General features: G+C 41.1%; 3 protein-coding genes, 3 long non-coding RNA genes and 1 pseudogene across 6 annotated transcripts; 5 read left to right on the top strand and 2 right to left on the bottom strand.

Annotated features, from left to right (window-relative positions):
* The window catches only part of LOC106594299 (zinc finger protein 850-like), a 47,891-nt pseudogene extending 11,094 nt beyond the window's left edge, over nt 1–36,797 (top strand).
* Nucleotides 36,798–42,352: 5,555 nt separating this feature from the next.
* On the top strand, nt 42,353–50,468 carry LOC106594366 (zinc finger protein 883). The gene is made up of 4 exons (XM_014185730.2): nt 42,353–42,880; nt 43,310–43,407; nt 43,543–43,720; nt 47,984–50,468. The coding sequence occupies exons 1-4, from the start codon at nt 42,550–42,552 to the stop codon at nt 48,796–48,798; spliced, it is 1,422 nt and encodes a 473-aa protein (XP_014041205.2). The 5' UTR covers nt 42,353–42,549; the 3' UTR covers nt 48,799–50,468.
* A 20,400-nt stretch (nt 50,469–70,868) lies between these two features.
* On the top strand, nt 70,869–73,174 carry LOC106564029 (putative zinc finger protein 702). The gene is made up of 2 exons (XR_001319384.2): nt 70,869–71,162; nt 72,040–73,174. It is a non-coding gene; the product is annotated as a putative zinc finger protein 702 (long non-coding RNA).
* Nucleotides 73,175–86,100: 12,926 nt separating this feature from the next.
* Nucleotides 86,101–87,465, bottom strand: LOC123725397 (uncharacterized). The gene is made up of 2 exons (XR_006757847.1): nt 86,330–87,465; nt 86,101–86,190 (listed from the first exon to the last, which is right to left on the bottom strand). It is a non-coding gene; the product is annotated as an uncharacterized lncRNA (long non-coding RNA).
* A 3-nt stretch (nt 87,466–87,468) lies between these two features.
* On the top strand, nt 87,469–98,939 carry LOC106595416 (piggyBac transposable element-derived protein 4). The gene is made up of 5 exons (XM_045690590.1): nt 87,469–87,960; nt 88,593–88,690; nt 88,820–88,997; nt 93,175–93,289; nt 96,682–98,939. Exons 1-5 carry the CDS (start codon nt 87,747–87,749, stop codon nt 98,444–98,446), a joined length of 2,370 nt encoding a protein of 789 aa, XP_045546546.1. The 5' UTR covers nt 87,469–87,746; the 3' UTR covers nt 98,447–98,939.
* Nucleotides 98,940–110,993: 12,054 nt separating this feature from the next.
* Nucleotides 110,994–118,614, top strand: LOC106564064 (zinc finger protein 2-like). Its single transcript, XM_045690593.1, has 4 exons — nt 110,994–111,504; nt 111,959–112,056; nt 112,192–112,369; nt 116,781–118,614. The coding sequence occupies exons 1-4, from the start codon at nt 111,231–111,233 to the stop codon at nt 118,004–118,006; spliced, it is 1,776 nt and encodes a 591-aa protein (XP_045546549.1). The 5' UTR covers nt 110,994–111,230; the 3' UTR covers nt 118,007–118,614.
* A 1,733-nt stretch (nt 118,615–120,347) lies between these two features.
* Nucleotides 120,348–126,926, bottom strand: LOC123725395 (uncharacterized). Its single transcript, XR_006757845.1, has 2 exons — nt 124,904–126,926; nt 120,348–124,572 (listed from the first exon to the last, which is right to left on the bottom strand). It is a non-coding gene; the product is annotated as an uncharacterized lncRNA (long non-coding RNA).
* Between the last annotated feature and the right edge of the window lie 17,253 nt (nt 126,927–144,179).

The raw sequence follows: 144,179 nt of genomic DNA, 5'->3' as shown, positions 1-144,179 counted from the left end.
CCATCAGCTCTCCCTGAGAAACAACCAACACAGGATATAACCATCAGCTCTCCCTGAGAAACAACCAACACAGGATATAACCATCAGCTCTCCCTGAGCAACAACCAACACAGGATATAACCATCAGCTCTCCCTGAGAAACAACCAACACAGGATATAACCATCAGCTCTCCCTGAGAAACAACCAACACAGGATATAACCAGCAGCTCTCCCTGAGCAACAACCAACACAGGATATAACCATCAGCTCTCCCTGAGAAACAACCAACACAGGATATAACCATCAGCTCTCCCTGAGAAACAACCAACACAGGATATAACCAGCAGCTCTCCCTGAGAAACAACCAACACAGGATATAACCATCAGCTCTCCCTGAGAAACAACCAACACAGGATATAACCATCAGCTCTCCCTGAGAAACAACCAACACAGGATATAACCATCAGCTCTCCCTGAGCAACAACCAACACAGGATATAACCATCAGCTCTCCCTGAGAAACAACCAACACAGGATATAACCATCAGCTCTCCCTGAGCAACAACCAACACAGGATATAACCATCAGCTCTCCCTGAGAAACAACCAACACAGGATATAACCATCAGCTCTCCCTGAGAAACAACCAACACAGGATATAACCATCAGCTCTCCCTGAGAAACAACCAACACAGGATATAACCATCAGCTCTCCCTGAGAAACAACCAACACAGTGTCGTGTCTTTGGCATCATTAAACTGAAGACATGTTTATCAAATAACTAAATTATTATTACACGATTAAACTGATTAATGTGTAACTATATTTAACTAGGAGGTCGGGGCACCAAGGAAAATATTCAGATTACAAAGTTATAATTTTCCTAATATAACTTTCAGATATTATAATATCTGATCTCTCAGTCCTCTGATTAATGATGTGTTAGTTTACCTCACGTCAGTCTCATTCCAAATGTCGTAAATTGTTGGTTATCTGCATGAACCCAGTCTTCACTAGGAGTCATCCATACATCAATTGTCTTAAAAATCATTTATTTACTAATCTAAGTAATTCACAGAAATACATAAAACAGATATGGTTACAAGGAAATGATAGGCGAATGTGCCCTAGTGGGCTAAACCGGCATGGCGGCTTGTTACACAAAGAAAGGGGGTTGGGCTTGAATGAAAGCGCGGGAAGACTGAGTAACAAAGGAAGCAGCTATGTCACCATAAATACATTATTGTATGCATTCTAAATTACCGCCCATTTGGAAAAGGAAAATGCAATAAATATTTACTCTGAGCTGCGCTTCGGTAGGTTGGTCGTAGATGCTGGCCGTGTTGGCCAACAGAGATCTTCCTGTCCTCGGAAGAATGTCACTGGTGGTAAAATGGATATGTTGTAGTATCTTCGTTGTGTGTTAGACTGGGTACATCGTCAGTCCTTTCCTAGCCCACGTCTACAGCGGCCGCTGCTAACTCAACGGCTAGGAAGTATCACTTCTGTAGTGAATAAGGGTTCAAAGTTCATACCATTCGCAACCAAAGCTCACGCTGAGGTTGGCTTAGTTCTGTACTTGACATGTGTGTCCTTTAACGCAGAGGCTGCAGACCTCACGTACCCGGAACTCCTGTTTACATTGTGTCATTGACTTATATAGTGGCGAGGGGAGAAGGGTGTGTTTCATCGTTTATAACCCCTGTCTCTTCACAGGGGCGGGCCACTGATTGGTCAGGGCTCTTTCCTTATGAAAACCCAATTCTCTCATTTGGAAGCTAAAATTACATTTAATCTCCTAACAAACAGTTTCAATATCAAACATTTAAATTGCACAACAATTCCATGTGACTCTGATAACTAGAATGTGTAGACTTTCCCAGGTACAGTTTATGTCGTCCTGTCATCAGTCATAATGTCTCATGACAACCGAGCTGACATCCATACTCATTAAGTACCTGGTATATTTCCAACTGGTTCTATTACCGAAATATGGTTCCTTTCCCCCCACTTGTTTGATGTTCCCAGACTCTCTATTTAACAAAGGCTTTCTAGAGTGAACAAAAATGATTCTAATGATCTGACGTTAAGCTGTCTTTAAAAAACATATTGATGAGTTAGTTCATTAAGATGCTGAGTTGGGGTTTTAGGCTGGGTTTCTGTATAGACATTAAGCTGTCTTTAAAAACATATTGATGAGTTAGTTAATTAAGATGCTGAGTTGGGGTTTTAGGCTGGGTTTCTGTATAGACGTTAAGCTGTCTTTAAAAACATATTGATGAGTTAGTTAATTAAGATGCTGAGTTGGGGTTTTAGGCTGGGTTTCTGTATAGACGTTAAGCTGTCTTTAAAAACATATTGATGAGTTAGTTAATTAAGATGCTGAGTTGGGGTTTTAGGCTGGATTTCTGTTTAAACAACATATTGATGAGTTAGTTAATTAAGATGCTGAGTATTAAAAGGGTCTTCTTCTATAGAAATAGGTCAGGCCTCTTGCTTAATAGTACAAAGCAGATCATTCAATCGATGTTCTTACTGGTCCTAGACTATGGTGACATCATCTATATGAAAGCAGCTGCCACTTCATTAAAGCCATTAGATGCATTTGACCATAATGCACTTTGTTTTATTATGGGTACAGGTTCAGTACACCTCCCTGCATTCTCCATCAGGAAGTAGGCTGACCCTCTTTGTGGTGACGTAGTTCCATTCATTGCTCTCTTTGCATTTATAAAGCTCTTTGACAGTAACTCCCTCTGTAGCTAACATCTACAATAACCATTAGAGGTAAGAGTTGGCGTTATCATACACAGTCTCAGGGATGGCTAGCTCTGGGAATTCCTTTGGTCTGATCAGAGAGGTAAATCTGCTCTTTGCACCTTACTTGTGGAATAATCTCCAAACGTATCTAAACATTGATGTTTTGGTGCCTCTAGGTTAATTCAGACTGCTGAGTGAGGACATGTTACAACTTACTTACAAAACCTTTAAAGGAGTTCATGAAACCATTCAGTCATGGATGTATGTAAACATATTTACCAGGTATTACTTGTTACAGAAGACTACTGTTGTACATTGAATAGACTGTGAACACATCATTAACATTCATGAACCTTCACACTCTTCATCGCTAAACTAGCAACAATAACTATTGTCTATTGTTATTCTCAATGACCTTCTTGGCCATATGAAAGCCTAGCGTAATACAATGTTGTCATGTCTTTGATTATGCAAACATTTGTTTATTCCATTATATTTCTCATTAAGATGAATGTTGTTTTAATTCTAAATGGGTCACGCATTGCTTTGGTCATGTGTTCTCTTATGGGTCAATGATTTTAATTAGAATATAGCAATGATGCTCTCTCCTCAATCACTTACAGTTTCTTTGGAAAGTATTCAGACCCCTTGACTTTTTTCACATTTTGTTACATTACAGCATTATTCTAAAATGGATTAAATAAAACAATTTCCTCAGCAATCTACACACAATACCCCATAATGACAAAGGGGAAACAGGCTTTTTATAACTTTTTGCAAATGAATTAAACATAATAACATAATTTACATAAGTATTCAGACCCTTTGCTATGAGACTCAAAATTGAGCTCGGATGCATCCTGTTTCCATTGATCATCCTTGAGATGTTTCTACAACTAGATTGGAGTCCACCTGTGGTAAATTCTATTGATTGGACATGATTTGGAAAGGCACACACCTGTCTATATAAGGTCCCACAGTTGACAGTGCATGTCAGAGCAAAAACCAAGCCATGAGGTTGAAGGAATTGTCCGTAGAGCTCCGAGACAGGATTGTGTTGAGGCACAGATCTGGGGAAGGGTAACATATTTCTGCAGCATTGAAGGCACCTGTTTTAGCCCCCTGCAGTAAAAGGTTATTCATGGGGTAAAATGATCTGTTTAAGTCATTATTAAAGGGCACATCGTTAACAATGTGGTCTATATCCTCTCAATCATTTATTCTGAGGTTTTTGACCATTCGGGGACCTAATCTCAAACACTCATGTAAACATGAGAAAAATGTAGTCTACACTAAAGAATGTGAATTTGGTCATAAAAATGTTTTTTGACAAGTTATATGCATGAAAATAAAGATGTTTAAAAAATGGACACTATAGGGGACACCTAAGCCTTGTTATGGATAAATGTCTATAAAGATAGACTGGTATTAGATATCTGCTCCATTTTTGGTCACAGTCTTCTGTGATGTATTTGAAGTGTCATATTGGGATGTAAACTCAAACATGAATACATTTAAACTGTATCTGACATGGTACTGGTGTCTTCTTTTTTTAAGCCCATAACCATGTGTGTGATGTGTCAACAAAAAAGGGCACCCCCCCATAAAAAGATCCCGCAACAGAAAACTGCACAATATGTTGAGTAAAGTATTTTGCTTACCATTATATCTAACCCTACTCCATGTGTTGCCACTATCATGTATCCTACCATGACTATATCCAACCCAACTCCATGTGTTTCCACTATCATGTATCCTACCATGACTATATCCAACCCTACTTCATGTGTTACCACTATCATGTGTCCTACCATGACTATATCCAACCCTACTTCATGTGTTACCACTATCATGTATCCTACCATGACTATATCCAACCCAACTCCATGTGTTGCCACTATCATGTATCCTACCATGACTATATCCAACCCAACTCCATGTGTTTCCACTATCATGTATCCTACCATGACTATATCCAACCCTACTCCATGTGTTACCACTATCATGTATCCTACCATGACTATATCCAACCCTACTCCATGTGTTTCCTCTATCATGTATCCTACCATGACTATATCCAACCCTACTCCATGTGTTGCCACTATCATGTATCCTACCATGACTATATCCAACCCTACTCCATGTGTTTCCACTATCATGTATCCTACCATGACTATATCCAACCCTACTCCATGTGTTACCACTATCATGTATCCTACCATGACTATATCCAACCCTACTCCATGTGTTACCACTATCATGTATCCTACCATGACTATATCCAACCCAGCTCCATGTGTTGCCGCTATCATGTATCCTACTTGGCTGAAGCTTTGATCCAGTGGAAGAAGTATTGAGGATCAGGGAGGTTAAAGGTCACATCAGGATACAGCTGTTACTCTACAGTATCCCTAGATAATCCAGTAATGAGAGAAAATGTATTGAATATGTAAAGACACAATATTAAATCAGTTAAAATTTAACCTAATTCCGTTTTAGTTTTTTTCTAAAATTCAATTTTCTCCGTTTTGTTTTCCTATGTTTCTTATTTCCCTGTTTATTTCCCTAAATCACACTGTTTATAGAAAAACAACAACATTGGATGTTTTTAGTCCACAATAATACTTAAACCACATCAGGAGACCACTTTTGAAGTCTGAGAAAAATGTAAGACATTTTCATTTTAATTCAAGTGGCACCAGCAAGAGCCTTGCTTGGTTAGTGGTGTCTCTGTAGCATTTTACATTTACATTTTAGTCATTTAGCTCTTATCCAGAGCGACTTACGGTAGTGAATGCATACATTTCATTTCTTTTTTTTCCTTTTTTTGTACTGGCCCCCGTGTGAATCGAACCCACAACCCTGGCGTTGCAAACACCATGCTCTACCAACTGAGCCACAGGGAAGACACATGTGACTGCAGAGTTTGCTGAACAAATCACTACTGGATTGATGCAAATAATCATGATATCATTCTGTCAGGAAAACATAGACTACTTTGTACTTAACATTTAATTGACAAGGTTTTTGAGAAAGCTTTTCTATCAACCAGAAGATGGTTGTCATTAGCATCATCGCTAACAGCTACACATAGTGGTAGACAAATGCTCTCAGACAGGGGGATTTCCGGGCTGTTTCCTCTTCAGAAAGTTGAAGGAAAATACAAATCACTTACATGAATTTAACGACAACTTACAGGCAGTGGGTTCAGAATAACAATGACAAAAAATGGATACAAATTTTACCACCACTCAAAGGGACACTTTAGAGACAGGAAGGGTAAAGGGGCATGTGTTCTACACAGGTAGAGCCCTATCTGTCCATGTAGCCTTATGCAAAGTGGGCACTGCTTCATGTGGCAACACCACCACTCACATAAATAGTCCATATGCCACTGGGTGAGAGAAGTTTTCATTGTTTTTGGGCAGCATTATGTGAGGTGTTAATATGTGTTGTTAACAATGAGCCTTGGTCAATTTAGCTCGTAATACACCACCTAGGAAAATGCTACCCTCTTCAATCTGTCACCTAATCCTGGCTAATGGGCAGGCCAGCCCTGGAGGAAAGTATTGGCTTTAAGAAGTATGAGAAAACAACATCTGGTTGTTTTTAAAATAACTTCTCATGACAAGGTTAGCAAGATTAAATATTTAATAATGTTTTTTCCAATCTGCGTTACCCACTCCAGTCAGCAGATGGCGATGTGAGTCTTTCAGGTGATGCTTCTTGCGTGACGTATAATCTAGTGGACGGACAGGAGGCTTCTTCAACAGCGACAAAAGGCTACTGATTTAACCACGCGGTAGCTTGCTAGAGAATTTAAATCCGAAACATTTAACCTCTTTTGACCAATCTTGTGTATATTACTCTTAGTGTTTTGAACATAATTCTGTTTACCTATCTACTGGTTCATTTAAACGTAATTTGCTTGTTAAATTAGCTAACGTGTTGCATTGTTACTGCACTAGGCTAATTGCCCGGAGCATAAACTCACTAAGGATAAAGAAACTCTGGTGAAAGGAGAGGAATCAGCTTGAAGAATGAAAAAGGAGGCTATCACAGTGAAAGAGGAAGATGGGAAAGAGGTTGTGAGAGTGGAAAAAGAGGAGGTAGAAGCTTTGAGAATCAAAAAGGAGGAGGATTCCGTAACATTGAAAGAAGAGAATGTAGTGAAAGAAGAGGAAGAACCTTTTGGAGTAAAAGAGGAAGAGGAGGCTATCTCAATAAAAGAGGAGGAAGACGTTTTGGGAGTGAAAAATGAGGAGAATGAAGGTCCGATTACCACCAGTGAGTACTGTCTTAAAAACGGGCACAAACGATGCAGTTGTTGAACTAATGTGTTGTTTTAAGGGGCATTCTACTGAAGTTCTACACTTGAATATGTTGTTCAGTACTGTAGGAATTGTTAAAGGGGCCATCTGCCATTGGTACATATGTTTTTGGGACTTTTCAATTAGATGTATTGAATTCTCCATGTGGTCTATATTAAAGTTCCCCTCATCAAATACAACAGGCTTTTAAAATTCAATGTCGGTGCATAATCTCTACTTAAAATATCGAAGGGACTTAAAAGGCACCCATTTAGTGGAACTATCCTTTTACATTTACAACACAAACGATATTTTACAAAATCGTGATGAAAGTGGCCATTTTAGGCCCTTTTTTAGACATATTCATGCCTCTTGTAAGACTCTGTGATTGTAATAGATGGTCATAAGTTTACAATCTGTTTGATGTTCTCATTCGCACAGGACAGAGACATGACTATCGTGGATCCTCTGGGAAGCCTCAACAACATCCTGATGCTGATGAGGCAGAAAAGAGTCTCTCCAGATCAGAACACCAGATGGTACAGCTTGGTCTGGTCTAGCATACAGCTTGATCTATCTGGGTCTGGGCTGGGTTTCTGTAAAGCACTTTATGACAACAGTGACATCAGCATCCATAATGATATGTGTCTGTGTCCCCTCTTTATGGTTACCAGGACAACGCTAGCCCTTCCTCTCTCCCGGAGTACCCGTGTCGTGCCTCTCCCGGTAGCACCTTACTGCTGGGTATGAAGAGGTTGTCTGTGCTGCTGGTGGACTGCAGGAAAACAACGGGGCTGAGTGGAACTGTGAGAGGAGGAGAAGAGAAGAAAGGATCAGATTTAACTCATCAAAGTAAGTTTTGTAGTTTAGTTTGAAGAAATACAATAGATCTGCCCACTGGTATCTGTTACCAGGACAACCAGCAGAGTTCTGTTAGTTGACATGAAGATAGACTGGTGGATATGGATGTTATGAATATCATAACACTGAAAAAGGATTCTGCCAATGAAAAGAGAGAAACCAATAGACCATATAAAACCTTGATGAAAGTTAGCTTTAGAGAGAAAGTTTCAAGATAATCTGATGTAAGGTGCATGTTTTACAAAAACATTTTCTCAAAACATTATGGATGTTACATTGCCTGTCCCAGTCAAACCCCCCTGTCTTTACAAGACTCTAGAACACACAAACTAAACTCAAGACACTTCAAATGTGGTATGTATTGCTTCATTAACATCTGATCTACAGATATATTATTCTACACTACCGGTCAAAAGTTTTAGAACACCTACTCATTCAAGGGTTTTTCTGAAATTTTACTATTTTCTGCATTGCAGAATAATAGTGAAGACATCAAAACTATGAAATACCACATGGAATCATGTAGTAACCAAAAAAGTGTTAAATAAATCAAAATATGTTTTGTATTTGAGATCCTTCAAAGTAGCCACCCTTTGCCTTGATGACAGCTTTGCACACTCTTGGCATTCTCTCAACCAGCTTCGTGAGGTAGTCAGCTGGAATGCATTTCAATTAACAGGTGTACCTTGTTAGAAGTTAATTTGTGACATTTCTTAACTCCTTAATGCTTTTGAGCCAATCAGTTGTTGTTACAAGGTAGGGGTGGTATACTGAAGATAGCCCTATTTGGTAAAATACCAAGTCCATATTATGGCAAGAACAGCTCAAATAAGCAAAGAGAAAGGACAGTCCATCATTACTTTAAGGAACACCGCAGGAATGGAATGCCCAGAGTTACTTCTGATGCAGAGGATAAGTTCATTGGAGTTACCAGCCTCAGAAATTGCAGCCCAAATAAATGCTTCACAGAGTTCAAGTAACACAGACATCTCAACATCATCTGTTCAGAGGAGACTGCGTGAATCAGGCCGTCATGGTCGAATTGCTGCAAAGAAACCACTACTAAAGGACACCAATAATAAGAAGAGACTTGCTTGGGCCAAGAAACATGAGCAATGAACATTAGACCGGTGGAAATCTGTCCTTTTGGTCTGATGAGTCCAAGTTTGAGATTTTTGGTTCAAAGTGTCATGTCTTTGTGAGACGCGGGGTAGGTGAACAGATGATCTCCTTATGTGTGGTTCCCACCGTAAAGCATGGAGGAGGAGATGTGATGGTGTGCGGGTGCTTTTCTGTTGACAATGTCAGTGATTTATTTAGAATTCAAGTCACAGTTAACCAGCATGGCGTCCACAGCATTCTGCAGCGATATGCCACCCCATCTGGTTTGGGCTTAGTCCCACTATCATTTGTTTTTCAACAGGACAATGACCCAACACACCTCCAGGCTGTGTAAGAGCTATTTGACCAAGAAGGAGAGTGATGGAGTGCTGCATCAGATGACCTGGCCTACACAATCCCCCGACCTCAACCATATTGAGATGGTTTGGGGTGAGTTGGCTGCTTTCCCTTCACTCTGCGATCCAACAGCCAGAAGAGGACTGGCCACCCCTCATAGCCTGGTTCCTCTCTAGGTTTCTTCCTAGGTTCTGGCCTTTCTAGGGAGTTTTTCTTAGCCACCGTGCTTTTACACCTGCATTGCTTGCTGTTTGGGGTTTTAGGCTGGGTTTCTGTACAGCATTTTGTGACATCAGCTGATGTAAGAAGGGCTTCATAAATACATTTGATTGATTGATTGAGGTTCTCAGCCTATGTGGGAACTCCTACGAGACTGTTGGAAAAGCATTCCAGGTGAAGCTGGTTGAGAGAATGCCAAGAGCTGTCATCAAGGCAAAGGGTGGCTACTTTGAAAAATCGAATATATATTTTGATTTGTTTAACCTTTCTGGCGCAGGCGTTCCGCTAGCGACCAACCTCGACAACATCCGGTGAAATTGCAGAGTGCCAAATTCAAATTATAGAAATATTTAACATTCATGAAAATACAAGTGTCATACATCAAAATAAAGCTTAGCTTCTTGTTAATCCAGCCACTGTGTCAGATTTCAAAAAGGCTTTATGGCGAAAGCACACCATGCGATTATCTGAGGACAGTGCCCCGCATACAAAAGCATAAAAAACATTTTTCAACCAGGCAGGTGCGCCACGAATGTCAGAAATAGCGATATAATAAATGCCTTACCTTTGAAGATCTTCTTCGTTTGGCACTCCAAAAATGACCCAGCTACGTCACAAATGGTCCTTATGTTCGATAATGTCCTTCTTTATATCCCCAAAAACTCAGTTTAGATGGCGTGCTTCATTCAATAATCCACCGGTTTCCCTCCTTCAAAATACATACAAAATGAATCCCAAACGTTACCAATAAACTTCTCCAAACAAGGCAAACAACGTTTATAATCAAACCTCAGGTACCCTAATACGTAAATAAATGATACAATTTAAGACGGAGAATCGTTAATGTCTTTACCAGAGATAAACAACAAAGAATGTGCTCTCATCCACACGCATGAAAACACTACAGCCAAGATGGGAGCCACTTAGAAAAACTACAAATTCTAGCTCATTTTTCCAAAAACAAGCCTGAAACCCTTTCTAAAGACTTGACATCTAGTGGAAGCCCTAGGAACTGCAATCTGGGAGGTTTTCGCCTCATAATAAACATGACAGCCATTGGAAACAGTGGTAGGCCTAATTTCTTTTGGGGGTGGGATGGTTTGTCCTCGGGGTTTCGCCTGCCATATCAGTTATGTTATATTCACAGACATTATTTTAACAGTTTTAGAAACTTTAGAGTGTTTTCTATCCAAATCTACCAATTATATGTATATCTGGGCCTGAGTAACAGGCACTTTACTTTGGGCACGCTTTTAATCCAGACATCAAAATACTGCCCCCTAGCCCAAAGAGGTTAACACTTGGGGTTACTACATGATTCCATATGTGTTTTTTAATAGTTTCGATGTCTTCACTATTATTCTACAATGTAGAAAATAGTAAAAAATTAAGAAAAACCCTTGAATGAGTAGGTGAGTCCAACTTTTTGACTGGTACTGTACATTAAATTCCCTGGCAACAGCTCCAATGGACATTCCTGCAGTCAGCATGCCAATTGCACGCTCCCTCTGAGACATCTGTGGCATTGTTGTGTGACACAACTGCACATTTTAGAGTGGCCTTTTATTATCCCCAGCACAAGGTGCACCTGTATAATAATCAAGCTGTTCAATCAGCTTCTTGATATGCCACACCTGTCAGGTGGATGGATTATCTTGGCAAAGAATAAATGTTCACTAACAGGGATGTGAAGAATTCTGCCATCTTTTTTTTCAGCTCATGGAACATCGAACACTTTACATGTTGCGTTTATATTTTTGTTTATTGTAGTTACTATCAGTTTTAGGAACATCTACCCAAAATATTTCACCTTATTTTTTACTTTACCCAAAATATGACATCAGCGATAGTCAAAATGTTGAAAATCTGTGAACATCTAAATAACAAATTGGTCCATTTAAACAGCATGTGTCGAACCCTTTCAACAACGGGGAGATGTTACTGATGTGCTTTCTGTCTTCGACGTAAAAACAAGTTTTGGACTTCCACTTAAAATTACTTATTTACTTATTTTATGTTTAAGGAAGTGTGTAGGTCGCAGTCTGTATCATACAGCTATGAAAGTTATATATTTAGAACCACCTGCTCGATTGGAATCCAGCGATGTCTGTGTCTTCAGTGTCCTAGAACTGTTTAGTTTTTTGTGTTCTGACTTGTAAACAGAATGAATAAAATAAGTAATGTAAACATATCAGTAATTACCAGGAAGCTCTACAACATTTGTTTTAAAATTACACCAAGATTGTTAAAACTGGCCCCAGGTTATTGAGGGATCTGATTAGGATTTACCCTCGTAGCAAGGCCGTTTTATCATGTGGAGGTTTCATTCGGGTGTCAATTTTATTTATTTTTTACAGCGCCTTTGGCAGGAGAAAGACCAGACTCGGAGGAACCAGAGCCAGGGACGTCCAAACCAGCAAGACGACACCAGTGTTCCCACTGTGGAAAGGGTTGTAACCACTTATGGGAGCTGAAACAACATGAGAGAATACACACAGGGGAGAAGCCTTACCACTGCCCCAAGTGTGGAAAGAGTTTTAACCAGAAAGGACACCTGAACCAACACGAGAAAATACACACAGGGGAGAAGCCTTACCACTGTTCCCAGTGTGGAAAGAGTTTTAACCAGAAAAGCTACCTGAAAAAACATGAGAATATACACACAGGGGAAAAGCCTTACCACTGCTTCCAGTGTGGAAAGTGTTTTATCCAGTTAGGGGACCTGAAACGACATGAGAGAATACACACAGGGGAGAAGCCTTACCACTGCTCCCAGTGTGGAAAGAGTTTTACCCACTTAGGTAACCTGAAAACACATGAGAGAATACACACAGGGGTAAAGCCTTACCACTGCTCCCAGTGTGGAAAGGGTTATAACCAGTTAAGGGACCTGAAAACACATGAGAGAATACACATAGGAGAGATGTCTTACCATTGCTCCCAGTTTGGAAAACGATTTACAATGTTAGGGACTCTGAAAATACATGAGAATACATACAGGAGAAAAGGTGTACCACTGCTCCCAGTGTTCAAAGCATTTTAACAAATTAGGAAGCCTTAAAAAACACGAGACTGCACACGGGAGAAGCTTTACCACTGCTGTCAGTGTGCAAAGCATTTGCCTAGTTAGGAAGCCTGAAATAACACGAGACTGCACAGAGTAGAAGGCTTACAAAATGCTCAGACTGTGGGAAAACATATTACTCATCACAGTCACTTAAACGTCATGAGAGAATCCACACAGAAGAGATGAATTACTTCTCCTAGCGTGTATATTGATATTTCACATCACATTGACTTAAAATTCATCATAGAACATACACAGTGCTCCCATTGTCTTATATTGTTGACCGGGAATGTGTTTACCTGTTTTTACCATATGAAATTGAATTGTACAAAGTATACTCAAACATATATTTGTATGTTTTTATTAGGAAACATGAATTGAATATGGAGTATGTAAGTTTGAATATAAAGTAGATCAGATTCCACGTGTTTAAATAGTCATTTTTTTAAACTCTGACAGTTTGTGTGTTTATCTGAGTGTCTTTCCTCCAGCACTACAGATAATCAAGTGATATTTGGATGTGATGCATTTGCTCAGTTGTTTACATTTACATTGTTGGCCCACTGATGATTTAATGAAATGAAAATGTTCATACTCTGTAATGGAAAGTCTTAATTGTATGTGTCCACAGAACTGAGTATGTGACTAACCTTGTGAAACTTTCCTATTATAATCTCCTGTTCTTGGGAGTGTCTTCCTGCGTTGCAAACCAGCTGCACCTGCGTCATTGTATGAATGAAGTCCCGCCCAGGAACAAGAAACTATAAAGATATGTGCTCGTCTCCCAATGCTCCGGAATTCAGACTGTCTCCACTTCGCTGTGTAACTGGTGTATAAGAGATCATACAAAGATTTTGCTGTGACTCTTATGTGGATGATGTTATGAATATTTGTTGGTCTGATTTGATTGAGGAGCATCCAGACGCTGGACTTGATGAATTTATGAAATTTCTTATAACAATTATTGATAAACATGTACCTGTTAAAGAAACTGACTGTTAGAGCTGTTAAGGCTCCATGGATTGATGAGGAATTGAAAAACTGTATAGTTGAAAGAGATGGGGCAAAAGTAGTGGCTAATATGTCTGACTGCACATCTGTCTGGCTTACTTACTGCACATTGAGAAATGATGTGACCAAACTCAACAAAAAGAATAAACTTTATTATGAATCCTAGATCAATGATATAAAGAATGGTGGAAACAAACTTGTAAAAAAACATAATGAAAGAAAAGCAGTGCAAGTATTGAATTTTGTAAAGTTAGTGTGGGAGAGGTGGAAGAATTGTTATCGATCATGAATGACTGTCACGTCCTGACCATAGTAAGATGTTATTTTCTACGGTAGATTAGGTCAGGGCGTGACGGGGTGTTTTGTGTTTTTCTATGTTATGGTTGAAAGAGATGGGGCAAAAGGAATGGCTAATAATCTGGCTGGCTTACGTACTGTAAATTGAGAAATTATGTGACCAAACTCAACAAAAATAATAAACTTTATTATGAATCCTAGATCAATGATATAAAGAATGGTGGAAAGAAAACATATAAAAAAACAATGAAAGAAAAGCAGTGCAAGTATTGAATTTTGTAAAGTTAGTGTGGGAGAGGTGGGAAAATTGTTATTGATCACTAATGACAAACCTCCTGGCATTGACAACTTAAATGTAATGCTACTGAGGACAGTAGCTGACTTTATAGCCACTCCTATCTGTCATATTTTTAATCTGAGCCTTGAGGAAAGTCTTTGTCCTCGGGCCTGGAAGGAAGCCAAAGTAATTCTGCTACCCAGAGTGGTAAAGCGGCCTTTACTGGTTCTAACAGCAGACCTATAAGCTTGCTGCCAGCTCTTAGCAAAGTGTTGGGAAAATTTGTTTGACCAAATACAATGCTATTTCTCTGTAAACTGTGGTTGCGAATTTCTGTATTAACAAATGAGGAGAGACAAACTTCACACACACCAGTCAGAGTTTATACTTAAACTACAATTTTAATTATAAGAGCTTTGCAGTAGCAGTTGACTTTCAACGATTCACCATTTCTAATGACCTGTTGAGAGTGTTGAACACAATGACTTCTGAGATCTTTATAGTAAGATCCACCCCCTTTTGGCATGACAAATCACAGATAGTTAGGAACGGTTCACAAAGAAAGACTGTTTACTTTAGAGAGGAGTATCCACAGCTAGATAACATTCACTATAAATGATCGTTCAGTTTGATCCCTAATGACGAGGTTCTAATCTCGTCCCTGGTACTTCATAGAACAAAAACACCATTTCATCCAATGGCATATATCAATTGTCAACTCTAGATACTCCCATCTCAAGCAAACCCCCCTCTTGACCCCACTCCTGGACAGGCTCACTGGGGTGAATGAGCCTCTAGGCCATATACTACCACAGGATAAGTGCGAGATCTAAGAGACCATGGTCCCAGACACTGCCATAAACCTCCCCACAATAAAGAAAAGGAGGGGGTGACTTGCTCACAGACATTGTGGAGACAAGTCATTGGTTCCCCATTAATCACGCTATCCCTTCACATGGTTTAAGCATAGGTAAAGAGACATTCACATATGAAGACAATATTTCATTCTGTCCTCCTCTCTTGCTGATATTCTGCAGAGCAACAGAGACAAGTAAAAGACAAGTCTGACCTCTTCCCCTCTCTGGGCCCCAAGTGTCTGAGCCCCAGCTAAGGGAAATGTGTAACTGAAACATTCCAGAGTCAAACGACACTTTCTAATGACAAGTATCTCACATAAGCATATTATACTAATAAAACATCTTAATTATCTATGTTACCCAACTAATTCTGATTCATCCCCCACAAAACAAATTAACAACAGACTTTCAGCATGCTTATAGAGAAGGACACTCAACATGTACTGCACTGACACAAATGACTGATGATTGGTTGAGAGTAATTGATAATAAGAAGATTGTGGGAGCTGTACTGTTAGATTTCAGTGTAGCCTTTGATATTATTGACCATAACCTGTTGTTGACAAAATGTATGTGCTGTGGCTTTTCAACCTCTGCCATATCGTGGATTCAGCACTATCTATCTACTAGAACTCAGAGGGTTTTTAATGGAAGCTTCTCTAATATCAAACATGTAAAATGTGATGTACCGCAGGGCAGCTTTCTAGGCCCTCTACTCTTTTCTATTTTTAACAATGACCTGCCACTGGCATTAAACAAAGCACGTGTGTCCATGTATGCTGATGATTCAACCATATATGCATCAGCAACCACAGCTAATGAAGTCACTGAAACCCTTAACAAAGAGTTGCAGTCTGTTTTGTAATGGGTGGCCAGTAATAAACTGGTCCTGAACATCTCTAAAACTAAGAGCATTGTATTTGGTACAAATCATTCCTTAGGTTCAAGAACCTCAACTGAATCTGGTAATGAATTGTGTGGCTGTTGAACAAGTTGAGGAGACTAAATTACTTGGCATTACCTTAGATTGTAAACTGTCATGGTCAAAATATATAGATTCAATGGTTGTAAAGATGGGGAGAGGTCTAGCCAAAATAAAGAGATGCTCTTCTTTTTTGACACCACACTCCAAAAAGAAACATCTGCAGGCTCTAGTTTTGTCTAATCTTGATTATTGTCCAGTCGTGTGGTCCAGTGCTGCAAGGAAATACCTAGTTAAGCTGCAGCTGGCCCAGAACAGAGCGGCACGTTTTGCTCTTAATTGTAATCAGAGAGCTTATATAAATACAATGCATACCAGTCTCTCTTGGCTAAGAGTTGAGGAGAGACTGACTGCATCACTTCTTCTTTTTATAAGAAATGAATGTGTTGAAAATCCCAAATTGTTTGCATAGTCTGTAAGGGAATTCTGCCCTATGTGCACAGAAGAGACCACAGGAAAACTTACTTGATCAGAGGTTAGTTTGTTTAATAAGGATTGCAACCTGGAGTATACACTTACAGCAATTTGCAAGCAAGAGACTCAGTTCAAAAGATGGTGTTTTCCCTTTTTATCCCCTGCTGAGGATCACCCCGCCCAGGGTGATGTCCCTTAACTTTAATACCATATAAGCTCATAATTAATAGTTGCTAATACAAAGATGTCTCTGCTAGGTGGAGTTCAGCTTATTGTGTTATTGGCAGTTAGTTTCCCAATCACTCTTCCCCTTATTGCTATCATGTCAGACGAAGTAAGACTGGAACATAGTATCAACAAGAACTCTTAGTTCCCTTTATCCATCTGTTACCTAAAATATAGTTTCAACACATAGACATCTGACTTTGTACAGTTGACGTTTTCATGCACTTGCAAGGTGTCTACCACTGATTCTTAATCTCAAGCTAAAGCAAAACATGAATCATTGTTCTTTTGTCATCACAGGTGTTCCTATAATGTACAGATATCATCTAAGTTCTTACAAGTCAACTTACACACAGCTCTGACACACACTTATCCCACCAGACATGCCACCGGGGGTCTTTTCACAGTCCCCAAGTTTCCAGAACAAATTCAAGAAAGTGTACAGTATTATATAGAGCCCTTATTGAATTGAACTTCCTTCCATCTCATATTGCTCAAATAAACAGCAAACCTGGTTTCAAAAAACATATAAAGCAACACCTCACGGCACAACCCCTCTCCCCTATTTGACCTAGATAGTTTGTGTGTATGCATTGATATGTAGGCTACGTGTGCCTTTTACAAAATGTATGTAGTTCTGTCCTTGAGCTGTTCTTGTCTATTGATGTGCTGTATTATGTGTCATGTTTTGTGTGGACCCCAGGAAGAGTAGCTGCTGCTTTTGCGACAGCTAATGGGGATCCTAATAAAATACCAAACTCTGTTATTCTCTCTGAGCTCAGAAATAAAGAATCTTGGTTTGACTTGGACTCCAGCAGATCCTTATTCTATAATATCCACCACAACTCTCCCACGGATTGCTGTTTCATCGTTGTCTCAATGAAGACTTCCTCATTCCACTTTCCTGGGGGCATTTACAAGCCTCCCACTGGTTGAATAAACATTGTTTCCACGTCAAATTAAAAAACATCCTTAACATTGATGAACCTTCACTATCTTCATCCCTAAACTAGTAACATTTACTATTGTCTATTGTTATTCTCAGTAACCTTCCTGACCTTATGAAATCCTAGCTAAATACAATGTTCCCACCAGTTTTCATGTCTTTGGTTATGCAAACATTTGTTTATTCCATTAAATTTCTCATTAAGATGAATGTTGTTTTAATTCTATATGGGTCACGCATTGCTTTGGTCATGTGTTCTCTTATGGGTCAATGATTTTAATTAGAATATAGCAATGATGCTCTCTCATTCACTTACAGTTTCTTTGGAAAGTATTCAGACCCCTTGACTTTTTTCACATTTTGTTATGTTACAGCCTTATAAAACAATTTCCTCAGCAATATGCACACAATACCGCATAATGACAAAGCAGAAACAAGTTTTTGCAAATGTATTAAACACAAATAAATGTTTTACATAAGTATTCAGACCCTTTGCTATATTAGACTTGAAATTGAGCTCAGATGCATCCTGTTTCCATTGATCATCCTTGAGATGTTTCTACAACTAGATTGGTGTCCACCTGTGGTAAATTCAATTGATTGGACATGATTTGGAAAGGCACACACCTGTCTATATAAGGTCCCACAGTTGACAGTGCATGTCAGAGCAAAAACCAAGCCATGAGGTTGAAGGAATTGTCCGTAGAGCTCCGAGACAGGATTGTGTTGAGGCACAGATCTGGTGAAGGGTAAAACTTTTCTGCAGCATTGAAGGCCCCTGTTTTAGCCCCCTGCAGTAAAAGGTTATTCATGGGGTAAAATGATCTGTTTATGTCATTAGTAAATGACACATCGTTAACAATACAGTTATATTTTGTTTTGTGGTCTATATCCTCTCAATCATTTATTCCTTCATAAACAGAAAACATATGTTTACCTAAACACAACATGTCTGCAAGGGCCCCTCTAGGTTCACAACCTCTTGACCATTAAAACTTCTTCGGGATAGGGGCAGTATTTTCACGGCCGGATGAAAAATGTACCCCTACTCGGGCCCAGAAGGTAGGATATGCATATTATTAGTAGATTTGGATAGAAAACACTCTGAAGTTTATAAAACTGTTTGAATGATGTCTGTGAGTGTAACAGAACTCATATGGCAGGCAACAACCTGAGAAAAATTCAACCAGGAAGTGGGAAATCTGAGGCTTGTAGTTTTTCAAATGATTCCCTATTCAATTTGTAGTGTTAACGGGGTCATGTTGCACTTCCTAAGGCTTCCACTAGATGTCAAAAGTCTTTAAAACCTTGTTTAATGCTTTTACATTGAAAATGGAGCGAATAAGAGCTGTGGTAAACTGTTGTCCCAGGATAAGGCATGAGTTCAGTCACGCGCGCTGCCTTGGGAGTGAGCTGAGTTCATATTCATTCCTAAAGAGAACGGATTTGTCCGGTTGGAATTTTATTGAAGATTTTTGTTAAAAACAACCTAGAGATTGATTCTATACATCGTTTGACATGTTTCTACAAACTGTAGTATAACTTTTTAGACTTTTCGTCTGGACTTAGTAAGCGCGCGCCTTTTGGATTTGGATAGTGAACCGAACAAAATGGATGTATTTCGACATAAAGATAAACTTTACCGAACATTTATTGTGGAGCTGGGATTCCTGGGAGTACATTCTGATGAAGATAATCAAAGGTAAGTGAATATTTATAATACTATTTCTTAGTTTTATTGACTCCAACATAGCGGGTTTCTGTTTGGCTTGTTGTTGTTGTCTGAGCGCCGTACTCAGTTTATTGCAAACGTTTGCTTTCGCGGTGAAGCTTTTTTGAAATCTGACACAGCGGTTGCATTAAGGAGAAGTGTATCTATAATTCTGTGCATAACACTTGTCTTATCTAAGTTTACGATGAGTATTTCTGTAATATGTCTGCTCATTGTGCTCATTCACCGGGGTTTTGGAGGGAAAACATTTCTGAACATTACGCGCAAATGTAAAATGGGGTTTTTGGATATAAATATGAACTTCATCGAGCAAAACATACATGTATTGTGTAACATGAAGTCCTATGAGTGCCATCTGATAAAGATCATCAAAGGTTAGTGCTTAATTTTAGCTGTATTATTTCTTTGATGCCTCTCCTTGCTTGGAAAATGGCTATGTGTGGCTTTTCTTGTTTAGGTGCAGTCCTATCATAATCTAATGTTTTGCTTTCGCCGTAAAGCCTTTTTGAAATCGGACACTGTGGTTGGATTAAGGAGAATCGTATCTTTAAAATGGTGTATAATACTTATTATATGTGTGAGAAATTTGAATTATGAGGTTTTTGTTGTTTTTAATTTGGCGCTCTGATTTTTCACTGGCTGTTGTCAAAATCAATCCCGTTAACGGGATCCGAGCGGGAAGGGGTCTCTAAGAGGTTTTAAATCTGGATAGCTGACAACTATTAAGGGTAAATCTGATCTGTTTAGGTCGTCAGTAAAGGAAGCATAGTTAAAGAGTACAATAAACCTTTCAAAGAGGATGGTGCGAGGCCTCTGGGGCTTTTTTGGGGGGGTTGACTGAGACATCCCTCGGACACTCTTTTATGGGGGGTATAATGTATCTGTTTAGGTCATCAGTAAAGGGGACATCTTAAATATTACAATGACCCTTTCAAAGAGAGACATCCCCCGGACATCTCCCCTATAACTATTTTTAAAAGGGTAAAAATGATCTGTTTAGGCCGTTAGTAAAACAGATGTTTTGAAAGACACCTGGGGGTCCAGGTTGTCAGTTATTTTGTGTACATATTGTTCCCCTGTGTGCAAGGGCCCCCCGAGATTCACAACTTCTTGACCCTTAACATTCCCACCCAAGGGGGAGAGACAGAGGGAGAGAGATTGAGGGGGAGCGAGAGAGAGAAAAACATTTAATTCATTGAAAGTAAATTACATTTTCTTTCAAAGCTTTTATTTTATTCAAACATTTTGTACAGACATTTAAACATACATATTACAATTATTAATGTTTACTATGTAATATTAAATACTAAATTATGTCACTAATGTTTTATTACTAAATAACTTTATACAAATCACACATGTTTACAATTGGCTCATTCATCCCCCTCTTCTCCCCTGTAACTATTCCCCCAGGCCGTTGCTGCAAATGAGAACGTGTTCTCAGTCAACTTACATGGTAAAATAACGGATACATTTAAAAAATAAAAATAAAATGTTATTATTACATGTAGCAACACCAAATGACAACAACATGGTAGTAACACAACATAACAAAAACATGGTAGAAAACACAACATGGTAGAAACACAACATGGTAGAAACACCCCATAACAACAACATGGTAGTAACACAACATGGTAGCAACACCACATAACAACAACATGGTAGCAACACCCCATAACAACAACATGGTAGTAACACAACATGGTAGTAACACCCCATAACAACAACATGGTAGTAACACAACGTAACAACAACATGGTAGCAACACCACATGACAACAATATGGTAGCAACACCCCATAACAACAACATGGTAGTAACACAACATGGTAGTAACACCCCATAACAACAACATGGTAGTAACACAACGTAACAACAACATGGTAGCAACACCACATGACAACAATATGGAAGCAACATCACATAACAACAACATGGTAGCAACATAACAACCACATGGTAGAAACACCACATGACAACAACATGGTGGCAGAACCACATAACAACAACATGGTAGAAACACCACATAACAACAACATGGTAGTAGCACAACATGGTAGCATCACCACATAACAACAACATGGTAGTAACACAACATAACAACAACATGGTAGCAACACCACATAACAACAACATGGTAGCAGAACAACATGGTAGAAACACCACATAACAACAACATGGTAGCAACACCACATAACAACAACATGGTAGAAACACAACATAACAACAACATGGTAGCAACACCACATGTCAACAACATGGAAGCAACACAACATGGTAGATTCACAACATGATAGCAACACCACATAACAACAACATGGTAGTAACACAACATGGTAGAAACACCACATAAGAACAACATGGTAGTAACACAACATGGTAGAAACACCACATAAGAACAACATGGTAGAAGAACCACATAACAACAACATTGTAGCAGCACAACATGGTAGAAACACAACATGGTAGAAACACCACATAACAACAACATGGTAGTATAACAACATAACAACAACATGGTAGCAACACCACATAAGAACAACATGGTAGCAGAACCACATAACAACAACATTGTAGCAGCACAACATGGTAGAAACACAACATGGTAGAAACACCACATAACAACAACATGGTAGAAACACAACATGGTAGGAACAGCACATGACAACAACATGGTAGGAGCACAACATGACAACAACATGGTAGAAACACAACATGGTAGCAACACAAGATTGTAGAAGCACAACATGACAGCAAAACCACATGACAACAACATGGTAGCAACACAACATAACAACAACATGGGAGAAACGCAACATGGTAGCAACACAACATGGAAGAAACACAACATGGTAGAAACACAACATGGTAGCAACACAACATAACAACAACATGGTAGCAACACAACATAACAATAACATGGTAGAAACACCACATGACAACAACATGGTAGAAACACAACATGGTAGAAACACAACATAACAACAACATGGTAGAAAACAACATGGTAGCAACACCACATGACAACAACATGGTAGCAGCACAACATGGTAGAAACACCACATAACAACAACATGGTAGCAACACAATATAACAAAAATATGGTAGCAACACAACATGGAAGAAACACAACATGGTAGCATCACAACATAACAACAACATGGTAGCAACACAACATAACAACAACATGGTAGCAGCACAACATAACAACATGGTAGCAACACAACATAACAACAACATGGTAGCAACACAACATAACAATAACATGGTAGCAGCACCACATGACAACAACATGGTAGACACAACATAACAACAACATGGTAGCAACACAACATAACAACAACATGGTAGGAACACAACATGGTAGAAACACCACACGACAACAACGTGGTAGCACCACAACATGGTAGTAACACCACATAACAACAACATGGTAGAATCACCACATGACAACATGGTAGAAACACCACATAACAACAACATGGTAGGAACACCACATGACAACATGGTAGAAACACCACATAACAACAACATGGTAGAATAACCACATAACAACAACAACATGGTAGTAACACAACATAACAACAACATGGTAGAAACACCACAAAAACAACATGGTAGAAACACAACATGGTAGTAACACCACATGGTAGCAGAACCACATAACAACAACATGGTAGTAACACAACATGGTAGTAACACCCCATAACAACAACATGGTAGTAACACAACGTAACAACAACATGGTAGCAACACCACATGACAACAATATGGAAGCAACATCACATAACAACAACATGGTAGCAACATAACAACCACATGGTAGAAACACCACATGACAACAACATGGTGGCAGAACCACATAACAACAACATGGTAGAAACACCACATAACAACAACATGGTAGCAGCACAACATGGTAGCATCACCACATAACAACAACATGGTAGTAACACAACATAACAACAACATGGTAGCAACACCACATAACAACAACATGGTAGCAGAACAACATGGTAGAAACACCACATAACAACAACATGGTAGCAACACCACATAACAACAACATGGTAGAAACACAACATAACAACCACATGGTAGCAACACCACATGTCAACAACATGGAAGCAACACAACATGGTAGATTCACAACATGATAGCAACACCACATAACAACAACATGGTAGTAACACAACATGGTAGAAACACCACATAAGAACAACATGGTAGTACACAACATGGTAGAAACACCACATAAGAACAACATGGTAGAGAACCACATAAAAAACTTGTAGCAGCACAACATGGTAGAAACACAACATGGTAGAAACACCACATAACAACAACATGGTAGTATAACTACATAACAACAACATGGTAGCAACACCACATAAGAACAACATGGTAGCAGAACCACATAACAACAACATTGTAGCAGCACAACATGGTAGAAACACAACATGGTAGAAACACCACATAACAACAACATGGTAGAAACACAACATGGTAGGAACAGCACATGACAACAACATGGTAGGAGCACAACATGACAGACAACATGGTAGAAACACAAAGAGAACACAAGATTGTAGAAGCACAACATGACAGCAAAACCACATGACAACAACATGGTAGCAACACAACATAACAACAACATGGGAGAAACGCAACATGGTAGCAACACAACATGGAAGAAACACAACATGGTAGAAACACAACATGGTAGCAACACAACATAACAACAACATGGTAGCAACACAACATAACAATAACATGGTAGAAACACCACATGACAACAACATGGTAGAAACACAACATGGTAGAAACACAACATAACAACAACATGGTAGAAAACAACATGGTAGCAACACCACATGACAACAACATGGTAGCAGCACAACATGGTAGAAACACCACATAACAACAACATGGTAGCAACACAACATAACAAAAATATGGTAGCAACACAACATGGAAGAAACACAACATGGTAGCATCACAACATAACAACAACATGGTAGCAACACAACATAACAACAACATGGTAGCAGCACAACATAACAACATGGTAGCAACACAACATAACAACAACATGGTAGAAACACAACATAACAATAACATGGTAGCAGCACCACATGACAACAACATGGTAGACACAACATAACAACAACATGGTAGCAACACAACATAACAACAACATGGTAGGAACACAACATGGTAGAAACACCACACGACAACAACGTGGTAGCACCACAACATGGTAGTAACACCACATAACAACAACATGGTAGAATCACCACATGACAACATGGTAGAAACACCACATAACAACAACATGGTAGGAACACCACATGACAACATGGTAGAAACACAACATGACAACATGGTAGGAACACCACATGACAACATGGTAGAAACACCACATAACAACAACATGGTAGAATCACCACATAACAACAACAACATGGTAGTAACACAACATAACAACAACATGGTAGAAACACCACAAAAACAACATGGTAGAAACACAACATGGTAGTAACACCACATGGTAGCAGAACCACATGAAACATGGTAGAAACACAACATGGCAGCAGCACAACATGGTTGCAACACCACATGACAACAACATGGTAGCAACACCACATGGTAGAAACACCACATGGTAGAAGCACAACATGGTACAAACATTATTGGGCACAGACAATAGCACAAAGGCAAGAAGGTAGAGACAACAATACATCACACGAAGAAGCCACAACTGTCAGTAAGAGTGTCCATGATTGAGTCGTTGAATGAAGAGATGGAGATAAAACTGTCCAGTTTGAGTGTTTTTTGCAGCTTGTTCCCGTCGCTAGCTGCAGCGAACTGAAAAGAGGAGCGACCCAGGGATGTGTGTGCTTTGGGGACCTTTAACAGCATGTGACTGGCAGAACGGGTGTTGTATGTGGAGGATGAGGGCTGCAGGGCTATGATGAGGGCTATTTTAGATACGTAGGAGTGAGGCCTAAGAGGGTTTTATATATAAGCATTAAACCAGTGGGTCTTGTGACTGGTATACAGAGATAAACAGTTTACAAAGGAGTATAGAGTGCAGTGAGGTGTCCAATAAGGAGCATTGGTGGAAAATCTGATGGCCGAATCCTAAAGAACATCTTGCCGCTCAATGTATCCTACCATGACTATATCCAACCCAACTCCATGTGTTTCCAACAATCATGTATCCTACCATGATTATATCCAACCCAACTCCATGGGTTTCCACTATCATGTATCCTACCATGACTATATCCAACCCAACCCCATGTGTTGCCAATATCATGTATCCTACCATGACTATATCCAACCCTACCCCATGTGTTGCCACTATCATGTATCCTACCATGACTATAACCAACCCAACTCCATGTGTTTCCACTATCATGTATCCTACCATGATTATATCCAACCCAACTCCATGTGTTTCCACTATCATGTATCCTACCATGACTATATCCAACCCAACTCCATGTGTTTCCACTATCATGTATCCTACCATGACTATATCCAACCCTACCCCATGTGTTGCCACTATCATGTATCCTACCATGACTATAACCAACCCAACTCCATGTGTTTCCACTATCATGTATCCTACCATGATTATATCCAACCCAACTCCATGTGTTTCCACTATCATGTATCCTACCATGATTATATCCAACCCAACTCCATGTGTTTCCACTATCATGTATCCTACCATGATTATATCCAACCCTACTCCATGTGTTTCCACTATCATGTATCCTACTATAACTATATCCAACCCAACTCCATGTGTTGCCACTATCATGTATCCTACCATGACTATATCCAACCCAACTCCATGGGTTTCCACTATCATGTATCCTACTTGGCTGAAGCTTTGATCCAGTGGAAGAAGTATTGAGGAGCAGGGAGGTTAAAGGTCACTTCAGGATACAGCTGTTACTCTACACTATCCCTAGATAATCCAGTAATGAGAGAACATGTATAGATTATTTAGGGCCCTATAACATCTCTATCTATATATAAAATTGCTATCAATTCCGTTTTTTTCTTTAATTCCGTTTTCTCTGTTTAGTTTTCCAGGTTTCTGATTTGTCCCTGTTTTTCTGGTTTTCACTCTCTAAATCACACTGTTTATAGAAAAACAAAAACATTTGATGTTATAAGTCCACAACAATACTTAAACCACATCAGGAGACCACTTTTGAAGTCTGAGAAAAATCTAAGACATTTTCATTTTTGGGTGTAGATACCCTTTAATTCAAGTGGCACCAGCAAGAGCCTTGCTTGGTTAGTGGTGTCTCTGTAGCACACATGTGATTGCAGAGTTTGCTGAACAAATCACAACTGGTGGATTGATGCAAATAATCATGATATCATTCTGCCAGGTGAACATAGACTACTTTGTAGTTAACATTTAATTGACAAGGTTTTTGGGAAAGCTTTTCTATCAACCAGAAGATGGTTGTCATTAGCATCATCGCTAACAGCTACACATAGCGTTAAACAAATTACATTTACAATTACATTTAAGTCATTTAGCAGAGCTCTTATCCAGAGCGACTTACAAATTGGTGCATTCACCTTATGATATCCAGTGGAACAACCACTTTACAATAGTGCATCTAAATCTTTTAGGGGGGGGGGTTAGAAGGATTACTTTGTCCTATCCCAGGTATTCCTTAAAGAGGTGGGGTTTCAGGTGTCTCCGGAAGGTGGTGATTGACTCCGCTGTCCTGGCGTTGTGAGGGAGCTTGTTCCACCATAGGGGTGCCAGAGCAGCGAACAGTTTTGACTGGGCTGAGCGGGAACTGTGCTTCCTCAGAGGTAGGGGGGCCAGCAGGCCAGAGGTGGATGAGCGCAGTGCCCTCGTTTGGGTGTAGGGACTGATCAGAGCCTGAAGGTACGGAGGTGCCGTTCCCCTCACGGCTCCGTAGGGCAAGCACCATGGTCTTGTAGCGGATGCGAGCTTCAACTGGAAGCCAGTGGAGAGAGCGGAGGAGCGGGGTGACGTGAGAGAACTTGGGAAGGTTGAACACCAGACGGGCTGCGGCGTTCTGGATGAGTTGTAGGGGTTTAATGGCACAGGCAGGGAGCCCAGCCAACAGCGAGTTGCAGTAATCCATACGGGAGATGACAAGTGCCTGGATTAGGACCTGCGCCGCTTCCTGTGTGAGGCAGGGTCGTACTCTGCGAATGTTGTAGAGCATGAACCTACAGGATCGGGTCACCGCCTTGATGTTAGTGGAGAACGACAGGGTGTTGTCCAGGGTCACGCCAAGGTTCTTAGCACTCTGGGAGGAGGACACAATGGAGTTGTCAACTGTGATGGCGTGATCATGGAACGGGCAGTCCTTCCCCGGGAGGAAAAGCAGCTCCGTCTTGCCGGGGTTCAGCTTGAGGTGGTGATATGTCTGCCAGACATGCAGAGATGCGATTCGCCACCTGGTTATCAGAAGGGCGAAAGGAGAAGATTAATTGAGTGTCTTCTGCAGAGCAATGATAGGAGAGACCATGTGAGGATATGACAGAGCCAAGTGACTTGGTGTATTGCGAGAATAGGAGAGGGCCTAGAACAGAGCCCTGGGGGACACCAGTGGTGAGAGCACGTGGTGTGGAGACAGATTCTCGCCACGCCACCTGGTAGGAGCGACCTGTCAGGTAGGACGCAATCCAAGCGTGGGCCGCACCGGAGATGCCCAGCTCGGAGAGGGTGGAGAGGAGGATCTGGTGGTTCACAGTATCAAAGGCAGCAGATAGGTCTAGAAGGATGAGAGCAGGGGAGAGAGAGTTAGCTTTAGCAGTGCGGAGAGCCGCCTGTTTCCTCTTCAGAAAGTTGAAGGAAAATACAAATCACTGAGGCTAATTTAGACGACTTGCAGGCAGTGGGTTGAGAATATCTATGACAAAAAATCAAATACTCTTTAATCTAACCTAATCCTACCTAATGGGCAGGTCAGCCCTGGAGTAAAGTATTGGCTGTAAGAAGTAAGAGAAAACATAACATCTGGTTGTTTTTAAATTACTTCTCATGACATTGTTTGCCAGAATAAACATGGAAATTAATATTTTACCAATCTGCGTTACCCACTCCAGTCAGCAGATGGCGATATGAGTATTTCAGGTGCGCTTCTTGCGTGACGTATAATCTAGTGGACGGAACTGGAGGCTTCTTCAACAGCGACAAAAGGCTTCTGATTCAACCAACGTGGTGGTTTGCTAGTGAACATAAAACTGAAACATTGAATCTCTTTAGACCAATCTTGTGTTTTTTACTCTTAGTGTTTTGAATATAATTCTGTTTACCTATCGACTGGTTAATTTAAACGTAATTTGCTTGTTAAATTAGTAAATGTGGTAAAAAGATAATGCACTAGGCTAATCGACCGGAGCATGAGCTCACTAAGCTCGACGGAGAAAGAAGCTCTGATGAAAGGAGACGAAGAAGCTTTCAGGATGAAAAGGGAGGAAGAAGAGGCTATCTCATTGAAAGAAGAAGAGGATGATATTACAGTGAAAGAGGAAGATGTGGAAGAGGTTGTCAAAGTGGAAGAGGAGGTAGAAGCTTTCAGAACCAAAAAGGAGGAAGATGCCATAACATTGAAAGAAGAGAATGTAGTGAAAGAAGAGGAAGAACCTTTTAGAGTAAAAGAGGAAGAGGATGCTATCTCAATAAAAGAGGAGGAAGACGTTTTGGGAGTGAAAAAGGAGGAGGCTGAAGATCAGATTACCACCAGTGAGTACTCTCATATAAATATGTTAAACACAGGGGCACTGCAGTTCTTGAAATAATGTGTTGTTTTAAAGGGGCATTCTACATCAGTTCTACACTTGAATATGTTGTTCAGTACTGTAGGAATTGTTTAAGGGACAATCTGCCATTGGTAGATATGTTTTTGGGGGACTTCGATGTATTGAATTCTCATTCTCCATGTGGTCTACATTAAAGTTCACCTCATCTAATATAGCAGGCTTTTAAAATTGGTGCATTATTTCTACTTAAAATATGACCCTTTTTGTGGAAATGACCCTTTACATTTGCAACACAAACAATATTTTACAAAATGATGATGAAAGTGGCCATTTTAGACACATTCATGCCTCTTGATTGCAATAGACGGTCATAAGTTTACCATCTGTTTGATGTTCTCGTTCACACAGGAGAGAGACATGACTATCGTGGATCCTCTGGGGAGCCTCAACAACATCCTGATGCTGACGAGGCAGAGAAGAGTCTCTCCAGATCAGAACACCAGATGGTACAGCTTGGTCTGGTCTAGCATACAGCTTGCTCTATCTGGGCTGGGTTTCTGTAAAGCACTTAATGACAACAGTGACATCAGCATCCATAATGATATGTGTCTGTGTCCCCTCTTTATGGTTACCAGGACAACGCTAGCCCTTCCTCCCTCCAGGAGTCCCTGTGTCGTGCCTCTCCCGGTAGCGCCTTACTGCTGGGTATGAAGAGGTTGTCTGTGCTGCTGGTGGACTGCAGGAAAACAACGGGGCTGAGTGGAACTGTGAGAGGAGGAGAAGAGAAGAAAGGATCAGATTTGACTCATCAAAGTAAGTGCTGTAGTTTAGTTTGAAGAAATAAAATAGATCTGCCCACTGGTATCTGTTACCAGGACAACCAGCAGAGTTCTGTTAGTTGACATGAAGATAGACTGGTGGATATGGATGTTATGAATATCATAACACTGAAAAAGGATTCTGCCCATGAAAAGAGAGAAACCAATAGACCATATAAATCCTTGATGAAAGTTAGATTTAGAGAGAAAGTTTCAAGATGATCTGATGTAAGGTGCATGTTTTACAAAAACATTTTCCTAAAAACATTATGGATGTTACATTGCCTGTCCTAGTCAACCCCCTATCTTTACAAGACTCTTGAAGAGGCAGACAAAACTCCAGACACTTCAATGTGGGCTGTATTGCTTCATTAACGTCTGATCTACAGAACGTGTTAAACATGCAAATGTACAGTTGTAGTTGGAAGTTTACATACACCTTAGCCAAATACATTTAAACTCAGTTTTCACATTTCCTGACATTTAATCCTAGTAAAAAATTCCCTGTCTTAGGTCAGTTAGGATCATCACTTTTTTTTAAGAATGTTAAATGTCAGAATAATAGTTGAGAGATTTATTTCAGCTTTTATTTATTTCGTCACATTCCCAGTGGGTCAGAAGTTTAAATACACTCAATTCGTATTTGGTAGCATTGCCTTTAAATTGTTTAACTTGGGTCAACCGTTTCGGGTAGCCCCTTCCACAAGCTTCCCCCACAATAAGTTGGGTGAATTCTGGCCCATTCCTCCTGACAGAGCTGGTGTAACTGAGTCAGGTTTGTGGGTCTCCTTGCTCGCACATGCTTTTTCAGTTCTGCCCACAAATTTTCTAAAGGATTGAGGTCAGGGCTTTGTGATGGCCACTCCAATACCTTGACTTTGTTGTCCACCTCTTTGGGGTAGGTGGGACGCTAGCGTCCCTTCTGGCCAAAAGCCGTTGAAATTGCGATAAAATAAATCACTTACCTTTGAATATCTTCCTCTGTTTGCAATCCAAAGGGTCCCAGCTACATAACAAATGGTCCTTTTGTTTGATAAAGTCCTTCTTTATATCCCAAAAAAGTCAGTTTAGTTGGCGCGCTTGACTCAGTAATCCACTGGTTTCCCTAGTTCAAAATGCATACAAATGAATCCTGAAAGTTACCAATAAACTTTGTCCAAACAAGTTAAACAACGTTTCTAATCAATCCTTTGGTATCCTAATATGTAAATAAACGACAAAATTTATAACAGAGAATAGTATGTTCATTACCGGAGATATATAACGAAAGTGCGCACCCTCACCGACGCCAAAATGGGAGCCACCTAGAAAAACTTCAAATTCTAGCTAATTTTTCATAAAACAAGCCTGAAACGCTTTCTAAAGACTGTTGACATCTACTGGAAGCCCTAGCAATCTGGGAGGGTGTTCCTTTGATAGTCTAATTTATTCATTTTTTCCATGATGTCAAGCAAAGAGGCACTAAGTTTGAAGGTAGGCCTTTGAAATACATCCACAGGTACACCTCCAATTGACTCAAATGATGTCAATTAGCCTATCAGAAGCTTATAAAGCCATAACATCATTTTCTGGTATTTTCCAAGCTGTTTAAAGGCACAGTCAACTTAGTTTATGTAAACTCCTGACCCACTGGTATTGTGATAAAGTGAATTATAAGTGAAATAAGACATTTGTGGAGTGGTTGAAAAAAGAGTTTTGATGACTCCAACATAAGTCTATGTAAACTTCAGACTTCAACCGTATGTATATATTTTTTAAACACGCTGTGTAAGCCTTTTCTAAAAGCTGTAAAATTTATTAAATGAAGAAAAACATTTGTGAGACTTGGGCTCCGTCAACAAAATGTATTACATTTTCTACTTTAACAGGTCAAATAATCTCCAAGATATAGACTTTAAAGAACATTGTTTCATTTGGAAATGACTAACTTTTTTTGTTCATGTAACTTACATCAGTGTGCTGCTTACAGTTTAGCTTCCTCCACTGTCCCCATACTTGGCTCAAACTAGTGATCCTCTGCTTCTCAATATGCGTGACCTCTCTCCTTGACATTGAACCGATTGAGCTATACAAAAGGTACCAGTTGGATAGCTCCATCTGTGTCGTTTCAAGCTAGCTGTGGAGTGATCTTACGGCACGTTCTTACCTCCGTTACACATGCTCAGGTTGACTTTCCCACAGAAATCAACCATATACAGTACCAGTCAAAAGTTAGGATACAACTACTCATTCAAGGGTTTTTCTTTATTTTTACTATTTTCTACATTGTAGAATAATGGTGAAGACATCAAAACTATGAAATAACACTTATGGAATCATAGGGTAACCAAAAAAGTGTTAAACAATATGCCACACCTGTCAGGTAAATGGATTGTCTTGGCAAAGTAGCAATTTTAACTAACAGGGATGTAAACAAATTTGTACACCAAATTTGAGAGAAATAAGCTTTCGTGCGTATGGAAAAAATCTGGGATATTTCAGCTCATGAAACATGGGACCAACACTTTACATATTTATATTTTTTGGAACATCTACCCAAAATATTTCACCTTCTTTTTTACTTTACCCAAAATATCGTGACATTATTGATAGTCAAAATGTGTGAACGTCTAAATAAAGAAATGCCATTGTGTCGACCCTATCGACAATGGGGAGGTGTTACTGATGTGCTTTGTGTCTGTCTCCAATGTAAAAAAAAAATTAACAAGTTTTAGTCTTCCACACAAAATTACTTATTTTAGGTTTTCAGGAAGTGTGTAAGTCGCATTCTGTATCATACAGCTATGAAGGTTATATATTTACAACCACCTGCTTGATAGGAATCCAGCGATGTCTGTGTCTTGAGTGTCATAGAACTGTCTAGTGTTTTGTGTTCTGACTTATAAAACAGAATAAAAAAATAAGTAATGTAAACATATCAGTAATTACCAGGATGCTCTACAACATTTGTTTTAAAATCACACAAAGATTGTTTTAAATGATGAAATGTTTGAAAGCTGGCCTCAGGTTATTGAGGAATCTGATTTGGTTTAAACCTCATAGCAAGGCAGTTTTATCATGTGGAGATTTCATTCTGCTCTGTCTTAAAATAAACTCTGTCTTTGGCAGGAGGAAAACCAAACTTGGAGGAACCAAAGACGTCCACACCAGCAAGTCGACACCTCTGCTCCCAGATTGGAAAGAGTTTTACCAAGTTAGGAAGCCTGAAAATATATGAGGGAATACACACAGGGCAGAAGCCTTTCCATTGCTCCCAGTGTGGGAAGAGTTTTAAGCGGTTAGACACCCTCAAAGCTCATGAGCGTATACACACAGGGGAGAAGCCTTTCCATTGCTCCCAGTGTGGGAAGAGTTTTAAGCGGTTAGACACCCTCAAAGCTCACGAGCGTATACACACAGGGGAGAAGCCTTTCCATTGCTCCCAGTGTGGGAAGAGTTTTAGGCGGGTAGACACCCTCAAAGACCATGAGCGTATACACACAGGGGAGAAGCCTTACAAATGCTCAGACTGTGGGATGACATTTCACTCATCACACTCACTTAAAAGTCATGTGAGAATTCACACAGGGGAGAAGCCTTTCCTTTGCTCCCAGTGTGAGAAGAGTTTTAAGCGGTTAGACAACCTCAAAGCTCATGAGCGTATACACACAGGGGAGAAGCCGTTCCATTGCTCCCAGTGTGGGAAGAGTTTTAAGCGGTTACTCATTCTCAACGCTCATGAGCGTATACACACAGGGGAGAAGCCTTTCCTTTGCTCCCAGTGTGGGAAGAGTTTTAAGCGGTTAGACACCCTCAAAGCTCATCAGCGTATACACACAGGGGAGAAGCCTTACAGATGCTCAGACTGTGGGAAGACTTATTACTCATCACACTCACTTAAAAGTCATGTGAGAATTCACACAGGGGAGAAGCCTTTCCATTGCTCCCAGTGTGGGAATAGTTTTCAGCGGTTAGACACCCTCAAAGCTCATGAGCGTATACACACAGGGGAGAAGCCTTTCCATTGCTCCCAGTGTGGGAAGAGTTTTAAGCGGTTAGACACCCTCAAAGCTCATGAGCGTATACACACAGGGGAGAAGCCTTACAAATGCTCACACTGTGGGAAGACATATTACTCATCACACTCACTTAAAAGTCATGTGAGAATTCACACAGGGGAGAAGCCTTTCCATTGCTCCCAGTGTGGGAAGAGTTTTAAGCGGTTAGACACCCTCAAAGCTCATGAGCGTATACACACAGGTGAGAAGCCTTACAAATGCTCAGAATGTGGGATGACATTTTACTTATCACACTCACTTAAAAGTCACATGAGAATTCACACAGGGGAGAGGCCTTTCCATTGCTCCCAGTGTGAGAAGAGTTTTAAGCGGTTACTCACCCTCAAAGCTCATGAGCGTATACACACAGGGGAGAAGCCTTTCCATTGCTCCCAGTGTGGGAAGAGTTTTAAGCGGTTAGACACCCTCAAAGCTCATGAGCGTATACATACAGGGGAGAAGCCTTACAAATGCTCAGACTGTGGGAGGACATATTACTCATCACACTCACTTAAAAGCCATGTAAGAATTCACACAGGGGAGAAGCCTTACCTCTGCTCCCAATGTGGAAAGCATTTTAGTCACTTAGGAAACATGAAAGCTCATGAGCGTATACACACAGGGGAGAAGCTTTACCACTGCTCCCAGTGTGCAAAGAGTTTTAACCATTCGGGAAAGCTGAAAAAACATGTGAGAATCCACACAGGAGACAATAATTACTTCTCCTTGACTTCTTAAAATTCATCAGAGAACATACACAGTGCTCCCAGTGTCTTAAATTGTTGACTGAGAATGTGTTTACTTGTTTATACCTTATGAATTTAAATTGTACAATGTATAGTCAAAAATAGATGTGTTTTTATTTGAAAACTTGAATTGAATATGGAGTACAGTGGTTCGTTCTTTAGAAGTTGCAGCGTACTGCAGCACAGCTTGCATGGTGCCACATAATACTATGACATGTTATTTAAGTGTCAACCACTGTCACCATTAATGCTAGTTAGTGCTAGTTTGACCACCAGAGGGCATCTTTGAGAAGCATTTGATAGCCTTCAATAGTGGCTGTACTAGAGAATGTAAAACTTTTTTGTAAGAACAATGTAAATGGGACTGATTTCAAGAAATTTTGCTTTATTCATTTGATTCATATTATGGTGTTTCTATTCCATATTTTACGTTAGGATGGAACGTAAAATATGGCCCTGTACAACGTGACGGTCCGGAGTAGGCTACAGTACTTGGCTATTTAGCTAAAGAATCCCCGTGTCGTGCGGGCACACCAGAGAACGAGGTTCAATTCCCCGATGGGGAGGAAGGAGTAGGCTGTTCTTGTAAATAAGAATTTGTTCTTAACTGACTTGCGTAGTTAAATAAAGGTTACACTAAGAGCATAACATTTCTACACCATAATTGTATAATTGTAGTCTAACCAATACCCAAACGGAGAAAACAATCTAATTGATTGATCAAGACCAGTCCCCATGCTTGTCTCAAAGCAGCGCAAAACAGTGCTAAAATAGTTGTAGGCTTTTGCTTCAAATCCTATTGCTTCTAGCTTCAGTATGCTCTTTAAATAAATAAGACCTACACCACTTTAAACAGCACATTACTCAACACTCATGAGACTCATGTCACCTACGGTAAATTGAAAAATATGATGTGACTCTCCGCCAATAATTACATAGAGGATTGGAGGATTCTAATTTAAAACCAAAAGCCGCCGCATTGGTCTCCCGGTGACGGCCGGCACGGGTATCGAACCTGCATCAGAGAGGTGTTGGTAAAGGTATATTGTCCTGCCAGTAGCCCATAATGGGCTTTTATAATACTGTACGTGGTGTCTAGGTCAGGATAATCAAAACATTTCTTTATTAAAGACTATCAGAAAGAATGTTAGTACTTATTTATTTTGATCCAAAGCCATGAATGAGTGAGTCACTCAGCTTTATGTAGGTGCCGGCTATATGACTGTGCCATCAACTTGATAATATATAACGATATTTTAGAGGTCATTTCATTTTCAAAAAAACTAAAGTGAGCGATTTGTAATCTGAATAAAGGCCAAACCATTTATTTCTGTTTTTAGAGGGAGAGAAACGCTCGGCCAGTTTTGCGCCGCCCTGTGGGACTCCCAATCACAGTCAGATGTGATACATAATACTTTTTGTTGTATTATTTTATTTAATTTTTCTGGTGGATTAAACTGAAATTGCAACCAATCACGGCCGGTTGGGATTCAGCCAACCTGACTAAGAAATACATTTGATGATAGAAGTCTCCCCCTATCCTCCTTCTAGGCAAGTCTTTTGTCCAGCTACCTGCTAATAGCCATAATGGCGCTGTACGACATGACCATGTGTGTTTTGAAAGACTATTTTCCAGTAAGCAAAAATGTGTTTACCTTCATTAGACAACTTTGTTCCAATATTTCTGTCATTCATTGATATTTATTCCCACAGTAATTCGTTATGGATTCATAACTAAATAAACATCTGCATTTTGAAAGGGTATTTTTATCATTATTAACGAAAGCATAAAGATGTTGATCAAGAAATACTGTACTGCTGTTTTGAGTTAGAAATGTAACACTTAAGAGTACTTAAGCATCGAATACATTGCAGGTAGAGGGATGTTCACACCTACAGTAGCTGGGATATAAAGAGTCTGTTGTCCTGCTAATCGGGCTACAAGTGTCTGAAAACCTGTTTTGAAAATGCCACCAGCTGTCCATCACTACTGTAAATAAAAACACAGCATCTTGTTTACGTTCTTTATTGTAACCACGTCACAAATCATTTGTATCTACCTTTCCAATTGCTTTTAGAGTTTGAGATTTACAAATGTGCGCTTTTCATATAATTTTTCGTTAAATCCAGTTTGGATTTAAGTATAACTTTTGACTGATGCCTTTAGTGAGAGGTCTAATGCTTTAATATTTAATAATATCTGCCCTCTGAATTAATATCTAAGATGCATTTTTCACGCCATTATTAGTTACATTGTTTTAGTTTGAAAGTGCAGACAGGCACTAAGAACAGCGGGAGCGTTTCCTTAGTCAGCGCCATTATTAATGCAATGCCCCTTAAAGTGTTGCTCTGTGCTACCCAGTGGGGCGGGGGTCCACCCCCCTTCCTCCTCCCTTTCCCATGGGCTAGGTCCGTCTTCTGTGCGCGGCTCTGCGACCCATCCCGTGCCCTCTTGCCTTGAACCTTGCGCGCCTTTCGCTGATTCAGTGGATACAGCTGGAGAACTGCAAGGCAATCCCATTGTGCACCACTCTGGAGACATGACCAATATATATATTGTCCTGCTAATAACAGGGCTAATAATATATCTGTGAGAATATTGTGCTGGCTAATTTCTGCATTACCAAATGAGGAGAGTTACAAACTTCACACAACAGTCAGAGTTATACTTAAACTACATCTTTAATAATAAGAACTTTGCAATAGCATTGACTTTCAATGATGCGCCATTTCTAATGAACCATTGAAAGTGACAACACAAAAGTACAAAGATCTTTTATAGCCAAGATACACCCCTAAAACGAGGTTCTAATCCTGTTCCTGGTACTTCATAGCACAAAAACACCATCTCATCCAATGGCATAAATCAATTGTCAACTCTAGATACTCCCATCTCAAGTAAACCCCCTCTTGACCCACTCCTAGACAAGCTCACTGAGGGTAGTGAGCCTCTAGGTTATACACTATCCCAGGATAAGTGTGAGATCTATGAGAGGACATACAATGGTCCCAGACACTGCCATACACCTTCCCCCAATGCCAAAGGAGGGACATTGTGGAGACAAGTAATTGGTTCCCCATTAATCACGCCATCCCTTCACATGGTTTAACAGATACATTCACATACGAAGACAATGTTCCATCCTGTCCTCTTCCCTTTCTGATATTCTGCATAGCACCAGGGATATGTGAAAGACAAGCCTGACCTCTCCCCTCTCTGTGGCCCAAGTGACTGAGCCCCAGCTGAGGGAAGAAATGCAACTGCCAACACTAGACCACATCGACCTGACCAAATACATTCTAATAGACACGTATATCACATAAACATATTATGCAATACAAGCATTATAACATAATCTAGCAATTTTCCACGACAATATCCAAGGAGCTTTTATATCATTCTAAATGAATAATAATAATAATAATCGCTTTGTTTAAGAAATAATATTTTGGAGATTTAGTTTTCAAATAATGTGAAATGAGTGAGAAAAGGGCCATTCTTGAACCTGGGGTGAGACATTGTTACTAATTTGTAAATAAGGCCAGTTAGTTATTTATTTCTGTTTTTAGAAGGAGAGAAATCAAAAGCCTACCATCTCCTCATGGGTCTCGCGGTCGGCACAGGTATTGAACCAGCATCTGTAACAGCACAGTTTGCACTGCGATGCAGTGTCTTAGACCGCTGCGCCACTCCGGAGCTGTACATTGCTGTGGAAGAAGAAGAGGAGGGTGTTACAGTGAAAGAAGAGAAAGCATCCTCTTCCTCTCTAAAAGGTTCTATCTCAATAAAGGTGAAGGAGGAAGACGTTTTGGGAGTGAAAGGGGAGGAGACAGAAGATCAGATTAACAGCAGTGAATACTGTCTTAAAAACGGGCACAAACTATGCCGTTGTTGAACTAATGTGGGGTTTTAAAGGGGCATTCTACTGGAGTTTTACACTTGAATATGTTATTCTGTACTGTAGGAATTGTGAACGTTTCAATCTGCCATTGGTACATACATTTTTGGGACTTTAAGATTTATTGGATCCCTACAAGTCAGCTGGGCTAGACAATCTGGACCCTTTCTTTCTAAAATTATCAGCCAAAATTGTTGCAACCCCTATTACTAGCCTGTTCAACCTCTCTTTTGTATCGTCTGAGATCCCCAAAGATTGAAAAGCTGCTGCGGTCATCCCCCTCTTCAAAAGGGGGAGACACTCTAGACCCAAACTGTTATAGACCTATATCCATCCTGCCCTACCTTTCTAAAATCTGTGAAAGCCAAGTTAACAAACAGATCACCGACCAGTTCGAATCCCACTGTACCTTCTCCACTATGCAATCTGGTTTCCGAGCTGGTGCACCTCAGCCACGCTCAAGGTCCTAAACAATATCATAACTGCCATCGATAAAAGACAGTACTGTGCAGCCGTCTTCATCGACCTGACCAAGGCTTTCGACTCTGTCAATCACCGCATTCTTATCGGCAGACTCAATATCCTTGGCTTCTCAAATGACTGCCTCGCCTGGTTCACCAACTACTTCTCAGATAAGAGTTATTCACCAGGTTACCTAACAGAACCCTGATTCTATGATGTTCACCAGGTTACCTAACAGAACCCTGATTCTATGATATTCACCAGGTTACCTAACTGAACCCTGATTCTGTGATATTCACCAGGTTACCTAACTGAACCCTGATTCTATGATATTCACCAGGTTACCTAACAGAACCCTGATTCTGTGATATTCACCAGGTTACCTAACAGAACCCTGATTCTATGATATTCACCAGGTTACCTAACTGAACCCTGATTCTATGATATTCACCAGGTTACCTTTCACACATGGAAGACGGGAGCGACTACGTCCCTTATAAGGGAAGTGGCGTGGTCTGCTATTGGCCATTGCTCGATTGACGTTGTTTGACTGGATCTCCCTAGACTCCGCCCCTAACGAGGCTTATAATATCATAGAACCGGGGTTATGTTAGGTAACGTTAAGTTACATGTCCTACTTTGCTAATTTCTCTGTATTAAATGGCCCATAACTTTAACACAAGCAGAGATCCTGAAACTGATATACCCATAAAGTATATTATGTTCAACTATTTAAAAATAATATTAACATTTGTTTTCAATATTCATGTTTATATTTTTCAATATTCATGTGGTAAAAAAACGAAGGTTTTGGACTTCCACACAATAATTAACACTGTCTTTGGCAGGAGGAAAATCAAACATGGAGGACCCAAAGACGTCCAAACCAGCAAGACGACACCTCTGCTCCCAGATTGGAAAGAGTTTTACCAAGTTAGGAAGCCTGAAAAGACATAAGTGGACACACACAGGAGCGAAGCCACACCATTGCTCCCAGTGTGGAAAGAGTTTCAAATTGTTACGAACCCTTAAAGGTCATGAGCGAATACACACAGGGGAGAAGCCATACCATTGCACCCAGTGTGCAAAGCGTTTTCCCATTAAGGAAGCCTGAAAGCTCATGAGCGAATACACACAGGGTAGAAATCTTACAAATGCTTAGACTGTGGGAAGATATATTACTCATCACAGTCGCTTAAAAGTCATGTGAGAATCCACACAGGGGAGAAGCCTTACCACTGCTCCCAGTGCGCAAAGCGTTTTACCCATTTACGATGCCTGAACGTTCATGAGCGAATACACATCGGGGAGAAGCCCTACCACTGCTTACACTGTGGAAGAGATTTAACCATTCAGGAAAGCTGAAAGAACACATGAAACTGCACACAGGTGAGAAGTCTTACAAATGCAAGTCCATATGAATGTTCAATACACACAATAGGTTGATCAGTAGCCAGTTAGCTAGATGTACAGTCCAATATGAATGTTCCATATGTAACCGATGTGAAATGGCTAGTTAGTTAGCGGTGGTGCGCGCTAATAGTGTTTCAATCAGTGACGTCACTCGCTCTGAGACTTGAAGTAGGGTTTCCCCTGGCGTTGCAAGGGCCGCGGCTTTTGTGGCGCGATGGGTAACGATGCTTCGGTGGGTGTCAGTTGTTGATGTGTGCAAGGGTCCCTGGTTCGAGCCCGGGTTGGGGCGAAGAGAGGGACGGAACCTACACTGTTACATTGGTGCCGTGACCCGGATCATTGGTTGCTGTGGAAAAGGAGGAGGTCAAAGGGGGGGTGAGTGTAACCGATGTGAAATGGCTAGTTAGTTAGCGGTGGTGCACGCTAATAGCGTTTCAATCGGTGACGTCACTCGCTCTGAGACTTGAAGTAGGGTTACCCCTTGCGTTGCAAGGGCCGCGGCTTTTGTGGCGCGATGGGTAACGATGCTTCGTGGGGTGTCAGTTGTTGATGTGTGCAAGGGTCCCTGGTTCGAGCCCAGGTTGGGGCGAAGAGAGGGACGGAACCTACACTGTTACATTGATGCTGTTGACCCGGATCGTTGGTTGCTGCGGAAAAGGAGGAGGTCAAAGGGGGGGTGAGTGTAACCGATGTGAAATGGCTAGTTAGTTAGCGGTGGTGCGCGCTAATAGCGTTTCAATCGGTGACGTCACCCGCTCTGAGACTTGAAGTAGGGTTGCCCCTTGCGTTGCAAGGGCCGCGGCTTTTGTGGCGCGATGGGTAACGATGCTTTGTGGGGTGTCAGTTGTTGATGTGTGCAAGGGTCCCTGGTTCGAGCCCAGGTTGGGGCGAAGAGAGGGACGGAACCTACACTGTTACATTGATGCTGTTGACCCGGATCGTTGGTTGCTGCGGAAAAGGAGGAGGTCAAAGGGGGGGTGAGTGTAACCGATGTGAAATGGCTAGTTAGTTAGCGGTGGTGCGCGCTAATAGCGTTTCAATCGGTGACGTCACTCGCTCTGAGACTTGAAGTAGGGTTGCCCCTTGCGTTGCAAGGGCCGCGGCTTTTGTGGCGCGATGGGTAACGATGCTTCGTGGGGTGTCAGTTGTTGATGTGTGCAAGGGTCCCTGGTTCGAGCCCGGGTTGGGGCGAAGAGAGGGACGGAACCTACACTGTTACACTGAACAAATCACAACTGGATTGATGCAAATAATCATGATATCATTCTGCAAGGTAGGCATAGACTACTTTGTAGTTAACATTTAATTGACAAGGTTTTTGGGAAAGCTTTTCTATCAACCAGAAGATGGTTGTCATTAGCATCATCGCTAACAGCTACACATAGTGGTAGACAAATGCACTCAGACAGGGACATTTCCTGGCTGTTTCCTCTTCAGAAACTTGAAGGAAAATACAAATCACTTAGACAAATTTAACGACGACTTGCAGGCAGTGGGTTCAGTATAACTATGACAAAAAAATGAATACTCTTTAATCTGTCACCTAATCCTACCTAATGGGCAGGTCAGCCCTGGAGTAAAGTATTGGCTGTAAGAAGTAAGAGAAAACATAACATCTGGTTGTTTTTAAATGACTACTTATGACATTGCTTGCCAGAATAAACATAGAAATTAATATTTTTCCAATCTGCGTTACTCACTCCAGTCAGCAGATGGCGATATGAGTATTTCAGGTGATGCTTCTTGCGTGACGTATAATCTAGTGGACGGAACTGGAGGCTTCTTCAACAGCGACAAAAGGCTTCTGAGTCAACCTACGCGGTGGTTTGCTAGCGAACATAAAACTGAAACGTTGAAGCTCTTTAGACCAATCTTGTTACTGTTAGTGTTTTGAATGTAATTATTTTTACTTATCTACTAGTTCATTTAGACGTAATTTGCTTGTTAAATTAGTAAATGTGTTAAATTGATACTGCACTAGGCTAATCGACCGGAGCATGAGCTCTCTAAGCTCGACGGAGAAAGAAGCTCTGATGAAAGGAGAGGAAGAAGCTTTCAGGATGAAAAAGGAGGAAGAGGAGCCTATCACATTGAAAGAAGTAGAGGATGATATTACAGTGAAAGAGGAAGATGTGGAAGAGGAGGAGGTAGAATCTTTCAGAATCAAAAAGGAGGAAGATGCCATAACATTGAAAGAAGAGAATGTAGTGAAAGAAGAGGAAGAACCTTTTGGAGTAAAAGAGGAAGAGGAGGATATCTCAATAAAAGAGGAGGAAGACGTTTTGGAAGTGAAAAAGGAGGAGGAGGCTGAAGATCGGATTACCACCAGTGAGTACTGTCTTAAAAACGGGCACAAACTATGCAGTTCTTGAAATGTTGTTTTAAAGGGGCATTCTACTGAAGTTCTACACTTGAATATGTTGTTCAGTACTGTAGGAATTGTTTAAGGGACAATCTGCCATTGGTACATATATTTTTGGGACTTCGATGTATTGAATTCTCATTCTCCATGTGGTCTTCATTAAAGTTCATCTCATCTAATATAACAGGCTTTTAATATTGGTCCATAATTTCTACTTAAAATATCAAATGGATGTAAAAGGCACCCATTTTGTGGAAATGACCCTTTACATTTACAACACAAACAATATTTTACAAAATCATGATGAAAGTGGCCATTTTAGACACATTCATCCTTCTTGGTTGCAATAGACGGTCATAAGTTTACCATCTTGTTTGATGTTCTCGTTCACACAGGAGAGAGACATGACTATTGTGGATCCTCTGGGGAGCCTCAACAACATCCTGATGCTGACGAGTCAGAGAAGAGTCTCTCCAGATCAGAACACCAGATGGTACAGCTTGGTCTGGTCTAGCATACAGCTTGCTCTATCAGGGTCTGGGCTGGGTTTCTGTAAAGCACTTTATGACAACAGTGACATCAGCATCCATAATGATATGTGTCTGTGTCCCCTCTTTATGGTTACCAGGACAACGCTAGCTCTTCCTCCCTCCCGGAGTCCCTGTGTTGTGCCTCTCCCGGTAGCACCTTACTGCTGGGTATGAAGAGGTTGTCTGTGCTGCTGGTGGACTGCAGGAAAACAACGGGGCTGAGTGGAACTGTGAGAGGAGGAGAAGAGAAGAAAGGATCAGATTTGACACATCAAAGTAAGTGTTGTAGTTTAGTTTGAACAAATAAAATAGATCTGGTATCTGTTACCAGGACAACCAGCAGAGTTCTGTTAGTTGACATGAAGATAGACTGGTGGATATGGATGTTATGAATATCATAACACTGAAAAAGGATTCTGTCAATGAAAAGAGAGAAAACAATAGACCATAGAAAACCTTAACATCTGATCTACACAACTTGGAACGGTCGTTAAGACACAAACAGCTTACAGACGGTAGGCAATTAAGGTTACAGTTATGAAAACTTAGGACTCTAAAGAGGCCTTTCTACTGACTCTGGAAAAACACCAAAAGAAAGATGCCCAGGGTCCCTGCTCATCTGCGTGAACATGCCTTAGGCATGCTGCAAGGAGGCATGAGGACTGTAGATGTGGCCAGGGCAATAAATTGCAATGTCCGTACTGTGAGACGCCTAAGACATCGCTACAGGGAGACAGGACGGACAGCTGATCGTCCTCGCAGTGGCTGACCACGTGTAAAAACACCTGCACAGGATCGGTACATCCGAACATCACACCTGCGGGACAGGTACAGGATGGCAACAACAACTGCCCACGTTACACCAGGAACGCACAATCCCAACATCGGTGCTCAGACTGTCCACAATAATCTGAGAAAGGCTGGACTGAGGGCTTGTAGGCCTGTTGAAAGGCAGGTCCTCACCAGACATCACCGGTAACAACGTCGCCTCTGGACTCAAACCCACCGTCACTGGACCAGACAGGACTGGGTAACATCTCACAGCAAGTACTGGCAAATCTGGTGCAGTCCATGAGGAGAAGATGCACTGCAGAACTTAATGCAGCTGGTGGCCAAACCAGATACTGACTGTTACTTTTGATTTTGACCCCCCCCCCCCCTTTGTTCAGGGACACGTTATTCCATTTCAGTTAGTCACATGTCTGTGGAACTTGTTCAGTTTATGTCTGTTGTTGAATCTTGTTATGTTCAAATATTTACACATGTTAAGTTTGCTGAAAATAAACGCAGTTGACAGTGAGGACGTTTCTTTTTTTTGTTGAGTTTAGATTGACGAGGGGGAAAAAACAATTTAATCAATTTTAGAATAAGGCTGAAACGTAACAAAATGTGGAAAAGGCGAAGGGGTCTGAATACTTAACGAATGCACTGTGTGTGTGTGTGTGTGTGTGTGTGTGTGTGTGTGTATACTGAACCAAAATATAAACAACAATTTCAACTATCAGTGTGGATGACGGATCACCACCTCAAGCTGAACCTCGGCAAGACGGAGCTGCTCTTCCTCCCGGGGAAGGACTGCCCGTTCCATGATCTCGCCATCACGGTTGACAACTCCCTTGTGTCCTCCTCCCAGAGTGCTAAGAACCTTGGCGTGATCCTGGACAACACCCTGTCGTTCTCCACTAACATCAAGGCGGTGACCCGATCCTGTAGGTTCATGCTCTACAACATTCGCAGAGTACGACCCTGCCTCACACAGGAAGCGGCGCAGGTCCTAATCCAGGCACTTGTCATCTCCCGTCTGGATTACTGCAACTCGCTGTTGGCTGGGCTCCCTGCCTGTGCCATTAAACCCCTACAACTCATCCAGAACGCCGCAGCCCGTCTGGTGTTCAACCTTCCCAAGTTCTCTCACGTCACCCCGCTCCTCCGCTCTCTCCACTGGCTTCCAGTTGAAGCTCGCATCCGCTACAAGACCATGGTGCTTGCCTACGGAGCTGTGAGGGGAACGGCACCTCCATACCTTCAGGCTCTGATCAGGCCCTACACCCAAACAAGGGCACTGCGTTCATCCACCTCTGGCCTGCTGGCCCCCTACCTCTGAGGAAGCACGGTTCCCGCTCAGCCCAGTCCAAACTGTTCGCTGCTCTGGCACCCCAATGGTGGAACAAGCTCCCTCACGACACCAGGACAGCGGAGTCAATCACCACCTTCCGGAGACACCTGAAACCCCACCTCTTTAAGGAATACCTGGGATAGGATAAAGTAATCCTTCTAACCCCCCCCTTAAAAGATTTAGATGCACTATTGTAAAGTGGTTGTTCCACTGGATATCATAAGGTGAATGCACCAATTTGTAAGTCGCTCTGGATAAGAGCGTCTGCTAAATGACTTAAATATAAATGTAAATGTAAATCTTGGCAAAGAATAAATGTTCACTAACAGGCATGTAAAAAATTCTGCAATCTTTTTTTTCAGCTCATTAAACATCGAACGCTTTACATGTTGCGTTTATATTTTTGTTTATTGTAGTTACTATCAGTTTTAGGAACATCTCAAATATTTCACCTTATTTTTTACTTTACCCAAAATATGACATCAGCGATAGTCAAAATGTTGAAAATCTGTGAACGTCTAAATAAGAAATTGGGCCATTTAAACAGCATGTGTCGAACCCTTTCGACAACGGGGAGATTTTACTGATGTGCTTTGTGTCTTCGACGTAAAAACAAGTTTTGGATTTCCACTTAAAATTACTTATTTACTTATTTTATGTTTAAGGAAGTGTGTACAGTCGTGGCCAAAAGTTTTGAGAATGACACAAATATTAATTTTCACTAAGTCTGCTGCCTCAGTTTGTATGATGGCAATTTGCATATACTCCAGAATGTTATGAAGAGTGATCAGATTAATTGCAATTAATTAATTGCAAAGTCCCTCTTTGCCATGCAAATGAACTGAATCCCCCCCAAAACTGGAAGCTTCAAAAGGAGGGGGGTGCTTGGAATCATTGTTCTTCCTCTGTCACCCATGGTTACCTGCAAGGAAACACGTGCCGTCACCATTGCTTTGCACAAAAAGGGCTTCACAGGCAAGGATATTGCTGCCAGTAAGATTGCACCTAAATCAACCATTTATCAGATCATCAAGAACTTCAAGGAGAATGGTTCAATTGTTGTGAAGAATGCTTCAGGGCACCCAAGAAAGTCCAGCAAGTGCCAAGACCGTCTCCTAAAGTTGATTCCGCTGCGGGATCGGGGTACCACCAGTACAGAGCTTGCTCAGGAATGGCAGCAGGCAGGTGTGAGTGCATCTGCACGCACAGTGAGGCGAAGACTTTTGGAGGATGGCTTGGTGTCAAGAAGGGCAGCAAAGAAGCCACTTCTCTCCAGGAAAAACATCAGGGACAGACTGATATTCTGCAAAAGGTACAGGGATTGGACTGCTGAGGACTGGAGTAAAGTCATTTTCTCTGATGAATCCCCTTTCCGATTGTTTGGGGCATCCGGAAAAAAGCTTGTCCGGAGAAGACAAGGTGAGCGCTACCATCAGTCCTGTGTCATGCCAACAGTAAAGCATCCTGAGACCATTCATGTGTGGGGTTGCTTCTCAGCCAAGGTAGTGGGCTCACTCACAATGTTGCCTAAGAACACAGCCATGAATAAAGAATGGTACCAACACATCCTCCGAGAGAAACTTCTCCCAACCATCCAGGAACAGTTTGGTGACGAACAATGCCTTTTCCAGCATGATGGAGCACCTTGCCATGAGGAAAAAGTGATAACTTAGTGGCTCGGGGAACAAAACATCAATATTTTGGGTCCATGGCCAGGAATCTCCCCAGACCTTAATCCCATTGAGAACTTGTGGTCAATCCTCAAGAGGCGGGTGGACAAACAAAAACCCACAAATTCTGACAAACTCCAAGCATTGATTATGCAAGAATGGGCTGCCATCAGTCAGGATGTGGCCCAGAAGTGAACTGACAGCATGCCAGGGCGGATTGCAGAGGTCTTGAAAAAGAAGGGTCAACACTGCAAATATTGACTCTTTGCATCAACTTAATGTCATTGTCAATAAAAGCCTTTGACACTTATGAAATGGTTGTAATTATACTTCAGTGTTCCATAGTAACATCTGACAAAAATATCTAAAGACACTGAAGCAGCAAACTTTGTGGAAATTAATGTGTCATTCTGAAAACTTTTGGCCACAACTGTAGGTCTCATTCTGTATCATACAGCTATGAAAGTTATATATTTAGAACCACCTGCTCGATTGGAATCCAGCGACGTCTGTGTCTTCAGTGTCCTAGAACTGTTCTGACTTGTAAACAGAATGAATAAAATAAGTAATGTAAACATATCAGTAATTACCAGGAAACTCTACAACATTTGTTTTAAAAACACACCAAGATTGTTAAAAATGTCCTCAGGTTATTGAGGGATCTGATTAGGATTTACCCTCGTAGCAAGGCCGTTTTATCATGTGGAGGTTTCATTCGGGTCTCTATTTTAAAAAACACACTGTCTTTGGCAGGAGAAAGACCAGACTCAGAGGAACCAGAGCCAGGGACGTCCAAACCAGAAAGACGACACCAGTGTTCCTACTGTGGAAAGGGTTGTAACCACTTATGTGAGCTGAAACAACATGAGAGAATACACACAGGGGAGAAGCCTTACCACTGCTCCCAGTGCGGAAAGAGTTTTAGCCATAAAGGAAACCTGAAGCAACACGAGAGAATACACACAGGGGAGAAGCCTTACCACTGCTTCCAGTGTGGAAAGAGTTTTAACCTGTTAGGGTACCTGAAACGACATGAACGATTACACACAGGAGAGAAGCCTTACCACTGTTACCAGTGTGGAAAGGGTTGTAACCTCTTATGGGAGCTGAAACAACATGAGAGAATACACACAGGGGGGAAGCCTTATCACTGCTCTCAGTGCAGCAAGAATTTTAACCTCTTATGGGAGCTGAAACAACATGAGAGAATACACACAGGGGAGAAGCCTTACCACTGCTCGCAGTGTGGAAAGAGTTTTAACCAGAAAGGACACATGAAAGCTCATGAGAGAATACACACAGGGGAGAAGCCTTATCACTGCTCCCAGTGTGGAAAGAGATTTAACCATATAAGGAACCTGAAAGTCCATGAGATAATACACACAGGGGAGAAGCCTTACCACTGCTCCCAGTGTGGCAAATGTTTTAACCAGTTAGGGGCCCTGAAACAACATGAGAGAATACACACAGGGGAGAAGCCTTACCACTGCTCCCAGTGTGGAAAGTGTTTCAACGGGTCAGGGGATCTGAAAAAACATGAGAGAATACACACCAGGGAGAAGCCTTAACCCAGTGTGGAAGGAGTTTTTACCAGAAAAGCAACCTGAACCAACACGAGAAAATACACAGAAGCCATACCACTCCTCCCAGGGTGCAAAGCTTTTGCCCATTAAGGAAGCCTGAAAGAACACATGAGACTGCACACAGAGGAGAAGGCTTACAAAAGCTCAGACTCTTTGAGAACATTTTACTCATAACAATCACTTAAACGTCATGAGAAAATCCACACAGGAGAGAGAAATTACTTCTCTTAGCGTGTATATTGATATTTCACATCACATTGACTTAAAACTCATCAGAGAACATACACAGTGCTCCTGTCTTATATTGTTGACCGATAATGTGTTTACCTGTTTTTACCATATGAAATTGAATTGTACAAAGTATACTCAAACATATATTTGTATGTTTTTATTAGAAAACATTAATTGAATATGGAGTATGTCAGTTTGAATATAAAGTAGATCATATTCCATGTGTTTAAATTGTCCTTTTTTAAACTCTATGTGTGTTTATCTGGGTGTGTCATTCCTCCAGCACTACAGATAATCAAGTGATATTTGGATGTGATGCATTTGCTCCATTGTTTACATTTGCATTGTTGGCCCACTGATGATTTAATGAAATGAAAATGTTCAGACTTTGTAATGGAAAATCTTAATTGTATGTGTCCACAGAACTGAGTATGTGACTAACCTTGTGAAACTGTCCTATTATAATCTCCTGTTCTTGGAAGTATCATCCTGTGTTGCTAACCAGCTGCACCTGTGTCCTTGTATGAATGAAGTCCCTCCCAGGAACAATAAACTATAAAGATATGTGCTCGTAACCCAATGCTCCGGAATTTAAACTGTCTCCATTTCGCTGTGTAACTAGTGTATAAGAGGTCATACAAAGATTCTGCTGTGACTCTTATGTGGATGATGTTATAAATATTTGTTGGTATGATTTGATTAATGAGGAGTATCCAGACGCTGCACTTCATGAATTTATGAAATTGCTTCTAACAATTATTGATAAACATGTACCTGTTAAGAAACTGACTGGTTGAACTGTTAAGGCTCCATGGATTGATGAGGAATTGAAAAACTGTATGGTTGAAAGAGATGGGGCAAAAGGAGTGGCTAATAAGTCTGGCTGCACATCTGGCTGGCTTACATACTGTAAATTGAGAAATGATGTGACCAAACTCAACAAAAAGAATAAACTTTATTATGAATCCTAGATCAATGATATAAAGAATGGTGGAAACAAACTTGTAAAAAAACATAATGAAAGAAAAGCAGTGCAAGTATTGAATTTTGTAAAGTTAGTGTGGGAGAGGTGGAAGAATTGTTATCGATCATGAATGACTGTCACGTCCTGACCATAGTAAGATGTTATTTTCTATGGTAGATTATGTCAGGGCGTGACGGTGTGTTTTGTGTTTTTCTATGTTATGGTTGAAAGAGATGGGGCAAAAGGAATGGCTAATAATCTGGCTGGCTTACGTACTGCACATTGAGAAATTATGTGACCAAACTCAACAAAATAATAAACTTTATTATGAATCCTAGATCAATGATATAAAGAATGGTGGAAACAAACTTGTAAAAAAACATAATGAAAGAAAAGCAGTGCAAGTATTGAATTTTGTAAAGTTAGTGTGGGAGAGGTGGAAGAATTGTTATCGATCATGAATGACTGTCACGTCCTGACCATAGTAAGATGTTATTTTCTATGGTAGAGTAGGTCAGGTCGTGACGGGGTGTTTTGTGTTTTTCTATGTTTTCTATATCTATGTTTAGTTCTAGTTTTCTATTTCTATGTTGCTTTTTGGGGGGATGATCTCCAATTAGAGGCAGCTGGTCCTCGTTGTCTCTAATTGGAGATCATACTTAAGTAGTTTTTTTTCTTCCCATCTGTGTTGTGGGCAGTTGTATTCTGTTTAGTCTATGTACCTGACAGAACTGTGAGCTGATTGTTTTCACTTTTGTTATTTTCTTTAGTGTTTTTGAGTTAAAATAAATTTCATCATGAGCACTCAACACGCTGCACTTTGGTCCCCTCTCTACGACAGCTGATACATTGACAAACCTCCTGGCATTGACAACTTAGATGGAAAGCTACTGAGGACAGCAGCTGACTTTATAGCCACTCCTATCTGTCATATTTTTAATCTGAGCCTAGAGTAAAGTCTTTGGCCTCAGGCCTGGAGGGAAGCCGAAGTAATTCCACTACCCAAGAGTGGTAAAGCGGCCTTTACTGGTTCTAACAGCAGACCTATAAGCTTGCTGCCAGCTCTTAGCCAACTGTTGGAAAAAATTGTGTTTGACCAAATACAATGTTATTTCTCTGTAAACAAATTAACAACAGACTTTCAGCATGCTTATAGAGAAGGGCACTCAATATGTACTGCACTGCCACAAATGACTGATGATTGGTTGAGAGAAATTGATAATAAGAAGATTGTGGGAGCTGTACTGTTAGATTTCAGTGCAGCCTTTGATATTATTGACCATAACCTGTTGTTGAAAAAAACGTAGGTGCTGTGGCTTTTCAACCTCTGCCATATCGTGGATTCAGAGCTATCTATCTACTAGAACTCAGAGTCGTTTTTAATGGAAGCTTCTCTGTCAAACATGTAAAGTGTGATGTACCGCAGGGCAGCTCTCTAGGCCCTCTACTCTTTTCTATTTTTACCAATGACCTGCCACTGGCATTAAACAAAGCACGTGTGTCCATGTATGTTGATGATTCAACCATATACGCATCAGCAACCAGAGCTAATGAAGTCACTGAAACCCTTAACAAAGAGTTGCAGTCTGTTTTGGAATGGGTGGCCAGTAATAAATTGGTCCTGAATATCTCTAAAACTAAGAGCATTGTATTTGGTACAAATCATTCCTTAAATTATAGACCTCCGCTGAATCTGGTAATGAATTGTGTGGCTGTTGAACAAGTTGAGGAGACTAAATTACTTGGCATTACCTTAGATTGTAAACTGTTATGGTCAAAACATATAGATTCAATGGTTTTAAAGATGGGGAGAGGTCTAGCCGCAATAAAGAGATGCTCTGCTTTTTTGACACCACACTCCAAAAAGCAAGTTCTGCAGGCTCTAGTTTGTCTAATCTTGATTATTGTCCAGTCGTGTGGTCCAGTGCTGCAAGGAAAGACCTAGTTAAGCTGCAGCTGGCCCAGAACAGAGCGGCACGTTTTGCCTAAGAGTTGAGGAGTTGAGGAGTTGAGGAGAGACACTTCTTTTTATAAGAAACATGAATGTGTTGAAAATCCCAAATTGTTTGCATAGTCTGTAAGGGAATTCTGCCCTATATGCACACAAGAGGCCACAGGAAAACTTATTTGATCAGAGGTTAATTTGTTTAATAAGGATTGCAACCCGGAGTATACACTTACAGCAATTTGCAAGCAAGTGTTAGAATAATTTAATATCTTGATGATAATAATCAATAATCAATTCACCTTGACTAATGCCCAAGGTTTGTAAGACAATGGGTTAAATAATTAGGCAAGGACTCAGCTTTCTGCAAAAGGTTTCTGTAGCTTTATTCAGAGAACGTTCTGAGGTCAGGATAACAAAACAGTCATTTTATAGTTCTTGCTTACTTAGGCACATGCATTTACACACAAACTGTTGGTGACCTGCATCCCCCATTGACTTCCCACACTGTTTATCACTACCTAGCTCAGCCTGTTCCTTTCCCTCAAGGTTAGGAACCCTTTGAAGTTTTACTCCCTTTACCATCTGTCCCCTGCTCTCTACACTAATTACATACACACATTTCTTTCCCTCTCCAGTGGTTCCTGGACTTTCTGTAACTAATCAGACCAATCGATCACTACATTGATCATTACATTGATTATTCATTAACCATGCTGTATGACTAATAATTCATCATGGTTTATTGATTCATTTACCTTTATTAGATAATTCTCTTATCAGCAAGAAACTCAGTTCAAAAGATGGTGTTTTCCCTTTTTATCCCCTACTGAGGATCACCCCGCCCAGGGTGATGTCCCTTAACTTTAATACCATATAAGCTCATAATTAATAGTTGCTAATACAAAGATGTCTCTGCTAGGTGGAGTTCAGCTTATTGTGTTATTGGCAGTTAGTTTCCCAATCACTCTTCCCCTTATTGCTATCATGTCAGACTGGAAGTAAGACTGGAACATAGTATCAACAGGAACTCTTAGTTCCCTTTATCCATCTGTTACCTAAAATATAGTTTCAACACACAAACATCTGACTTTGTACAGTTGACCTTTTCATGCACTTGCAAGGTGTCTACCAGTGATTCTTAATATCAAGCTAAAGCAAAACATGAATCATTGTTCTTTTGTCATCACAGGTGTTCCTATAATGTACAGATATCATCAAAGTTCTTACAAGTCAACTTACACACAGCTCTGACACACACTTATCCCACCAGACATGCAGCCGGGGGTCTTTTCACAGTCCCCAAGTTTCCAGAACAAATTCAAGAAAGCGTACAGTTTTATATAGGGCCCTTATTGCATGGAACTTCCTTCCATCTCATATTGCTCAAATAAACAGCAAACCTGGTTTCAAAAAACAGATAAAGCAACACCTCACGGCACAACGCCTCTCCCCTATTTGACCTAGATAGTTTGTGTCTATGCATTGATTTGTAGGCCACGTGTGCCTTTTACAAAATGTATGTAGTTCTGTCCTTGAGCTGTTCTTGTCTATTGATGTGCTGTATTATGTGTCATGTTTTGTGTGGACCCCAGGAAGAGTAGCTGCTGCTTTTGCAACAGCTAATGGGGATCCTTATAAAATACCAAACTCTGTTATTCTCTCTGTGCTCAGAAATAAAGAATCTTGGTTTGACTTGAACTCCAGCAGATCCTTATATTATAATATCGACCACAACTCTCCCACGGATTTCTGTTTATCATTGTCTCAATGAATATTTCTTCGATCCACTTTCCTGGGGGCATTTACAAGCCTCCCACTGGTTGAATAAACGTTGTTTCCACAACAAATTAAAAAACGACTTTGCAAACTTTGAGGACAATACGTTGCCATCGAAGCAAGCCCGCTACTCAAGACTGTGGGCTCTGCTTCTCCGTTGCCGACGTAAAACTTTAAGCGTGTTCACCTTCGCAAGGCTGCCGGCCCAGGCGGCATCCCTAGCCACGTCCTCAGAACATTACGGACATAATCAATCAATCCCAGTCTGTTGTCCCCACATGCTTCAAGATGGCCACCATTGTTCCTGTTCCCAAGAAAGCTAAGGTAACTGAACTAAATGACTATCGCCCTGTAGCACTCACTTCTGTCATCATGAAGTGCTTTGAGAGACTAGTCAAGGATCATATCACCTCCACCCTACCTGTCACCCTAGACCAACTTCAATTTGCTTATCGCCCCAATAGGTCCACAGATGATGCAATCGCCATCATACTGCACGCTGCCCGATCCGATCTGGACAAGAGGAATACCTACAGTTGAAGTCGGAAGTTTACCTACACCTTAGCCAAATACATATAAACTCCGTTTTTCACAATCCCTGACCTTTAATCCTAGTAAAAATTCGCTGTCTTAGGTTAATTAGCATCACCACTTGATTTTAAGAAAGTGAAATGAGAGAATGATTTTTTTTCAGCTTTTATTTCTTTCATCACATTCCCAGTGGGTCAGAAGTTTACATACACTCAATTAGTATTTGGAAGCATTGCCTTTAAATTGTTTTTCTTGGGTCCGACGTTTCGGGTAGACTTCCACAAGCTTCCCACAATAAGTTGGGTGAATTTTGGCCCATTCCTCCTGACAGAGCTGGCGTAACTGAGTCAGGTTTGTAGGCCGCTCACACACGCTTTTTCAGTTCTGCCCACACATTTTCTATAGCATTAAGGTCAGGGCTTTGTGATGCCCACTCCAATACCTTGATTTTGTTGTCCTTAAGCCATTTTGCCACAACTTTGGAAGTATGTTTGGCGTCATTGTCCATTTGGAAGATCCATTTGCGACCAAGCTTTAACTTCCTGACTGACGTCTTGAGATCTTGAGATATATCTTCAATATATCCACATAATTTTCCTCCCTCATGAAGCCATCTATTTTGTGAAGTGCACCAGTCCTTCCTGCAGCAAAGCACCCCCACAACGTGATGCTGCCACCCGCGTGCTTCACGGTTGGGATGGTGTTCTTCGGCTTGCAAGCCTCCCCCTTTTTCCTCCGAACATAACGATGGTCATTATGGCCAAACAGTTCGATTTTTGTTTCATTAGACCAGAGGACACCTTCAGGCGTTTGGAAATTGCTCCCAAGGATGAACCAGACTTGTGGAGGTCTACAATTTTTTTTCTAAGATCTTGGCAGATTTTTTTTTTTTTTTCCCATGATGTCAAGTAAAGAGGCACTGAGTTTGAAGGTAGGCCTTGAAATACATCCACAGGTACTCTTCCAATTGACTCAAATGATGTAAATTAGGCTATCAGAAGCTTTGAAAGCTATGACATAATTTTCTGGAATTTTCCAAGGCTGTTTAAAGGCACAATCAACTTAGTGTATGTAAACTTCTGACCCACTGGAATTGTGATACAGTGAATTATAAGTGAAATAATCTACCTGTAAACAATTGTTGGAAAAATTACTTGTGTCATGCACACAGTAGATTTCCTAACCGACTTGCCAAAACTATAGTTTATTAACAAGAAATTTGTGGAGTGGTTGAAAAATGAGTTTTAATGACTCCAACCTAAGTGTATGTAAACTTCGATTTCAACTGTATATACTGTATACTGTATCCTTCACTATCTATTCTTTACTATCTATTCTTTACTATCTATTGCATCTTAGCCGCTCTGTTACTACTCATCCATGTATTTTATATTTATATATTCTTATCCCATTCCTTTACTAGATTGTGTGTATTAGGTTTTGTTGTGGAATTGTTAGATATTACCTGTTAGATACTAAAGCACTGTCGGATCTAGAAGCATAAGCATTTCGCTACACTCGCAATAACATCTGCTAACCATGTGTATGTGACCAATAACATTTGATTTGATTTTAACAAAACAAATCCATATGATGATGTTTGATCAATGTGGAAAACGGATTGGATTTGTAAAAATCCATCTACACAAGGTATTTTTTATTAATTTTCACACAACTGGCAACCTAAATCCAGTGACTGGTGACATTTTGTGTTTCAACCAACTGGCAACCTAAATCCAGTGACTGGTGACATTTTGTGTTGATTTCATGTTGAATTCACTTTAGTTGACGAATCAAAGAAATGTAAATAGAAACTAGATGTTGAACTGACGTCTGTGCCCAGTGGGCTGGTCTGGATTAGTCGCAGGTGTTGGATCAATATCCACCTTAGTAGCTAAGTTTCCGTGCAAATTGCGACAGATTTTCATGTGAATATTCTCAAATCTGCATAAAACAATATACGCGAAATGTTTGCATCAAACAGATTTATTGCGGATAAAAGTCTTTGCGTGATGAAGTACTGCACGGAAGAAGAAAAAAATTGCTGTTGAATTCCCATGTACTAAATGAAAAATGCAAGTTAAATGGGTTTCCATCACATTTTCAACTCTACTGATGGTTTTGAAAAACCGTTGAGTTATATAGCAAACGTGCTCTTGGCATGTGCACTGTAGCCAGCAGCTCACAGATACAGTGCAGGTAGGCTATCCTACATGATGAGATTATGATGGATAAGAGCAATATTATTTTGTTTGTCAAATGGCAACCAATCATCAAACATCATGTCACCAGAATAAGACCATCAAAATGTATTGGAAAGCAGCATCAAGCTCATCACATGCACTTTCACCACCCTGTGAAGTTCATAACTTATTTCATCTGTAGCCTAATAAACTGCATGGTTTCCCAAATCGTAGTGGGAGGACCACACATGATGGTTATTATATAAGAACTTGTTCTCAACTTGCCTACCTGGTTAAATAAAGGTGAAATAAAATAAAATAAAAAAAATGTCAGACTGTTTTACGGGACAAATCAACCTTTTTTTCTAAATTAGTGGCTTTGAATTTGTTGATAAAATGCAGGACATGATTGTTTGGTTGTGCGGGACTGTCCGGGACATGTGGTCACCCTAATTACCCGCCTCCCTTGGCCAGGTGAAACGACCTCTCTCTCAGAAGCACTTTTCTCCCTGCCTCTCGCTTCAGTATCTCAGCCACTCTTTTACCATCAGATGGTCCGTCAATCTGTAAGTCTCTGCTTTCTTCGCTTTTGATGTGCTGGTTTTGATTTAGTCGGCTCCTGCCTGTGCTACTTGGTCTCGAGTTGTTAACAATGTTTGGCTCTGGCTTGCTACTCACTACTTACTGTGGTGGTTGGCTAGCTAGGCTAGTTAGCTGGCTAGGCTAGCAGGTTAAAATAGCTAATGTTAGCTGGCTGGCAAAGATAACTGCATGTAACATGATTTGATAACTGGTTAGATAGCATTGTGTATTTACAAAACTTTGGTTAACTTTAATGTGGCTCAATTTGCTATTAAAGTTGTAAATTAGAGCTAGCTAGGTGTTGATAGCCACTGGCTGACTCATGCAGTGCTGAAGTAGGTAGGTCTGTACCAGGTGGCGTGGCGAGAATCTGTCTCCGCACCATGCGCTCTCACCACTGGTGTCCCCCAGGGCTCTGTTCTAGGCCCTCTCCTATTCTCGCTATACACCAAGTCACTTGGCTCTGTCATATCCTCACATGGTCTCTCCTATCATTGCTATGCAGACGACACACAATTAATCTTCTCCTTTCCCCCTTCTGATAACCAGGCGGCGAATCGCATCTCTGCATGTCTGTCAGACATATCAGTGTGGATGACGGATCACCAGCTCAAGCTGAACCTCGGCAAGACGGAGCTGCTCTTCCTCCCGGGGAAGGACTGCCCGTTCCATGATCTCGCCATCACGGTTGACAACTCCCTTGTGTCCTCCTCCCAGAGTGCTAAGAACCTTGGCGTGATCCTGGACAACACCCTGTCGTTCTCCACTAACATCAAGGCGGTGACCCGATCCTGTAGGTTCATGCTCTACAACATTCGCAGAGTACGACCCTGCCTCACACAGGAAGCGGCGCAGGTCCTAATCCAGGCACTTGTCATCTCCCGTCTGGATTACTGCAACTCGCTGTTGGCTGGGCTCCCTGCCTGTGCCATTAAACCCCTACAACTCATCCAGAACGCCGCAGCCCGTCTGGTGTTCAACCTTCCCAAGTTCTCTCACGTCACCCCGCTCCTCCGCTCTCTCCACTGGCTTCCAGTTGAAGCTCGCATCCGCTACAAGACCATGGTGATTGCCTACGGAGCTGTGAAGGGAACGGCACCTCCATACCTTCAGGCTCTGATCAGGCCCTACACCCAAACAAGGGCACTGCGTTCATCCACCACTGGCCTGCTGGCCCCCCTACCTCTGAGGAAGCACAGTTCCCGCTCAGCCCAGTCAAAACTGTTCGCTGCTCTGGCACCCCAATGGTGGAACAAGCTCCCTCACGACGCCAGGACAGCGGAGTCAATCACCACCTTCCGGAGACACCTGAAACCCCACCTCTTTAAGGAATACCTAGGATAGGATAAAGTAATCCTTCTAACCCCCCCTTAAAATATTTAGATGCACTATTGTAAAGTGGTTGTTCCACTGGATATCATAAGGTGAATGCACCATTTTGTAAGTCGCTCTGGATAAGAGCGTCTGCTAAATGACTTAAATGTAATGTAATGTAAATGTCTGGTAGGGCTAACATTAGCAGGCACGCTTATCTGTAACAGTCAATGCATAAAGTATTTGCTTGTAAGTTGGCTGAAAATGTTATTGAAACCAGTAGTCATGAGTGCACACGATTTGGTTTAATTTGAAGTTATTTATTTGACGATATTTCTGTCAAAGTTTACATTGTATGGAATAGGCTGGCTAGCTGGGTCCTCCATATTACTTCACAGCCTGTAAAAAATAATTCTGACATGGCTTTGGCATTCTTTGAAATTCTGATCGTTTTATGTACTCGAAAAATAGAAAAGAGAGGTAGAACTTTGCATTGGGACTTGTGATGCTATGCTAATGCAGATCCATATGTTACATGTGGTTACATTTAGCTACCTTCACTTTAAGGGAGTTGTATGGTCACATTTAGATGTGAAAAAATAACAGACAGAGAAAACTATTTATATTTTAACAGTATTTGGGTCATTCTTGAGCTCTGGTAATATTTCAGTCCCACTGACTGATTTTGTATATACATTGAAATGTCCAGTATAATGAATTGAAATAAATATAGCATTAATTTAAACTTTATTACAAAATCATATTTTTTTAGCTGACACCAAGAATTGTGTCATGTCCCCCAGGCGTTTCAATTAGGTTTTACTTGGGAAATTCATGTTAAAATGTGCACATAATTTAATGCAAACATAAATTTGTGTTATTTTGTTGAGAAAGTATTTTTATCAAATAAATGCATGATTATTGATTAAAAATCAAACAATTTAGCTTTGTCCCTCAGTCTACATGTAATGGGTTGTAAACCTGTGACAGGGTTGAGTTATTTACTTTATTTATGAATGTTGCATCTAAACAAATTAATTATTGAATATTTTATACATTATATATTGTTTATATTCACTTATGAAACATGCTGTAATGTGTTCCATGTGAACAGAACATTTATTTTAAGGCAGGTAGCCTAGTGGTAGGAGAGTTGGGCAAGGCTCTTAACTTCAGTTGTTCCTTTAAGTTGCTCTGGATCCTAAATTACTCAATGATTATAGTGCATACATGTAGTGTATACATGTATATATTCTAAGAATCTTTGATTTAACGTTATTCCATTGAAACATCTAGGGAATGATGGCACCCACATCAGCAGCAGAACGACAAAGGCAGTGTCTTGCACGTCACAATGCTGACCCAGTAAAAAAGGAACAATACATTGAGAGAGAGAGCGATGGAAAAGGAATGTTGATTCAGGGAAAAAGATCAGTGATTTAAGTGTGAGAGGCCAGCATCAGAAGCGTAAACAGTGGAGAACAGCATACAAAAGAAGCAAGGAGAGGAAAGGAGCACTGAGGAACTTGACCACTAAGTCCACATCATGAACGTTGAAGAGAACGGCGGACAGGTTGGTGGCTAAGGGCCGTGATATCAGTAACGCACAGGAGCTTTACAAAGGCCTCCATGTCAGTCAAGCTGTTCTGTGTGAAGAGTGCTGATGTTGAACGTGCGATGGAGATGATGCCAAGACCGAAAAAAGCGGTGCCCTCCACCATGAGAATACACCAGGTCATCACCCTTGCTCCTGGTGAGGTGATGTCTGATGTGTGTCAGTTAGTTGCCTTTGTTCAACAAAGAAGGACCTAAACTGTACATGCTTTAACACACAGCACTTCAGTTTCAGGCAGAAGGTCCTGGCTGCTCCAGAACAGCCAGCCAATGAGGAAAATCCTTTTTTATCCAGGCATCATCCTCGGCAGGGATGAAATTAGTGTATAAGTGAAATATATACATCGTGAAGGACCAAACCGATTTTTCTGGCATTCCCGAGATGACATCCACTGGTATCAGTTTGAAGTCCTTGAGATGATTCCAGCCCCAGAGCGTGTGACATCCCGCCACATAAGAGGTTGAGAGAGATGTGTGGGCCAGACTCTCAGGAAGAAAACCATGAATGAATGAATACGGTGCTCCTGAGAAGAAGGATAGTCATGCCGACACTAGTGCTGTTCTAGCGTTCTAAATGCCCTTGGAACATGTTCCTACAGATTGATGACGTTTAACTTTTCTGATGAAACCTCTGAATGTTATTAATTACTCTAATGCCTGACGTGTTTTTATTTGTTTCGATATTTCCTGCAGTTTGGTTAATAAAACCCATATTATTCTAAATATATCTACTGTCCTTATTACATGGTTGCATACAATGAAATGTAATCTATTAGGGTAAATCTTGGAGGGATTTTGATAGTAAACTAAACTACTTTATATGGAAACTGATGTGTCTCTTCAACCCCGTTAAAGTATTCAACCCTGTCTCCCTAGCCTCAACCCCGTCACATGACAATATTTGTTAAATAAAATGGCAAAGATGAATAAATATGAATTTAATGTTTTCTGAGTTCAGTGGGAAATGTTAAGGACAATGCCAAGAAGATTAGATTTATATTAAAATTCTGAATGGAAAGCATTTTTTTTATTTAAATGATGACCCGCTGACACAATGTGTTTATTTCAGGGTTTAATATAGCAAAATTCTGAGATTTTACATAAATGTTATATTTATAATAATTTTATTGGTTTGGTGGACACATGAGCATTAGGTAAATGTTGATTTTATAACAAGCATATTTTGTAATCATATTTCGACTACTTCCATATTGCTTGTGACGCGGTTGACGATAAATGGTGTCCAATTCAGACAAAAATGGACAATAATAAAAGGTATTTAATGCCTGATGTGGGAAAATATGTTTTCTTGAAGGTTTAATATGTACGTAATGATAATATGTACTTAAATATTACCGCAGTCCAATAATGACCCTTTTTATTCATAATGTTCATATTCAGGTCTAAGCCTGCGTAGAGGAAATATGGTCTTGTAAAGAAAAGAGAACAAATGAGCTTTTTTGGAATGATTTGTTATGACGTTGTTTGCTAGAACTGGTGACCACTGCAGTCAGCAGATGTGAGTCTTTCAGGTGACGCTTCTTGAGTGACGTAGGATCTAGTGGACGGGACGCTAGCCAGCACAAAATCTAAATATTTAACCACTTTAGATATTTTTTTTGTGTAGCTACCTGAAACTCAGTGTTTTAAACACAATTCTGTAAGCGTATCAACAAGTTGAGTTAAACGTAATTTGCAAATGTGTTAAGATTGATAGCTACTGAGTTTAGCACTAGGGTAGTCGCGAATGCTAGCTAGCTAATAGCTCATAAAGCTACTCCCTTCCTGCTAAAGAAGAGGTCTGCTGGACGGAGAAAGAAGTTCTCTTAAAAGAGGAGAAGAAAGAGGAGGCTGTCACAGTTAAAAGAAGACGTGTCAGTGAAAGAAGAGGAACATGCTTTCAGAGTGAAAGAGGAGGAAGAAAAACAACAGAATACATGTTTTGTTGAGGAGGAGAGGACTGTTACGGTGAAAGAAGAGGAAGACGTTTTTGGAGTGAAGGAGGAGGGGGAGATTCCTGTCACATTGGAGGAAGAAGAGAGGACTGGAGATCTGATTAACACCGGTGAGTACTAGGCCTATATTAAACCGGGTCACGTACTTTGCAGGCGTTGAACCGATGTGTGGTTTTTACAGGGCATTCAACTTAAGTGTTACGTTTGAGTGTGTCGTTATGTACTGTAGGAATTGTTAAAGCTAGCACAGTGCCTAGTGAAACTCTACCCACCCCTAGCCCAGGGTTTATAGACCGTCCAGGCATCTAAGATATACATTTGTCATTTAGCAGACGCTCTTTTTCAGAATTAGTTAATGCATTCATCTTAGGATACAGTAGCTAGGTGGGACAACCACATATCACAGGCATAGCAAGTTACATTTTCCTCAATAAAGTAGCTATCAGCAGAGTCTGCGGGGTGACATGGGAGAACTTGGGAAGGTTGAAAATCAGGCACGTGCTGCTAAAACTGGTACAGTCATTGACCGAGTACCAATTTCGCGCACTTCTCCTATGTAATGTCCATAGTCAGAAAGCTACGTTAAAATAACTTCCTGTTATTAACTGTATATGTGACGGTGAGATTCATAGAGCTGACACACCCAGTTCTCACTTCATATTTTGCTGCATTAAATAAAAAAATGGGTTACAATTGGATTTTCTTTCTACTGGTCTACACAACCTACCCTACATTTTCAACAACAACAAAAAAGTTAAACAAAAATATCTACAATTAATTAATAATTTTAGGGCAACATATGTCAATTGTTTGTCAAAATTTCTCAAGCTCAGTCAATTTGGTTGTAAATCATGACTCGCGACCAGATCAAGACATTACGAGCGCATATTATAATCAAACTATCTCAGTGTTAGGTCATCAGAGGGCTGAGGCTTGTGGGGAGATGACTCGTGACCAGATCAAGACATTACGAGCGCATATTATTTGCTATCCCAACTCCTTGCTCCAGCCAAACGTTATGCCACGCCTACGGAGGTTAGTTTCTTCTCCGCAATGAGTCTGGATCTGAGTACCTCCCCGACGATTTATAGAATGGAAAGCCATTTTAGACCGTCTGATTGGTCCCAACTCCCCAGTTCTTGCCAGTGACATGCATACCCATAACATGATACTGCCACCACAATACTTGGAAATACAGAGGGTTTCACTCTGCGATAAGTTGTGTTGGGCACCAAACCTAAAGTTTTTCATTTCGTCCAAAAAGTACATTTCTTTCCCTCGTTGTCTTTGAGTAACCTATTACTTAAGGGCCTTGTTGCAAACTGGCTGGATCATTTAGAATGGGACACGCAGCCTATTACTTACCTCTTAAGGATCTGCCCCTTTTTTATTTCAATTTTTGCCTAAATTGACATACCCAAATCTAACTGCCTGTAGCTCAGGCCCTGAAGCAAGGATATGCGTATTCTTGGTACCATTTGAAAGGACACACTTTGAAGTTGGTGGAAATGTAAAAGGAATGTAGGAGACTAACACAATAGATCTGGTAAAAGATAATACAAAGACAAAAGAACGGTCATTTAATCTTTTTTTTTGTTTTACCATTTCTTGCATCGCTGGTCCAAATGTCAGTCGTGAAGCTAATAGCAGTGACGGCCATAGCAAGTAGCTCATGGATGTTCGTTTCAACAATACTGTGCAACTCCGGTAGAGCAACATCTGAAAAATAGTGCCTACTTTGTAGTGTGTACCGGTGCTCGACCAGTCGGCGAAAGCCAACATCATCCACGACAGAGAACGGTTGATTGTCAAGGGCAATGAATTCCTTTATCTTGGCGTTAACGGATTTCGCCTTTGAGTTGTCTCGCTGAAATGTTCTTACTCTTTGAAATGACTGCTGGATTTGAACCTTTTTTGGTGTTGGAATTACGCTTAATATTTTTCTGCTTTGTGTGTAGCGCTGTATTTTTCATGGCGTCATTACGTCATCTACTTACGTTATATAGGTATGGCACGTCAGCTTTGACATAGTTTTTTAACATCAGCATTAAACTAGACATAGGGCCGATGTTGGCATTTTTAGCTAATATCGTCCGATTCTGATATGCTTACCGATATGTCGTGCATCCCTAGCAGGTATGGTTCCCTATCAGAATGTCACAGGATCAGGAGATGTCAAACAGGGGTGCCACTTTGGTTTTAGAAGGGGGGGCATAACCTGGTCATAGGGTCTGGGTTGGTTTTGGAAGGGGGCATAACCTGGTCGGAGGGTCTGGGTTGGTTTTAGAAGGGGGGCATAACCTGGTCGTAGGGTCTGGGTTGGTTTTAGAAGGGGGGCATAACCTGGTCGTAGGGTCAGGGTTGGTTTTAGAAGGGGGGGCATAACCTGGTCGTAGGGTCAGGGTTGGTTTTAGAAGGGGGGGCATAACCTGGTCATAGGGTCTGGGTTGGTTTTAGAAGGGGGGCATAACCTGGTCGTAGGGTCAGGGTTGGTTTTAGAAGGGGGGGCATAACCTGGTCGTAGGGTCAGGGTTGGTTTTAGAAGGGGGGCATAACCTGGTCGGAGGGTCTGGGTTGGTTTTAGAAGGGGGGCATAACCTGGTCGGAGGGTCTGGGTTGGTTTTAGAAGGGGGGCATAACCTGGTCGTAGGGTCAGGGTTGGTTTTAGAAGGGGGGCATAACCTGGTCGGAGGGTCTGGGTTGGTTTTAGAAGGGGGGCATAACCTGGTCGGAGGGTCTGGGTTGGTTTTAGAAGGGGGCATAACCTGGTCGGAGGGTCAGGGTTGGTTTTAGAAGGGGGGCATAACCTGGTCGGAGGGTCTGGGTTGGTTTTAGAAGGGGGGGCATAACCTGGTCGGAGGGTCTGGGTTGGTTTTAGAGGGGGGGCATAACCTGGTCGGAGGGTCTGGGTTGGTTTTAGAAGGGGGGCATAACCTGGTCGGAGGGTCTGGGTTGGTTTTAGAAGGGGGCATAACCTGGTCGTAGGGTCAGGGTTGGTTTTAGAAGGGGGGGCATAACCTGGTCGGAGGGTCTGGGTTGGTTTTAGAAGGGGGGCATAACCTGGTCGGAGGGTCTGTGTTGGTTTTAGAAGGGGGGGGGCATAACCTGGTCGGAGGGTCTGGGATGGTTTTAGAAGGGGGGGGCAATAACCTGGTCGGAGGGTCTGGGTGTCCTCCCTAAGAATATTTTGGGGCATCTGAAGCTCATTTCCTGCAGTTTTACTAGGGCTGTCCCCGACTAAAAACATTTTATTTTTATTTTGACCAATCGATTGGTCAAATTCCTATGGGACTACCAATCACGGCCGGTTGTGATACAGCCCGGGAACGAACCAGGGTCTGTAGTGATGCCTCTAGCACTGAGATGCAGTGCCTTAGACCGCTGCACCACTCGGGATAGTACGGGCTGTATTGCACAGTAATGTACAATAACCAGGACTGTATTAGGAATGGAATAAATGATAAATAGGCAATATAAAATGGTGACTAATTTTAGCAGCCAGGAGAAACTGAATAGAACACAGCTACTCCAGCACACGTTGTAATAGTACCAATAATAGGAACCAGTAACATTTTCCCACGCACTCCAAAAGGCATAAATCCAGCCACGCTCCCACAATGATAATACCGGGAGGAAAAAGAGGTCTCGAGCTGAGGCCTGTATTTATACCCTTGTAAGAGCATGGGGCTAACTGACCAATAGGAACCTAGCTGGCTACTAAATGATTGTCTAAGGGCACATTCTATCGATCTCTCACGTGACGGGGGAGAGAGGTGAAGATGGGTGAGGGCTAGACATAGCAGAGACCCAAAACAAATAAACCACCAAGATGCACATGCCCACAATGTCCAGGAGGGGAATTCTGGACAGAGTCTTGTCCATCAGTCACTGTGGATGGAGTGGAACATTAAATATAGAGTTCTGGACAGAGTCTTGTCCATCAGTCGCTGTGGATGGAGTGGAACATTAAATATAGAGTTCTGGACAGAGTCTTGTCCATCAGTCGCTGTGGATGGAGTGGAACATTAAATATAGAGTTCTGGACAGAGTCTTGTCCATCAGTCGCTGTGGATGAAGTGGAACAGACACACAGCTTCTTGATATGTTGCCTTTATATCCTCTTCAGCTGTGATTAAGATGAATGTGGGTTGTTCCATATGATTTCAATCACTTTCTGACTGGTTAAAAACAGGCATAGTGGTCTTAGCATATAACTCACGCTAGGTGTTGGTGTATGAAGCCAATACTAGATTTGAATTGTTTTTCCAGCTGTTGCTGCGCAAAGACACATTTAATCATGTAGAGATTAAATTCTAGGTTGTATTAATTAGTGCACATCGTAGCAAAAAAAACATAAACAAGCATTTCTTATTGTACAAGTTCCGCTAGTCGTCCCTCCCGATTTCGGCCCGTTTTCCTCCGTTTTCATTTGATAAATAGGACCCTGATCACTCTTAAGTTAAATACTCTGTTTGTCTTTGGCAGGAAAGAGACCAGACTCAGAGGAACCAGAGGCATCCAAACCAGCAAGACCACACCACTGCTCTGTGTGGAAAGAGTATTACTAAGTTAGGGAACCTGAAAGACCATGAAAGAATACACACAGGAGAAAAGCCCTACCAATGTTCCCAGTGTGGAAAGAGTTTTACCCAGTTAGGAAGCCTGAAATCACATAAGAGAATACACACAGAAGATAAGCCTCATCACTGCTCCCAATGTGGAAAGGGTTTTACCCAGTTAGGACACCTGAAAAAACATGAGATATTGCACTCAGGGGAGAAGCCTTACCACTGTCTCCAATGTGAAAAGAGATTTTCCTCATCAGGGTGCCTGAAATCACACGAGCGGACACACTCAGGAGAAAAGCCTTACCACTGTTCCCAGTGTGAAAAGAGTTTTAGCTGGTCAGGGCAACTGAAAGAGCATGAGAGAACACACACTGGAGAGAAGCCGTACCACCACTGCTCCCAGTGTGGAAAGAGTTTTACCCAGTTAGGAAACCTGAAAATACATGAGACAATACACTCTGGAGATAAGCCTCACAAATGCTCTGTGGAAAGAGTTTTAACCGGTTGTATAACCTCAAAGAACATGAGAGGGGACACACAGGAGAAAAGCCTTATCACTGCTCCCAGTGTGAATAGAGATTTTCCTCATCAGGTTCCCTGAAATCACATGAGAGGGCACACTCAGGAGAAAAGTCTTTCCAATGCTCACATTGTGAAAAGAGTTTTACCCAGTTAGGGAGCATGAAAATACATGAGAGAACACATACAGGAGAAAATCCCTGTGTGGAAAGAGTTTTACCGATGTAGGGAACCTGAAGACACAAGATAACGCACACAAGGGATAAATAGCTTTCCCACTTCTCCCACTGTGAAAATCCACACCTGAAAAAAGCATTATCAATACTCTGTGAAAAGCTATTTACCCAGTTAGGAGACCTGAAAGACCATGAGTGAACACAGAGGAGATGCCTTACCACTGCTGTCAGTGTCAAGGCTCAGGAGAAGACCCAGATGCAGACAGTTTCGAAGTAACAGAAGTTTTTATTATGAAAACAGGGAGGCAGGCAAACGACATGTCAAGGGCAGGCAGAGGTCAGTAGTCCAGAACAGAGTTCGAAAGATACAGAACGGCAGGCAGGTTCAGGGCAGGCGGAGGCCAGTAGTCCAGAACAGAGTTCGTAAGGTACAGAACGGCAGGCAGGCTCAAGGCAGTCAAAAACCGGGAAAACAGGAACTAGAGACAGACAGGAGCACAGGAAAAACCGCTGGTAGGCTTGACGAAACAAAAACTAACTGGCAACAGACAAACAGAGAACACAGGTATAAGTACACTGGGGAGGATGGGCGACACCTGGAGGGGGGTGGAGACAAGCACAAAGACAGGTGAAACAGATCAGGGTGTGACAGTCTGTGGAAAGAGATAGTTCACGTCACATAGTTTTAACTTAAAATTCATGAGAAATTCATGAGAACACACTCCCATTATCTTATTTTTGAATGAAAATGTATGAATTTGTTTGTGCCATATGAAATCAAATTGGATAACGCCTGCTCAAAAATAAATGTATGTCGTTTGCTATTTTATTTTCTCAAGACATGAATTGAATGTATACAGTAGTACATCAGATTCAATGTACAGGCTTACTTACTGTGATTAAATGGTCTGTGTGTGTGTGTGTGTGTGTGTGTGTGTGTGTGTGTGTGTGTGTGTGTGTGTGTGTGTTGGTTAATCAATTGCTGTTTCCATGTGATGCTCTATTGTTTACATTGGCTGATAATGTTTCTTATGCTGCGTTCATAACAAGTGGGAAAATACTACTTTTAAACTGGATATGTATCTTAGGAGACCTGAGAAACATACCAAATGAAACTAGTTCAGACAAGACAAACCGTTCGGGAGGAGAGAGGAATTGTAAAAAAAAACTAATCTCAATTAAAGGGAATGTTTCTAATTATTGGGGAGGGGAGCGGAGGGGAGAGCTAGGAAGGAAGGATGGAAGGAAGGAAGGAGAGGTTGATGCTTAGAGCTGTGTAGAGGGAGGGAACAAGGGATGAAAAGCTCAAAGCTGGGTGAAAGGAGGCAGGGTGGGAAGGAGGGATGAAAGTGGAAAGAGGGAGGGACAGGGTGCTCAGAGCTCTCCACGGTCATTGATGACGACCTTGGCGGAGCATTTGCCACTGCTGGAACCCTTCTTCTCCATGTTAGCGACAATGCTGAGCCCCTCCACGATCATAACAAGTGGGAAAATACTACTTTTAAACTGGATATGTATCTTATGCTGCGTTCATAACAAGTGGGAAAAATACTACTTTTAAACTGGGAGCAACGAGTTGTGTGTTCACATACTGTTACGTACACCTCTAGGAAGAGGGAACGCAACACCCTGCTACAACTCAACTCCCCGTGGAGTGAAAGAGGTATGGGACTGTAGGTGGAGTGAAAGAGGTATGGGACTGTAGGTGCGAGTAAGGATGACAAAGGCAGAGAATTTACCGTTTACTGGGAATGTATTTATTCCTTCATAAGCTAAGACTTTGGGGAAAGGGGCTGAACGGAAACCAAAGCAAAGAAAGTAAATTGCAAAGCCCTGTCCTACCTTACCTGCCTACCCACTACTTAGCACCACCTGGTGCGCTAACCAAAATACAGGGGGTGGTCCACCCACGTCTTACCTAGTGTGCATAGACAGTAAATACTACAGGTTATGTATGCCCACAGGCCTCTTGCCTAAGCACACCCTACGTGCCTTCCCCTTCCCCCCTGGGAACAAAAACAATGTCAATAATCAAAACACTGCGTCCTACTTACACACACAGGACATACTAATAAGCTCTCTCTGCAACAACCAACATAGGACATACCAATCAGCTCTCTCAACAACAACCAACACAGTACACACTCATCTCCCTTCTGCGCAACAGAACACTGGCTTATATAGTTGGAGAAGGAGTTGGTAAATGAAGACAGCTGTTTCTGACGAGAGCGCGGGGTCAGCTCCAATCATCAATGGATCCGACCAATCAGCTGCTTGGGGGAATTTCAGGAATCCATCCTCACATACAAACAAAACCACAACACAGGAACTGGGGTACGTAACACATACCTTGAACCCGAGATCGACGATTGGCTAATGGCAAACAAGCTCCGTTAACCATAAACAAAAAGTACAGCTTTCATACTCACCAATAAATTATAGTGTTCAAAATCCATATTATTAAGAGAGTTTTTCATAAATAATTGTTTGTTGTTGCATTTAACTGCCGAAAATGCTTCAAAAATCAAGTGCAAAAATATATGTAGCTACTGCAGATTTTCCCTTTAAGGGAATAGTATGGTCACATCTAGATGTGAAAAGAGAAAACAATGAACAATTCCTATTTGCACTATTTATTCATAATGTACATAATCATATTAAGGTCTAAGTCTGCGTAGAGGAATGTATTGGTAATAAAAAATTGAAAACATTTGTTTAGAGTGATATGTTATGACATTAGGCAGGTGTCCACTGACCCAGGTTTATTCGACAAAAGCAATGTCTGAAAAAAATGATAAATTCCCAGATGTGTCTAATAGAAACGGCAGCTATAGGAGAAATGCTCTGAAGATCGACAACATGTTTCGACGGGGGGGGGGGGGAGATTCTTCCTGATGATAATTTGAATAAATGATGAATGCTGAATAATTGTTTAAGTGTCCTGACTTTTGCCTTGCTTTTCTGATTGGCTGGATGCCAAGTTTTCAGATCTACTGGAGTGTAAGTTCCACCCTGGCAACAGACCGTGACGATACATTGGAGCATGCTAATTCTTACAATGTGGCCAATATTAGTCAAGTCTTGCATTCTATCCATGTAGGCTTTTGGGACATGAAACAAGACAGTATTTATTAATAATATTCATATTAATATCTAGGTCTGCGTAGAGGAAAGCAATGGCTGTAAGAAGTAATATGGTAATTTTGTAATTATTTGTTATCACATTGTTTGCCAGAATAAACATTGTAGTCAATTTTCTCCTAAACAGCGTTACCCACTCCAGTCAGCAGATGGCGATGGTGGCGCTTCTTGCGTGACGTAAAATCTAGTGGACGGGACGGTTCTTCAACAACAGCAACACGGCTACTGATTCAACCACCTCGGTAACTCGATAGCCAACACAAAACCGAAACATTTTACTGTATTAACCTCAGTGATTTAAACACACTATCTGCGTATTTACTAGTTACTCCATTTAATATTGACCTTGTTAGCTAGCTAGCTTGTTAAGATAGCCTAGTACTAAGCTAATCGCTAATGCTAGCTAGCAAGCTAACATCCCCGACCATGAGCTCACTAAGCCGATCCCTTCCTGCTAAAGAAGAGGTCTGCTGGACGGAGAAAGAAACTCTCGTGAAAGAGGAGAAGGAAGAAGAGGATGTCACAGTTAAAAAACAAGTAGAGGGTTAGGCTGTTACAGCGAAAGAAGTTACTGTGACAGAAGAGAGAGAAGCTTTCAGAGTGAAAGAGGAGGATGTTACTGTGACAGAAGCGGAAGACGTTTTCAGAGTGAAAGAAGAGGAGGATGTTACTGTGAAAGAAGACGAGGAGGAAGAGAAACAACAGGATGCAGTTTTTGTAGTGAAAGAGGAGGATGAGGCGATGACTCTCACAGTGAAAGAAATAAAACACGTTTTTGGAGTGGAGGGGGAGATTACTGCCACGTTGGAGGAGGAAGAAGACCACAACGGAGATCTGATTAACACCAGTAAGTACTGTCTTAAAAAAAGGTGCACAAACTCTGCAGTCGTTGAACCGAACGCCTGAATATCTCTTTCTGTTGAACTGATGTGTGATTTTTAAAGGGTCATTCTACTGAAGTTATTTACATTTGACATTTTAGTCATTTAGCAGACGCTCTTTTCCAGAGCGACTTACAGTAGTGAATGCATACATTTCATACATATTTTTTTTCCCGTACTGGTCCCCCGTACGTGCGATTCCAGCGTTATGGACATAACATTTGCACACAAAATCACAATTTTAATGTCTCACAGAATGGAAAGACAAAATATAAATAAAACTTTTGATGTGTTTGTCTGTATTACCCCTTGGGCGGGGTGTATACCCAGGAAATCGGACTTCTAAATATTGGCATGTTGGAGATATAGAAGCTTTATGGATGTTACATGAAATGGACAAGCTTTTTGGGGAGACTGTGGTAGATTCTGTGGGAAGGTCAACCTGAGCATGCACAATTAAAGTTAGTCATTTCCAAATGAAACCACGTTCATAATTATCCTTAAAAGGATACTTCGGGATTTTGGCAATGAGGCCTTTTATCTACTTCCCCAGAGTCAGATGAACTAGTGTATATACATGTTATGTCTCTGTGAGCGGTTTGAAGAAAGTTGCTAACTAGCGTTAACAAAATGACTGGAAGTCTATGTATGCTAGCAGATGTTTTTTATTTTTTTTGTCAGTTAAGAACAAATTCTTATTTACAATGATGGTCTACCAAAAGGCAAAAGGCCTCCGATGGGGGGATTAAAATAAATAAATAAATGCAATATAAATATAGGACAAAACACACATCACAACAAATAATGATCTCTCTGTTAAATTAAACACTTTGTCTTTGGCAGGAGAGAGACCAGACTCTGAAGAACCAGAGACGTCTGAACCAGCAAGACGACACCACTGCTCCCAGTGTGGAAAAAGTTTTACTCAATTACGGACACTGAAGGTGCATGAAAGAATACACACTGGAGAGAGGCCCTACCAATGTTCCCAATGTGGAAAGAGTTTTACCCAGTTAGCGAGCCTGAAAATACATAATAGAATACACACAGGAGAGAAGCCTTACCAATGCTCCCAGTGTGGAAAGAGATTTTCACAGTTAAGTTACCTGAAATCACATGAGATAATACACACAGAAGATAAGCCTCACAAATGCCCTCAATGTGGTAATACTTTTAAGCGGTTAAATAACCTGAAGTGCCATAAGAGTACACACAGGGGAAAAGCCTTACCACTGTTTCCATTGTGAAAAGAGTTTCCGTTGGTTAAGGCAACTGAAAGCGCATGAGAGAACGCACACTGGAGAGAAGCCCTACCAATGTTCCCAGTGTGGATAGAGTTTTACCCAGCTAGGGAGCCTGAAAATACATAATAGAATACACACAGGAGAAAAGCCTTATCAATACTCCCAGTGTGAAAAGCGTTTTAACCGATTAAGAAACCTAAAATCACATGAGTGGATATACAGATGAAAAGCCCCATCACTGCTCTGTGTGGAAAGAGTTTAACCTCATCAGGCTTCCTGAAGATTCATGAGCAAAGACACACAGGGGAAAGCCTTTCCACTGCTCCCAGTGTGGAAAGGCTAAATCACATGAAGTATCCACACGAGAGAAACTCTATGAATGCCTTCAGTTTAGAAAGATATTTACCCAGTTTAGGCACCTGAAAGACTGAGGTTACACTCTCAGCAGAGAAGCCTTACCCATGCTCCCAGTGTGGAGAGCGATATTTCACATACTTACAATTCATGATGTATCACACACTTTGCTCCCATACTTGTCTCATATTTTTGACTGACAATTGATGCTTTGTGGTTTTGTTTATGCTCTTATTTCCATATGAAATCAAATTGGAGAAAACCTACTCAAAAATACATTTTTATGTTTTAATATCCCAAGATATGAATTGAATATGGAGTGTAGCAGTTTTTATGTAGATTCTATGTACACTCTGGGATTAAATAGTCTTTTTTTTTTACTCTGTGTTTTTTGTGTGTGTTGTTAATCGAGAGCTATATGTTGTTAATCGAGTGATATATGTTGTTAAGCATGATCTACTGTTTACATATGTGATGGATATGTATCTTAGAGAATGTGGCTTTAAAGCCCCCATTCAGTCTTTGTGTTTATTTTTTAATATATCTCAAATGTATTTTTAATAATCCATTTTCCTGAGAGAGACAAAGAACTATGGGACATGTAGGGACAGTTCAGGACTTCGTTCCATCTTCTATCCCTCTTCTCTGTTTCTGGATCAGGTCTTGTAGGGACAGCTCGGGACTTCATTCCGTCTTCAAATCAAATTTTATTAGTCACATGCACCGAATACAACAGACCTTACAGTGAATTGCTTACTTATGAGCCACTAACCAACAATGCAGTTGAAAAACTATATGGATAAAAACCGCGTCTGTGGCACTGTATTACCCTCAATGCGTGCGAAGAAGGTGTTCAGACTGTCCAGGAGCAAGACTTCGGTGTCCGCGACGTGGCTGGTTTTCCTTTTATAATCCTTGATTGTCTGTAGACCCTGCCACATATGTCTCGTGTCTGAGCTGTTTAACTGGGACTCAACTTTGTCCCTATACCTAAGTTTAGTCTGCTTGATTGCTTTGCGGAGGGAATAACTACACTGTTTGTATTTTTCCATATTCCTAGTCTTCTTGCCTTGGTTAAATGTGGTGGTTTGCACTTTCAGTTTTGCGCGAATGCGCGAGTCTATCCACAGTTTCTGGTTGGGGTAGATTTTAATAGTCACAGTGGGAACAACATCTCCTATGCACTTCCTGATAAACTCATTCACCGTATTGGTATATTTGTCGATATTATTCTCTGAAGCTACTCTGAACAGTTTGCGTGATCAAAACAGTCTTGAACCGTGGATTCCGATTGGTCAGACCAGCTTTGAATAGTCCTCACCACGGGTGCTTCCTGTTTGAGTTTCTACCTATAGGAGGGGAGGAGCAAGATGGAATCATGGTCCGATTTTCCGAATGGAGGATGGGCATTCTGGAAGGTAGTATAACAATGTTCGAGGGTTTCAGCAGCGCGAGTACAACAATCCATATGTTGATAGAATTTCTGGAGCCTTTTCCTCTAATTTGCTTTGTTAAAATCCCCAGCTACAATAAATGCAGCCTCAGGATATGTGGTGTCTAGTTTGCTAAAGTCCAGTGAAGTTCTTTGAAGGCCGTCGTGGTATCGGCTTGGGGTGGATATTGACCGCTGTGGCTACTATTGATGAAAATTATCTTGGGAGATAGTACGGTCTGCATTTGATTGTGAGATATTCTAGGTCGAGTGAACAGCAGGACTTGAGTTCCTGTATGTTATCACAGTCACACCATAAGTCGTTAATCATAAAACATATACCTCCACCCTTCTGCTTCTCGTAGAGATGTTTGTTCCTGTCGGTGCGATGTACAGAGAACCCAACTGGCTTTACAGTCAGACAGTATATCTCGAGAGAGCCATTTTTTCCGTGAAGCAGAGTATGTTTCAATCCCTGGTGTCTCTCTGAAAAGCAACTTTCGCCTTGAGCTCATCAGTTTTTTTTATCCAGAAATTGGACATTAGCGAGTCAAATACTCGGGAGCGGTGGGTGGTGTGCACGCCTCCTAAGTCGGACCAGAACACCGCCTGGAATACCTCTCCTCCGCCGGCGTTGTTTTGGGGTCAGCCTCTGGAATAAGTTCAATTGCCCTGGGGAGAGCAAACAAAGGATCCACTCCAGGGAAGTCGTAATCCTGGTCGTAAAGCTGGAAGTTCTGGTGAGTTACCGCCGCTCAAATATCCAATAGTTCTTCCCCCCCAAACAAAATACCGCAGAGTTGCTTAAGAGCTAGCCGCAATGCTGCCATCTCCGTCGGCGCCACTGTCGATAATGGTGTTATATCAGGGCCTGTGTTTTAGCTGTTATATCAGGGCCTGTGTTTTAGCTGTTATATCAGGGCCTGTGTTTTAGCTGTTATATCAGGGCCTGTGTTTTAGCTGTTATATCAGGGCCTGTGTTTTAGCTGTTATATCAGGGCCTGTGTTTTAGCTGTTATATCAGGGCCTGTGTTTTAGCTGTTATATCAGGGCCTGTGTTTTAGCTGTTATATCAGGGCCTGTGTTTTAGCTGTTGTACCAGGGCCTGTGTTTTAGCTGTTGTACCAGGGCCTGTGTTTTAGCTGTTGTACCAGGGCCTGTGTTTTAGCTGTTGTACCAGGGCCTGTGTTTTAGCTGTTGTACCAGGGCCTGTGTTTTAGCTGTTGTACCAGGGCCTGTGTTTTAGCTGTTGTACCAGGGCCTGTGTTTAATCTGTTATATCAGGGCCTGTGTTTTAGCTGTTATATCAGGGCCTGTGTTTTAGCTGTTATATCAGGGCCTGTGTTTTAGCTGTTATATCAGGGCCTGTGTTTTAGCTGTTATATCAGGGCCTGTGTTTTAGCTGTTATATCAGGGCCTGTTTTAGCTGTTGTACCAGGGCCTGTGTTTTAGCTGTTATCTGTTATATCAGGGCCTGTGTTTTAGCTGTTATATCAGGGCCTGTGTTTTAGCTGTTATATCAGGGCCTGTGTTTTAGCTGTTATATCAGGGCCTGTGTTTAAGCTGTTGTACCAGGGCCTGTGTTTTAGCTGTTATATCAGGGCCTGTGTTTTAGCTGTTATATCAGGGCCTGTGTTTTAGCTGTTATATCAGGGCCTGTGTTTTAGCTGTTATATCAGGGCCTGTGTTTAAGCTGTTGTATCAGGGCCTGTGTTTAAGCTGTGGCTTGCCTGTGGCTGTGTGACTATGACCTGTTCACCAGACGTACTGCCTTGTCGTGCTGCTGCTCCAGTTTCAACTGTTCTGCCTGCAGCTATGGGACCCTGACCTGTTCACCCGATGTGTTAAGAAATTTGGGCGCAACATTTCGGCGAAATAGCCTGCAGTTTTTGGAAAGAGTTTGGCGAAGGCGGCAAAGATCAGATTGCAACTCAAGAAACCTTTCTTCTTCTTCTTGTGGTTGTTCTTGCTGACTTCTTCAAAACCAATGCCGTTGACTAACACGTTGAGACGGAAAACTGTCAAACACACGTTGCATTTTCCTTATTCAGTAAATCAGTCTAAAATGTATAAAATAGGCTTATTTTTCTGTATTAATGGTGATTGACATAAATGACATGTCTAAAATAGCCCATGCAGCAATCAGACATTCATAATAATGGTTGTCATCAACAGGCCCTTGGTCAGCTATGATAACGTGATAAAATAATGTCCCATGTTCCCCCAGGACCACATTATATGAAGGGGGGTATACATTACACCTTTATGAAACCAGTCATAACACCTTCCTTAGTGTTGCAGTTTCATTCATTACAAATGTTATAACACATGTATTCAACATCAATCCCTAAGGAATCAAAATAAAAGTCCCCTTTGAATAGTTCTTTATTTATCAGTACAACATAAATGAGCATTATTACTGTCATAGTACCCAACCCCCCTGAAACGCTATTTACACAACAGTCTGGGAACACTGGGTCAGCCTCAGCGCATTAGCCAGGTAGCATTAGCAATTTGTCCGTTTATTTGCCTTGCACAAGGTTACAAAGGCAGAAGGTGTCGGAACCACACCTGGGTGTAAATAGTGTATTTCATATACTCAAACTAGCTGTACTTGTGATGATTGAGCTTGTTTGGCGCAATGGAACTAACAGAATAGTCCCAAAAGTGCAAAAAACATACATCTGGCACTCCAGGCAGGCTCAAGCAAACGCTTAAAATATTTGAACGATTTAAACACTATTTGAACCCAGGTCTGGATAACACCAGTGCAATTGATGTAATTTTAACATCTTTTTATTTCACCTTTATTTAACCAGGTAGGCAAGTTGAGAACAAGTTCTCATTTACAATTGCGACCAGGCCAAGATAAAGCAAAGCAGTTCGACACATACCACAACACAGAGTTACACATGGAGTAAAATAAATATACAGTCAATAATACAGTAGAAAAATAAGTCTATATACAATGTGAGCAAATGAGGTGAGATAAGGGAGGTCAAGGCAAAAAAGGCCATGGTGGCAAAGTAAATACAATATAGCAAATACAACACTGGAATGGTAGATTTGTAGTGGAAGAAAGTGCAAAGTAGAAATAGAAATAATGGGGTGCAAAGGAGCAAAATAAATAAATAAATACAGTAGGGGAAGAGGTAGTTGTTTAGGCTAAATTATAGATGGGCAATGTACAGGTGCAGTGACCAGTGAGCTGCTCTGACAGCTGGTGCTTAAAGCTAGTGAGGGAGATGTTTGTGTTTCCAGTTTCAGAGATTTTTGTAGTTCGTTCCAGTCATTGGCAGCAGAGAACTGGAAGGAGAGATGGCCAAAAAGAGGAATTGGCTTTGGGGGTGACCAGAGAGATATACCTGCTGGAGCGCGTGCTACAGGTGGGTGCTGCTATGGTGACCAGTGAGCTGAGATATGGGGGGACTTTACCTAGCAGGGTCTTGTAGATGACCTGGAGCCAGTGGGTTTGGCGACAAGTATGAAGCGAGGGCCAGCCAACGAGAGCGTACAGAGGTGGGTAGTATATGGGGCTTTGGTGACAAAACGGATGGCACTGTGATAGACTGCATCCAGTTTATTGAGTAGGTTATTGGAGGCTATTTTGTAAATGACATCGCCGAATTCGAGGATCGGTAGGATGGTCAGTTTTACGAGGGTATGTTTGGCAGCATGAGTGAAGGATGCTTTGTTGCGAAATAGGAAGCCAATTCTAGATTTAACTTTGGATTGGAGATGTTTGATGTGAGTCTGGAAGGAGAGTATACAGTCTAACCAGACACCTAGGTATTTGAAGTTGTCCACATATTCTAAGTCAGAACCGTCCAGAGTAGTGATGCTGGACGGGCAGGCAGGTGCGGGCAGCGATCGGTTGAAGAGCATGCATTTAGTTTTACTTGTATTTAGGAGCAGTTGGAGGCCACGGAAGGAGAGTTGTATGGCATTGAAGCTCATCTGGAGGGTTGTTAACTTCTCTAAGGCCAGTGGGACGAAATCGTCCCACCTACTCAACAGCCAGTGGAATCCCGTGGCGCGTTATTCAAATACCTTTGAAATGCTATTACTTCAATTTCTCAAACATATGACTATTACACCATTTTAAAGACAAGACTCTCGTTAATCTAACCACACTGTCCGATTTCAAAAAGGCTTTGCAACGAAAGCAAAACATTAGATTATGTCAGCAGAGTACCAGCCAGAAATAATCAGACACCCATTTTTCAAGCTAGCATATAATGTCACAAAAACCAAAACCACAGCTAAATGCAGCACTAACCTTTGATGATCTTCATCAGATGACACTCCTAGGACATTATGTTATACAATACATGCATGTTTTGTTCAATCAAGTTCATATTTATATCAAAAACCAGCTTTTTACATTAGCATGTGACGTTCAGAACTAGCATACCCACCGCAAACTTCCGGTGAATTTACTAAATTACTCACGATAAACGTTCACAAAAAACATAACAATTATTTTAAGAATTATAGACACAGAACTCCTTTATGCAATCGCGGTGTCCGATTTTAAAATAGCTTTTCGGCAAAAGCACATTTTGCAATATTCTGAGTAGATAGCTCGCCATCACGGGCTAGCTATTTTGACACCCACCAAGTTTGGCACTCACCAAACTCAGATTTACTATAAGAAAAATTGGATTACCTTTGCTGTTCTTTGTCAGAATGCACTCCCAGGACTTCTACTTCATCCACAAATGTTGTTTTGGTTCAAAATAATCCATAGTTATGTTCAAATATCCTCTGTTTTGTTCTTGCGTTCAAGACACTATCCGAACGGTGACGCGCGGACGCGTATCGTGACAAAAAAATTCTAAATATTCCATTACCGTACTTCGAAACATGTCAAACGCTGTTTAAAATCAATTTTTATGCGATTTTTCTCGTAAAAAAGCGATAATATTCCGACCGGGAAACCCTGTTTTCGTTCAAAGACTCAAAATCTAAAATGGACTCTTCTCGTGCACGCGCGCCCCCGTCTCATTGTTCTCAGATCGACCACTTACCAAATGCGCTACTGTTTTTCAGCTTGGGACAGCAGAGGCATCATTCAACGTTCTGGCGCCTTCTGAGAGCCTATGGGAGCCTTACAAAGTGTCACGTTACAGCAGAGATCCTTTGTTTTCAATAAAGAGAGTGTAGAAGGCCAAGAAATGGTCAGAGAGGGAACTTCCTGTACAGAATCTTCTCAGGTTTTTGCCTGCCATATGAGTTCTGTTATACTCACAGACACCATTCAAACAGTTTTAGAAACTTTAGGGTGTTTTCTATCCAAATCAAACAATTATATGCATATTCTAGTTTCTGGGCAGTAGTAATAACCAGATTAAATCGGGTACGTTTTTTATCCGGATGTGAAAATACTGCCCCTTACCCTAGAAAGGTTAATCCAATCACAGTCTTCGATTTCAAAAAGGCTTTATGGTGAAAGCATAGCATTAGATTATGTTAGGACAGCACCTAGACAAGAAAATCCACACAGCCATTTTCCAAGCAAGGAGAGGCATCACAAAAACCAGAAATACAGCTAAAATGAATCACTAACCTTTGATGATCTTCATCAGATGGCACTCATAGGACTTCACGTTACACAATACATGTATGTTTTGTACGATAAAGTTCATATTTATTTCCAAAAATCTCAGTTTACATTGGCGCGTTATGTTCAGTAATGTTTTGCCTCCAAAACCTCCAGTGAATTTGCAGAGAGACACATCAATTTACAGAAATACTCATCATAAACTTTGATAAAATATACAAGTGTTATGCACAGAATTAAAGATACACTTCTCCTTAATGCATCCGCTGTGTCAGATTTCAAAAAAGCTTCACGGTGAAAGCACACTTTGCAATAATCTGAGTACAGCGCTCAGAAACCAAAAGAAGCTATACAGATACCCGCCATGTTGTGCAGTCAACAGAAGCCAGAAAAAGCATTTAAATATACACTTACCTTTGATGATCTTCATCAGAATGCACTCCCAGGAATCCCAGTTCCACAGTAAATGTTAGTTTTGTTCGATAAAGTTCATCTTTATGTCCAAATACCTCCATTTTGTTTGCGCGTTAGGTTCACTATTCCAAATGCAAGGCGCGCGCTTACTAAGTCCAGACAAAAAGTCAAAAAAGTTATACTACAGTTTGTAGAAACATGTCAAATGATGTATAGAATCAATCTTTAGGATGTTTTTATCATAAATCTTCAATAAAATTCCAACCGGACAATTCCTTTCTCTTTAGGAATGAAGATGAACTCAGCTCGCTCCCAAGGCTGTGTGCGTTACTGAGCTCGTGCCTTTTTTTCAGATACCTAGTTCCATCAGCTCTTATTCTCTCCCCATTCACAGTAGAAGCCTGAAACAGCATTCTAAAGACTGTTGACATGTAGTGGAAGCCTTAGGAAGTGCAATATGACTCCACAGACACTGTATATTGGATAGGGAATCACTTGAAAAACTACAAGCCTCAGATTTCCCACTTCCTGGTTGGATTTTTCTCAGGTTTTTGCCTGCCATATGAGTTCTGTTATACTCACAGACATCATTCAAACAGTTTTGGAAAATTCAGAGTGTTTTCTAAAAAATCTACTAATAATATGCATATCCTAGCTTCTGGGCCTGAGTAGCAGGCAGTTTACTCTGGGCACGCTTTTCATCCGGACGTGAAAATACTGCCCCCTATCCATAAGAGGTTTTAATAAGCTTTACGTATCAACATCAAGGCCTTCATCAGAGTATCACTGCTCTTTAATAAGCTTATCGTATCGATCTCAAGGCCTTCATCAGAGTATCACTGCTCTTTAATTTAGCTTTACGTATCGACCTCAAGGCCTTCATCAGAGTATCACTGCTCTTTAATTTAGCTTTACGTATCGACCTCAAGGCCTTCATCAGAGTATCACTGCTCTTTAATTAAGCTTTACGTATCGACCTCAAGGCCTTCATCATAGTATCACTGCTCTTTAATTTAGCTTTACGTATCGACCTCAAGGCCTTCATCAGAGTATCACTGCTCTTTAATAAGCTTTACGTATCGACCTCAAGGCCTTCATCATAGTATCACTGCTCTTTAATTTAGCTTTACGTATCGACCTCAAGGCCTTCATCAGAGTATCACTGCTCTTTAATTTAGCTTTATGTATCGACCTCAAGGCCTTGATCATAGTATCACTGTGTAACTGATGTGAAATGGCTTGTTAGTTAGCGGTGGTGCGCGCTAATAGCATTTCAATCGGGTGACGTCACTCGCTCTGAGACCTGAAGTAGTTGTTCCCCTTGCTCTGCAAGGGCCGCGGCTTTTTTGGAGCCATGGGTAATGATGCTTCGAGGATGACTGTTGTCGATGTGTGCAGAGGGTCCCTGGTTCGAGCCCAGGTAGGGGCGAGGAGAGGGACGGAAGCAATACTGTTACAACTGCTCTTTAATAAGCTTTACGTATCTACCTCAAGGCCTTCATCAGAGTATCACTGCTCTTTAATAAGCTTTACGTATCGACCTCAAGGCCTTCATCAGAGTATCACTGCTCTTTAATAAGCTTTACGTATCGACCTCAAGGCCTTCATCAGAGTATCACTACTCTTTAATTTAGCTTTACGTATCGACCTCAAGGCCTTCATCATAGTATCACTGCTCTTTAATTTAGCTTTACGTATCGACCTCAAGGCCTTCATCAGAGTATCACTGCTCTTTAATAAGCTTTACGTATCGTCCTCAAGGCCTTCATCATAGTATCACTGCTCTTTAAAACTTCTTATGGATCAAATCCCTTTAGCGGGATCGATTTGACAACAGCCAGTGAAAGTGCAGGGCGCCAATTTCAAAACAGCAAAAATCTAAATTAAAATTCCTCAAACATACAAGTATTATACACCATTTTAAAGATAAGATTCTAATTAACCTCTCTAGGGTATGTGGGACGAAATCGTCCCACCTACTCAACAGCCAGTGGAATCCCGTGGCGCGATATTCAAATACCTTAGAAATGCTATTACTTCAATTTCTCAAACATATGACTATTTTACACCATTTTAAAGACAAGACTCTCGTTAATCTAACCACACTGTCCGATTTCAAAAAGGCTTTGCAACGAAAGCAAAACATTAGATTATGTCAGCAGAGTACCCAGCCAGAAATAATCAGACACCCATTTTTCAAGCTAGCATATAATGTCACAAAAACCAAAACCACAGCTAAATGCAGCACTAACCTTTGATGATCTTCATCAGATGACACTCCTAGGACATTATGTTATACAATACATGCATGTTTTGTTCAATCAAGTTCATATTTATATCAAAAACCAGCTTTTTACATTAGCATGTGACGTTCAGAACTAGCATACCCACCGCAAACTTCCGGTGAATTTACTAAATTACTCACGATAAACGTTCACAAAAAACATAACAATTATTTTAAGAATTATAGACACAGAACTCCTTTATGCAATCGCGGTGTCCGATTTTAAAATAGCTTTTCGGCAAAAGCACATTTTGCAATATTCTGAGTAGATAGCTCGCCATCACGGGCTAGCTATTTTGACACCCACCAAGTTTGGCACTCACCAAACTCAGATTTACTATAAGAAAAATTGGATTACCTTTGCTGTTCTTTGTCAGAATGCACTCCCAGGACTTCTACTTCATCCACAAATGTTGTTTTGGTTCAAAATAATCCATAGTTATGTTCAAATATCCTCTGTTTTGTTCTTGCGTTCAAGACACTATCCGAACGGTGACGCGCGGACGCGTATCGTGACAAAAAAAATCTAAATATTCCATTACCGTACTTCGAAACATGTCAAACGCTGTTTAAAATCAATTTTTATGCGATTTTTCTCGTAAAAAAGCGATAATATTCCGACCGGGAAACCCTGTTTTCGTTCAAAGTCTCAAAATCTAAAATGGACTCTTCTCGTGCACGCGCGCCCCCGTCTCATTGTTCTCAGATCGACCACTTACCAAATGCGCTACTGTTTTTCAGCTTGGGACAGCAGAGGCATCATTCAACGTTCTGGCGCCTTCTGAGAGCCTATGGGAGCCTTACAAAGTGTCACGTTACAGAAGAGATCCTTTGTTTTCAATAAAGAGAGTGTAGAAGGCCAAGAAATGGTCAGAGAGGGAACTTCCTGTACAGAATCTTCTCAGGTTTTTGCCTGCCATATGAGTTCTGTTATACTCACAGACACCATTCAAACAGTTTTAGAAACTTTAGGGTGTTTTCTATCCAAATCAAACAATTATATGCATATTCTAGTTTCTGGGCAGTAGTAATAACCAGATTAAATCGGGTACGTTTTTTTATCCGGATGTGAAAATACTACCCCTTACCCTAGAAAGGTTAATCCACTCACAGTCTTCGATTTCAAAAAGGCTTTATGGTGAAAGCATAGCATTAGATTATGTTAGGACAGCACCTAGACAAGAAAATCCACACAGCCATTTTCCAAGCAAGGAGAGGCATCACAAAAACCAGAAATACAGCTAAAATGAATCACTAACCTTTGATGATCTTCATCAGATGGCACTCATAGGACTTCACGTTACACAATACATGTATGTTTTGTACGATAAAGTTCATATTTATTTCCAAAAATCTCAGTTTACATTGGCGCGTTATGTTCAGTAATGTTTTGCCTCCAAAACCTCCAGTGAATTTGCAGAGAGACACATCAATTTACTGAAATACTCATCATAAACTTTGATAAAATATACAAGTGTTATGCACAGAATTAAAGATACACCTCTCCTTAATGCATCCGCTGTGTCAGATTTCAAAAAAGCTTCACGGCGAAAGCACACTTTGCAATAATCTGAGTACAGCGCTCAGAAACCAAAAGAAGCTATACAGATACCCGCCATGTTGTGCAGTCAACAGAAGCCAGAAAAAGCATTTAAATATACACTTACCTTTGATAATCTTCATCAGAATGCACTCCCAGGAATCCCAGTTCCACAGTAAATGTTAGTTTTGTTCGATAAAGTTCATCTTTATGTCCAAATACCTCCATTTTGTTCGCGCGTTAGATTCACTATTCCAAATGCAAGGCGCGCGCTTACTAAGTCCAGACAAAAAGTCAAAAAAGTTATACTACAGTTTGTAGAAACATGTCAAATGATGTATAGAATCAATCTTTAGGATGTTTTTATCATAAATCTTCAATAAAATTCCAACCGGACAATTCCTTTCTCTTTAGGAATGAAGATGAACTCAGCTCGCTCCCAAGGCTGTGTGCGTTACTGAGCTCGTGCCTTTTTTTCAGATACCTAGTTCCATCAGCTCTTATTCTCTCCCCATTCACAGTAGAAGCCTGAAACAGCATTCTAAAGACTGTTGACATGTAGTGGAAGCCTTAGGAAGTGCAATATGACTCCACAGACACTGTATATTGGATAGGGAATCACTTGAAAAACTACAAGCCTCAGATTTCCCACTTCCTGGTTGGATTTTTCTCAGGTTTTTGCCTGCCATATGAGTTCTGTTATACTCACAGACATCATTCAAACAGTTTTGGAAAATTCAGAGTGTTTTCTATAAAATCCACTAATAATATGCATATCCTAGCTTCTGGGCCTGAGTAGCAGGCAGTTTACTCTGGGCACGCTTTTCATCCGGACGTGAAAATACTGGGCCCTATCCATAAGAGGTTTTAATAAGCTTTACGTATCAAAATCAAGGCCTTCATCAGAGTATCACTGCTCTTTAATAAGCTTATCGTATCGATCTCAAGGCCTTCATCAGAGTATCACTGCTCTTTAATTTAGCTTTACGTATCGACCTCAAGGCCTTCATCAGAGTATCACTGCTCTTTAATTTAGCTTTACGTATCGACCTCAAGGCCTTCATCAGAGTATCACTGCTCTTTAATTTAGCTTTACGTATCGACCTCAAGGCCTTCATCATAGTATCACTGCTCTTTAATTAAGCTTTACGTATCGACCTCAAGGCCTTCATCATAGTATCACTGCTCTTTAATAAGCTTTACGTATCGACCTCAAGGCCTTCATCATAGTATCACTGCTCTTTAATTTAGCTTTACGTATCGACCTCAAGGCCTTCATCATAGTATCACTGCTCTTTAATTTAGCTTTACGTATCGACCTCAAGGCCTTCATCATAGTATCACTGCTCTTTAATTTAGCTTTACCACCTGGGGGCAGCCCGTCGGGAAGTCCAGGACCCAGTTGCACAGGGCGGGTTCAAGACCCAGGGTCTTGAGCTTAATGACGAGTTTGGAGGGTACTATGGTGTTAAATGGTGAGCTGCAGTCGATGAACAGCATTTTTACATAGGTATTCCTCTTGTCCAGATGTGTTAGGGCAGTGTGCAGTGTGATTGTGTCATCTGTGGACCTATTGGGGCGGTAAGCAAATTGAAGTGGGTCTAGGGTGTCAGGTAGGTTGGAGGTGATATGGTCCTTGACTAGTCTCTCAAAGCACTTCATGATGAGGGAAGTGAGTGCTACAGGCCGATAGTCATTTAGCTCAGTTACCTTAGCTTTCTTGGGAACATCAATGATGTCGCCCTCTTGCTGCTGGCGACTCTCTGATCCACCTCTACTCAGACGACACCATTCTGTATACATCTGGCCCTTCTTTGAACACTGTGTTAACAAACCTCCAAACAAGCTTCAATGCCATACAACACTCCTTCTGTGGCCTCCAACTGCTTTTAAATGCTAGTAAAACTAAATGCATGCTCTTCAACCGATTGCTGCCCTTCACCCACCGCCCAACTAACATCACTACTCTGGACGGGTCTGACTTAGAATATGTGGACAACTACAAATACCTAGGTGTAGCGTGGTTCGTTCTGCGTTGTGTACTTTTAATTAGCACACTGCCACAACTGGAGGTCTGCTGGTTGAATTATTTTTATTTGCCCTGCACACGAAGAGATAACACACAATACTTTAGCCCTTGGCGCAGTCACAGCTCTCAGGCACCTTGCTAGCCAAAGGTCAGACAAAAGAGAGCGCGCCAAAAAGAAATAACAGGTGCTGCGTGCATTCAGTGCACAACAGCACACCATGCAATACAAGTACAATGATATAGAACATAATTCGGACAAAATAAAAGACATACCTGCACACGAAGAGACAACACACAATACTTTATCCCTTGGCGCTGTCACAGCTCTCAGGCACGTGCGCAAGCACATGGACAGTCACTCAAACACTGTCCCAAGTACTCACAAGTTACAGTAGGTACCCTAGTTAGCGAGCTCAGTGAAACTTAACATAAATCTTTATATTGTCCACATTGTAACAAACTTATGGTTGCATAACAGCACATTGTGTAACATTACCACGGTTTTATATTGAACAATTTCGGAGCCAAGGACAACATAACTTGCTAGCCGAAGGTCAGACAAAAGAGAACAATAAGGGGGTACGGTAATACAAATAACCCGCAATGGGCCAAACCAAAATATACAAAACTTTTACAATCACGTGTATGTACAAGATTGATATGAAAAAGTGTTTGTACACCAAAAAATAACATTACCTATGCAGCTGTAATTAAATTTAAAAAACACACTGAATTATTATTATTATCAAATTATTAACATCCCCTATTGACCTGGCCTATTTGAATTGGTCCTTGTGTGCAATTTGGCGCACAATCTAGGGTAACAACATCACACTGCTACATTAGCTTTCTTGGGAACAGGAACAAAGCTGAAGGAAAATACAAATCACTGAGGCTAATTTAACGACGACTTGCAGGCAGTGGGTTCAGTATAACTATGAGAAAAAATGAATCCAAATTATACCACCACCCAAAAGGGCACTTTAGAGACAGGAAGGGTAAAGGGTCATGTGCTCTACACAGGTAGAGCCCTATCTGTCCATGTAGCCTTATGCAAAGTGGGCACTGCTTCATTATATGAAGTGTTATTATGTGTTGTTAACAATGGGCCTTGATCAATTTAGCTCGGAATACACCACCCTCGTCAATCTGTCACCTAATCCTGCCTAATGGGCAGGCCAGACCTGGAGGAAATGATTGGCTGTAAGAAGTAAGAGAAAAAATAACATCTGGTTGTTTTTAAATTACTTCTTATGACATTGCTTGCCAGAATGAACATTGTAATTAATATTTTTCCAATCTGCATTGCCTACTCCGCATTGCCCACTCCAGTCAGCAGATGGCGATATGAGTCTTTCAGGTGATGCTTCTTGCGTGACGTATAATCTAGTGGACGGAACTGGAGGCTTCTTCAACAGCGACAAAAGGCTCCTGGTTTACCCACGCGGAGCTTTGCTAGCGAACATAAAACTGAAACATTGAATCTCTTTAGACCAATCTTGTGTACATTACTCTTAGTGTTTTGAACATAATTCTGTTTACCTATCGACTGGTTAATTTAAACGTAATTTGCTTGTTAAATTAGCAAATGTGTTACATTGATACTGCACTAGACTAATTGTCCGGAGCACAAACTCACTAATCTAGACGGAGAAAGAAACTGGTGAAAGGAGAGGAAGAAGCTTGAAGAATGAAAAAGGAGGCTATCACATTGAAACAAGAGGATGATATTACAGTGAAAGAGGAATATGGGAAAGAGGTTGTCAAAGTGGAAAAAGAGGAGGTAGAAGCTTTCAGAATCAAAAAGGAGGAAGATGCCGTAAAATTGAAAGAAGAGGAAGAACCTTTTGGAGTAAAGGAGGATATCTCAATGAAAGAGGAGACTGAATATCCGATTACCACCAGTGAGTACTGTCTTAAAAACAGGGAGACAAACTATGCCGTTGTTGAACCGTGTTGTTTTAAAGGGGCATTCTACTGAAGTTATACACTTTAATATGTTGTTCAGTACTGTAGGAATTGTTTAAGGGGCAATCTGCCATTGGTACATATATTTTTGGGACTTCAGAATGTGATTGATTGAATTCTCTATGTGGTCTATATTAAAGTGCACTTATTCTAGTATAGCCAGGTTTTAAAATATAATATACAGTGCATCATTTCTACTTAAAATATCAAAGGGATGCAAAATGCACCCATTTCGTGGGACGGCCCTTTAACATTTGCATCACAGTGGTGGGAAAAGTAGAAATTGTCATACTTGAGTAAAGGAAAAATACCTTAATAGAACTCAAGTAAAAGTGAGTGACCCAGTAAAATTCTACTTGAGTAAAAGTTAAAATATACTGAAGTATCAAAAGTAATAGTATATAAATAATTTCAAATTCCTTATTTTAAGCAAACCAGATGGTGCCATTTTTTTTAAGTGGCTAATTTTAGGCCCTTTTTAGAAACATATTCATGCCTCTTGTAAGACACTGTAATTGCAATAGAAGTTCATGAGTTTACCATCTGTTTGATGTTCTCATTCACACAGAAGAGAGACATGACTATCGTGGATCCTCTGGGGAGCCTCAACAACATCCTGATGCTGATGAGGCAGAGAAGAGTCTCTCCAGTTCAGAACACCAGATGGTACAGCTTGGTCTGGTCTAGCATACAGCTTGCTCTATCTGGGCTGGGTTTCTGTAAAGCACTTAATGACAACAGTGACATCAGCATCCATAATGATATGTGTCTGTGTCCCCTCTTTATGGTTACCAGGACAACGCTAGCCCTTCCACCCTCCCGGAGTCCCCGTGTCATGCCTCTCCCGGTAGTGCCTTACTGCTGGATATGAAAAGGTTGTCTGTGCTGCTGGTGGACTGCAGGAAAACAACGGGGCTGAGTGGAACTGTGAGAGGAGGAGAAAAGAAGAAAGGATCAGATTTGACTCATCAAAGTAAGTGCTGTAGTTTAGTTTGAACAAATAAAATAGATCTGCCCACTGGTATCTATTACCAGGACAACCAGCAGAGTTCTGTTAGTTGATATGAAGATGGACTGGTATCTTTTACCAGTAGGGCTGTCCCTGACTAATAAAAATCTTGTTTGATTGACTTAGCCACCTGTTCTTTCGACCAATCAATTGGTGCAAATTTGAAACGTGTGTTTCTATATATACACTACCGTTGAAAAGTTTGGGGTCACTTCGAAATTTGCTTGTTTTCGAAAGAAAAGGCTAATTGATCAGTAGAAAACCCTTTTGCAATTATGTTAGCACGGTGAAAACTGTTATGCTGATTTTAAAGAAGCAATAAAACTGGCCTTCTTTGGACTAGTTGAGTATCTGGAGCATCAGCATTTGTGGGTTTGATTACAGGCTCAAAATGGCCAGAAACAAAACTTTCTTCTGAAACTCGTCCGTCTATTCTTGTTCTGAGAAATGAAGGCTATTCCATTCGAGAAATTGCCAAGAAACCGAAGATCTCGTACAACGCTGTGCACTACTCCCTTCACAGAACAGTGCAAACTGGCTCTAACCAGAATTGAAAGAGGAGTGGGAGGCCCCAGTGCACAACTGAGCAAGAGGACAAGTACATTAGTGTCTAGTTTGAGAAACAGATGCCTCACAACTGGCAGCTTCATTAAATAGTACCCGCAAAACACCAGCCTCAATTTCAACAGTGAAGAGGTGACTTCGGGATGCTTCAGCCTTCTAGGCGGAGTTGCAAAGAAAAAGCTATATCTCAGACTGGCCAATAAAATATTAAGATGGGCAAAAGAACACAGACACTGGACAGAGGAACTCTGCCTAGAAGGCCAGCATCCCGGAGTTCCATCTTCACTGTTGACGTTGAGACTGGTGGTTTGCGGGTACTATTTAACCTCTCTGGTAAATGTGGGACGCTAGAAGCTACAGCTAAAATGAATCACTAACCTTTGATGATCTTCATCAGATGGCACTCATAGGACTTCATGTTACACAATACATGTATGTTTTGCTCGATAAAGTTCATATTTATATCCAAAAACCCCATTTTACATTGGCGTGTAATGTTCAGAAATGTTTTGCCTCCCAAAACTTCTGGTGAATGAGCACATCAATTTACAGAAATACTCATCATAAACGTTGATAAAATATTCAACAGTTATTCAAAGAATTATAGATAGACTTCTCCTTAATGCAACCGCTGTGTCAGATTTCAAAAAAGCTTTACGACAAAAGCACACTTTGCAATAATCTGAGTACTTCGCTTAGACGACAATATCAAGCAATACAGATACCTGCCATTTTGGAGTCAACTAAAATCATAAATAGCATTATAAATATTCACTTACCTTTGATTTTCATCAGAATGCACTCCCAGGAATCCCAGTTCCACAATAAATCTTTGTTTTGTTCAATAAAGTCCATAATTTATGTCTAAATACCTCCTTTTTGTTTGCGTGTTTAGTCCACTACTCCAAATGCAGGAAGCACGCCGAAATGTCACGCCGAAAAGTCAAAAAAGTTATATTTACATTCGTAGAAACATGTCAAACGATGTATAGCATCAATCTTTCGGGTCTTTTTTATCATAAATCTTCAATAATATTCCAACCGGACGATTACTTTGTCTTCAAAAAAAGAAAAGGAACAGAGCTAACTCTCACGGGAATGCGCGCCACTGAACTCATGTCATTCTCTGTCATCTGACTCCAGGACCTCTTGTTCTCTCAATATTCACAGTAGAAGCATAAAACAACATTCTAAAGACTGTTGACATCTAGTGGAAGCCTTAGGAAGTGCAAAATGACCCCACAGACACTGTAGTTTGGATAGGCAATCACTTGAAAAACTACAAACCACTTCCTGGTTGGATTTCTACAAACCTCAGATTTCCACACTTCCTGGTTGGATTTTTCTCAGGTTTTTGCTTGCCATGTGAGTTCTGTTATACTCACAGACATCATTCAAACTGTTTTAGAAACTTCAGTGTTTTCTATCCAAATCTACTTATAATATGCATATCCTACCTTCTGAGCCTGAGTAGCAAGCTGTTTACTATGGGCACGCATATCATCCAAACGTGAAAATACTGCCCCCCAGCCCAAAGAAGTAAATGAAGCTGCAAGTTGAGGACCTGTGAGGCGTCTGTTTCTCAAACTAGACATTCTAATGTACTTGTACTCTTGCTCAGTTGTGCACCGGGGACTCCCACTCTTTCTATTCTGGTTAGAGCCAGTTTGCGCTGTTCTGTTAACCTCCCTGGGCAAGGTGGGACGTTTGCATCCCACCTTGCAAACTAATTATATGCATATTCTAGGCAGGAGTAGTAACCAGATTAAATCGGGTACGTTTTTTTATCCGGCCGTGAAAATACTGCCCCCTATACCATAACAGGTTAAAATCAATTTTTATGCTATTTTTCTCGTAAAATAGCAATAATATTCCAACCGGGCGACCTTGTATTCATTCAAAGGCTGAAAGAAAAAAATTGAGAATTCTCATGAACACGCATCTCCAGTGTCACTGTTCCCAGCCTGGCCACTCACAAACAGAGCTGCTGTACTTAGCCCAGAGACTGCAGACACCCCATTACACTTTCTGGTGCCTTCTGAGAGCCAATGGAAGCCTTAGAAAATGTCACGTTACAGCAGAGATGCTGTATTTTCGATAGAGATGCCACAGAAGGAGAACAAATTGTCAGACAGGGCACTTCCTGTATGGAATCTTCTCAGGTTTTGGCCTGCCATATGAGTTCTGTTATACACAGACACCATTCAAACAGTTTTAGAAACTTTAGGGTGTTTTCTATCCAAATCTACTAATTATATGCATATTCTCGTTTCTGGGCAAGAGTAGTAACCAGTTTAAATCGGGTATGTTTTTATCCGGCCGTGCAAATACTGCCCCCTAGCCCCAACAGGTTAAGGGAGTAGTACACAGTGTTGTATGAGATCTTCAGTTTCTTGGCAATTTCTCGCATGGAATAGCCTTCATTTCTTAAAACTAGAATAGACTGACAAGTTTCAGAAGAAGGTTCTTTGTTTCTGGCCATTTTGAGCCTGTAATCAAACCCACAAATGCTGATGCTCCAGATACTCAACTAGTCTAAAGAAGGCCAGTTTTATTGCTTCTTTAATCAGAACAGATTTCAGCTGTGCTAACATAATTGCAAAACATAACATAATTGCAAAAGCATTTTCTAATGGTCAATTAGCCATTTTAAAATGATAAACTTGGATTTGCTAACACAACGTGCCATTGGAACACAGGAGTGATGGTCGCTGATAATGGGCCTCTGTATGCCTATGTAGATAATCCACAAATAATCAGCCATTTCCAGCTACAATAGTCATTTACAACATTAACAATGTCTACACTGTATTTATGATCAATTTGATGTTATTTTAATGGACACATTTTTTTGCTTTTCTTTCAAAAACAAGGACATTTCTAAGTGACCCCGAACTCTTGAATGGTAGTGTATATCCTAACACGATCCATGTTGTAAACAGAGTTCTGCATGAATTCCGACTCTTTCAACTTGCAACAAAACAATTTTATGAAATCTAATATTGTTAGCAATCTAACGTTGTTTAACACGGTCAAGTCCGGTTTCTGTGCAATCCTCAGACACTCTAGAAGGCAACCAAACTTGTTTCAAAATTCTACATTACGTATTGGCTATACAACACCTGAATTAGCCCATGAAGGATCTTGGTCCAATGACCACCTATCGTTTTGAAACCTAGCTAGATAGCCAATGAGCTGGGCTTTCCAGCAGTATGTGAACGCTGTTTGTAGGACAAACAGCCATCGCGCTAGAGCTGTCAATAGAGTTCATGTGTGGCTCAGTTGGTAGAGCATGGTGTTTGCAACGCCAGGGTTGTGGGTTCGATTCTCACGGGGGACCAGTACGGAGAAACAAATGTATGAAATGTATGCATTCACTACTGTAAGTCGCTCTGGATAAGAGCGTCTGCTAAATGACTAAAATGTAAATGTAAAAAGGAACAACTGTAGTCTACGTTTCACATCAGTTCGTTCTCTTCTACAAACTTCTCAAATCTGAAAAAGTTAAACATGGCTACTAAGAGTGGAAAAGCTACATCTCAGTCCAAGTATAAACATTTTGATGATATTATTGCAGAAATTGACCGGCAGAGTGACACAGAAGGAATGGATGAGGACTCTGTGAGTGACCACAGTTATGATTCCAGCGCGGAAGAAATGTTTTTGGAAGGAAAAGATCCACTTTTAGATCAGTAAGTAAAATATGTTTTTGCTTCTCATGTTAATGCAGTTGTTTAAATGGTCGCATATTCATTTTATATTTTTTATTCATTTTTATGTGTGTATATATATATATATGTGTGTATGTATGTATGTATGTGTGTGTGTATATATATATATATATATATATGTGTGTGTGTGTGTGTATGTATATATATATATATATATATATATATATATATATATATATATATATACACACACACACAGTCGAAGTTTACATACACTTAGGTTGGAGTCATTAAAACTCATTTTTCAACCACTCCACGAATTTCTTGTTAACTTCTTATGGCTGGAATCCCGTTAACGGGATCGATATGACAACAGCCAGTGAAAGTGCAGGGCGCCAAATTCAAACAGAAATCTCATAATTAAAATTCCTCAAATATACAAGTATTTTACACCATTTTAAAGATAAACTTGTAAACTTAATCCCACCACAGTGTCCGACTTCAAAAAGGCTTTACTACGAAAGCACACCAAACGATTGTTAGGTCAGCAACTAGTCACAGAAAAACACAGCCATTTTTCCAGCCAAAGAGAGGAGTCACAAAAAGCAGAAATAGAGATAAAATTAATCACTAACCTTTGATGATCTTCATCTGATGACACTCATAGGACTTCATGTTACACAATACATGTATGTTTTGTTCGATAAAGTTCATATTTATATCCAAAAATCTGTTTACATTGGCGCGTTACATTCAGAAATGTTTTGCTTCCAAAACATCCGGTGATTTTGCAGAGAGCCACATCAATTTACAGAAATACTCATCATAAATGTTGATGAAAATACAAGTGTTATGCATGGAACTTTAGATCAACTTCTCCTTAATGCAACCGCTATGTCAGATTTCAAAAAAGCTTTACCGAAAAAGCACACCATGCTATAATCTGAGTACGGCGCTCAGACACAAAAACAAGCCATACAATATATCCGCCATGTTGGAGTCAACAGAAGTCAGAAATAGCATTATAAATATTCACTTACCTTTGATGATCTTCATCAGAATGCACTCCCAGGAATCCCAGTTCCACAATAAATGTTTGTTTTGTTCGATAAAGTCCATCCTTTATGTCCAAATACCTCCGTTTGTCATGGCTTTAGAAGCTTCTGATAGGCTAATTTACATAATTTGAGTCAATTGGAGTTGTACCTGTGGATGTATTTCAAGGCCTACCTTCAAACTCGGTGCCTCTTTGCTTGACATCATGGGAAAATCAAAAGAAATCAGCCAAGACCTCAGATAAAAGAATGTAGACCTCCACAAGTCTGGTTCATCCTTGGGAGCAATTTCCAAACGCCTGAAGGTACCACGTTTATCTGTACAAATAATAGTATGCAAGTATAAACACCATGGGACCACGCAGCCTTCATACCCCTCAGGAAGGAGACGCGTTCTGTCGCCTAGAGATGAACGTACTTTGGTGTGAAAAGTTCAAATCAATCCCAGAACAACAGCAAAGGACCTTGTGAAGATGCTGGAGGAAACAGGTACAAAAGTATCTATAGCCACAGTAAAACAAGTCCTATATCAACATAACCTGAAATGTCGCTCAACAAGGAAGAAGCCACTGCTCCAAAACCGCCATAAAAAAACCCAGACTGCGGTTTGCAACTGCACATGGGGACAAAGATTGTACTTTTTGGAGAAATGTCCTCAGTTCTGATGAAACAAAAATACAACTGTTTGTCCATAATGACCATTTATGTTTAGAGGAAAAAGGTGGGGGCTTGCAAGTCAAAGAACACCATCCTAACCGTAAAATGCAAATTAATTACTTAAAAATCATACAACGTGATTTTCTGGATTTTTGTTTTAGATTCCGTCTCTCATAGTTGAAGTGTACCTATGATAAAAATTACAGACCTCAACATGCTTTGTAAGTAGGAAACACTGCCGATTTTGCAGGTTATCAAATATTTGTTCTCCCCACTATATATATATATTATGAGTACCAGTCAAAAGTTGACACACCTACACATTCAAAGGTTTTTCTTTATTTTTTTCTATATTGTAGAATAATAGTGATGGCAAACTATGAAAACACACACATGGAATCATGCCTTGACAGCTTTGCACACCCTTGGCATTCTCTCAACCAGCACTTGTTGGCTGCTTTTCCTTCACTCTACTATCCAACTCATCCCAAACCATCTCAGTTGGGTTTAGGTTGGGTGATTATGGAGACCAGGTCATCTGATGCAGCACTCCATCACTCTCCTTCTTGGTCAAATAGCCCTTAGACAGCCTGGAGGTGTGTTGGGTCATTGTCCTGTTGAAAAACAAATTATAGTCCCACTAAGCTCAAACCAGATGGGATGGCGTATCGCTGCAGAATGCTTTGGTACGCTTGAATTCTAAATCAATCACTGACAGTGTCACCAGCAAGTACCATCACACCACCACCTCCGTGCTTCACGGTGGGAACCACACATGCAGAGATCATCCCTTCACCTACTCCATGTCACAAAGACACCGCGGTTGCAGCCAAAAATTTCAAATATGTGCTCATCAGACCAAAGGACAGATATCCACCGGTCTAATGTCCAATGCTTGTGTTTCTTGGCCCCAAGAGTCTCATCTTCTCATTTGGTGTCATTTAGTAGTGGTTTCTTTGCAGCAATTCAAGCGGTTTCTTCTGAACAGTTGATGTCTGTTACTTGAACTCTGTGAAGCATTTATTTGTGCTGCAATTTCTGAGGCTGGTAACTCTAATGAACTTATCCTCTGCAGCAGAGGTAACTATGGGTCTTCCATTCCTGTGGCTGGTCAGGGGGGGGAACGGTTCATAGTGGTGGCCGGGGTATGGTGAGTGGAATGGTATTTTATTTTTTATTTAACTAGGCAAGTCAGTTAAGAACAAATTCTTATTTACAATGACGGCCTAGGAACTGCCTTGTTCAGGGGCAGAACGACAGATTTTTACCATGTCAGTTCTGGGACTCGATCCACCAACCTTTGGGTTAGTGGCCCAACGCTCTAACCACTAGGTTACCTGCCGCCCCAAGGTTCCACATCATCAAGCAACATGGTTTGTTTGGTGCTGTTCCGTTCACTCCATTCCATTGTTATATAAATAGGCTGGAGGCTGTTGAGGGGAGGGTGACCCACAACAATGGCCGGAATGGAGCAGCACCACAGACCGTGTTGCTTGATACCATTCCACTCACCCCACCCCGGCCACCACTATGAGCCGTTCTCCCCTGACCAGCCTTATTTACCATTGATAAACACACACTTCACTGTCGTGATTATGGTCCCTCTACTCTATATAGTAGATATCTGTTTATTTTACGTGTTGATACAGGGCTCATCTGTAAAAGTATTCTTACTGATTTTTTTCTTTTTTTCTTAAACAGTGCCAGGGACTCTGATGAACAATGGGAACCCCCAATGTCAAGGTGTTCATCCCCCACTAATTCAGACGCTGAAGCTGGTTCATCCAGCCGGACCCCTGCTGTCTCCGGCTCCACACCTTCCCCCGCCCGGCCATCTAGATGTGTGAAGAGGCCAGCCCAGAAGCGGAGGAGGGCCAGTGAACCAGCGGTAACTACCAGCGAGGCAGAGGACCGCTGGCACACCGTGCTAGAAGATGATGTGGAGCTACTTCCACCAACATTTAGACCGAAAAGACAGCCAGGACCTCAGCTGGACATGACTGCAAAGTACAGCCCCCTTCATCTTTTCCAGATGTTTTTCTCCTTGTCAGTTCTGGATTCGCTGGTGTCTAACACCAACAAGTACGGGGCTAAGAAACAAGCAGGCAAGAAAGAGGCATGGAAGCCCATTTCCATCCAAGACCTGTACTGTTACATCTCACTGGTTATTTACATGGGGCTTGTGAAGTTCGAACACCTCAAGGACTACTGGAGAACGTCAACACTCTACCAACTGCCTTTCCCCACCACTGTCATGTCTTGTAAAAGGTTTCTGACTATCTCACGGGCGCTTCATATCAGTGACCCACAAGCTGACGATGACAATGACAAGAAGAGAGGCACAGCAAGCTTTGATAGGCTCTGCAAAATCAAACCTCTCTACCCCAGCATGGTTGAGGCCTGCAAGACCCATTTTCAGCCCAACCAGAACCTGTCCATAGATGAGAGGATGGTATCCTCAAAGGCTAGAATTGGCCTCAAACAATATATGTGTAACACGCCGACAAAATGGGGGTACAAACTGTTTGTTTTGGCCGATTCTGTGTGTGCCTACACTTGGAATTGTTTTGTTTACGAGGGGAAATCCATCTCAGACACCGGTAAGGGACTTAGTTATGATTCTTTTATGGAATTATTGGATTTTCAACTGCTGGGGACGGGCTACAAACTGTTTCTGGACAAATTCTACACAAGCCCTACCCTGTTCACAGACCTGAGGAAGCTGGATGTGTGGGCTTGTGGGACCATTTGTACCAACCGAGTAGGTTTTCCCAAAACAAAAGTGAATGACATGCCTAAGAGGGCTGATAGGGGTACCATGAGATGGATTCGTAAAGATGACCTGCTCTTTGTAAAGTGGATGGATACCAGAGAGGTGGTCATGTGCACCACTATCCACAAATCCTTCAGTGGCGATCACGTCGTCAGGCGTGTGAAGGACACTAATGGGGCACGGACCACTAAAAATGTCCCCATTCCTGCTGCTGTGAAGGACTACAACAAGAGCATGGGAGGTGTGGACCTGTCAGATGCTCTGATAGGCTACAACAATGTTCTCCACATGACAAGGAAATGGTACAGGACAGTGTTCTATCACTTCATTGACATTGCTGTGGTGAATGCATTCGTCCTCCAGAAGGAAATGGCTAAGAGCTCTGGACAGACCTCCATGACACAGCTAGCCTTCAGAGAGCTGCTCATCCGGGAGCTTGCTGGCTACGGCACAAAGTCCACTGCAGCACCTTCTGTCCCCTCTACTCCTGTCACCAGTGTTGTTCACATGCCAAAATTCATAACTGCAGGCATGAATATGCCTCGGAGCCAATCGGCCACAGCATGGAGGCGTTGTTGTGTTCTTTGTCGCATGAAGTCCCCCATCACCTGCAGCACTTGTTCAGTTTGCCTCTGCTTTACAGCAGAAAGAGACTGCTATTGGACATGGCATCAGCAGCACGATATTGTGTAGAGGACTGAGGGTCTTCCAAGGGTTTACCCTTGTTTTTTAAAATATTTTTTTAAAACATTTTTATTTTATAAAATGGTGTTGTTAGAATAGCATTTTGTTATGTTGTGTATATAGTTATTTGCATAAAAATGTATCACTTCACCAATTTGGCCAACTTGTGTGACTTCATGCTAACTGTCATGTTGCTCGCTCATTCCTGAAGTTATCAGTCTGACACTTTGCACAACTACTGTTGCCCTCTTGTGTTGTTCTATATAGGTATTTTCTTGAATGTATCAATTTGGCCACTTGGGTACATTTGGGCAACTCGTGTGGGACACCTGGGTGACTTCATACTAAATGTCATGTAACTCGCTCATTCCTGAAGTTATCAGTCAAACTTTGCACATATACTGTTGCCCTGTTGTGGACAACATATAAATGATCCCCAGCGTCCATCTCAATGTATGTCCTTTCTTATTTCAAAGATGATCAAATAAAAATTGAAAACATGTTTTTGTTTTTATCTTTTACCAGATGTGTTATGTTCTCCTCCATTAATTTCACATCTCCACAAACTTAAGCGTTTCCTTTCAAATAGTATCAAGAATATGCATATCCCTGCTTCGGGTCCTGAGATGCAGGCAGGGTGTCATTTTAGGTGGAAATTGAGATGAAGGGTCCTATCTGGAAGAGGTTTTAACCCTCCATATGGAGCCTGCGACCAAATTTTTGGAAAAAGCATAAATTGGATTTTAGTCTAGGCCTCTGCCATGGATTAGTTCACTGAGAGGGTGCAAATACAGTGCCTTCGGAAAGTATTCAGGCCCCTTGACTTTTTCCACATTTTGTTACGTGACAGCCTTATTCTAAAATGTATTTATTTTTAATCAATCTTCTCAATACGTGGTGGTAAGGCTGTACAGACCAATTTGAATGTTCAATACGCACAATAGGTTGACTGGGGAGGTGATGTACCACAGTCACAGTCCTGCAATAAGAGCTAAGATGTTAATATTTGTGTAAACTATACATAGTTGTGTCCTGTGGTTGTCCCTGAGTTGGCTGATGTCCCATTTCATGGGGTCACTCCATAGTTAAGGCTGTACAGTGACTATAGAAAGTCTACATCTTAGTTTACTTAATTGCCAATCAACATTCCCAGCATGGACGGCAGCCTCGGGAAAACAAATTATTATTTGCAATGACGGCAAGAGGATTTGAATCTAACCACCTACAACCACAAAATACTTTGACTTCAATGAAAATTAACCAGAGACTCTGATGAACCCTACAGGACGATCGAGGACTCCATCAGAAAAGACAACATACGGGTGTAAATATATATACATCGCAATTATTCTGGAATGAGAGGCCGTTCATGTGCAAAGGATTAGCATTTCAATGAATATAATTATAGACTGTGTGTAATGAATCCATGTTGTCTTTCCCACTCTCTGTCCCACCCCTTTCGTCTACCAAGCTGTCATATTGGCTTAGCCCACAGTTTTTTTTTGTGTTTACCTTTATTTAACTAGGCAAGTCAGTTAAGAACAAATTCTTATTTTCAATGACGGCCTAGGAACACTGCCTTGTTCAGAACGACATTTTTACCTTGTCAGCTCGGGGATTCGATCTTGCAACCTTTCGGTTACTAGTCCAACGCTCTAACCACTAGGCTACTTGTCACCCCTTGTTGTTTGTTATGTACTTCTGTGATTATTTAGTTAGTTAGTCAATAAATAATTAAGCCAGTTTGTATATTGCTGATTCATTATGGAAACTAGGGTTCGTGCAGATAACCAAGAATTTTACGACCTTTGGAATGAGAACTGATGAGGTAACAATTAATAATAATTAATGACTGATTGATGACTGAAATGTAAGAGATCTTTAGATTATTAAGAGTTCATTCGGAAGACGGAACTCATTAAATAAACTTCTCCGTGATGCCCCAGGTTATTAATGAGTTAATTGGTTTCAGAGCTGGTCATGGGTGCACCTCAGCCACGCTCAAGGTCCTAAACGATATCATAACCGCCATCGATAAGAGACATTACTGTGCAGCCATATTCATCGTCCTGGCTAAGGCTTTCGACTCTGTCAACCACCACATTCTTATTGGCAGACTCAACAGCCTTGGTTTCTCAAATGATTGCCTTGCCTGGTTCACCAACTACTTCTCTGATAGAGGTCAGTATGTCAAATCAGACGGCCTGTTGTCCGGACCTCTGGCAGTCTCTATGGGGGTGCCACAGGGTTCAATTCTCGGGCCGACTCTCTTCTCTGTATATATCAATGATGTCGCTCTTGCTGCTGGTGATTGTCTGATCCACCTCTATGCAGATGACACCATTCTGTATACCTCTGGCCCTTCTTTGGACACTATGTTAACTAACCTCCAGATGAGCTTCAAAGCCATACAACTCTCCTTCCATGGCCTCCAACTGCTCTTAAATGCAAGTAAAACTAAATGCATGCTCTTCATCCGATCGTTGCCCGCACCTGCCCGTCCGTCCAGCATCACTACTCTGGACGGTTCTGACTTAGAATATGTGGACAACTACAAATACCTAGGTGTCTGGTTAGACTGTAAACTCTCCTTCCAGACTCACATTAAACATCTCCAATCCAAATTGAAATCTACACTGTGTGCAGAATTATTAGGCAAGTTGTATGTTTGAGGATACATTTTTATTATTGAACAACTACAGCGCTCTCGGTCAATCCAAAATGTTAATAAACCTCAAACCTGAATATTTAAGAAAGTCAAAAGTGAGGTTTTGGCTTTCTTTGGAGAATATCTATGTGTGCACAATTATTGGGCAACTATTAGTGTGCAGAATTATTATGCAACTAAATGAAAAACGAAAAGTTCCCCATCTCACTTGTTTATTTTCATCTGTTAAAGTGAGAATAATAAACAAACAACTCAAAATATATAGATAAACATTTCTGACATTTCAAAAAAATAATTGACCAATGTAGCCACCCTTCTTTTCAATAATAGTCATAAGCCTTCCATCCATGGAGTCTGTCAGTTTCTTGATCTGTTGACCATCAACTTTTTGTGCAGCAGCAACCACAGCCTCCCAGACACTGGTCAGAGAGGTGTACTGTTTTCCTTCACCGTAAATCCTCCGTTTAACAAGGGACCACAAGTTCTCAATAGGGTTTAGGTCAGGTGAGGAAGGGGGCCATGTCATTATTCTTTCATCTTTAAGGCCTTTACTGGCTAGCCACGCAGTGGAGTACTTCGATGCATGCGATGGAGCATTGCCCTGCATAAAAATCATGGTCTTCTTGAAAGATGCAGACTTTTTCCTGTACCACTGCTTGAAGAAAGTGTCTTCTAAAAACTGGCAGTAGGTTTGGGAGTTGAGTTTGAGTTCATCTTCAACCTGAAAAGGTCCAACTAGCTCATCTTTAATAATACCACCCCATACCAGTACGCCACCTCCACCTTGCTGGCGTCTGAGTCGAAGTGGAGCTCTGTGCCCGTTACTGATCCAGCCACGGGCCCATCCATCTGGTCCGTCAAGAGTCACTCTCACCTCATCAGTCCATAAAACCTTTGAAAAATCTGTCTCCAGATATTTCTTGGCCCAGTCTTGACGTTTCAACTTATGTGTCTTGTTCAGTGGTGGTCGGGTTTCAGCCTTCCTTACCGTGACCATGTCTCTGAGCACTGAACACCTTGTACTTCTGGGCACTCCAGATAGGTTGCAGTTCTGTAATATGACAGCACTGGAGGATAATGCGTTCCTGGTAGCTTCATGTTTGATTCTTCTCAAATCTTTGGCAGTTAATTTGCATCTCTTTTTCTCAACATGGTTCTTGCGACCCTGTTGACTATTTGCAACAAAAGGTTTGATGGTTCTGTGATCACGCCCCAATATCTTAGCAATTTCAAGAGTGCTGCATTCCTCTGAAATACTTTTTAACATTTTTGACTTTTCACAGTCAGTTAAATCTTTTTTTGGCCCATTTTGCCTGAGGAAAAGAAGCTGCCTAATAATTATACACACCTTATACACACCCTCCCTCATTACACAAATACACATCACCTGATATGCTTAAATCCAATAAGCATTCCAGTTTATACTGCTTGGAGTTGGGAAATATGCATAATAATGATGATATGGTCAATACTGACTTGCCTAATAATTGTACACACAGTGTAGAATCGGCTTCCTATTTCACAACAAAGCATCCTTCAGTCATGTTGCCAAACACACCCTTGTAAAACTGACCATCCTACCGATCCTCGACTTCGGCGATGTCATTTACAAAATAGCCTCCAACACTCTACTCAACAAATTGGATGCCGTCTACCACAGTGCCATCCGTTTTGTCACCAAAGCCCCATATACAGAGTTGGGAAAAAGTATTTGATCCCCTGCTGATTTTGTACGTTTGCCCACTGACAAAGAAAGGATCAGTCTATAATTTTAATGGTAGGTTTATTTGAACAGTGAGAGACAGAATAACAACAAAAATATCCAGAAAAACACATGTCAGAAATGTTATAAATTGATTTGCATTTTAATGAGGGAAATAAGTTTTTGAATCAGAAAGATTTCTGGCTCCCAGGTGTCTTTTATACAGGTAACGAGCTGAGATTAAGAGCACACTCTTAAAGCGAGTACTCCTAACCGCAGCTTGTACCTGTAAAAAAGACACCTGTCCACAGAAGCAATCAATCAATCAGATTCCAAACTCTCCACCATGGCCAAGACAAAAGAGCTCTCCAAGGATGTCAGGGACAAGATTGTAGACCTACACAGGGCTGGAATGGGCTACAAGACCATCGCCAAGCAGCTTGGTGAGAAGGTGACAACATTTGGCGCGATTATTCGCAAATGGAAGATGCACAAAAGAACTGTCAATATCCCTCGGCCTGGGAATCCATGCAAGATCTCACCTCATGGAGTTGCAATGATCATGAGAACGGTGAGGAATCAGCCCAGAACTACACGGGAGGATCTTGTCAATGATCTCAGGGCAGCTGGGACCATAGTCACCAAGAAAACAATTGGTAACACACTACGCCGTGAAGGACTGAAATCCTGCAGCGCCCGCAAGGTCCCCCTGTTCAAGAATACATATACATGCCCGTCTGAAGTTTGCCAATGAACATCTGAATGACTCAGAGGACAACTGGTGAAAGTGTTGTGGTCAGATGAGACCAAAATGGAGCTCTTTGACATCAACTCAACTCGCCGTGTTTGGAGGAGGAGGAATGCTGCCTATGACCCCAAGAACACCATCTCCACCGTCAAACATGGAGGTGGAAACATTATGCTTTGGGGGTGTTTTTCTGCTAAGGGGACAGGACAACTTCACCGCATCAAAGGGACGATGGACGGGGCCATGTACTGTCAAATCTTGGGTGAGAACCTCCTTCCCTCAGCCAGGGCATTGAAAATGGGTCGTGGATGGGTATTCCAGCATGACAATGACCCAAAACACACGGCCAAGGCAACAAAGGAGTGGCTCAAGAAGAAGCACATTAAGGTCCTGGAGTGGCCTAGCCAGTCTCCAGACCTTAATCCCATAGAAAATCTGTGGAGGGAGCTGAAAGTTCGAGTTGCCAAACGTCAGCCTCGAAACCTTAATGACTTGGAGAAGATCTGCAAAGAGGAGTGGGACAAAATCCCTCCTGAGATGTGTGCAAACCTGGTGGCCAACTACAAGAAACGTCTGACCTCTGTGATTGCCAAAAAGGGTTTTGCCACCAAGTACTAAGTCATGTTTTGCAGAGGGGTCAAATACCTATTTCCCTCATTAAAATGCAAATAATTTTATAGCATTTTTGACGTGCGTTTTTCTGGATTTCTTTGTTGATATTCTGTCTCTCACTGTTCAGATAAACCTACTATTAAAATTATAGACTGATCATTTCTTTGTAAGTGGGCAAATGTGCAAAATCAGCAGGGGATCAAATACTGTACTACCCACCACTGCGACCTGTACGCTCTCGTTGGCTGGCCCTCACTTCATACTCGTCGCCAAACCCACTGGCTCCAGGTCATCTACAAGTCTCTGCTAGGTAAAGCCCCGCCTTATCTCAGCTCATTGGTCACCATAGCAGCACCCACCCATAGCACGCGCTCCAGCAGGTATATCTCACTGGTCACCCCCAAAGCCAATTCTTCATTCGGCCGCCTCTCCTTCCAGTTCTCTGCTCCCAATGACTGGAACGAACTGCAAAAATCACTAAAGCTGGACTCTTACCTCCCTCACTAGCTTTAAGCACCAGCTGTCACAGCAGCTCACAGATCACTGCACCTGTACATAGCTCATATGTAAATAGCCCATCCAATCTACCTCATCCCCATACTGTATTTATTTATTTATCTTGCTCCTTTGCACCCCAGTATCTCTACTTGCTCATTAATCTTCTGAAAATTCTACCATTCAAGTGTTTATTTTGCTATATTGTAATTACTTCGCATCCGTGGCCTATTTATTTGCTTTACCTCTTTTATCCTACTTCATTTGCAATCACTGTACTTTTCTACTGTATTATTGATTGTATGTTTGTTTATTCCATGTGTGTGTTGTTGTATGTGTCGAACTGCTTTGCTTTATCTTGGCCAGGTCGCAGTTGCAAATGAGAACTTGTTCTCAACAAGCCTACCTGGTTATTAAATAAAGGTGAAATTAAAAATATATATATTGTTGCATGATTTAATTCAATCACGTAATCAATTAAACGTTAGGTAATGGATTTGATAAAATAGCATGTCATCACATTAAGGATAGTAAAGACACGACAGTATTGTGTGTAGATTGATGAGGATTTTTTACAAATTTAATCCATTTTATAATAAGGCTGTAATGTAACAAAATGTGGAAAGAGTCAAGGGGTCTGAATATTTTCCCGAAGGCACTGTACAAACATCACATTGAATATTCAACTCACTTTCAAAAAGCTCCATGAGGAAGAAAGGATTTCCAGAATATATTTTAGATGTTCTGTCTTCAGGATGTTCTGGGTTGATGGCTGTTGGAGAGGGGAGGAGCAGTTGAGTGAGCTGGGGCCTTTTATTGCCCTTCCTCTGGGAGCCTGTCAGCCTGTGACATGATGAGAGAGATAGAGTGAGAGGGCCTACCTGTTAGATATTTCGTGCCATAAACATACTTCTATTTGAAGAGGTTTTTGACCATTCAGGGACCTAATCTCCCCCAAAATATTGAATTTGAATTTAGTCATAAAAATGCTTTTTGACAAGTTATATGCATGAAAAAAAGATGCTTAAAAGATTTGTCATTTTGGAGAGGTTTCTGCAGACTATATGGGAGGCCTAAGCCTTGTTATGATAAATGTCTATAAAGAATGACTGGTATTAGATATCTGCTCCATTTTTGGGGAACATGTTGACAAGATGTTGGGGAATCACTGGAGGGGAATATTGACTAACTGAGCATCTCAGTGTACAGTTCAATAAACACAATAGCAGTTTTGGTACATTTCAGTCTTCTGTGATGTATTTGAAGTGTCATATTGGGATGCAAACTCAAATATGAATACATTTAAACTATATCTGACATAGTACTGGTGTCTTCTTTTTTTAGTCACACACTAAATATGGTGAGAACATCTGGAGACGATGTCATTAACAGGTCAACGAGAGGACAACCAAAGGACACTGAAAAAAAACACATCAATCACTTTTAGACAGCAACCATCTACTATAATCTCTCTCACAAACAATATCCCACTGGCAAAAACTGGTTGACTCAACATTGTTTTCACGTCATTTCAACCCAAACGATCTATGTGATGATGTTCGCAAAAAAGTAATCAACATAAAGGCATTTCATATTTTTTTTCACTCAACTTTTTACCTAAATTCAATGTGTGTCTTTGTGTGTGTGTGTGTGTGTGTGTGTGTGTGTGTGTGTGTGTGTGTGTGTGTGTGTGTGTGTGTGTGTGTGTGTGTGTGTGTGTGTGTGTGTGTGTGTGTGTGTGTGTGTGTGTGTGTGTGTGCATGAGTGTGTTGATCATTCCACTCAGAGATTAATTTAAATTGTGTAGATCAGTGATAATACTGACAGCTAGGTTCCTGCCAAGACCCCCTTTTTGATTGGCAATTGAAGTTTTTCAAATTTAATTTTAGGTTGCTTGTTGTACCAAATAAATATTGACATTGCTCTGTGAACTGTTTTAAAGAACTTCTCAGTGATATGATGGGAGATCATCTGCAAAGGATATAACAGCCGAGGGAGTACATTCATTTTAATTACCGCAATACATCTAACCAATAAAGTCTCAAAGATAATCACCTAATCAGATCCTCCGTTTATTGACTAATACTCTTTCTACTGAATAGGCTGCATGATTTATGGAAGATGACATCCAACAGTTCCCTGGAGAGGCGCCGGGTATGGACAACATTAATATGTGTGGGTATAGACAACATAAATATGTGTGGGTATAGACAACATTAATATGTGTGGGTATAGACAACATAAATATGTGTGGGTATAGACAACATTAATATGTGTGGGTATAGACAACATTAATATGTGTGGGTATAGACAACATTAATATGTGTGTAACTCTTGCCCAGGGCTGTGTGTGTAGACCTTTTGGGTCTGACACGGGTTCAGCCTTTTCGCTGCTCGAATGTACTGCAAGTTCCTGTGGTCCGTCCAGACAAGGAATGGGTGTTAATGACCCTCCTGCAAGTGCTGCCATTCTTTCAGCGCCTTCTTCACGGCCAACAACTCGCGATCCCCCACGTCGTAATTCTGTTCCGCAGGAGACAGCTTCCGTGAGTAGAAGGTGCATGGATGGAGTTTAGGCGGCGATCCAGTGCGTTGGGAGAGAACGGCCCATACTCCAACCTTGGAGGCGTCCACCTCCACGATGAAGGGCAGATACGGGTCAGGGTGAGCCAGAAGAGGTGTGTTAATAAAACGTTCCTTGAGCGCACGGAAGGCTTCGTTGGCCTCCCCAGTCCAGCCAGCTGTCGAGGATCTCCCTTCATTAGGGTGGTGAGAGGGGCCACCACTGTGCTGAAACCCCTAATGAAGCGCCTGAAATAGTTGGTCAACATCAAGGAAGCGCTGCACCGCCTTGATGTTGGATGGAACAGGCCACGACCGTACTGCACTGACCCTCTGCTCTGCCATCTCCACTCCTGCGGTGGATATCCGATAGCCCAGCAAGGAGACCGCCTGCTGGAAGAAAAGGAACTTCTCCGCCTTGGCGTACAGGTGATGCCCTATCAGCCTCTCCAAAACGGACCTGACATGAAAGACATGTTGCTCGTGTGTAGTGGAGTACACCAAGATGTTGTCTATGTACACCACTACACAGCGACCCAACATGTCTCTAAACACCTTGTTAATGAAGGGTTGAAACACAGAGGGTGCATTTGTCAGGCCGTAGGGCATTACCCAGTATTCGTAGTGCCCGGTGCTGGTGCTAAAGGCAGTCTTCCATTCATCCCCTTTCTGACGCTCACCAGGTTGTAGCCACTGCCTAAATCCAATTTAGTAAAGTACTTAGCATGGTGCATCTGTTTGATCACAGTGGGTATGAGAGGCAGGGGATAACTGAATTTGACAGTAACCTAATTCAGTGTCCGGTGATCAGTACAGGGGCGGAGACCTCCCTCCTTCACAAAAAAGAAGATGGAGGCGACCGGAGAGGTGGACGAACAGATGAATCCTTGGGCCAGCGCCTCCTGGACGTAGGCCTCCCTGGCTTCGGTCTCCCTGGCTTCGGTCTCTGCATGCAAGAGACGGTAGATGTGTCCCCGCGGAAGGGTAGAACCAGACAGTAGGTCGATAGTGCAGTCCCATGGGTGATGAGGGGGCAGGCACGTGGCACGAGTCTTTGAAAAGGCCACCTGTAGGTCCCGGTACTCCTCCGGGATAGGGATGTGGGTGGCCTGGTTCGGACTTTCCACAGAGGTGGCACAAATCGACACAGAGAGACACCTCCCCTGACACTCCTGCGAACAACCTAACAACCTCATCTCTGTCCACGATATACTGGGGTTATGCAACTGTAGCCAGGGGAAACCTAAAACTAGTCTAAGATGAGGAAAGTGATGCGTTCATGGTGGTTGTGAGTAACTGTGAGGGAAATGGGAATTGTGGTCTGGCGCATCAGTCCTGTTCCTAGGGGATGGTTGTCTAGGGAAAGGACTGGGCTGGGGGTTGTAAAGAGACTAGAGGAATGCGTAGTGATAAGGCCACTGACCGGTTTAGGAAATTGCTTGCAGGACTCAGTGGGGGACCAGGATAGTCAGGGAAGGTGACATGGAGGAGGACGGGCTGGGTGGACAGAGAGGAGCAAGGCACGTCCACGCCTACCTGGGAAGGTGCAGGAGCGCTCCTCGGCCTGTCGCTCCTCGCCTGGTTCTCCTTCTGGGACAGGTGTTCCAGGGGTGGTCTGACTCCCCGCTGTAGGAGCGTTGACGTTCCTCAGGGGGAAGGTGCGTCGTGCCCACCTCCATGGGCTCAGTCTCGCTGGAGATTCCTGGGAGAGACCCTAACCCCTGAGATGGGCGACGACGGGCACGCAGGAGGTTATCCAGGCAGAGGGCCATGGCGATGAGCTGGTCTAGTGTGAGGTCCTTATCGCGACAGGCCAGCTTGGTCTGGACGTCTGTCTGTAGCCGGCTGCGGAAAACCTGGTCGCTCCAGCCAGTGGATGCAGCCGCCGTCCGGAAATCCATAACGTACTCCGACGCTGTCCTGGACCCCTGGCAAAGACAGAGGAGAAACTCACCTCCCTGTCAGCCCTACCTCCCTCTCGCCTCCCCCTCACCTCCTTCTCACCTCCCCCTCGCCTCCCTCTCGGCCCTCTGTAGGGTGGTCGAAGATGGCATGGAAGAGTTGGGTGAAGCTGTCATAGAACTGCACTTCTGGTCTGTCCCTCTCCCGGATGGTGGAGCACCCACTCCAGAGCCCGGCCTGTCAGCACCGAGATCACCAAGGCCACCTTGTCCATCTCGGAGGCCGTCCCGGCATGACGGGCCAGGTGGAGGTCACACTGCAGGAGAAACTCCCTACAGTGAGCTGGGGTGTCATCAAACCGCTCCAGGAGGGGCAGGTGGACGTTGCTGATTGGACCGGGTGATGTAGATGGTGGTGGGATGGCTGGAACGACCGCGGGGAGCTGGGAAGGTGGTGGTGTAGCCTGCAGTTGGAGTATGGCCCGGAGCACCCCGTCCATGGCAGTCCCGAGGCGCTCCAGGCACGAGTCGGGGTGGTGGAGCTTCGCTCCTACAGAGGAGAGGTCGGGATGTCCTGCTGCTTCCTGTTTTCTTGGGTCGGTCATTCTGTCACTGGTGTAGAGAGGAGTAGGCAGGATGCAGTCACAGGTTTATAAATGCAGAATTGATTTAAGCACCACAGATCAAAGCGGGACGAAACCCAAACACCGTTGTGCTCAAATTATATTTTCATAAACAAAAAGGCACAGGCCCAAGGTGCAAAATATAAAGTAGGAACAATTCCTCTCCTGAAAAAAAGTAACATTTACAATGACCGACAAAGACAAATGGCAGAGGGAGTATATATACAGTGATAGACTGGGGATTGGAACCAGGTGTGTGTAATTATGATGAGACAAGTCCGGGGTTGATGAGTGGAGGGCGTTTGCCAGCATTTGGTTCGGCAGCAGCTAGAAGGCCAGCAACGCTGAACGCCTAAACTGGACAGGAGGGCGAGCCAAAGCGAAGGCTGGTGTGACATAATGAGAGAAAATCAATAGAATATTTAAGGCCCTATCAAATAAAAATAAAATGTTTTTACCTAATTCTGTTTTAGTTTTTTTTTTCAAATTCCACTTTCTCGGTTTAGTTTTTCCAGGTTTCTGAGTTGTCCTTGTTTTTCACTTTTTCACTCTCAAAAACAGCAAAAGGAGACGACTTCAAATCTGAGAAAAATCAAAGACATTTTCATTTTTGTGTGTAGATACCCTTTAATTCAAGTGGCACCAACAAGAGCCTTGCTTGGTTAGTGGTGTCTCTGTAGCACACATGTGATTGCAGAGTTTGCTGAACAAATCACAACTGGATTGATGCAAATAATCATGATATCATTCTGCCATGTAGGCATAGACTACTTTGTAGTTAACATTTAATTGAAAAGTTATTTTTCCATCAACCAGAAGATGGTTGTCATTCGAATCATCGCTAACAACTACACATAGTGGTAGACAAACGCACACACCCAGACAGGGGCATTTCCGGGCTGTTTCCTCTTCAGAAACTTGCAGGCAGTGGGTTCAGAATAACTCAAACAGAAAATGGATACAAATTATACCACCACGCAAAAGGGCACTTTAGAGACAAGAAGTACAAAACAGCCCTGGAGGAAAGTATTGTCTGTAAGAACTAAGAGAAAACATAACACCTGGCTGTTTTAAAATGACATTTTATGACAGTGTTATCCAGATTAAACGTTCTAATGGAGAATTTTTCCAATCTGCGTTACCCACTCCAGTCAGCAGATGGCGATATGAGTATTTCAGGTGACGCTTCTGGCGTGACGTATAATCTAGTGGACGGACAGGAGGCTTCTTCAACAGCGACAAAAGGCTTCTGATTCTACAAACCAACGTGGTGGTTTGTAGCGACATAAAACTGAAACATTGAAGCTCTTTAGACCAATTTTGTGTATATTATTCTTAGTGTTTGGAACATAATTCTGTTTACTTGTCTACTAGTTCATTTAAACGTAATTTGCTTGTTAAATTGATACTGCACTTGGCATGAGTTCGCTGAACTAGACGGAGAAAGAAGCTCTGGTGAAAGGAGAGGAAGAAGCTTTCAGAATGGAAGAGGAGGCTATCACATTGAAAAAAGAGGACGATATTACAGTGAAAGAGGAAGATGGGAAAGAGGTTGTCAGAGTGGAAGAGGAGGAGGTAGAAGCTTTCAGAATAAAGAAGGAGGAAGATGCCATAACACTGAAAGAAGAGAATGTAGTGAAAGAAGAGGAAGAACCCTTTGGAGTAAAAGAGGAAGAGGAGGCTGTCTCAATAAAAGTGGAGGAAGAAAACGTTTGGGGAGTGAAAGTGGAGGAGACTGAAGATCCGATTAACACCAGTGAGTATTGTCTTAGAAACGGGCACAAACGATGCAGTTGTTGTGGTTTTAAAGGGGCATTCTACTGAAGTTATACACTTGAATATGTTGTTCAGTACTGTAGGAATTGTTTAAGGGGCAATATGCCATTGGTACATATATTTTGGGGCTTTTACATTAATTTATTGAATTCTCCACGTGGTCTATATTAAAGTGCACTTCATCTAATATAACAGGCTTTTAAAATTCAATACTGGAGCATAATTTTTACTTCAAATGTCGAAGGGATGCAAAAGGCACCCATTTAGTGGAACGACCCTTTAACATTTACAACACAGTATTTTTTTATATTTTTAATCATGATAAAAGTGTAAATTTTAGGCCCTTTTAGACATATTAATGCTTCCTGTAAGACCCTATGATTGCAATAGAAGATCATAAGTTTACCATCTGTTTGATGTTCTCATTCACACAGGAGAGAGACATGACTATTGTGGATCCTTTGGGGAGCCTCAACAACATCCTGATGCTGACGAGGCAGAAAAGAGTCTCTCCAGATCAGAACACCAGATGGTACAGCTTGGTCTGGTCTAGCATACAGCTTGCTCTATCGGGGTCTGGGCTGGGTTTCTGTAAAGCACTTTGTGACAACAGTGACATCAGCATCCATAATGATATGTGTCTGTGTCCCCTCTTTATGGTTACCAGGACAACGCTAGCCCTTCCTCCTTCTCGGAGTCCCCATGTCGTGCCTCTCCCGGTAGTGCCTTACTGCTGGGTATGAAGAGGTTGTCTGTGCTGCTGGTGGACTGCAGGAAAACAACGGGGCTGAGTGGAACTGTGAGAGGAGGAGAAGAGAAGAAAGGATCAGATTTGACTCATCAAAGTAAGTGCTGTAGTTTAGTTTGAACAAATACAATAGATCTGCCCACTGGTATCTGTTATCAGGACTGCCAATGAACAGAGAGAAGCCAATAGACCATATAAAACCTTGATGAATGTTAGCTTTAGAGAGACATTTTCAAGATGATCTGATTCTGGGTGAATATTTTACAAAAACTTTCCCTATAAAATTGTGGATGTTACATTGCCTGTCCCAGTCAACACCCTGTCTTTTCAAAACTATAGAAGAGGCAGACAAAACCCCAGACACTTCAATGTGGTCTGTATTGCTTCATTAACGTCTGATCTATAGAACTTGTTAAACATGCAAATGTACAGTTGTAGTCGGAAGTTTACATACACCTTAGCCAAATACATTTAAACTCAGTTTTTTACAATTCCTGACATTTAATCCTAGTACAAATTCCCTGTCTTACATCAGTTAGGATCACCACTTTATTTTAAGATTGTGAAATGTCAGAACAGTAGTATAGAGAGAGATTTATTTCAGCTTTTATTTCTTTCATCACATTCCCAGTGGATCAGAAGTTTACATACACTCAATTAGTATTTGGTAGCATTGCCTTTAAATTGTTTAACTTGGGTCAAATGTTTCGGGTAGCCTTCCACAAGCTTCCCACAATAAGTTGGGTGGATTTTGGCCCATTCCTCCTGACAGAGCTGGTGTTACTGAGTCAGGTTTCTAGGTCTCCTTGCTCGCACATGCTTTTTCAGTTCTGCCCACACATTTTCTATAGGATTGAGGTCAGGGCTTTGTGATGGCCACTCCAATACCTTGACTTTGTTGTCCTTAAGCCATTTTTCCACTACTGTGCAAGTATTCTTGGGGTCATTGTCCATTTGGAAGACCCATTTGGCACCAAGCATTAACTTCCTGATTGATGTCTTGAGATGTTGCTTCAATATATCCACATCATTTTCCTCCCTCATGATGCCATATATTTTGTGAAGGCCACCAGTCCCTCCTGCAGCAAAGCACCCCTACAACATGATGCTGCCACCCCCGTGCTTCAGGGTTGGGTTGGTGTTCTTCGGCTTGCAGGCTTCCCCCTTTTTCCTCCAAACATAAATGGTCATTATGGCCAAACAGTTCTAATTTTGTTTCATCAGATCAGAGGACATTTCTCCAGAAAGTACGATCTTTGTCCCCATGTGCAGTTGCAAACCGGAGTCTGGCTTTTTTATGGCGGTTTTGGAGCAGTGGCTTCTTCCTTGCTGAGCGGCCTTTCAGGTTATGTTGATATAGGACTTGTTTTACTGTGGATATAGATACTTTTGTACCTGTTTCCTCCAGCATCTTCACAAGGTCGTTTGCTGTTGTTCTGGGATTGATTTGAACTTTTCGCACCAAAGTACGTTCATCTCTAGGCGACAGAACGCGTCTCCTTCCTGAGTGGTATGACTGTTGCGTGGTCCCATGGTGTTTATACTTGTGTACTATTGATGAACGTGGTACCTTCAGGCATTTGGAAATTGCTCCCAAGGATGAACCAGACTTGTGGAGGTCTACAATTTTTTCTGATGTCTTGGCTGATTTTTATTTTTATTTTTCAATGATGTCAAGCAAAGAGGGACTGAGTTTGAAGGTAGACCTTTGAAATACATCCACATGTACACCTCCAATTGACTCAAATGATGTCAATTAGCCTATCAGAAGCTTCTAAAGCCATAACATCATTTTCTGGTATTTTCCAAGCTGTTTAAAGGCACAGTCAACTTAGTGTATGTAAACTCCTGACCCACTGGAATTGTGATTAAGTGAAATAAGAAATGTGTGGAGTGGTTGAAAAATGAGTTTTAATGACTCCAACCTAAGTGTATGTGATCTTCCGACTTCAACTGTATGTATATATTTGTAAACAAGCTGTGTCAGCCTTTTCTAAAACCTGTGAAATCTACTTTAACAGGTCAAATAAACTCCAACATATAGACTTTAAAGAACATTGTTGATTAACTTTTTTTTGTTCATGTAACTGACATCAGTGTGCTGCTTACAGTTTAGCTTCCTCCACTGTCCCCATACTTGACTCAAACTAGTGATCCTGTGCTTCTCAACATGCGTGACCTCTCTCCTTGACAATGAACCGATTGAGCTATACAAAAGGTACCAGTTGGATAGCTCCATCTGTGACGTTTCAAGCTAGCTGTGGAGTGATCTTACGGCACGTTCTTACCTCCGTTACACATGTTCAGGTTGTCTTTCCCACAGAATCAACCATATACAGTACCAGTCAAAAGTTAGGACACAACTACTCATTCAAGGGTTTTTCTTTATTTTTACTATTTTCTGCATTGTAGAATAATGGTGAAGACATCAAAACTATGAAATAACACTTATGTAATCATAGGGTAACCAAAAAAGTGTTAAACAATATGCCACACCTGTCAGGTAAATGGATTATCTTGGCAAACGAGAAATTTTAACTAACAGGGATATAAACATATGTGTGCACCAAATTTGAGAGAAATAAGCTTTCGTGTGTTTGATAAAAAATCTGGGATATTTCAGCTCATGAAACATGGGACCAACACTTTACATATTCATATTTTTAATAACATCTACCCAAAATATTTCACCTTCTTTTTTACTTTACCCAAAATATCATGACATTAACGATAGTTATGTTGGTCTTCTTAAAACCTTATTTGAGGTTTTAAGGAAGTGTGTAGGTCGCATTCTGTATCATACAGCTATGAAGCTTATATATTTACAGCCACCTTCCTGATAGGAATCCAGTTCTGACTTGTAAAATAGAATGAATAAAATAAGTAATGTAAACATATCAGTAATTACCAGGAAGCTCTACAACATTTGTTTTAAAATCACACAAAGATTTTTGAAATGTTTGAAAGCTGGCCTCAGGTTATTGAGGGATCTGATTTGGTTTAACCTGTCTGGGCAAGGTGGGACGCTTGCATCCCACCCTAGTCAACAGCCAGTGGAATCGCGTGCCGCGAAATACAAATACCTCAAAAATGCTATAACTTCAATTTCTCAAACATATGACTATTTTACACAATTTTCAAGACAAGACTCTCGTTAATCTAACCACATTGTCCGATTTCAAAAAGGCTTTACAGCGAAAGCGAAACATTAGATATGTCAGGAGAGTACCCTGCCAAAAATACTCACACAGCCATTTTCAAAGCAAGCATATATGTCACAAAACCACAGCTAAATGCAGCACTAACCTTTGATCTTCATCAGATGACACTCCTAGGACATTATGTTATACAATACATGCATGTTTTGTTCAATCAAGTTCATATTTATATCAAAAACCAGCTTTTTACATTAGCATGTGATGTTCAGAACTAGCATACCCACCGCAAACTTCCGGTGAATTTACTAAAGTACTCATGATAAACGGTCACAAAAAACATAACAATTATTTTAAGAATTATAGATACAAAAGTCCTTTATGTAATCGCGGTGTCAGATTTTAAAATAGCTTTTCGGTGAAAGCACATTTTGCAATATTCTGAGTACATAGCTCGGCCATCACGGCTAGCTATTTTGACACCCACCAAGTTTGGGGCTCTCTAAACTCAGAATTAGTATTAGAAAAATTTGATTACCTTTGCTGTTCTTCGTCAGAATGCACTCCCAGGACTTCTACTTCAACAACAAATGTTGTTTTGGTTCCAAATAATCCATCGTTATATTCAAATAGCTCCGTTTTGTTCGTGCGTTCAGGTCACTATACGAAGGGTGACGCGTGAGCGCATTTCGTGACAAAATATTTCAAAATATTCCATTACCGTACTTAGAAGCATGTCAAACGCTGTTTAAAATCAATTTTTATGCTATTTTTCTCGTAAAATAGCGATAATATTCCAACCGGGCAACGTTGTATTCATTCAAAGGTGAAAGAAAAAAATTTTTAGAATTCTCGGGAACGCGCATCTCAGTCTCACTGTCCCCAGGCTGACCACTCAAACTCTCCTGCTGTTCTTCGCCCAGAGACAGCAGACACCCCATTCCACTTTCTGGCGGCTTTAGAGAGCCAATGGAAGCCTTAGAAAATATCACGTTACAGCACAGATGCTGTATTTTCGATAGAGATGCAACAGAAGGACAACAAATTGTCAGACAAGGCACTTCCTGTATGGAATCTTCTCAGGTTTTGGCCTGCCATATGAGTTCTGTTATACTCACAGACACCATTCAAACAGTTTTAGAAACTTTTGTGTTTTCTATCCAAATCTACTAATTATATGCATATTCTCGTTTCTGGGCAAGAGTAGTAACCAGTTTAAATCGGGTACATTTTTTTATCCGGCCGTGCAAATACTGCCACCTAGCCCCAACAGGTTAAACCTCATAGCAAGGCGGTATTATCATGTGGAGATTTCATTCTGGTCTGTCTTAAAATAAACACTGTCTTTGGCAGGAGGAAAACCAAACTTGGAGGAACCAAAGATGTCCAAACCAGCAAGTCGACACCTCTGCTCCCAGATTGGAAAGAGTTTTAACAAGATAGGAAGCCTGAAAATACATGAGCGAATACACACAGGGCAGAAGCCTTTCCATTGCTCCCAGTGTGGGAAGAGTTTTAAGCGGTTAGACACCCTCAAAGCTCATGAGCGTATACACACAGGGGAGAAGCCTTACACATGCTCAGACTGTGGGATGACATTTTACTCTTCACACTCACTTAAAAGTCACGCGAGAATTCACACAGGGGAGAAGCCTTTCCATTGCTCCCAGTGTGAGAAGAGTTTTAAGCGGTTGGACACCCTCAAAGCTCATGAGCGTATACACACAGGGGAGAAACCGTTCCATTGCTCCCAGTGTGGGAATAGTTTTAAGCGGTTACTCACCCTCAAAGCTCATGAGCGTATACACACAGGGGAGAAGCCTTTCCATTGCTCCCAGTGTGGGAAGAACTTTAAGCGGTTAGACACCCTCAAAGCTCATGGGCGTATACACCAAGGGGCGAAGCCATTCCATTGCTCCCAGTGTGGGAAGAATTTTAAGCAGTTAGACACCCTCAAAGCTCATGAGCGTATACACACAGGGGAGAAGCCTTACAAATGCTCAGACTGTGGGAAGACATATTACTCATCACACTCACTTAAAAGTCATGTGAGAATTCACACAGGGGAGAAGCCTTACCTCTGCTCCCATTGTGGAAAGAGTTTTAGTCACTTTGGAAACATGAAAGCTCATGAGCGTATACACACAGGGGAGAAGCCTTACCACTGCTCCCAGTGTGGAAAGAGTTTTAACTATTCAGGAAACCTAAAAGACCACATGAGACTGCACACAGGGGAGAAGCCTTACAAATGCTCAGACTGTGGGAAGACCTATTACTCTTCACAGTCACTTAAAATTCATGTGAGAATCCACACAGGGGAGAAGCCTTACCACTGCTCCCAGTGTGGAAATAGTTTTAGTCACTTAGGAACCCTGAAAGTTCATCAGCGACTACACACAGGGGAGAAGCCTTACCACTGCTCCCAGTGTGGAAAGAGTTTTGGCCAAGTAGGAACCCTGAAAGCTCATGAGCGAATTCACACAGGAGAGAAGCCTTACCACTGCTCCCAGTGTGGAAAGAGTTTTAACCATTCGGGAAAGCTGAAAAAACATGTGAGAATCCACACAGGAGAAAAATAATTACTTCTCCTTGACTTCTTAAAATTCATCAGAGAACATACACAGTGCTCCCAGTGTCTTATATTGTTGACTGAGAATGTGTTTACTTGTTTATACCATATGAATTTAAATTGTCCAATGCATATTTGTTTTTATTAGAAAACATGAATTGAATATGGAGTACAGTGGTTCGTCCTTTAAAAGTTGCAGCGTACTGTAGCACAGCTTGCATGGTGCCACATAATTCTATGGCATGTTATTTAAGTGTCAACCACTGTCACCATCAATGCTAGTTAGTGCTAGTTTGACCACCAGAGGACATCTTTGAGAAGCATTTAATCGCCTTCAATAGTGGCTGTACTAGAGAATGTAAAACTTTTTTGTAAGAACAATGTAAATAAGACTGATTTCAAGAAATGTTGCTTTATTAATTTGATTAATATTATGGTGTTTCTATTCCAAAAAAATGAAAAACCCTCGGTTTCCGTTTAGAATGGAACGTAAAATATGGCCCTGTACAATGTGACGGTCTGGAGTGGGCTACAGTACTGGGCTATTTAGCTAAAGAATCCCCATGTAGTGCGGGCACACCGGAGACCGGGGTTCAATTCCCCTATGGGGAGGAAGGAGTAGGCTGTTCTTGTAAATAAGAATTTGTTCTTAACTGACTTGCGTAGTTAAAGGTTACACTAAGAGCATAACATTTCTACACCATAATTGTATAATTGTAGTCTAACCAATACCCAAACGGAGAAAACAATCTAATTGATTGATCAAGACCAGTCCCCATGCTTGTCTCAGAGCAGCGCAAAACAGTGCTAAAATAGTTGTAGGCTTTTGCTTCAAATCCTATTGCTTCTAGCTTCAGTATGCTCTTTAAATAAATAAGACCTACACCACTTTAAACAGCACATTACTCAACACTCGTGTGACTCATGTCACCTACTGTAAATTGAAAAATATCACGTGACTCTCCGCCAATAATTACATATAGAGGATTCTAAATTAAAACCAAAAGCCGCCGCATTGGTCTCCCGGTGGCGGCCGGCACGGGTATCGAACCTGCATCAGAGAAGTGTTGGTAAAGGTATATTGTCCTGCTAATAGCCCATAACGGGCTATTATAATACTGTACGTGGTGTCTACAGTGAGGGGAAAAAAAGTATTTGATCCCCTGCTGATTTTGTACGTTTGCCCACTGACAAAGAAATGATCCGTCTATCATTTTAATGGTAGGTTTATTTGAACAGTGAGAGACAGAATAACAACAAATAAATCCAGAAAAATGCATGTAAAAAATGTTATAAATTGATTTGCATTTTAATGAGGGAAATAAGTATTTGACCCCTCTGCAAAACATGACTTAGTACTTGGTGGCAAAACCCTTTTTGGCAATCACAGAGGTCAGACGTTTCTTGTAGTTGACCACCAGGTTTGCACACATCTCAGGAGGGATTTTGTCCCACTCCTCTTTGCAGATCTTCTCCAAGTCATTAAGGTTTTGAGGCTGACGTTTGGCAACTAAAACCTTCAGCTCCCTCCACAGATTTTCTATGGGATTAAGGTCTGGAGACTGGCTAGGCCACTCCAGGACCTTAATGTGCTTCTTCTTGAGCCACTCCTTTGTTGCCTTGGCCGTGTGTTTTGGGTCATTGTCATGCTGGAATACCCATCCACGGCCCATTTTCAATGCCCTGGCTGAGGGAAGGAGGTTCTCACCCAAGATTTGATGGTACATGGCTCCGTCCATCGTCCCTTTGATGCGGTGAAGTTGTTCTGTCCCCTTGGCAGAAAAACACCCCCAAAGCATAATGTTTCCACCTCCATGTTTGACGGTGGGGATGGTGTTCTTGGGGTCATAGGCAGCATTCCTCCTCCTCCAAACATGGCGAGTTGAGTTGATGCCAAAGAGCTCCATTTTGTTCTCATCTGACCACAACACTTTCACCCAGTTGTCCTCTGAATCATTCAGATGTTCATTGGCAAACTTCAGACGGGCATGTATATGTGCTTTCTTGAGCAGGGGGACCTTGCGGGCGTAGTGTGTTACCAATTGATTTCTTTGGTGACTATGGTCCCAGCTTCGCTGAGATCATTGACAAGATCCTCCCGTGTAGTTCTGGGCTGATTCCTCACCGTTCTCATGATCATTGCAACTCCATGAGGTGAGATCTTGCATGGAGCCCCAGGCCGAGGGACATTGACAGTTCTTTTGTGAATAATCGCACCAACTGTTGTCACCTTCACACCAAGCTGCTTGGCGATGGTCTTGTAGCCCATTCCAGCCTTGTGTAGGTCTACAATCTTGTCCCTGACATCCTTGGAGAGTTTGCTTCAAAAATATAACACTCTTACAAGAACCTTTGAATTCAATATAGACTTTAATACAGAGTAGCAAAGCCGAACCCTTCCACTAAAAAGACTAAATTCTCATATTACAGAGTCCTATCTTTATAGGATTCTGTCTTTGCTTAACGTATAGAGTCCCCTCCCTCTATATGAAAATAGCTTCCCTTGACCGTTCTTTACCATTATCTCTCCATATCAGTTGTTGCTTGATAACGCCCACATCTGACAGCTGTATAGGTTATAATGCTAGCAGGGCCTGGTCCTATATGTTCCATTCCTTATATAGCCATTCTGTTTAAGCTCTTCAAAGTGGACAGCCTAAATGCTGCTAATAATGGAAATGGAATCAGAGTCATGAGTTTTGCTCCCACACAAACCCCCCTTTGAGACTAAACAGTCTCACACAAAACACACAAACCACACATAGCCTTCCCTGAGGTTATCTCAGTTATTTAAAACATAAAGAAAATAAGAAAACCCTTATAAAGTCATTCTAAATTCGACACTTAAACAAGATCCTTCCTTACAGACACCTCTGTAACAACAGTGGAATCACAAATGAAAACACCTGCTAAAGGACTAAGGACATGGTCCATGGACACTTGTAACCGGAATTTCACCATTTTACCCACAAGTCTAAGTAAACAAAATTCAGAAGTTCTAACTTAATTTATCCCTTGTCAAAGGTAGAAAGGAAATAGACAATACACTCCATAGTAAATGATTACCAGGTTATACATACTGCATCAGTCCAGTTTTCAATCAAGCACATTATAATCAGGTGCTTTACTAAAACAGGAAACCCTTGAACACAATCATTGCTATCATGTCCTCCTCCTGGAGTAACCCCATTTACTTAAAGCTAATTCCAACCTGTCCCAACCATGGGTTCATTGTCCTTAACCTCTTGTCACAATCCCTTCAGTTTGGTCATAGCTAAAGGAAAGTTCCATCTAGTACATTTGTTATTATTAGGTGTTATCCAAAGAAATATTGACTCAAACCCTGATTTAACCTCATCTCTTGGTTTGTATTCATCAGGAACTCCTCTCACCTGTCCAATCGCATCTAGATGTACTATGGGATCTGATTCATAGGCTTCCCTTACTCTATGCTTTACAGACTCATCCTGCTGTGATTTAATGATAGACACCTTTGTATCGTTCTAACCAAGGCACAGTCCAGCCTTCTGGTAAAACATTCAAGAGTTTGTTCTGCCCACACATCCCGAAACTATCAGCTATACCTCTATCCTGATTCTTTAATATTGCAAGAGATAATGCTACTTGAGTTATATTACCACATGTACCTTTGTGATCCATAATCATTCCTTTATCATCAAATTTACTAACTCCTGCAGTTTCTAACACCCAAATAGTTTAACAATTAACTGTAGTGTTTCTCACATCTATCCCATTATCTCCATAGCTGTAGAAACATGATCTACTTTTTACAATAGTAAACCTATCATTATGAGGACCATTTAATTCAGTTCTCATGTCATATGTTGCACATTCATGTTCTCCCAACATATTTTGGTTTAATTCACTTCTACCTTTAGTGCTACCTAATGCCAATCTGCATTCTATGTTACACAAAGGTATGTAGTATTGACTCTGAATACATTGAACATTTTCCATTTAACACATTCTTCAACAGATGCAAGTTCAGGTACTATTAAAATATTAGACGAATGTGATTTGCTAGACAAAATGCAATTGTCCATCCTATGTTTAGTTGCTTCTTACTGAGCCCACCTACACAAGCCATTTGTTATTGCTTTTCTACATTTTTTATCAATGTTTGATTCTTGGGTAGTTTCTTCATTGTAGCTACCCCAGTTGGTAACAGATGTCCAGATTTTCTGCAGCAACCCACTTTCTTATGGTTTTTCTATTGTTTAGTTGGTGTACTAGTCTCTATTGGGAGGTCATTTTACAATTTCTTCTAGGTTTGTTGCTGTTGCTGTCAAGACCATTCTACCATTCTTCATCCATCCTGTTTCACTGTCTGTTAAAAAGACCATGGTGAGGACAGAGAAGTTGATAAGAAAGTCTCCTTTCCATCCTCCTGTCGTTGTTTCTCCGTCCCCTTGAACAACACCTCTATCAGGGGTATCTGCCAGAGTAGGTATGTCATCAGGAGCAACAGGCATGTCACTCCTCCCCATCCCTGGACTCTCTGGATATTCAGGAGAGTGTCTGTTGGCTGTTGAAAGTTGCTCCTCGATCCACCTCCTCTTCGTCTCCTGCCTGGCTCCTGCCTGGCTCCTGCCTGTCTCCTGCCTGGCTCCTTGATCTCCTCTGCTCCTTCATGGCCTGGTGGTTGTCCCCTCCTTTCCGACGGGACTTTGGTACAGTGGTTTAGATGGTACCACGTGTTGCTTCCTTTCACCCGGACAGCAGTTAACATTGTTCGAGCCACCTTGTAGGGACCTTCCCTCCTTGGCTCATTCCATTCTTCCGGAACACTCGGACCAGGTCTCTTGGATCACCAGACGTGGAACCTCTGGTCCTGGTTCAGGTTTCTGCCTTCTTTCTGTGAGGCATTCAAACTTAGAGACTTATGGCCTCTGTTTTATGATCACACCATACATCCACTTATTTCCATCACTCATCATACACCAACTAACATTCCAGCTGAAGCTGGCGACCCCTCTCCTTCTGGTTCCTAAGCATAAGACTTGGAAAGTGAAAAACAAAAACACAACAGCATTATCAATGTGATATGTCATGCATAAATATATTAATGGAAACCGAAATCTGAGACCATGACAATTCCCGCTCTCTCTTCACCTGACTCTATGCCTCCAGGATACTTTCCTGCTGGGTTCCACAAAAATAAAAGCACTAAAAAGCTTCCTCATGCTTCCACCCAGTCTTCCCCTTTCGGCCCCAGGATCTGAGAGGTGTTCCCAAATCATGTCATTTTCACTTTGTTTTCCATCTGCTCCATTTCACCCGATAGGCATATCCCTAATCAACATTATATCTTATCTTCTTAATTCAACACTGTATATGCTTTCGCATTATTGCCGTCAACATGTTGTTTAGAGCACAATTACCCTAACATCTGTCCTTTTTCATATAATGCATTAACCAATAAAATAAGTAGCTCCCAAACCCAACAACTGTATGTCTACAGTGGAATCTAGTCTCTCTCTCTCCGCGTCCTCTGTCATGGTGCTTTCAAGCTCACCCATTATTCAGCTGGACCTTACTTCTTGTGAGAATTATGCGCCCACCGAAGAGAGACATGATGATCTTTACCACTGCAGGTGCTGTAAGAAGTATACCCCCAGCCTGGTGTATCTTGATGTACACTCAATCTCTAGAAGTCAGCCCATGCCCTTGGTTATTTCTGGCTTCTTATGTGCTGCTTTTCTCCTGAGGACATACACACTAACACATGGGTTATTTCCTGACAGACTTTCCTCTTATGTCAAGATCACTACTTTGTAATATTTAAATAACAGCCCTATGTAAACATTCTGTCTCAAATACCTGGCCTCCTGCCACAGATATACTTATACATAATGATAGTCACATTATGGTCCCTACAGCAACTGCTGTTAGAATAACATGTAATCAGTCAAGTGTCTTCCAGTTGGAAGAATATCCAACCTCTTAACTCCAAATCATAACTCTTAAACTTTTACCATAGTGTTAAATGTCACCACTATCACTTTTACTCTTACCTTAATCTAGGTATGTGTAATGTTCAATTTACTTAGAATTGTCCCTATATTTTACACAGCCAGCTGTCCTTTCTCTTCTGTGAGTTCTCTCTTCTATTAATATCCATAGTCTCTAGAAATAACACCCCTCTACTACCATAACCTTCATTTATGAGCCCCCTCAGATCCCCAATGCAGTCACAGTTCTTCTAACTTTTAACCCATAACACATCATTTCCTACTTCTAATTTCCTTCCACCGTTTGATACATACCAAAACATTCTCAAATCAATTTTAGTCAATTTATATCATTCCCTCCTCAGGAACAATAAACACACTTATGTTCCTTAAAACAAAAAGTAAATTGACCAGACAAGAAAAGGGGAAAAATAAATTACAATAACTGCATATTTGTAATAAGTGACCACTACTCATAATGTAACTAAACCTGGAGAAAACGTCCATCCGTTACGTTCTATGACCACTACTCATAATGTAACTAAACCTGGAGAAAACGTCCATCCGTTACGTTCTATGACCACTACTCATAATGTAACTAAACCTGGAGAAAACGTCCATCCCGTTCTATGACCACTACTCATAATGTAACTAAACCTGGAGAAAACGTCCATCCGTTGTTCATGACCACTACTCATAATGTAACTAAACCTGGAGAAAACGTCCATCCGTTCGTTCTATGACCACTACTCATAATGTAACTAAACCTGGAGAAAACGTCCATCCTCGTTCTATGCCCACTACTCATAATGTAACTAAACCTGGAGAAAACGTCCATCCGTTACGTTCTATGACCACTACTCATAATGTAACTAAACCTGGAGAAAACGTCCATCCGTTACGTTCTATGACCACTACTCATAATGTAACTAAACCTGGAGAAAACGTCCATCCGTTACGTTCTATGACCACTACTCATAATGTAACTAAACCTGGGAGAAAACGTCCATCCGTTACGTTCTATGCCCATGTTATGTTGGTCTCCTCCTTCATCCTTGTGTGTTATCGCAAAACAGACCATAAACCTTTTATGCAATTAATTATATCAATATAATTTAACATTAGAATTCTAATGAGATGATAAAACAAAAGAAACAAATACCTTTAATATAATCTTCTGTAAGTTCTGTCAACCTCCCTGTCTCAGGATTTAGTCTCCAGAGCTTCCCTAGGCCTAGTAAATTTAAACAGTTCTATGTCCAAATCATAACTAAAACGTTTTATAAATTGTCCAACCCAAATTCAGAATTCAGTCCTTAGTGCTTCATCCCCTTAAAAATGTACATTTATACTAAACTTGTAGTACCAGTAATATCTATTCTTATTACAGCCCCCCTTTGCCTCTGGTTTTCTGTCACGAGAGGCCTGGTAATGAAAGGTCAGTAACCTATTCCCCTTTAGTCTTCCTCCTCCAGCACATATCATTCCAGCATGTCTATTTCAGATACAGTTCACAGGTCATCAGACGCAGTTGTCCCTCACTCTTCCGCTGGTTAGGGAGAGTTAGAGCTTCACACACACTTGTTGTAAAAATATCTCTCCCATGCATTAAAGCATTCTGACATCACCTTCCATGATAACTCCCTTATTCTACTGGTGATCTCTCAGACGAGTTACAGATAATTTAACAACATAATCTCTCGCAAACTTCAATATCCCAATGTTGCAAATTTTGTATTGAAACAAAAACACACAATGAAATCATCTATACTTATATCATAATCCATTTGGAGTAACTGTCATCCCTTGTTAACAGATATTTCCTTTCTATATGCAGACTGAACAAAGCACATGTGTATATTTACCCAAAAACCATAACCCCATGGAACTGATCATTTTCCCTCTGAACACATGATTCAATAACATGTTAAATCAAAAAATACAATTATTTGAGTAACTAGTCAATTTAAGATTACAACTCTTCATCATTTTTATATGGAAATAATAGAATTTCAAAGTAATTGTACACTCTGAATAGAGACTGGTGTTTCTTAGTCATTTTATATTTAAATCCCACCTGTTCCAATAATTTCTAGTGAAGTTGATCAGTCTTCACGGGAAATGTTTAGGATTCAGGGCATTTGACACCATTAATTGTTTCCTCTCCCTTCTCTGTCCCTGTCCTTCAGAACCCATTTGGATACATTTCAAAACATTTCCATCTTCCTGTATACCCAGTTTAAAACTGAATTGAAAAAGGTCCATCCAAATTAAATCCCAGAGGCCCTTTCCAGTAATCTTATCATTTTAACCTGTGTCATTAGTTTAGTATAATACAAAACCATTGGTTAACCACTGTAGAACCTTCAAAAAGTTGATGTTGTCTTATCATCTTGTTAGTCAATACGTCACATGGTTCTCAAAACCCCAAATATGTTGTAATGAACAGAGTTGAACCAAACTTTCTGAATCATTACTTCCTACTATTATTCCCACCTGGCAGTCAAGCACCCAAGCTAACGTTTGACTGTGCTGCTTGCAATAATTGTAATTATGTTTCTTCCCTGACGTTTACTGACACCGGCAATATTCAATCAGACTTCAAGCATTTGTAAACTAATCCGTTATTCTGCACTCTGGTATATCCATACTAGTGCTTTTGACATTCCACCAAAATAGCCTGAACAACATTTCCAAGCACCCCATTTTACACTAACGCATATTCTTTCCCGGTATGGTGTGTACTTGCTGGTAGGTCAAGAACACACAGGAACCGGGCTTATCCGGAACTCCATTTATAGCCTAATCCAGATACTTTTACTCTTAAAACGGCCGACTATCACTAACAGGGGCGAAAATCTGATATCAACTTTGGAGGGGACAATTACATTAAATTTTCTCAAGAGCAATTCCTGAGGGGGACACCAAAAGTAGTGCTGTAACACATAGCCTACATTGTAATATGGTAAATGTATATTGAGGAACCAAAGAAATAAGGTGTTTGCCGTACTCCTAACTACCGGTACCCAAAACTACACAACTAATCACAACAGCAATACCATTGCCTTTAACAAATCTTAGTTCAGTCACCAGTTTAAGTTGAGAGTGGTCTAGTCTTTGAGATATTAGGCTACTAGGGTTCTTACTATGCGTTTTGGTGTATTGAAAAATACTCTGATGTCCGTCTTTTATTTTTCTGCCATTTTTCTACCTGGCTGGCTGGCTGGCTACACACACAGTGTGTAGGTTATTTACAGTAGGAGATGGGCTTCTATCATCTTCAATCATTCTATTTGGGCTTCGATCTAAAAGGTAGCTAGCAAATGTGAAACGGATTAAAATGACAAGAGTTGACAGCAGTATGAGTTCACTATTTACACAACATATGCTGCAACCTATTGTAATTGTAATAGTTTGTTTCATATTGGCTGGCTTCCAACAATAGCTGAATTTGCAAAGCTAGCGAGCACCAATTCAGTTTCAGTGGTGTTTGCTATAATCTTTGCTACCCGGGTTAAATAAAGGTGAAATAAAATAAATAAATAAAAGTTCACTTGCGACAATTTAGCTTTTGCAACGAGACCATTAAATATATTTAAGACAATGGTAGAAGAGTGTAGTTCTGTTCAGTTTGGATTTCAGTTTATCGCTAACCTTATCACAGGGACTTTGAAGCACTAACTTACATCATCTGCATGCTGATTCCATCTTTGACGATGCCACATAAATGGAATAGGTACTAGCTAGCTTAATAGTTAATATTTGCGTGCTAGCTCTGCATATTCAGCTAGTGTGTGTGCGCGATTGACTGGATTAACCTCACGTCAGTTACGTGCATTGAGTGCCTTTCAGACAGTAGATATGACCCCTCTGTTACCTTGCCAACTAAGGAACTGGCAGTGGATCAAACCATTGTGAGGCAAAGGGTGGGGGGGGTTGCAATCTTTTGAAACTTAAAAACGCGTTATTAAATGTCTATAATCAGCACAATTGCTTTCATTGCGTATTATTATTTAAATTACATAGTTATGTTTCAGTGATGTATTGGGGGGGACAAATCATATTTTTCCCAGGATGGGGGGGTCGTGTCCCCCCGTCCCCCCCGGGATTTCCGCCCCTGATCACTAACTGCTTTCCCCAGTATCGCAGTCTCGAAGGATATTTCCGACAAGAGAAAATGAAAACCCCTTCTGGAAAAGAAAGTGTACAATTCGTTAGTATTCACAATGTTACATTTTAATCAGCAAGCCAATAGTATTACATTATAATTATAATTCCACTATCCTTACTCCAATCATTAAATGTTTGTTTCAATCCATCACCATGTTCATAAACTAACCAAAACATTTTAAAAGTTTCATTTAAATTTGGCAATCCCAATGCTGACGTTTAACCCAATTATTTATTTAACTCGACAAACATTTCCTCACACTTTTGATTCCATTCTACAAGTGTTTTAACAGTTTCAGAGAATGACGGTATAAAATGTCTAACAAAATTGAAAAACCCTTACGTTTTCCTGAGCATGCGCGGAGAGTTTAGCCATGCCTCAGAACGCACAGTTTCTACCCGATCTGGGTTTTGTCTTGCCCTCAGAAATTGAAAACCTCAAACATGTTACATTTTGCTTTGCCTGGTCCTCCAACTAATTTACTAAGGTGGTGATCTCTCATATAAGTTTATTTTCTGTCGTTCGACGCTAATAACAAATCATCCTCGTATTTTATCAACACAGAAACTATTGTTTCAATGCAAAATTATACCAAGTGGGACTATTTGTAAATCCCATCGGTGCTCTAATAACAGTTAGGTAAAACGTGATCTAATACGTCTTCCATCACATAGAAACCGTAATCTCTATGAATCACTCATTGATCGAACAGAGATCATACACCGCTTTGTGAAAGTTCCATTCTTACTAACCTCAAAACGATTAGTTGTTGCTCTTTTGAAAAGGATGCAAACTCTCGTATAGCTGCATTTCCTGCTACTGCATCAGGCTCCAGTGTCTCCCTACACACATTCTTCCCACATTCTTCCCATAGTCCCATATCTAAAACAGGGAGCTATTACCTTACATTTTGATATTTTATGGCTCTACTCTCCCCTCGCACGTCTGCGAGGCGAGCAGAGTCATATCTGGCCCCCATCATAATGTATTTTCTGATGATAGAATGCTGATTTCAAAACACTGGTAAATTGAGCTTCTTATTCTGGTTTTATGTGAGTGTATTTTATTTATCCAGTTTACCGGGTAATGTTGCCCTACATTATCCAGTTTGCTCTTTCACATTCAAGCCGAATTGGTGGAATTATTGTGCGCTTCTCTCAGCGACTCCATGGCTTTACTAAATTCCGCTATCTCCATATTCCAGGGAGAAAACAGTCCGTTCGTCATCATGCCACTATTTATTATTCCCTAAACGCTCCCGTCCATAATACACACCTTTTATTAACTATTCTCCAAGGTAGGGCTACTCATTCTCTCAGATAATAATTCATTAGTCACAGCACTTAATACCTCCTATTAAAGCCCACTATAATGTCTGCAACTGTATTACTGAACACTACAGACGACTCAATTTCTTATTCCAGTACAGCACCTCAAATATCACTGTGTGGTTCCCATTCACAGATATCGTTATTATTTCTTTTTACATAGGAGTTGTTGCCCCTACGATCTCTACTGGTGTCCCGTTTATTGTATCAGTTTACATTATGTTAACCCCACCAATCCTATCTACTACATTCTTCTGTCCAACCCAGCTGCCCATAACATGTACACTTTCTTATCTCTTTATATTTATTCACTTATGATATTCTATCCTACTTAATGTCTTATTGTTTATATTCCTAATTTATCCTACCTATTCTCTACACTTGTAGAGTCTCTCCAGACCCACTCTCTCTCCTAGATGCTGTAACTTCCTAAGGGTCCTGCAGCTCCAGTGTTACCCACTGTTTTCCTCCTACCGTCCTTCTTCTTTATGTATTTGTTGTTACTATTTATTCTAAATAGTCTGAGTTTATTGTAACTATATAGTATATCTTTTGCTTATCTATGTTTTATATTCTCACTTCACACACCTTATATACATACTATGTGTCTTGTTTAATACTTTTTTACCACAAGTTCTATGCATTCCAGAATAGTTATTTAACACATTTATTATGTTAATGTGTTATCTTTACATAGTTCCTTTTGTCTAATATCTATTGATTTATTATTTCTTCTTCCTAGTACACTCTAGACACACCCTTCTCAAATTACACTCTGTCACAGAGAGGTTTGCGCATTCCTTCCCCTTGACTAGTTGGCACACACACACACACCAGTATATACTATATTTAACTGCAGTCTTTAGCTTCTCTGATTCACTTCCTCAACACAGAGAAGCTTCCACTCATTCAGACGTTTATTTACATCCATACAATTTTTATTCACATTCGTTCATTCACACCTCGTTTTACCTAAAACAACCTATAAACCTCAGTCTATTCCTGATACACTTCCTCAACACAGGATAACTTTGTACTATAGGATTTTGCAGTATGTCGGAAATTCTGCTTAATCGAGTCAGTTTCCCTTCACACTGTTCGCCCACCCGTACTATCCTCTGTCCCTCAGAGCAGCTACGCGGTGCGCCCTACTGATCTTCCGACCCCGTTAGCAAGGCGGAGCTTTCTTATGCGTAGGATTAGTTTTGCAGTTGAACCTCGCCTAATCGGGTCGAGTTTCTCCTGCTCCCTAACTATTCACTTCAAACGGACCCCTGTTAATTTGGGTGGTATCGTGAACAACCCACCCAAAGCAGACCTCTTCCTAATTCCTTTTGTAAGAGCGGTATCGTGGGATTTCTACCTACTTATTTATGCAGCCCTCTACTCCCGTAGAGCTGTATATCTAAGTAACCTATCCAAGCAGTCCTTCTACTAGTTTTGATCGAAGCGGTATCACAGGTTTTTCTATCTATTTATCAATTTGTTTTGACCACACGTGCAAGCAGCAGCAGTAGCCCCACATCAGGCGAGGCAGTCCGGTCAGAGAGAGCAAACAGGCGCACCCCCCGGGCCACACAAGGTCCACAGATGAATGGTCTAGTGAGAGGAGCAAACCAAATCACACACCCACCACGGTCCACCTGATCAGGCTGTGTTAACATCCCAAAACAGGTCCTGAAAAGGTTGAGCTCGGTCAAGCAGAATCAGACAGGATAACCCCACACAACCAAACCACCCACGTGGGTCCATTAGAACGGTCCGACAGCGCAGGCGCAAGCCCCCTCCGCTAAACACCCGACACCAGCAAGGTTCACAGCTTACCACACATTTTAGCCCTCACAGATGTACATATTTAATTATATTTAACAACCCCCAAAATTCATGCATGCAGTTCTATTGAATTCAAAAGCTCTTAGCATTACTAGGTTTTTTAGGAATGTAAGGAGAGACCTACGTGACGTCTTTTTCCGCTGAGACAGAATCCCTGAAACAATCTACACAAACATTTCAACTGCGTAAGAACAAGCTTACCTGTATACAGTTGGGCGGCCACCCGTTTGTGAGATTGTCCAGAGAATCTGTCACCAGCCAAGAACGACACTGTCCGAGGTCCCTTTGATCTCCTGGCATGCTCGCCATTTATGTCGTGGAACATTGCTTCAAAAATATAACACTCTTACAAGAACCTTTGAATTCAATATAGACTTCAATACAGAGTAGCAAAGCCGAACCCTTCCACTAAAAAGACTAAATTCTCATATTACAGAGTCCTATCTTTATAGGATTCTGTCTTTGCATAACGTATAGAGTCCCCTCCCTCTATATGAAAATAGCTTCCCTTGACCGTTCTTTACCATTATCTCTCCATATCAGTTGTTGCTTGATAACGCCCACATCTGACAGCTGTATAGGTTATAATGGTAGCAGGGCCTGGTCCTATATGTTACATTCCTTATATAGCCATTCTGTCTCCACTCTTCAAAGTGGACAGCCTAAATGCTGCTAATAATGGAAATGGAATCAGAGTCATGAGTTTTGCTCCCACAAGAGCTCTTTGGTCTTGGCCATGGTGGAGAGTTTGGAATCTGATTGATTGCTTCTGTGGACAGGTGTCTCTTATACAGGTAACAAGCTGAGATTGGGAGCACTCCCTTTAAGAGTGTGCTCCTAATCTCAGCTCGTTACCTGTATAAAAGACACCTGGGAGCCAGAAATCTTTCTCATTGAGAGGGGGTCAAATACTTATTTCCCTCACTAAAATGCAAATCAATTTATAACATTTTTGACATGTGTTTTTCTGGATTTTTTTGTTATTCTATCTCTTACTGTTCAAATAAACCTACCATTAAAATTATAGACTGATCCTTTCTTTGTCAGTGGGCAAACGTACAAAATCAGCAGGGAATCAAATACTTTTTCCCCTCACTGTAGGTCAGGATAACCAAAACATTTCTTTATTAAAGACTATCAGAAAGAATGTTGGTACTTATTTATTTTGATCCAAAGCCATGAATGAGTGAGTCACTCAGCTTTATGTAGGTGCCGGCTATATAACTGTGCCATCAACTTGATAATATATAATGATATTTTGGAGGTTATTTCGTTTTCAAAAAAACTAAAGTGAGCGATTTGTAATCTGAATAAAGGCCAGAATAATATTTGTAAAGGCCAAAACATTTATATCTGTTTTTAGAGGGAGAGAAACGCTGGGCCAGTTGTGCGCCGCCCTGTGGGACTCCCAATCACAGTCAGATGTGATACATAATACTTTTTGTTGTTTTATTTGTTTTGTCTTTTCTAGTGGATTAAACTGAAATTGCAACCAATCACGGCCGGTTGTGATTCAGCCAACCTAACTAAGAAATACATTTGATGATAGAAGTTGCCCCCTATCCTCCTTCTAGGCAAGTCTTTTGTCCAGCTACCTGCTAATAGCCATAATGGCGCTGTACGACATGACCGTGTGTGTTTTGAAACAGTATTTTCCAGTAAGCAACAATTTGTTTACCTTCATTAGACAAGTTTGTTCCAATATTTCTGTCATTCATTGCTATTTGTTCCCATAGTAATTCGTTATGGATCCATAACTAAATAAACATCTGCATTTTGAAAGAGTATTTTTATCACTATTAACGAAAGCATAAAGATGTTGATGAAGAAATACTGTACTGCTGTTTTGAGTTAGAAATGTAACACTTAAGAGTACATCGAATACATTGCAGGTAGGGGGATGTTCACACCTACAGTAGCCGGGATATAAAGAGTCTGTTGTCCTGCTAATCGGACTACAATTGTCTGAAAACCTGTTTTGAAAATGCCACCAGCTGTCCATCACTACTGTAAATAAAAACACAGCATCTTGTTTACATCTTGTTTACATTCTTTATTGTAACCACGTCACAAATCATTTGTATCTACCTTTCCAATTGCTTTTAGCATTTGGGATTTACAAATGTGCGCTTTTCATAGAATTTTTTGTTAAATCCAGTTCTATTTAAGTATAACTTTTGACTGATGCCTTTAGTGAGAGGTCTAATGCTTTAATATTTAATATCTGCCCTCCGAATTAATATCTAAGGTGCATTTTTCACACCATTATTACTTACATTGTTTTAGTTTGAACGTGCAGACAGGCACTAAGAACAGCGGGAGCGTTTCCCTAGTCAGCGCCATTATTAATGCAATGCCCCTTAAAGTGTTGCTCTGTGCTACCCAGTGGGGCGGGGGTCCACCCCCCTTCCTCCTCCCTTTCCCATGGGCTAGGTCCGTCTTCTGTGCGCGGCTCTGCGACCCATCCTGTGCCCCGTGCCCTCTTGCCTTGAACCTTGCGCGCCTTTCGCTGTTTCAGTGGATAAAGCTGGAGAACTGCAAGGCAATCCCATTGTGCGCCACTCTGGAGACATGACCAATATATATATTGTCCTGCTGATAACAGGGCTAATAATATATCTGTGAGAAGATCCAAGGAGATTTTATATCATTCTAAATTAATAATAATAATCGCTTTGTTTAAAAAAATTGTAAATAAAGCCAGTTAGTTATTTAGAATAATTTATTTCTGTTTTTAGAAGGAGAGAAATCAAAAGCCTACCATCACCTCATGGGTCTCGCGGTCGCGGCCGGCACAGGTATTGAACCAGCATCTGTAACAGCACAGTTTGCATTGCGATGCAGTGTCTTAAACTGCTGCGCCACTCGGGAGCTGTACATTGTGTAACAAGAAGAAGAGGAGGGTGTTACAGTGAAAGAAGAGAAAGAACCTTTCAGAATGGAAGAGGTGGCTGTTATAGTGAGAGAGCATTTTAGAGAGGAAGAGGACGCTGTCTCAAAGGTGAAGAAGGAAGACATTTTGGGAGTGAAAGGGGAGGAGACAGAATATCAGATTAGCACCAGTGAGTACTGTCTTAAACAGGGTCACACTATGCCGTTGAACTAATGTGTGGTTTTTAAGGGTGATTCTACTGAAGTTCTACACTTGAATATGTTGTTCATTATTGTATAAATTGTTTAAGGGTCAATCTGCCATTGGTACATAAATTAGATTTATTGGATCCCTACAAATCTGAATCCCTACAAATAAGCTGGGCTAGACAATCTGGACCCTTTCTTTCTAAAATGATCAGCCAAAATTGTTGCAACTCCTACTACTAGCCTGTTCAACCTCTCTTTCGTATCGTCTGAGATCCCCAAAGATTGGAAAGCTGCTGCGGTCATCCCCCTCTTCAAAGGGGGAGACACTCTAGACCCAAACTGTTATAGACCTATATCCATCCTGCCCTACCTTTTCCAAAATATTTGAAAGCCAAGATAACAAACAGATCACCGACCAGTTCGAATTCCACCGTATCTTCTCCACTATGCAATCTGGTTTCCGAGCAGGTCATGGCGCTCAAGGTCCTAAACGATATCATAACCGCCATCGATAAAAGACAGTACTGTGCAGCCGCCTTCATCGACTTGGCCAAGGCTTTCGACTCTGTCAATCACCGCATTCTTATCGGCAGACTCAATATCCTTGGCTTCTCAAATGACTGCCTCGCCTGGTTCACCAACTACTTCTCAGAGTTCAGTGTGTCAAATCGGAGGGCCTGTTGTCCGGACCTCTGTCAGTCTCTATGGGGGTGCCACAGGGTTCAATTCTCGGGCCGAGTCTTTTCTCTGTATATATCAATGATGTTGTCCTCTTGCTGCATACAACTGGCCCTTCTTTGGACACTGTGTGAACAAACCTCCAAACGAGCTTCAATGCCATACAACACTCCTTCCGTGGCTGCCAACTGCTTTTAAATGCTAGTAAAACTAAATGCATGCTCTTCATCCGATTACTGCCCGCACCCGCCCGACTAGCATCACTACTCTGGATGGTTCTGACTTAGAATATGTAGACGACTACAAATACCTAGGTCTATGGTTAGACTGTAAACTCTCCTTCCAGACTCACATTAAGCATCTCCAATCCAAAATTAAATCTAAAATCGGCTTCCTATTTCGCAACAAAGCCTCCTTCACTCATGCTGCCAAACATACCCTTGTAAAACTGACTATTCTACCGATCTTTGACTTCGGCGATGTCATTTACAAAATAGCCTCCAACACCCTACTCAGCAAACTGGATGTTGTCTATCACAGTGCCATCCATTTTGTCACCAAAGCCCCATATACTACCCACCACTGCGACCTATATGCTCTCGTTGGCTGGCCCTCACTACATATTCATCGCCAAACCCACTGGTTCCAGGTCATCTATAAGCCTTTGCTAGGTAAAGCCCCACCTTATCTCAGCTCACTGGTCACCAAAGCAACACCCACCTGTAGCACGCGCTCCAGCAGGTATTTTTCACTGGTCACCCCCAAAGCCAACACTTCCTTTGGCTGCCTTTCCTTCCAGTTCTCTGCTGCCAATGACTGGAACGAAGTGCAAAAATCACTGAAGCTGGAGTCTTATATCTCCCTCTCTAACTTTAAGCTTCAGCTGTCAGAGCAGGTTACCGATGGCTGTGTACAGGTACAGCAAATCTGTAAATAGCACACCCAACTACCTCATCCCCATATTGTTATTTATCCTCTTGCTCTTTTGCACCCCAGTATCTCTACTTGCACATCATCATCTGCACATTTATCACTCCAGTGTTAATGCTAAATTGTAATTATTTTGCCTCTATGGCCTATTTATTGCCTTACCTCCCTACTCTTCTACATTTGCACACACTGTACATAGATGTTTCTATTGTGTTATTGAATGCACATTTGTTTATGTGTAACTCTGTGTTGTTGTTTTTGTCGCACTGCTTTGCTTTATCTTGGCCAGGTCGCAGTTGTAAATGAGAACTTGTTCTCAACTGGCCACCTGGTTAAAATAAGGTGAAATAAATACAAATAAAAAAATACCTTCATGAGTTTCTATAGTAGCAAGGATCTGACACCTCCGGAGGGCTTGATGGCTCAATCCACCAGAGGTATGGTTACAACATAGGCATTGTTCAAAGGCATCTCTGTTCAAGAGATCTGTAATGCAGCATGTTGTGGTGATATACCTTCATGAGGTTCTACTGACTGGACATCACTGCACATACGGTGAGTAGAGTGGGGACCTCTGAGGGATGATCCTGTCTTGGCATCAGAGAGTATATGAGCTCTATGGTAGTTGACTATATCCCCAAAGTGAAAGACTAACGAGTCATTGAAATAGAACTGAAGGTTCACCAGGTTACCTAACAGAACCCTGATTCTATGATATTCACCAGGTTACCTTTCACACATGGAAGATGGGAGCGACTATGTCCCTTATAAGGGAAGTGGCGTGGTCTGCTATTGGCCGTTGCTCGATTGACGTTGTTTGACTGGATCTACCTCGACTCCGCCCCTAATGAGGCTTATAATGTCATAGAACCGGGGTTATGTTAGGTAACCTTAAGTTACATGTCCTACTATGCTAATTTCTCTGTATTAAATGGCCCATAACTTTAACACTAGCAGAGATCCTGAAACTGATATACCCTTAAAGTATATTATGTTCAACTATTTAAAAATAATATAAACATTTGTTTTCAATATTCATGTTTATATTTTTCAATATTCAAGTAGTAAAAAAAAACTACGGTTTTCAACTTCCACACTAGACGTTCCGCTAGCGGAACACCTGCTCCAATATCCAATGATAGGCGTGGTGCGAATTACAAATTCCTTTAAAATACAAAAACTTCAATTTTTCAAACATATATGACTATTTCACAGCATTTTAAAGACGAGACTCTCCTTTATCTAACCACACTGTCCGATTTCAAAAAGGCTTTACAGCGAAAGCAAAACATTAGATTATGTCAGCAGAGTACCCAGCCAGAAATAATCAGACACCCATTTTTGAAGCTAGCATATAATGTCACAAAAAACAAAACCACAGCTAAATGCAGCACTAACCTTTGATGATCTTCATCAGATGACACACCTAGGACATTATGTTATACAATACATGCATGTTTTGTTCAATCAAGTTAATATTTATATCAAAAACCAGCTTTTTACATTAGCATGTGACGTTCAGAACTAGCATACCCCCCGCAAACCTCCGGTGAATTTACTAAATTACTCACGATAAACGTTCACAAAAAACATAAATTATTTTAAGAATTATAGATACAGAACTCCTTTGTGCAATCGAGGTGTCCGATTTTAAAATAGCTTTTCGGTGAAAGCACATTTTGCAATATTCTGAGTAGATAGCCCAGCCATCATGGCTAGCTATTTAGACACCCAGCAAATGTAGCACTCATCAAAGTCAGATTTACTATAAGAAAAATGTTATTACCTTTGCTGTCTTCGTCAGAATGCACTCCCAGGACTGCTACTTCAATAACAAATGTTGGTTTGGTTCAAACTAATCCATAGTTATATCCAAACAGCGGCGTTTTGTTTGTGCGTTCAAGACACTATCCGAAGTGTAAATAAGGGTCACGAGCATGGCGCAATTCGTGACAAAAGATTTCTAAATATTCCATTACCGTACTTCGAAGCATGTCAACCGCTGTTAAAAATCAATTTTTATGCCATTTTTCTCGTAAAAAAGCGATAATATTCCGACCGGGAATCTGCGTTTAGGTAAACAGACAAAAGAAAACAAAGCATTCGGTCGACACGGGCACGAGCCTGAGTCTCACAGTACTGTAACCAGCCACTACCCAAACGCGCTACTTTTTTTCAGCCAGAGCCTGCAAAGCCACGATTCAGCTTTTTGCCGCCTTCTGAGAGCCCATGGGAGCCGTAGGAAGTGTCACGTAACAGCAGAGATCCTCTGTAATGGATAGAGATAATCAAGAAGGGCAAGAAATTGTCAGACAGGGCACTTCCTGCATGGAATCTTCTCAGGTTTTGGCCTGCCAAATGAGTTCTGTTATACTCACAGACACCATTCAAACAGTTTTAGAAACTTTGGAGTGTTTTCTATCCAAAGCTAATAATTATATGCATATTCTAGTTTCTGGGCAGGAGTAATAATCAGATTAAATCGGGTACGTTTTTTATCCGGCTGTGAAAATACTGCCCCCTAGCCATAACAGGTTAACACTGTCTTTGGCAGGAGGAAAACCAAACTTGGAGGACCCAAAGACGTCCAAACCAGCAAGACGACACTTCTGCTTCCAGATTGGAAAGAGCTTTAAGAAGTGAGGAAGCCTGAAAAGACATAAGCGGACACACACAGGAGCGAAGCCACACCATTGCTCCCAGTGTGGAAAGAGTTTAAAATTGTTACGAACCCTTAAAGGTCACGAGCGAATACACACAGGGGAGAAGCCATACCATTGCACCCAGTGTGCAAAGCGTTTTACCCATTTAGGAAGCCTGAAAGCTCATGAGCGAATACTGTTATAAGAATTTTATATCTTGATGATAATAATCAATAATCAATTCGCCTTGACTAATGCCCAAGGTTTGTAAGACAATGGGTTAAAATAATTAGGCAAGGACTCAGCTTTCTGCAAAAGGTTTCTGTAGCTTTATTCAGAGAACGTTCTGCCGTCAGGATAACAAAACAGTCATTATATAGTTCTTGCTTACTTACGCACATGCATTTACACACAATCTGTTGGTGACCTGCAACCCCCATAAACTTCTCACACTGTTTATCACCTTCTGGCTCAGCCTGTTCCTTTCCTTCAAGGTTAGGAACTCTCTGAAGTTTTACTCCCTTGACCATCTGCTTCTCTAGCTCTCTATACTAATTGCATACACACATTTCTTTCCCTCTCCAGTGGTTCCGGGACTTTCCGGAACTAATCAGACCAATCGATCCCTACATTGATCATTACATTGATTATTCATTAACCATGCTGTATGACTAATAATTCATCATGGTTTATTGATTCATTTACCTTTATTAGATAATTCTCTTATCAAATACACACAGGGGAGAAATCTTACAAATGCTTAGATTGTGGAAAGATATATTACTCATCACAGTCACTTAAGTCATGTGACAATCCACACAGGGGAGAAGCCTTACCACTGCTCCCAGTGCGCAAAGCTTTTTACCCATTTATGATGCCTGAAAGTTCATGAGCGAATTCACACAGGGGAGAAGCCTTACTGCTGCTCCCAGTGTGGAAAGCGTTTTACCCAGTTAGGAAACCTGAAAGCTCATGAGCGAATACACAATGGGGAGAAGCCCTACCACTGCTCCCACGGTGGAAAGAGATTTAACCATTCAGGAAAGCTGAAAGAACACACGAAACTGCACACAGGTGAGAAGTCTTACAAATGCAAGTCCAATATGAATGTTCAATACACACAATAGGTTGATCAGTAGCCAGCTAGCTAGATGTACAGTCCAATATGAATATTCCATACACACAATAGGTTGATCAGTAGCCAGCTAGCTAGATGTACAGTCCAATATGAATATTCCATACACACAATAAGTTGATCGGTAGCCAGTTAGCTGCTAAGTCTTAACACCGCTAGCTATCACAGCTAGCTATCAACAAAGTCAAAATGCACTGCAGAAATGGTGGTAGAGCCATACAGTATAAAAAACTCAAGACAGATGTGATGGAAACAGGTTTTCCTCAAACCTTTTACCTGGGCTTTGCTCCTTTCATATTTATTTTGATCCTGACAAACTCCCCAATCCCTGCCAGTGACAAGCATTCCCATAACATAATGCTGCCAGCACAATACTTATTGTGTGGTTTATCTCCAGGTCATCAGACGGTTAAATAGTCACCTCTAGCCGGCCTCCGCCCAGTACCCTGCCCTGAACTTTAGTCACTGTGATTAGCCGTCTACCACCCAGTAATCCACCCTGTATTCTAGTTCAGGCTCATCCTATATAACTACTGCTGTACATACCTTTTCTATTCATATACGGTCCGTAATGTCTTTACACACCATCATGTACATTGTAAACAAACTATATATTTATATTCCAGACTCTGGCATTGCTCGTTCTGCAATTTCTATATTTCTAAATCTTTAAAAGGTATCGTATGGATTTACATGGATTTTTTTGTATTGTTAGTTAACCTGTTAGGGACAGACGTTCCACTAGCGGAACGCCTCACCAATATCCAATGGTATAGAGTGGCGCGAAATACAAATACCTCAAAAATGCTATAACTTCAATTTCTCAAACATATGACTATTTTACTCCATTTTAAAGACAAGACTCTCCTTCATTGTCCGATTTCAAAAAGGCTTTACAACGAAAGCAAAACATTAGATTATGTCAGGAGAGTACCCTCCCAAAAATAATCACACAGCCATTTTCAAAGCAAGCATATATGTCACAAAAACCAAAACCATAGCTAATTGCAGCACTAACCTTTGATGATCATCAGATGACACTCCTAGGACATTGTTATACAATACATGCATGTTTTGTTCAATCAAGTTCATATTTCTATCAAAAAACAGCTTTTTACATTAGCATGTGATGTTCAGAACTAGCATACCCACCGCAAACTTCCGGTGAATTTACTAAATTACTCATGATAAACGTTCACAAAAAACATCATTATTTTAAGAATTATAGATACAGAACTCCTTTATGCAATCGCGGTGTCAGATTTTAAAATAGCTATTCGGTGAAAACACATTTTGCAATATTCTGAGTACATAGCCCGGCCATCACGGCTAGCTAATTTGACACCCACCAAGTTTGGCCCTCACCAAACTCAGATTTACTATAAGAAAAATTGGATTACCTTTGCTGTTCTTCGTCAGAATGCACTCCCAGGACTTCTACTTCAACAACAAATGTTGTTTTGGTTCGAAATAATCCATAGTTATATCCAAATAGCTCCGTTTTGTTCGTGCGTTCAAGTCACTATCCGAAGGGTGACGCGCCGGCGCATTTCGTGACAAAAAATGTCAAAATATTCCATTACCGTACTTCGAAGCATGTCAAACGCTGTTTAAAATAAATTTTTATGTTATTTTTCTCGTAAAATAGCGATAATATTCCAACCGGGCGACGTTGTGTTCATTCAAACACTGAAAGAAAAAAATGGAGTCGTCTCGTGCACGCGCACTCCAGTATCATTGTTCTCAGACGGACCACTCACAAAAACCCCTGCTTTTTTTCGCCCAGAGACTGCAGAGCTCTCATTCCACTTTCTGGCGCCTTCCTAGAGCCAATGGAGGCCTTAGAAAATGTCACGTTACAACAGAGATGCTGTATTTTTGATAGAGATGCCCTAGAAGGAGAACAAATTGTCAGACAGGGCACTTCCTGTATAGAATCTTCTCAGGTTTTGGCCTGCCATATGAGTTCTGTTATACTCACAGATACCATTCAAACAGTTTTAGAAACTTTAGAGTGTTTTCTATCCAAATCTACGAATTATATGCATATTCTAGTTTCTGGGCAGGAGTAGTAACCAGATTAAATCGGGTATGTTTTATATCTGGCCGTGAAAATACTGCCCCCTATCCCAACCAGGATATTACAGCACTGTTTCACTACACCTACGATAACATTGTAGAAATGTGTATGAGACCAATAACATTTGATTTGATCTGGTCAGAGGTGTGCAGACAACAGACGGTGGTAGAGGTGTTTATGGTGGAGAGGACTGTTGACTCAGTGGAGGACATCCCAGCCACTTGGCAGTGTTGACACTGCTACTTCCTACCTGACTGGTAATAGGACTCACTGCTACTTCCTATCTGACTGGTAATAGGACTCACTGCTACTTCCTACCTGACTGGTAATAGGACTCACTGCTATTTCATGGTTTTGATGTCTTCATATATTATTCTACAATGTAGAAAATAAGAAAAATAAAGAAAAATCCTTGAATGAGTAGGTGTGTCCAAACTTTTGACTGGTTCTGTATACTTATGCTACTGTCACATAACAAAATACAATGTCAGTGTCAGTATATGCAGCCTTAGATGCTGTGGGAATGTGTTATATTGTGTACATGTTCCCCTTGTAGATATTCCTTAACATCTTAGATACTAGTACATTAGTAGTACATAACAGTGTTATAGTGTAGTACTACAGTACGGTCCTGTCTTGACAGCCTCGTTTGAAATGGAAAAGTTTATTGTCAGAACCAGCCTTCTGGACGTGTGTAGTATATAAAATATCAGGGAGTCCTTGATTCACCAAAGGTTCTTGTTTTCTACAGTTTGACATAAACAGTATTTCCCTCCTGTCTGAAAACATACTTTTGGATTATAAACATGTCAATAAAAAAAGATTACTAAAGTAGCCAATGTATCTTGTCATGTCATATACATCATAACCCAAGGGTGGTCAAAATTGTTGTTCAAATGTTGCATATAAAATCTTTAGTACCTAGGCATTGGGTTATATGTTAGAATGTCTAATAAACAACTATATTGTATAAATTAACAATGTTGTTTTGTCATAATAAACTGTTACCTGCATACAGACGATACAGTTGTGTACTATATTGCCCGCTGTTGATCAGGCTCTATCTGAACTACAGTAAACATATTACTTGTAACCACTTTTGAGAGCTGAAACGACACGAGAGATTACACACGGGAGGAGCCTTACCACTGCTCCCAGTGCGGCAAGAGTTTTAACCAGAAAGGACACCTGAACCAACACGAGAAAATACACACGGGAGAAGCCTTACCACTGCTCCCAGTGTGGAAAGCGATTTACAATGTTTGGGACTCAGAAAATACATGAGAGAATACACACAGGGGAGAAAGACTTACATGCTCCCAGTGTGCAAAGCTTTTGCCCAGGCTTACGAAAGCTCAGACTGTGGGAAAACATATTACTCATCACAGTCATTTAAACGTCATGAGAGAATCCACACAGGAGAGAGAATATTTACTTATCCTAGTGTGTAAATTGCTATTTCACATCAAATTGACTTAAAATTAATCAGAGAACCTACACAGTGCTCCCGTTGTCTTATATTGTTGACCAATAATGTGTTTACCTGTTTTTACCATATGAAATTGAATTGTACAAAGAATACTCAAACATATATTTGTATGTTTCTATTAGAAAACATGAATTGAATATTGAGTCTGTCAGTTTGAATATAAAGTAGATCAGAACCCATGTGTTTAAATGGTCCATTTTTAAACTCTGACTGTGTTTATCTGGGTGTGTCATTCCTCCAGCACTACAGATAATCAAGTGATATTTGGATGTGATGCATTTGCTCCATTGTTGACATTTGCATTGTTGGCCCAGTTGGTAGAGCATGGTGTTTGCAACGCCAGCATGGTGTGTGCAACGCCAGGGTTGTGGGTTCGATTCCCACGGGGGGCCAGTAGAAAAAAAAATGCATGAAATGAAAATGAAATGTATGTATTCACTACTGTAAGTCGCTCTGGATAAGAGCGTCTGCTAAATGACTAAAATGTAAAAAATGTAAATGTATATCATCAAAGTTCTTACAAGTCAACTTACACACAGCTCTGACACACACACTTATCCCACCAGACATGCCACCAGGGTTTTTTTCACAGTCCCCAAGTTTCCAGAACAAATTCAAGAAAGTGTACAGTATTATATAGGGCCCTTATTGCATGGAACTTCCTTCCATCTCATATTGCTCAAATAAACAGCAAACCTGGTTTCAAAAAACAGATAAAGCAACACCTCACGGCACAACCCCTCTCCCCTATTTGACCTAGATAGTTTGTGTGTATGCATTGATATGTAGGCCACGTGTGCCTTTTACAAAATGTATGTAGTTCTGTCCTTGAGCTGTTCTTGTC

The sequence above is a fragment of the Salmo salar genome, chromosome ssa12 (assembly GCF_905237065.1).
Source record: "Salmo salar chromosome ssa12, Ssal_v3.1, whole genome shotgun sequence".
Taxonomy (NCBI): domain Eukaryota; kingdom Metazoa; phylum Chordata; class Actinopteri; order Salmoniformes; family Salmonidae; genus Salmo; species Salmo salar.
This window is presented reverse-complemented; position numbering and strand designations above follow the sequence as displayed.

Coding starts and splice junctions, on each gene's coding strand:
- LOC106594366 (XM_014185730.2), top strand. CDS start 42,550: ATGAGCTCTCTAAGCTCGACGGAGAAAGAAGCTCTGATGAAAGGAGAG. Junction 43,408..43,542: donor CCAGATCAGAACACCAGATG/GTACAGCTTGGT, acceptor TATGGTTACCAG/GACAACGCTAGCTCTTCCTC. Junction 43,721..47,983: donor ATCAGATTTGACACATCAAA/GTAAGTGTTGTA, acceptor TGTCTTTGGCAG/GAGAAAGACCAGACTCAGAG.
- LOC106595416 (XM_045690590.1), top strand. CDS start 87,747: ATGAAAAAGGAGGCTATCACATTGAAACAAGAGGATGATATTACAGTG. Junction 88,998..93,174: donor ATCAGATTTGACTCATCAAA/GTAAGTGCTGTA, acceptor ATATTATTGCAG/AAATTGACCGGCAGAGTGAC. Junction 93,290..96,681: donor AAAGATCCACTTTTAGATCA/GTAAGTAAAATA, acceptor TTTCTTAAACAG/TGCCAGGGACTCTGATGAAC.
- LOC106564064 (XM_045690593.1), top strand. CDS start 111,231: ATGGAAGAGGAGGCTATCACATTGAAAAAAGAGGACGATATTACAGTG. Junction 111,505..111,958: donor TGAAGATCCGATTAACACCA/GTGAGTATTGTC, acceptor TCATTCACACAG/GAGAGAGACATGACTATTGT. Junction 112,370..116,780: donor ATCAGATTTGACTCATCAAA/GTAAGTGCTGTA, acceptor TGTCTTTGGCAG/GAGGAAAACCAAACTTGGAG.